At 40.8% G+C, this 122,159-nt stretch overlaps 2 protein-coding genes across 4 annotated transcripts; both read right to left on the bottom strand.

Annotated features, from left to right (window-relative positions):
* Positions 1-23,207: 23,207 nt before the first annotated feature.
* On the bottom strand, positions 23,208-30,844 carry Brf (Brf RNA polymerase III subunit). 2 transcript variants are annotated; one of them, XM_071687165.1, is made up of 3 exons: positions 30,717-30,844; positions 27,522-27,683; positions 23,208-25,743 (listed from the first exon to the last, which is right to left on the bottom strand). In XM_071687165.1, exon 3 carries the CDS (start codon positions 25,727-25,729, stop codon positions 23,783-23,785), a length of 1,947 nt encoding a protein of 648 aa, XP_071543266.1. In that variant the 5' UTR covers positions 25,730-25,743; positions 27,522-27,683; positions 30,717-30,844; the 3' UTR covers positions 23,208-23,782. The 2 variants fall into 2 exon arrangements, with proteins under 2 accessions (XP_071543266.1, XP_071543267.1); XM_071687166.1 differs by having other exon boundaries at positions 30,419-30,843.
* Positions 30,845-35,457: 4,613 nt separating this feature from the next.
* LOC139762371 (uncharacterized) lies at positions 35,458-101,473 on the bottom strand. Of its 2 annotated transcripts, XM_071687164.1 has the most exons (14): positions 101,432-101,473; positions 100,666-100,818; positions 76,642-76,928; positions 75,342-75,485; positions 61,628-61,834; positions 53,807-53,906; positions 50,662-50,834; positions 50,104-50,229; positions 48,636-48,841; positions 46,972-48,329; positions 46,649-46,765; positions 44,972-45,122; positions 44,616-44,752; positions 35,458-39,401 (listed from the first exon to the last, which is right to left on the bottom strand). In XM_071687164.1, the coding sequence occupies exons 3-14, from the start codon at positions 76,719-76,721 to the stop codon at positions 39,189-39,191; spliced, it is 3,012 nt and encodes a 1,003-aa protein (XP_071543265.1). In that variant the 5' UTR covers positions 76,722-76,928; positions 100,666-100,818; positions 101,432-101,473; the 3' UTR covers positions 35,458-39,188. The 2 variants fall into 2 exon arrangements, with proteins under 2 accessions (XP_071543265.1, XP_071543264.1); XM_071687163.1 differs by lacking the exons at positions 100,666-100,818; positions 101,432-101,473 and adding an exon at positions 97,798-99,311.
* Positions 101,474-122,159: the final 20,686 nt, after the last annotated feature.

The raw sequence follows: 122,159 nt of genomic DNA, 5'->3' as shown, positions 1-122,159 counted from the left end.
GAAATATAGACATGGGATAAGTTAGAGGTCAAGAATCCAGGCTTGGGGAAATAAGTTGTATGATAGGAATGTGGTAGGACAAGGTGGAATGAAGAAAGTTATGAGTAAATGTATGAGAGACTGGGATGGCAGGGAATGAACTGTGGAGTGGCAGAGTGGGTGAAACATAATACTTTGATATGGTCTGGGAATGTGGAAAGAATGCAAGATGTGGAGTTTTCAAGGAGAGAGTATGATAGCATGACTAAAGGGGTTGGTATAAGTGGACAATCACCTGGACATGGGGAAATAAGAGTGGAGGAGTACTGGAGGGAGAGCAATGGGGGAAGAATGAGTGGAAAGGTGTATGAGAAGTGGTATGTAATGATATGGATAAGCAGAGACTTTTTTCCCATGACCACCCTTGATAAGGGCTCCTCGAAGGAATGGGCATTAGCGATATAGATATATTGACAGACTCAATGCTTATAAGATAATATCAAGGGGTCTTCACTTTGACTGTTATCACTTCCAGCAACTTGGTTTTCATGATTTAAATGAACTTGTAACATAGTCTTGCACAGCTATGTTGTTCTATTGTAATTAATCTGCTCTTCTAAAAAAGGACCAAACCCTACAATGAATTCGAGTGGCATCACTTAGGTGAACTTCAGTGTCTGTATGTGCCTTAGAACACCAATCCTCAAGAGATCTCAAATGACTGTTACTATTGTACACATTTTGGTGATCATTTCTTCAGCACAATTTTTCTGTGTTGCCTATTAATTAATTTATCAATTCTACCATACATATCCAACCTATTTTTCAAGCTAAAAAGAAGAATTTTATGGGATTATGAGCCATCACAATTTCTCATATGAACATTACAAATTCTCCCAGTCTTTGTGGCCTCATTTAAGCAGCCGAGTTTTCCTACATACGAGATTTTAAGGTACACAAAAGACTGTGACCAACTATTCAGGCTATATAAGCCAAGTTCACTAAGAGAATCCTTCACTCTGGTTCTTTCTGTCAGCATGGTGGTGGACTAACAAAGAAAAGCTTGTTTAGAGCAATACAGCATGGACTTTAAACAGATCTTTGCTTCTCTCCTAGTTCATAGGATCTTTAGAAAATGGACAATCAATCTCCAGTTCTTCATGTACACTCACTAGTTCTCTTCAAAATAGTGCAGAACCAGATGACTTAGTTGAAGCCTCTCTTTGATGTTATTTCTTTTCCATGGGAATTACTCCAGGAGATTCAAGTTTAGTTTCATCTCTAGAATTTCAAGAAAAAATGCAAAGCTTTCATGTTTACCTGAGCTCTTCATTGTGGCATTCTGCTTTGCAATATTATAAGTATGGACACTAAGTTTTTGTTCAGACAAGTGAATATATGGAAAGGAACACAAATTAGAATTAGCTTGAAAACTATGCAATAACAGAGACTTAAAGAGCTCATTTCATTGTGATACAAAATAGGCAATAAATTTTCAAAATTTCACTAATAAAAATATGGGACCTACTGGAAATTTTCAGCACAATTTCCCACATATAGCTAAAGCATGTATCATCTCCTACATATAGCTAAAGCATGTATCATCATTTTAATATCGGTACTGATATATTTCTATACATAATACATTAAAATGAATTTGATAGCTGAACTGCTGATGATGGGTGGGGTAATGTATGTCAAAAGTACTGGGATTATGATATTTGAGAAACACATTCTTCATTATTTATTCATCATACTTTGACGCTGTCTCCCACGTTAGCGAGGTAGAGCAAGAAAACAGACAAAAGAACAGCCCAACCCACCCACATACACATGTATATACATAAATGACCTAACACGCACATATACATACCTATACATTTCAATGTATACATACATATACATACACAGACATATACATATATATACACATGTACCTATTCATACATGCTGCCTTCATCCATTCTGCCGCCACCCCGCCACACATGAAATGACACCCCCCTCCCCCCCCACGTGCACACAAGGTAGCAACAGGAAACGACAACAAAGGCCACATTCATTCACACTCAGTCTCTAGCTGTCATGTGTAATGCACCGAAACCACAGCTCCATTTCTACATCCAGGCCCCACAAAACTTTCCATGGTTTAATCCAATGACAGCACATCGACCCCGGTATACCACATCGTTCCAATTCACTCTATTCGTTGCACGCCTTTCATCCTCCAGTATGTTAAAGCCCCAATCACTCAAAATCCCTTTCACTCCATCCTTCCACCTCCAATTTGATCTCCTACTTCTCCTCGTTCCCTCCACCTCTGACACATATATCCTCTTTGTCAATCTTTCCTCACTCATTCTCTCCATGTGACCAAACCATTTCAATACACCCTCTTCTGCTCTCTCAACCACACCCGTTTTATTACCACACATCTCTCTTACCCTTTCATTACTTACTCGATCAAACCATCTCACACCACATATTATCCTCAAACACCTCATTTCCAACACATCCACCCTCCTCCACACAACCCTATCTGTTGCCCATGCCTCACAACCATATAACATTGTTGGAACCACTATTACTTCAAACAAACCCATTTTTGCTCCCTGAGCTAACGTTCTCACCTTCCACACATTCTTCAACACTCCCAGAACCTTTGCCCCCTCCCCCACCCCCTGATTCACTTCCGCTTTCATGTTTCCATCCGTTGCCAAATCCACTCCCAGATATTTAAAACCACTTTCTCCAGTTTTTCTCCATTCAAACCTACCTCCCAACTGACTTGCCCCTCAACCCTACTGAACCTAATAACCTTGCTCTTACTCACATTTACTCTCAGCTTTCTTCTTTCACACACCTTACCAAACTCAGTCACCAACTTCTGCAGTTTCTCACCTGAATCAGCCACCAGCACTGTATCATCAGCGAACAACAACTGACTCACTTCCCAAGCCGTCTCATCCACAACAGACTGCATACTTGCCCCCTCTCCAAAACTCTTGCATTCACCTCCCTAACAACCCCATCCATAAACAAATTAAACAACCATGGAGACATCTCACACCCCTGCCACAAACCGACATTCACGGGAACCACTCACTTTCCTCTTTTCCTACTCATACACATGCCTTACATCCTCGATAAAAACTTTTCACTGCTTCTAGCAACTTACCTCCCACACCATATACTCTTAATACCTTCAACAGAGCATCTCTATCAATATCATAAGCCTTCTCCAGATCCATAAATGCCACATACAAATCCATCTGCTTTTCTAAGTATTTCTCACATACATTCTTCAAAGTAAACACCTGATCCACACATCCTCTACAACTTCTGAAACCACACTGCTCCTCCCCAATCTGGTGCTCTGTACATGCCTTCACCCTCTCGATCAATACCTTCCCATATAAATTCCCAGGAATACTAAACAAACTTATACCTCTGTAATTTGAACACTCACCTTTATCCCCTTTGCCTTTGTACAATGGCACTATACATACATTCCGTCAATCCTCAAGAACTTCACCATGAGCCATACATACACTGAATATCCTCACCAACCAGTCAACAACATAGTCACACCTTTTTTAATAAATTCCACAGCAATACCATCCAAACCCACTGCCTTGCCGGTTTTCATCTTCTGCAATGCTTTCACTACCTCTTCTCTATTTACCAGATCATTCTCCCTGACACTCTCACTTCGCACATCACCTGGACCAAAACACCCTATATCTGCCACTCTATCATCACACACATTCAACAAACCTTCAAAATACTCACTCCATCTCCCTCTCACTTCACCACTACTTTTTATTGCCTCCCCATTTGCCCCCTTCACCAGTGTTCCCATTTGTTCTCTTGTCTTACGCACTTTATTTACCTCCTTCCAAAACATCTTTTTATTTTCCCTTAAATTTAATGATACCCTCTCACCCCAACTCTCATTTGCCCTCTTTTTCACCTCCTGCACCTTTCTCTTGACCTCTTGCCTCTTTCTTTTATACATCTACCAGTCATTTGCACTACTTCCCTGCAAAAACTGTCCAAATGCCTCTCTCTTCTCTTTCACTACCAATCTTACTTCTTCATCCCACCACTCACTACCCTTTCTAATCTGTCCACCTCCCAACCTTCTCATGCCAAAGGCATCTTTTGTGCAAGCCATCACTGCTTCCCTAAATACATCCCATTCCTCCCCCACTCCCTTACATCATTTGCTCTCACTTTTTTATATTCTCCACTCAATCTCTCCTGGTACTTCCTCACACAAGTCTCCTTTCCAAGCACACGTACTGTCACCACTCTTCACCCCAACATTCTCTCTTCTTTTCTGAAAACCCTGCATATCTTCACCTTCATATAAACATTAATAAAAAAAAAGTCCCCAATTTCTTCTTTTTCTCATACTGCCTGTGCCACATACTACTGTAAACTTATGTCATCACTAAAGATAAATTTCCACTGCATACCCTCTTTTAGGGTTATAACATATGAAAAACACCAAGTTGATGTCCTCATTGTTACATGGCCAATGAAATTTCTCAACTTCTTAACTAAAAATTGTGATGAATCATTTATATGTCATGGTGCTTACATACAACTATCCTTTAACAATTTTCTTGTAAGTGAAGCAAAGGAAACATATTAATATATTAATAACATCTTGACAAAAAATCTTTTAAATCTATGAAAAGTGGGTAGCTTTTTCATATGAAAAAGGAAGAACACAAACATTATGTGCACCCAACCCACATAAAGGCACATCTTTTACTGGATATTATTCCTGATGCTAGAGGTAGCCAACCAATAGGAGGTCTGGATACATAACTGAGAGAACAAGAAGCCCCACCCTTTCTGCTTATTCAGCTGAATAATAATCTACTTATGAACTCAATGCATTTTGTTCAACTCTTCAAGAACTTGGTTCAGCACTTCCCACACAGTTCTCAAAATTAAAGTGAAAACTATCACAATTATAAAGTCACAGATAGACTGATTCACTGTCTTTACAAACTTTACTTAAGCAGCCTCCATTACTTGAGTTGCCACCTAAGGCCCAGGCCTTGTGGTTTAACCATCACCTGTGATGATTTTGTACTTCCCAAAGTATACTGGCAATACTGTTTTTTCCATTCTCTTTTCTTTGTTTCATGGTAATTATGATGTATTTCATATTTCATAAATCTGATTTAATTTTGGAAAAATAATTAGGTTTAATCTTAAATTTTCCAAACTGCCAGAATTGGGGAAGAGGGTGGTACCCAAAGCTGCATGAAATGAGTTAAGATGGTATGGCCACATACCATCAGATAACAGGTTGGTTAAGAAGACAGTACAGCTGATGTTTTGAGATGACAATGTAGAAGAGATGAACAGTTATGCATTTTCAAAACTCTTTTCACCACAGATAAGGCAGTACTTTCAGTTCTTTGTCACACACATGCTGCTCTTCATCGTAAGAAATACTCGCTTTCTATCACTTTTTCTTTATCTGGGAATTTACAAACCCTGTAGCTGAAATATTTCCAGTTGAATCTTGTTCCTTTTCCTGATTAATTTTGCATATCATCTCACCCATCTCAATTTTCAAGCACTATTATCCAAGTAATATACTTATGTTATTTTGGTTTCTTTTCCCCTCACTAAATTCCAATCATTTTTGTCTTTATCAACATCCTATGTAGATATCCTTTGCAGTGAACAAGCCTTACTTTTATAGAAATGGTTATTTGTGCATGAACAAATCATCACTGTTCACATTTTTCCATTATTGTAAAGCATTGACCGCAATCATATAATGGTTCATAAAACAATACTTGAGTCATCTATTTTGTACCTCTCATTCACACAAACTAATATCACATCCACTTAGATTTTTGGCAAAAATCTGTGTGAATTCTGAAACTTCCACCTGTTTACACTTTGTTCTTCACTTTTACATTTTTATTTATTTGCTCATCATACTTTATCTATGTCAAATTTTACCTACCTATCTATATCTTTGATGCTCATTCCCTCCTGAAACTCCCTCAAGGGGTAACCACGGCAAAAGAGTCTCCATTACTGGCGAGCTCCGTGCTGCTTCTTAGTCTTCAGTGCCTCAAACTTAACAGGCCACAGGCAAGGGGCAACACCTAGTCTAGGATATGCAAAGGCTCCTACCTAATGTTCCAACAAACTACTACATAATATCACTACCTAATGTTCCTGCCAAAACTTTCAGCCAAATACTTTCACCAAATGCTCTTACCAATTACTTCTACCTAATGCACCTGCCTAAATGTTCCTACCTACTACTTTTATCTACTGCTCCTAACATTTAGCCAAAAGGCAAGGCTAGCTCATAGCACTCACTGCAGGAAAATCTAGTTATGAAGAATGATTTGGTGTGAGTTAAAGGTTGGCCAGTGCTGTGTGACAAAGAGATTGTGTTTGTGGACAATGCCATCAGTCTAAATGTGGGTGAGGCAGAAAGAAAACACAGTTACCTGAAACAGAGGAGTGCAGCTTGAGAACCACATAAGTGCTGGCTCACTATAAAGCCCTTATTAACCCTCCCTTGTCAGTGGCTGCCTACCAACTCCTACCTATGAATTTATAAAAACACTTCTAAGATGGAAAAAAAAGTTATGGCAAATGTAATTTGCATCTGAAAGGGATTTGAATGTGTGATGAAATTAGTTTTGTAGCTGCACTGGAATTTGGAAATACCTTTGTGTAAGTTATTGTTTGAAAATTTATTTTCAAACCAAATATGTACAGGTACACCACCGAATTTCCGGTAACTGATGGTTTGGCACCTCCTATAGTCCAGACAAAATTACATGAGGGAACTTGATATTACCACAGCCACCAGACTAGTTTACTGAGCAGCCACAGATGGTGTTGTGTGTAGGGCACGCTTATTTACATTCTTTACACTGCATGCACTTGTTGGTGGAGATACTGCAATTCTGTGATTCTTAGCTTATTTTGCTTAAATTTAACCCTGGTTACGGCTTCTAAGACATATGAGAGTGTCAGTCGTGGTGTCAAACGTAAACACCAGTCCATATCGATCCAAGATAAAGTAGAACTGTTGAAAAAAAAAATGGACCATGGTGTTTCAGTGCATAAGTTATGTGACATCTACAGTATTGGTTCATCAACTGTTTATGATATAAAGAAGCAAAGGGAGGAAATATTGAAATTCTATGCAGACGCTTCACATGCCCTGGTTTAATCCAATGACAGCACATCGACCCCGGTATACCACATCGTTCCAATTCACTCTATTCGTTGCACGCCTTTCATCCTCCAGTATGTTAAAGCCCCGATCACTCAAAATCCCTTTCACTCCATCCTTCCACCTCCAATTTGATCTCCTACTTCTCCTCGTTCCCTCCACCTCTGACACATATATCCTCTTTGTCAATCTTTCCTCACTCATTCTCTCCATGTGACCAAACCATTTCAATACACCCTCTTCTGCTCTCTCAACCACACCCGTTTTATTACCACACATCTCTCTTACCCTTTCATTACTTACTCGATCAAACCATCTCACACCACATATTATCCTCAAACACCTCATTTCCAACACATCCACCCTCCTCCACACAACCTTATCTGTTGCCCATGCCTCACAACCATATAACATTGTTGGAACCACTATTACTTCAAACAAACCCATTTTTGCTCCCTGAGCTAACGTTCTCACCTTCCACACATTCTTCAACACTCCCAGAACCTTTGCCCCCTCCCCCACCCCCTGATTCACTTCCGCTTTCATGTTTCCATCCGTTGCCAAATCCACTCCCAGATATTTAAAACCACTTTCTCCAGTTTTTCTCCATTCAAACCTACCTCCCAACTGACTTGCCCCTCAACCCTACTGAACCTAATAACCTTGCTCTTACTCACATTTACTCTCAGCTTTCTTCTTTCACACACCTTACCAAACTCAGTCACCAACTTCTGCAGTTTCTCACCTGAATCAGCCACCAGCACTGTATCATCAGCGAACAACAACTGACTCACTTCCCAAGCCGTCTCATCCACAACAGACTGCATACTTGCCCCCTCTCCAAAACTCTTGCATTCACCTCCCTAACAACCCCATCCATAAACAAATTAAACAACCATGGAGACATCTCACACCCCTGCCACAAACCGACATTCACGGGAACCACTCACTTTCCTCTTTTCCTACTCATACACATGCCTTACATCCTCGATAAAAACTTTTCACTGCTTCTAGCAACTTACCTCCCACACCATATACTCTTAATACCTTCAACAGAGCATCTCTATCAATATCATAAGCCTTCTCCAGATCCATAAATGCCACATACAAATCCATCTGCTTTTCTAAGTATTTCTCACATACATTCTTCAAAGTAAACACCTGATCCACACATCCTCTACAACTTCTGAAACCACACTGCTCCTCCCCAATCTGGTGCTCTGTACATGCCTTCACCCTCTCGATCAATACCTTCCCATATAAATTCCCAGGAATACTAAACAAACTTATACCTCTGTAATTTGAACACTCACCTTTATCCCCTTTGCCTTTGTACAATGGCACTATACATACATTCCGTCAATCCTCAAGAACTTCACCATGAGCCATACATACATTGAATATCCTCACCAACCAGTCAACAACATAGTCACACCTTTTTTAATAAATTCCACAGCAATACCATCCAAACCCACAGCCTTGCCGGTTTTCATCTTCCGCAATGCTTTCACTACCTCTTCTCTATTTACCAGATCATTCTCCCTGACACTCTCACTTCGCACATCACCTGGACCAAAACACCCTATATCTGCCACTCTATCATCACACACATTCAACAAACCTTCAAAATACTCACTCCATCTCCCTCTCACTTCACCACTACTTTTTATTGCCTCCCCATTTGCCCCCTTCACCAGTGTTCCCATTTGTTCTCTTGTCTTACGCACTTTATTTACCTCCTTCCAAAACATCTTTTTATTTTCCCTTAAATTTAATGATACCCTCTCACCCCAACTCTCATTTGCCCTCTTTTTCACCTCCTGCACCTTTCTCTTGACCTCTTGCCTCTTTCTTTTATACATCTACCAGTCATTTGCACTACTTCCCTGCAAAAACTGTCCAAATGCCTCTCTCTTCTCTTTCACTACCAATCTTACTTCTTCATCCCACCACTCACTACCCTTTCTAATCTGTCCACCTCCCAACCTTCTCATGCCAAAGGCATCTTTTGTGCAAGCCATCACTGCTTCCCTAAATACATCCCATTCCTCCCCCACTCCCTTACATCATTTGCTCTCACTTTTTTATATTCTCCACTCAATCTCTCCTGGTACTTCCTCACACAAGTCTCCTTTCCAAGCACACGTACTGTCACCACTCTCTTCACCCCAACATTCTCTCTTCTTTTCTGAAAACCCTGCATATCTTCACCTTCATATAAACATTAATAAAAAAAAGTCCCCAATTTCTTCTTTTTCTCATACTGCCTGTGCCACATACTACTGTAAACTTCATGTCATCACTACATCACTAAAGATAAATTTCCACTGCATACCCTCTTTTAGGGTTATAACATATGAAAAACACCAAGTTGATGTCCTCATTGTTACATGGCCAATGAAATTTCTCAACTTCTTAACTAAAAATTGTGATGAATCATTTATATGTCATGGTGCTTACATACAACTATCCTTTAACAATTTTCTTGTAAGTGAAGCAAAGGAAACATATTAATATATTAATAACATCTTGACAAAAAATCTTTTAAATCTATGAAAAGTGGGTAGCTTTTTCATATGAAAAAGGAAGAACACAAACATTATGTGCACCCAACCCACATAAAGGCACATCTTTTACTGGATATTATTCCTGATGCTAGAGGTAGCCAACCAATAGGAGGTCTGGATACATAACTGAGAGAACAAGAAGCCCCACCCTTTCTGCTTATTCAGCTGAATAATAATCTACTTATGAACTCAATGCATTTTGTTCAACTCCTCAAGAACTTGGTTCAGCACTTCCCACACAGTTCTCAAAATTAAAGTGAAAACTATCACAATTATAAAGTCACAGACAGACTGATTCACTGTCTTTACAAACTTTACTTAAGCAGCCTCCATTACTTGAGTTGCCACCTAAGGCCCAGGCCTTGTGGTTTAACCATCACCTGTGATGATTTTGTACTTCCCAAAGTATACTGGCAATATTGTTTTTTCCATTCTCTTTTCTTTGTTTCATGGTAATTATGATGTATTTCATATTTCATAAATCTGATTTAATTTTGGAAAAATAATTAGGTTTAATCTTAAATTTTCCAAACTGCCAGAATTGGGGAAGAGGGTGGTACCCAAAGCTGCATGAAATGAGTTAAGATGGTATGGCCACATACCATCAGATAACAGGTTGGTTAAGAAGACAGTACAGCTGATGTTTTGAGATGAACAATGTAGAAGAGATGAACAGTTATGCATTTTCAAAACTCTTTTCACCACAGATAAGGCAGTACTTTCAGTTCTTTGTCACACACATGCTGCTCTTCATCGTAAGAAATACTCGCTTTCTATCACTTTTTCTTTATCTGGGAATTTACAAACCCTGTAGCTGAAATATTTCCAGTTGAATCTTGTTCCTTTTCCTGATTAATTTTGCATATCATCTCACCCATCTCAATTTTCAAGCACTATTATCCAAGTAATATACTTATGTTATTTTGGTTTCTTTTCCCCTCACTAAATTCCAATCATTTTTGTCTTTATCAACATCCTATGTAGATATCCTTTGCAGTGAACAAGCCTTACTTTTATAGAAATGGTTATTTGTGCATGAACAAATCATCACTGTTCACATTTTTCCATTATTGTAAAGCATTGACCGCAATCATATAATGGTTCATAAAACAATACTTGAGTCATCTATTTTGTACCTCTCATTCACACAAACTAATATCACATCCACTTAGATTTTTGGCAAAAATCTGTGTGAATTCTGAAACTTCCACCTGTTTACACTTTGTTCTTCACTTTTACATTTTTATTTATTTGCTCATCATACTTTATCTATGTCAAATTTTACCTACCTATCTATATCTTTGATGCTCATTCCCTCCTGAAACTCCCTCAAGGGGTAACCACGGCAAAAGAGTCTCCATTACTGGCGAGCTCCGTGCTGCTTCTTAGTCTTCAGTGCCTCAAACTTAACAGGCCACAGGCAAGGGGCAACACCTAGTCTAGGATATGCAAAGGCTCCTACCTAATGTTCCAACAAACTACTACATAATATCACTACCTAATGTTCCTGCCAAAACTTTCAGCCAAATACTTTCACCAAATGCTCTTACCAATTACTTCTACCTAATGCACCTGCCTAAATGTTCCTACCTACTACTTTTATCTACTGCTCCTAACATTTAGCCAAAAGGCAAGGCTAGCTCATAGCACTCACTGCAGGAAAATCTAGTTATGAAGAATGATTTGGTGTGAGTTAAAGGTTGGCCAGTGCTGTGTGACAAAGAGATTGTGTTTGTGGACAATGCCATCAGTCTAAATGTGGGTGAGGCAGAAAGAAAACACAGTTACCTGAAACAGAGGAGTGCAGCTTGAGAACCACATAAGTGCTGGCTCACTATAAAGCCCTTATTAACCCTCCCTTGTCAGTGGCTGCCTACCAACTCCTACCTATGAATTTATAAAAACACTTCTAAGATGGAAAAAAAAGTTATGGCAAATGTAATTTGCATCTGAAAGGGATTTGAATGTGTGATGAAATTAGTTTTGTAGCTGCACTGGAATTTGGAAATACCTTTGTGTAAGTTATTGTTTGAAAATTATTTTCAAACCAAATATGTACAGGTACACCACCGAATTTCCAGTAACTGATGGTTTGGCACCTCCTATAGTCCAGACAAAATTACATGAGGGAACTTGATATTACCACAGCCACCAGACTAGTTTACTGAGCAGCCACAGATGGTGTTGTGTGTAGGGCACGCTTATTTACATTCTTTACACTGCATGCACTTGTTGGTGGAGATACTGCAATTCTGTGATTCTTAGCTTATTTTGCTTAAATTTAACCCTGGTTACGGCTTCTAAGACATATGAGAGTGTCAGTCGTGGTGTCAAACGTAAACACCAGTCCATATCGATCCAAGATAAAGTAGAACTGTTGAAAAAAAAAATGGACCATGGTGTTTCAGTGCATAAGTTATGTGACATCTACAGTATTGGTTCATCAACTGTTTATGATATAAAGAAGCAAAGGGAGGAAAATATTGAAATTCTATGCAGACAGCAATTCCAAGAAGCAAATGACGATTAGAAAAACTATGAAAGATGGTCAGAGTACTGAGACGAGTGAGTGATGATGGAATGGTTTCGTCAGCGTTGGAGTGATGAAGTGGACTTGTCAGGTAGCATGATAACTGGACAAGGGTAAGTTGTACTATTGTACAAGTACATGTATTTCATTTACTTACCTAATTTAAACTTAACATTTGTTTTATTCAAATCTCTAGCAGTCCATGGTATACTTTACACATAGGAGATGTATAATTAGTGGGTCAGAGGTGTGTTGATGAATCATTATTACATGACCACGGATGGTCCGGCAAAATGGTTAATCCAGCAAGGCTTTGGAACCAAGAGTGCCGGAAAATCGGTGTTGTACCTGTATACATACATACATGGTAAGGATAATAAGAGATGGTCCTTTTATAGCTTTTCTATATGCTTTAACGAGAGAAAACCAAGTGTTAATGGGATTATGAGTTATAAGGTAGGAACAGAAATTTTTTTTTTTTACTTAAATGAAGTAGTGTCAGAAATTAGACAACTACAGTTTGGAAGAATCCTCGCTTGGCTCCTTCTTCTTTTTTTTTTTTTATTATACTTTGTCGCTGTCTCCCGCGTTTGCGAGGTAGCGCAAGGAAACAGACGAAAGAAATGGCCCAACCCCCCCCCATACACATGTATATACATACGTCCACACACGCAACTATACATACCTACACAGCTTTCCATGGTTTACCCCAGACGCTTCACATGCCTTGATTCAATCCACTGACAGCACGTCAACCCCGGTATACCACATCGCTCCAATTCACTCTATTCCTTGCCCTCCTTTCACCCTCATGCATGTTCAGGCCCCGATCACACAAAATCTTTTTCACTCCATCTTTCCACCTCCAATTTGGTCTCCCTCTTCTCCTCGTTCCCTCCACCTCCGACACATATATCCTCTTGGTCAATCTTTCCTCACTCATTCTCTCCATGTGCCCAAACCACTTCAAAACACCCTCTTCTGCTCTCTCAACCACGCTCTTTTTATTTCCACACATCTCTCTTACCCTTACGTTACTCACTCAATCAAACCACCTCACACCACACATTGTCATCAAACATCTCTTTTCCAGCACATCCATCCTCCTGCGCACAACTCTATCCATAGCCCACGCCTCGCAACCATACAACATTGTTGGAACCACTATTCCTTCAAACATACCCATTTTTGCTTTCCGAGATAATGTTCTCGACTTCCACACATTCTTCAAGGCCTCCGGAATTTTCGCCCCCTCCCCCACCCTATGATCCACTTCCGCTTCCATGGTTCCATCCGCTGCCAGATCCACTCCCAGATATCTAAAACACTTCACTTCCTCCAGCCTCTCACCATTCAAACTCACCTCCCAATTGACTTGACCCTCAACCCTACTGTACCTAATAACCTTGCTCTTATTCACATTTACTCTTAACTTTCTTCTTCCACACACTTTACCAAACTCAGTCACCAGCTTCTGCAGTTTCTCACATGAATCAGCCACCAGCGCTGTATCATCAGCGAACAACAACTGACTCACTTCCCAAGCTCTCTCATCCCCAACAGACTTCATACTTGCCCCTCTTTCCAAAACTCTTGCATTTACCTCCCTAACAACCCCATCCATAAACAAATTAAACAACCATGGAGACATCACACACCCCTGCCGCAAACCTACATTCACTGAGAACCAATCACTTTCCTCTCTTCCTACACGTACACAGGCCTTACATCCTCGATAAAAACTTTTCACTGCTTCTTCTGTTTTTCTTTTTTTAATGTAATAATGTAGTATGGAAGGATTTCCAGCCCACTGCTCCCACCACACAGTTGCCTTTACTGACATGCAGGAGGTACGTAGGTAAAATTCTTCCTCTGCTCTTCTTACAAATGATCATTAAAAATATTAGTCAAGCTGGATATAGTACACTAGAGATGTAATTATACACAGGTAGTGAATGAGAGAATAAAAATTGATTTTAAGCTTTTAGTTTACAGAAATGAATGGTAGAAGAATTCTGCATTACGCATTTGCATGTCAATGGCATCCCATCATTGTAAAGTCATTATACCCACAATGAAAACATGGAGACTGGAGATAGGTTCATAAATCTTTTTAATGAAACATGATTTACACAGTAATCTATGTGTAACATGCTGTAGATTTTTCTATTTTTTTCATGAAAAGGAGCCTTACAAAATAACATGTACCCATGACTTACTGCTTTGGCTTAAGCAAAAGGAAATGAAATCTTTTTACCTATATATGCAAGTTTTTAACAACTTTTTCCCATTTTGTTCAGGTGAATTTTTTTAGTCACAATAAATAAATTATACTGTAAAGTATTTTAATAAACATGTATGTAAATACGTAACAAAATTTTTAAAAGACAATATATGATGATTGCTTTATTAGAATTAAATGTTGGGCACAGAAAGAAAAATGTTCATGTCACTGCAGGTAACATGTATACAATCTCCTCATTTTCCTTGCAATGCAGATAGATGGTACATGCAGGGATGTCATAAAGTGGATCAATCACTTTTTCTTTTGTACGTTAGTTACCCTTAAGACATTTAAGAAAGCAGTATGATTATGCTATGTACTGTGCCAACACTGGTTTATCCAGATAATTTCAGGGGTTTATTGGATTGCACCAACGATGATAGTCCCCAAAAATAGAAATCCACAGAAGTCAATATGTGTGAACACAAACACTGGTGTACACTATCAAACTGGTGTACAAGAAAAAATGAAAAATGCTGTAGTATACCTTCATATCTGGTAGCAGTGACTGGCTTATGCCATTTGATATGCACACTCTGTTCCCTCACAGCAGTGGTGCAAATAATCGCATCATAGTTTTTATTTCTGTAATCAGTGATGTAAACTATTCTTTACTTATATTACATCTGTACCTCTGATACCCATTCCCTTCAGGAGCTCCATCAAGGGGGTAGCCACAGCAAAAGTCTCTATTATTGATGAATTTCATTGCCATTTCTTAGTTTTAAGAGCCTCACCCTTAACAGGCCATTGGCAGAGAGCTACTCTTGCTAAGTGTTTTCAGAGGCTCCTACCTAACACTACTTCTAGCTAGTGTTTTCGCCTAATGTTCTAACCTGCTACCTTTACCGAATGCTCCCAACTTGTTCCTGCCTACTGTTTCTAACATTTCGACCTAAAGTTCCCGTCTAATGTTCGTGACAACTACCCTATCAATCCATCTTCTATCTGTTGCTCCTTCCAAGGTCAAAATAAGATTCTTTACTAACTTTACAGAGGACCACTGTGCACAGAAACTGGGTGGCAAGTACAGGTGTACCTTATTGTACATTCTAAATGCATTCTTAGACATTGTGATTCAATGAGAAAAAATACACAGCAAATAAAGCAAAGCTCTGTAGCAGTGGCTCTTAACCTGTGGTCTCTGGACTATTTTTCAGTGGTCCAAAGGATAAAAATACATACATAAATTTTACCATCAGTGCTATCTCTAGTATCATTTGTTCAAGACAGTAATTTCTGACCAGATATAATACTGGTAATATGCTGAAGATAGTCTCCAGATACAGTGGTCTGTTAGTGGTTCTTATAAATAAAATGGTTAAGATGTTCTACTGATCCCAAAGGAACTTAAGAAGACCTCCACCTTCCTAGAGGACACTTCTGGTCATAATATATACTTAAACAAGATTATGAAATGTAAATCTTGTATAATAAATACAATACAGTACTAAATGATTTTTAGCTCTTTAATGTAATCATATTCAATACTTACCCAAGCTGGCTGAAGGTTGTAGACATTGAGGCAAGGGAGGCATGGTGGAGTAATGACGGGCTAGGAAAAACCCGATTCTCATCAAAAGTTTGTCTAAATACATCTGTCCATAGTTCAATGTAGTAGCTATTTCCTCAATTTCTGCAAGCACAAGTCCCCATGACAGACCAAGGCACTGTTTATCAAAATCCTACACTGATGGCTCCATTCCATGTTTTGGTCATCCTCATTACAACTTTAGTTTAAAATCTTGATTATCTAAAATAATTCAAAAATAATTTCACGTTCTGATCCTGCCATTAATTCCCCTTAATTTACTCTAAGTACAAACAGATCCTCAGTGATAATTCTTTTCCAAATGATTCTAACAAGACAATCACATCCTCATCTTCTAGTGTCAAATTTTGCTTTTGGGGCTAATCCAATGAGGTTGCACTGAATGACTGGAAGCTGCTCTTGAATTCCACCAAAATTATTGACATTCTAGCAAGACTTTTAGACACAACATTTAAGGCTGAGGCAGCAATTTCCTTCCACGGCTCGCCAATGTTATCCAGAGCATTCATAATACAGCCATGCCATAAGGCTCTTAAATGAGGCTGGTTCTCAATGTTTCCTTGCCGAGCTGGGAGGTGTGACATAGATAGTAGCGTATGCTTGAACTTGGCCATACCTCTTTGATCCAATGACCACGGCAACGAAGTTGTATTGTATTGTGTGGCTGAAACATTACCGGAACATTTTCTGGCAAGTTATCCACAGTAACAGAGAACTGGGTTATTGTCAGGGATGAGCAACACCTCGTTTGCCTGATTGTTTTGGCACAATAATCCCTCAAAGTAGAATACTGAAAAACCTGGCTAATCTTGGAAAAGAATCTTTGTTATCCAGGTTATGGTGTTAAAGTGCCAAGCAACAGAAAGATGTTGCTTCAAGTAACCCTAAATTGCCCTGGGGTTCTTTAGGTGATAATCCTACAAGGGCTTGATCTCGTCATCGTCTCCAGGTTTCCCATGAAGCTAAAGGGTAAAACAAACTTCACTTGCTTTGAACCAAGGTCCTGTCTTATCTTAACTGCAAATTTGAATGTTCATTATGGTTTTTCGCTTCAATCCTGTACAACCCTCTCCAGCTGAGCTTCAAACCTGTTAGTGTAACACTTTTGTTCTACGATGGCCTTCAATGACGCTGGGTAATCCTTAGCTTGTCTCTACACCTGCGCCTGCTTCATCGCTGAAATTGATGGACAATGTACACTCGATCAAGTCAACGAACACTTACCTTGAATGACTGTCACCTAATCACTCTTGACCTGAGCTGGTATCTTAAAGCGGTAACAATGTACGGGGGAGGAGCACAAGTACGGAGGACATTGTAGAGCAACGCGAACTGTTAAATAAATGGCTACTAATAAAAGTCATACTGTTCTTGCATTTAGGTGTGGTAGTATGTTTTGTAAAATTGATAACGATTAGAAATGTCAAAAAAGTGCAAGAAAGTTGATGAACGTAATATTTCGTATTACTAACAACTGCTATTGTCTGTCGTAATGTTTAGATGACACTTTATAAGTAAATTTCTACCAGGGGAGTCCATGTATGATTCTGTATAACATAGAATCAACTATAAACATAGCAACTGTGTTAGCCAGGAACAAGCAACATTATGACCTCAAGAAACTCAACGTCTTCTACCCTGACCGCCCCCTACCCCACCTTCATTTCCCATCTCCCGGACTTTCCCATTCCCTTCCTCTCCAAGCTTGTCTGTGCATTTTAAATACGCAATCGGCACACCTCAAACCGTGCAGATCAACATAAGACATGCAATTATCGTTGAATATGTGCTAACCCGTTCTCACCATCATGTACCTGATAACTTAAACTTAACCACCATTCACCGTCCTCGCAAACCATGCATTCACGGGTGGTTGAGGTGGCGTTGATGTGACAATACACTGTGGTAATTGTATACTATCATTGTCGTAACATCAGTCTGATGTAATATGTGATAGTATATTTTACATATGTTAAAGTGTATTTATGTCAAATGACCGTAACTCAAGAGTTCGCCGACATATATATATTTACTCTGGTCACTCTAACCATTCGCTTAACAAGTAAGGTTTACAACTGTTAGACGCAGTTACTATGTTTATAGTTAACTCTGGTATAGAGTCCTACATGGACTCCCACAGTAGACTCTTGTTAAATATCATCTGACATTGTTAGTACATGATGATTGAAAGCTGGTGGACAACAGCAGTTCTCAGCAACACGGAATATTATGTTAACATTCTTGCTTTTTTACATTCTTGATCGTTTATATATATATATATATATATATATATATATATATATATATATATATATATATATATATATATATATATTACCACACCTATATGCAATAACAATTTGACTTTTATTAGTGGCCATGTATTTAGCAGTTACCATCTCAGACATGACATAAAACATTCAAGTACGTGGTCGCGAACTTCTGTGGCCGAGATACATTCCACTCAGCTTCTTGAATCGCTCAATCCATCCTTGACTAGCAATAATAATCTTACCTGTCAATGTCTCACCTTATCTATTCTTCAAGATCTTCAGTCTTGTCATTTAGTGGAACGTTGTGGTGATTCTGATCTTCAATGAGGCCCTGAGGAGGGGTTGGCATTTAATGGCACCCTATGACCGTCCAGAAGTGGCTGGGGAAGCATGTTAGTAAAAGGCAGGAAAAGCAGCGCAATAAATCTAGTCTATAAAAATTATTTAATTGCAAGATCTTTTGGTTTGGTCACTTCGTTCATGAAAAATTCATTCCCTCCCGTCCTGATTCATCAGTTTAATAAGCTCTCCATATTTTTCATTCCATTACTTCACTTCAGATACGACTTAACTTTGTAGCACTTACGGGGGTCACACATTGTTACTGTAGTTTAATTTTCAAAGCAAGAACTGTTCTCACTAATGTTTGAGGCAAATGAAGGGCCCAGGAGATATCAATACCAAGGTCTCTTGCTTCAAACCGATTTAGTACCTCATATTCGTCTTTCAATTATACGCTTTTCCTGGCAAAAGCACTAGGGAAAGTGTCCACTCACACCTCTATGGCAAGTTCCTTGTCACAAGGAGGCAAACGCTAAGTAACTAACCCTACGGCACATTACAGGTGAGTGGTAGTAGTGTAGCCAATTTTCCAACGCTTGGTTGCTGCATGGTGTGGGTGGCATTTTTTTTTCATTACGAACGTAAGAAAAATAGGTTGGCCATCAGCACTTAAAATAAGCTAATTCACCACAAAAACACACGAGTATAATATCCAAATTCCTTAAAATGCATCCAAATGATGGTAGACCATCGTAACGTGTAGAATAAATATTCGTTACCAATCAAGAGGAAACAATTATCTAAAACTCCTCTCGCTAAATCAGTCACCTAACCTGAATCAAGTCTTAAATGGCGAGATGGCAAGATGAAAAAATCAAAATATAAGAAATCTTCAAACATTATGAAACAAATGATGTTTTCCTCCATCTACCCATGCTGGAAGCAAGGGGGAAAGATTGCACATTTGCACTTAAATGAAATATATCAAAATAACACTGTGCTTACTATCCAGATTACATATGTTCAAACGAGTTGATAGAACAATGATTGCTATAATTGAAAGAGATTCGAAGCCAAAGAAAATACTCCATTATATCGCGTTAGTGTTATCGCCAAATCGGTCTCCCAATATAAAATACTTTTTTTTTTAAATATCAAAATAGTAAACAAACTAAAAATATTGAAAAAAAAAAAAACTTGCCTAAGATACGATTGCGGCCAGTGAACATAATCTTTCGCTCCCATTACAAGTTAAATTTCCTTAGGTCTAGTGTCATATATCTCTTAAATGTATTCGTATTTTGTACCTTTTTCATGAATATAATTTCGATATTTAAGATATACTTTGGTGTTCCGGGGAGACGTATCTAGTGATCACCAAGGAAAAGTTTTTTCTACCGATAATTTCTTACTAAATTTCAATCACTGTACTACTTCCTTAGCAGTTAGGATAGTAAACACTTATTCTGGTACAATTCGGCAATTTGTATGTGCTTTTGCCCTTCCTTCGCCATGTTATAGTTTTAAGTCCCATTTAAGCTAATCTATGTGTACTTTTTCGGTTTTTAAGCCATACGCACACTATTCATATATTTTTGCTAAACTCTACTGCCCATTACACTTTGGGGTTAAAGGAGAGAGTGACAAGTGTCTGACAACTAAACAATAATCTTCGGGTAAGCACTGGAGAATAAGGTTAGATGGCCCGTTTTAAGAAAGGTGAATTTAACTATACGTACAGTTTTGCGACAATAAAATATTACATGAAGGCGGCGTTTAACTTGAATTCTTTTACTGTTTGTTGACAACGTAAATGCAAAAACATGTATTTGTGGGGTTGTAACTGCCTGAAAAGTGAAAGGGTTACATTCAAACTGGTAGATGTAAGGGAAACATTTTCTAAAGATCACTTCACATGAATTTTTATGAACAGCTGGTCACCAGCTTATCAGTTAAAGTCCTGTAATGTAAGCTTGGTCACATGAATTTCTGCAGATCTTGTAAAGGAGGCATGCTGAAATTTTAGATTAAGGAGAATATCAGTTTAGAATACCAACAAAGACTAACTTTTTCTCTTATGTTTCCTGAAGACTTTATCCTCAATTCATACATTTCCTAAACTGCCTTAGCTATTGTTATTTACGTTATCAGGTACTACACTTTTCTCAGGTGAAGTAAGGAGATTCTAGGATTCTTCGAGGGTCCAAAACCAAATATGGCCATAAATTCTTGCCACAATAAGAAAATGAGGCAACACTAAAATTGGTCTTATCCCTCCTCTAATATTTCCATATTTATGGGGCATTCATACAATTATTCATTCCCTTACCATGCCATTTCACATCTTAACATCTCCGGCCATGCAGGCAAAAACGACATGCCACAAGGCCACACAAATCAGCACAGAAGCAGCAGACCTCATGAAACAAGGATCATGCTTAGACAAAACCACTCTGTCAACAGACATCAAGCAAATCCAAACTCTAAACAATATCTACTCAAACACCATTAATCACAAAACCAACAGCAAGCAACTATAGCAAACAATAAAGAATATCCATTCCTCCAACAAAGCCCCAGCTCCCACTTACCAAGCACTTCTAATCCAAAACCAAAAACATCCTTTCCCCAAAGTATGTATAAACATACTCATGATAAAATATTCAATATTCATTCAAACTAGCAACACACCTGAAGAGAAGTAACAAAAACCCTCCATCCTAACACAACGAATGGCCCGCCCTTCACTCCCAATGACATTTGCAATGCAGTTATGACTTTATGGAATTCCCCTGCAACAGGACCTGACAATTTTCAAAATTTTGACCCACATTGCAATCCACTCTTTTACTGGTAACTTCGATCACTTTTGTTGATACAGTTAAATTCCAGACATCTGGAAGCTTGGCACCTAATACCTCCTCTCTCTCTAAAAAAAAAAAAAAGAAAAAAAAAAAATCAAGCAAAATATCAAACTCTTACCCACACATCATAACTAGACTGAATCACTCAACTACTAAAACTGCACACATTCCTCATACAATGCCTCTTGAAAGGATTAAACTTAAATCAAACCCCCTCCTGCAGTTTTAGCGACTAAAGACATAAGTATAGCATTTGAACATCCCTTGTTGTTAGATCCTCACACTGAAGCTACCTGACATCTTTTCTCCATAACATAATGAAAAGTAGTGGGCCAACTTCATAGCCTGAGTAACTCATAAAGGCTTCAACTCTAAAAGCCACTAATTTCCAGAGATAGTTTTTCACCAACCCTTTTTAATTTCTTTATACATAACCACCCAATATCTCCAGCAAATCATAATATGAATGTCTCATAAACTGACAAGCTGACAATCACGTCACAGCTCCCTGACACCAAACAAGCAACAACAACCATGCAATATTACATTACACAACTGGAAAAGAGGACTCAACCACAACAGCATGTTTACATCTCCACAGAAGTCTTCAGTTACCTCTTAACCTGAAGTAGACATAAAATCTACATGCATTCTTTTGTTAACTTGAATACCCAATCATTTCCTTTCAACAAAACACCATCAAATCTTGGTATTACATGTGAAACACACATGACATTCATTCCCATAATTGACACCCAACACAATGGCAACATAAACAACAAAGTAAATGCCCTCAGACACCAAAAGGTACTAGATTTAGAGAGAAAAAAATAATACCTTAGCATCCTCAGTAAACAATGCATCCATTCATCCTAAACAATGCCTCAATTGGCTGATTATCCACCCTCTCAAAACCAAATACAGCAAACCTGTAAACCACACAAAAAATGAGCTCTAAGTACAATCACTAGCTATCTAGCAACTAGACCCTCAACATTTACAAAATGAAACAAAGATCCTCCCAATACAGTCCTACCTCAATACACTTACCACGATTCTTTGCAACAAAACTACATCTTTCTCATGACAAACCATGCCATAATTAACCACCAAACCCCAAACAGTATAAAAACGCTTGCCCTCACTTCTATTTCCAGCAACCTATACTTACATATCCCCCAACCTCAATACTAACATAACATAAACATCTAATGACCCTACAAACACTAAAGAACTACCCTCCCAACTCAGTTTTAAACACCAAAGCATTAGACATACACCCACCTGAAACCACACTCCCATAGACATTTTTGTGTTACACTTTCTCATGTGCACTCTGATGCCACCCATCCCTATAACATTACAAACACTAAGTGAACGTATTTCAAGACCCTTCATGCTCATGATGCATTTTTTTTTTCCAGAGATGCGAGGAACTTGTATAAAACAAAATTCTGAATCAAAAGGATATGATCACATGAATCTTCTGTCCTATATACCACAGCATATTTTTGGGTTAATTTTTCATCTAATCTGGGAGGACCAAATAACATGAATAGCCTTTTACTAATGATGATTAACTGACCTATATTTACAACTCAAGGAAAATGTTTGATTGCAGGACAGTAGCCTTGGTAAAAAATTTTGTGATACATGAATTTTTTTTTATTAACTTATTGCATGAATAAAATATACTTGACTATTTCAAGTTAAAAAAGTGTACATGGTGATGATGTAGAGAACCTGACACAGTAAACCTCTAAGAATTGCATCTATTCACTTTACTTCAAATCCTCAAGATTAACAAGAGCATTGCATGTCTTTTGAGTCAACAATCCTTAGAGGCATAAAATAAATCTATAAAAAAATATCAAAATAAATAAATCATTAAATCACCATTAACTCATGCAATGCTGGTGGTAATCCTAACCAAAATACACATTAATAACTTAAGTAACTGGCAATTTACCTTTTGCTGAGACTTCACAAAAATGGCAGCACAAAGAAATACTAATGACAAAATACGCAACATCTAAATAATGAACATCAATTAATGAAACCTGAATATAAACTGTTCTAAAAGCTAAAACAATAACAATCAAGCTATTCTTAAAGACAGTAATTTCTTTTAAGGTTTTGTACTTTAAATTTCCACATCTAAAATTAATACAGAACATCGTTGTCCATGATGAAGCTGAGTCACAAAGATGTTGGCAATCAATCATCATAATAATCATCATAGTATTCATCATCATTATCTTCCCCTCTCCTTCTCCGTAAAAGTTGTAATGTGGATAAACTACTCTCGTCCTCCTCTTCAACATCATCCTCCTCATGTTCCTCCTCTTCTTCTTCATCATCATCATCTTGTTTAACCTTTGAGGAATCCATGTTTAAATCATGCATTGCCTTCTTTGGAGATTTCTCTTGTTCTTCTTTGCAGGGATCTCTAAGCCGCTTTCCTGTTAAGGACTGAAGCACTGATGAAATACCTTTGGGTGTTTCCACTGGAGCAACTTTTAGAAGTTTGGGACTTGGTTTCTCTTCCTTTATATCTTCCTCTTCTTTCCCATCACCATTCAAATTACGAAGAACATCATAGTTAATTTTATTCGATAATCTTTTCTCCATGAGCATCTTCTCAATAGCCTCTCCAGCTGTATTTGCAGGAGTATTATTCTTTGGTTTTTTGGTATAATTTTTCTTCTTTTTTGGAGGTTTTCCTTCCTTTTCCCTTTCTGCTGCTTCCTTCTGTTCCTTTTCTTCCTTGATTTTCATTTCCTCCAAATAGTCTTTATTTATTTTCATCCAAATTTCTGTTTTCAATTTTATCTCCCGATGAGACATTATATATGAATCTATTTCATTGTCATCAATTCCATCCAAGTCTAAGACTCCACTGTCTTCAGGTTCTGGATCATTTGGACGTATCTCCATGCATTCTTCTATGGTCTCCTTCAAGCCAAGACTTGCAGCTGAGGGTCCAATGCCTTGTGGTTTAATTTCCTTCTTTATATCATTTTCACATTTTTCATCAAGACATTCTTTAATTGTCTCTAAAGTCACTTCGGTAATAAATTTTTGGGTGTCAGCATTTTCCTGCTCAACAAATTCTTCAGTATTCTCCTCTTCTCTGTCATACTTTGCCCATATACCTCGAAGTTTTCGCTTTCTTTCTTCCAGATGTTTCTCTATCTCCTGTTGAAGTTCAGTTAATTCACCATCCAAGTCCTCTTGTTGATCCATAAGCATCTGAACTCGTTCTCGTTCCCTTTTTCTAGCTGCTTTAAAAGCTGGAGGATCTTGCTCTTCTGCTAAATCCACTGTCATAAATTCCTCTAAGGTCAGTGCACTTGAAGGGGTTTCACCAAACTCTGTTAAACGTTTCCGTAAAGTTGACTCGTGAACTTTAACCACTTTTATTACATCATTTATGGTGCGATTGAAACTGTGGAGTCTAGCAGCAATTACAAGTGCAGCACCACAGACTCCAGATGGTCTTCTACCCGTGTGCATCCAGTCACGTTTCATCCGTTTAACTAGTCTTAAGGCTGTTTCTGACACATCATGTGTTTTATCACCAAATGACAGTTTGTATGCAAATCTCCAAATGTAAAGACATGGATCCATAGCTGGAATATTAATACACAAAGCAGTAGATAATCGAAGGTATGTCCGACCTAATTCATATACATCAATCTGAAGGGCATCACTCACATCAATGAGCATATGAGCTGTCTGTTCTGTTCTGCATGTAATGTATACACAAGCACCAATAACATGATTAGTTTTTCTACCACGTGTAAGGCCTTTGCTTAGTCCTAATTTGAAAAAATTGAAAGAAGTCTCAATGCTGTGTTGATTGAGACGTAATTGTTGTGCAAGAGCATTTATCTTTTTTTTGGCATTACCAAGGGTAATTTCCTTGCTTTCTCTTGCAAATCTTCCATGAAAACCCCTTAAAACAGGGCGTTTGCTTGAGGAATCAGAGGAAATAAACTGACCAACAGCTAAGCTTCCACCATTAGAACTTTCAAGAAACTGAACTTCACTGACTATATTATGTTCTGAAAGAACTGTACCACAAGAGGTACAAACAGCATCTCCACGAGCAGGGTCAATATCAATGTCCCCACAGCCACAGTGTTGACAACGTGACGACATCTTGTCTCTTTCATCTGAAATTTAGTTAGATCACATAAATTAAAAGATAAAAACTCTTCAAATTTACCAATCATTAACCAAGCTACAAACATTAATGCTAAAAGTAGTTATTCTTCCCATGTCATATCAAAATCATATTCATTCATTCTTAGTTCAAGTGTTAACAATAACCTACATATATGATCAGAAAGGATAATGTCTCAGGTCTGTTACTGTTTTTGCAAACTTTTTTTTATGTTGAAGGCTCCAGTCACAGACAAAAGTCCACATCAAGGCTGGACCTTAACTGAAATATAGAGAATTATGAGATGGAAAAAGAAAAGACAAGGGAAAGTATTTACGAATTTTTGAAAAAGTGAAAGACCCGTCTTTTGAAATGTGCTAGGTCATAGTTACTGGGAAAGATATGAGAAGGTAGAGTGCCAAAGCTTCGACATGTAGGTATCAAATCGGCCCACCCATGAGTTACCAATGGCCACACAACACTCGTATGATGCAGCAGCTTGCCGAATATTGCATAGTGAAGCTTGTGGTTGGGGCATGCAAGCAGCCAGCTATCAAGAGAAAAAGAACAAAATAATACCTATAGAAGAAGGAAAGTGAACCAGCAACACAGTGTAGGGCAAGGGGGTTAAGTATGGAAGTTAGTTTATAAGTTGGACTGCTTTCGACTCAACTCTGTCAAGTAAGGATACAGAGGTACAACCACCTCAACAGTGTGAACAGTACTCCACACAAGGACAAATCAATCCCTTGTATAAATGTAGCAACTGTTCAGGGAAGAAGTTTTGACATCTAAAAAGGACATCCAATTTCTCAGAGGCAGACATAAATATTCATGTAAAGTGGGGCTTCCAAAAAAAGAGTGGGTTTTACAGTAATGCCAAGTATGTTATTTGAGTCAAGAGAAGGAATTACTGAACTGTCAAAGGAGAGACTTATGCATCTTCTACAATTTAATTTGCGATATTTCAATGAAATAAATTTTCAAAAATACATATTCATGTAGGAAAGCATGACACATTTTAATTACTACCACTATTTGTCATTCCTTTAGTCAGAAGTAAAAAAAAAAAATAGTTCTTATTGTTTTAATCTTCCACAACAAGGAACAGAGAAGGGGGCCAAGTGAGGATATTTCCTCTAAGACTCAGTCCTCTGTTCTTAACACTACCTCACTAACATGGGAAATGGCGAATAAAGGTGAGTGCTCAAATTACAGAGGTATAAGTTTGTTGAGTATTCCTGAGAAATTATATGGGAGGGTAATGATTGAGAGGGTGAAGGCATGTACAGAGCATCAGACTGGGGAAGAGCAGTGTGGTTTCAGAAGAGGTAAAGGATGTGTGGATCAAGTGTTTGCTTTGAAGAATGTACGTGAGAAATACTTAGAAAAACAAATGGATTTGTATGTAGCATTTATGGATCTGGAGAAGGCATATGATAGAGTTGACAGAGATGCTCCGTGGAAGGTATTAAGAATACATGGTGTGGGAGGCAAGTTGCTAGAAGCAGTGAAAAGTTTTTATCGAGGATGTAAGGCATGTGTATGTGTAGGAAGAGAGGAAAGTGATTGGTTCTCAGTGAATGTCGGTCTGCAGCAGGGGTGCATGAAGTCTCCTTGGTTGTTTAATTTGTTTATGGATGGGGTTGTTGGGGAGGTGAATGCAAGAGTTTTGGAGAGAGGGGCAAGTATGCAGAAACTGTCTCAGCAAAACAGATATCAAAAGAATATAAAGGAAGCAGAAACATAAATACAGTAAATCAATACTAAATCTAAAAGGTGTGTTACCATTTAAGATGACATCAACTCCATTTTCGTTTATGCAAAAGATACTGGAGGTGGATGGTGGCCCTCATTTTCTATCTTCCATTGTCAGTCAAGAACATGATTAGTAGCAGCTAAATTTTCTTGGGGTAAAACATCAATACTGCTTAAAGACTTCAAATTTTCCTGATGAAAGAAAGAAATTCTTTAGACACTTGTATGACATTAGACTTTCAACAAATGTATTTGTATATCCGTTTTATGGCCAGATCTTTTTAGTGTGCTTGAACATTTTCTTCAGTAAAGTACTGATAAATATCCACATGATAACCAATGAGCTAAACAATATGTAAACAATACATACAGCACAGGTTATTCATCAAATGGGAATTTCCAGTGAATCACAAAATGAAAACCTATGTTTTACTTGAATATAAAACAATATGTTATTAAGCTTGGCTTAGTTTGTTTCAGGATTAATCACATTTTTCTTACTCATTTTCTTATCAAAATATCATATTGCTTGTACTCATAACATGGCAAGCATCATTTAGATGTAATTACTTTACATTACATTTTGAATCTGTTCACCCAGATTTTTCTTATACCCTTTGGCCACGTAATGAATATCCAGGTGTATTCTCAAAAACATCAATTATCTTGCAAAATAAGAAATTGAAACTTAGTCCATTTTTTCTACCTTTTTGAACCAGGCAAAACCATAAACTTTCCATGTCTGGCATCAATAATAGTTGGAAACACCTAATTAAGAGGTAAGGGAAAAAACAATTAAAATACAATGTTTATGGGTGATGCCTGCAACATGGAATAAACTTCCTCAAATGACTCCTTACAATGATAATGATGTAAAAGTTGTAACAGTCATAAAAATAATTAAACAGTCAGTTTTAAGTTGGCATTAAGCAACATCTTGTTGCCAAACCACAAGCACTCATCAAAAAGACATTATATATTACAATTACATATCCATCCATATCAATGCATCATGATACATACCAAATTTTCATACTGTGAACAAAACATATAGGGTGTAAACACGTAAAAATGATGATAGACTTCCACTGTAAAAGTTGAATTACATTTCCATTAAATAACAAAGACCCACCTTAAAATGCCTTGAAGTTTTATAAACGCTATAAAAATTCTTCATGAAAAGTTTTTGTGTACACAATGATTACATGCTAATAATATGGCATACTCATGAGAATTCCACTCTGAATACAGTTTTTTCAACCACCAATACAATTCAGAGAGAGTTAGTGTAACTAACAACCTCACCACTTGTGAATTCGGACACCATCTGTGCCTATCAGGCCAACATCTTTTTGGTTTTGATGATGCAATGGCACAGTTTGGTTCTATCAAAGAAGTCTTTCATTAAGTCGATCATTTCTCATTTCAGCGAGGTAGCACCAGAAACAGACAAAGAAATGACCTCATTCGTTCACATCCATTCCCAAGGTGTCATGTATAACACATCGAAACCAGAGTTCCCAGTCCTATACCAGGCCCCACAGACCTTCCTGTGGTTTTGTCTAATCACTTTTTATGCCTTCATTCAGTCCACTGACGGCTTGTCATCCCCTCTACAGCACATCACTTGCTCTATCTCTTGCAAGCCTCACACCCTCCACCATGCTTATGCCTCAAACCCTCATAAAATCTTTCACTCCATCCTCCCACCTCTTTTTTTCCTTGTTCCTTCTACTTCTAAAATGTATACCCTCAGAGTCATCCTTTCCCATCTCATTCTCTCTACATGTCCAAACCATTTCATACAAACTCCTATTATATTAAATAAACCATTCTCACCCCATACATAACCTCAAACATTTCATTTTTATATATCTGCGACCTTCTTTAGACTTTTGTCTAATGCCCATGCCTCAAATCTGTAAAGCACCAACAGGTCTACTATACTATCAAATATATCCATACTTGCCCTTTAAGACAATCTGTCTCCAAACGTTCCACAATGCCTCCCAGGCTTTTGCCCCCCCTCACCCCTACAGTGAGACATGGAAAGGAAAGACATCTTGTCAAGGTATGATGGACTTCAACAACTTAAAATTTCCATAAAAAAGTATGTAACTCTGAGAATTCTTCACTTTGGTATAATATTCTTTTTGATAACTGGAACATCTCTGAAATTCATCAAAGTAAAGGTAAGGGATGGAGTTCCTCGTTCAGCATTTGTTTAGCAGTCAATTGAAAAAAGCAACTCGATTAGACAAGAGGGTAAGTTTGGTAAGGTATTCATAGGGTCTGGTATTTTTTTTACAAGTTTATTACATACGATTACATTAATCCAAGTGAGTAAGCAGGGTCTGGTCAAGAGGTCCATAAACTTTCAAAGGAGGGGCGAATTATGAACTTTCAAGGTGAGGCACTTATGACCTTTCACAGGGGTGGGGCAGTTATTAATGGGTATAAAAGATAATCGCAAGGTCTAGGTCTGTCAACATACTGTCATTAGTCAAGAGAGTAAATCACTAATTAGGAATCACCAAGTTAGATATATCAAGATTTATGTATCTTTTCATTTTGGAGGGATTAAAATGTTCAGAATAAATCTAAAAACATATTACTTATCACTGAGTGCTGTTACTCACTACAAGTGGGTGGGGACACAAATGCCCCAGTCGTGTTAAGTAAATATACTGGTCAAATTCATACCTTGCAATTATCAGTTTTCTCACAACACTACATTAACAATGAAGAATAAAATTACTCAATATCCACACCTAGCAGAAATGGAAAGCTAAAATAAACTTTTAAGAGAAAAATCAGTCGAATTATGCTGTGCCAATATTCCATCCGATAAATACTAAACTACCATTGCCACTCATAATCACTCATGTTTCTATGAGAACAGAATGGCACCCTAAATTGGTACTTACCCAAGTGACACATAAAGATTGATGTATCTTTTATTTTTTTCTTCATCTGATGGTTCTACAACTGGATGATTATCAGGTACATATATAAAATCATCACATACAGTTTGCGTGCATGTATGCCCTGACAACTCAGGATGATACAGTTACAGATGAGGTATGTAAAGTATTTAATGTTATATTCGGTATTCCTGAGCCAGAATTTGATACTATATATTGATTGTCAACCATGACACTTCTCAACACTAGCAATACATAATTTCATTTCTAAATTACACATAGTACTAACTTAAGTGCTCACCAAATACTAATGCCAGATATCCTAAACAAAATTCTTGTATAATTTTGTCGTAAATGAGAATTTCCTTTTGATCTTCAGACGACAAAACATGACGCCATGTTTACCGATCGCTTTAACTCAGACTCCCAGGGTTACCGAGAAATTATCTTTTGGTAATATCTGTTGCTACATTAAATAGTGATATATTACCAAACTAGGTTGTGAAGTACATAATTACATCACCAATTTAGAAATGATTTGCACACGTGAAACATTCCGGAGTACGCATGTGTAGATATGATTTTCTCCAGTACAGGATGGGTGTTTCCCTTGGGATCTTATCTGTCATCTCGTGTATTATTTTTATTGAAGGACGTTCTGGATATCTAAATTAATATCAGGTTCCTAAGAACATAGAATGGAGGCCCTATCAATCTTTGGGTGCCTTCTCTCTCTAGCGGTTATTTTTGGTGTACTTGTAGCTTTAAAGGGCTTAATATTTGTTTTCTCCCTAAACATTACTTGTACTCTTGTAACCTTATGGTACCTTTGGCCTTCAATGGTCCCTGTTAGTGTTCTTGTGACTTTCCTATGCCCTTGTCTTGGCTATGACCCTACTGTCCCTCAATCTTTGGGGCCTCTGTGACTCTAGCACTTCTACGCTTCAGTCTTTGAAGCCTGTAACACCCAAAGACTAGCTGTAACACCCCTTGGTGCCCGTAAGTTCTGAGGCCTTTACAGCACAATATTCTGTTGCTTCCATAAATTGGGCTAATCCCCCCCCCCCCCCACACACACACCATCAATCTTCTGGATACATGGAATAAGCACATAAGCATTCAAAGAAACCTTCATAAACGTAAAAAAAAAAAAAAAAAAAAAATCCAGGTGAACCATGGAATGAAATTATGTAATGCTCTTGGTAACGGAAAACATGTGTTATTGACCTAATAAAACATGCGGTAAGCGCTTCTCGCTAGCCTGCTCTATGACTAAATCTTGTAATAGGTACTTATAGGTAGGTATCTTTCAAACAGGACATTGGAATGAGGCCTACGCACTATCCCTGTCATCAAGAAAAAAAAAAAATCGTAGGTGGGATGGTACTCTTTCTTTCTCTGTCTAGTCCACAGTTATACAATATCTCCATCCCACACAAAAATTGACGTAACTCCCTCGTCTCATTTTTCATAGACCTACATTTTTCTGTTGTGAACGATACGCACTAGCCTTGCCTTTTGGCAAAATATTTTTGAAGGTAGATCCTCCCTTCCTCTCTCTCTTACTCTTTAGTGAATACAGACCAAAAGTAGCTAGGAAGACACCTAGATACGGTCTACAAACGAGAAAACAATGGAATTCAAAAAGAAAAATTTGAGCAAATGAGTCATGGAGCGACTTACTGTGGTGCGTTCCTACAAAGGCCCCAAAGAGAAAGAGATAGGGCTGAGAAAATGTCAAGACTTGGGAACAAAATCCCTCTCACTTGTGATTTACTCCTGGAGGATGTTTGTTATAACTTGGTCTCTTTTGTGCTTCACTGGTTAAGTTTTGAATTTCATAAATCGTATATCAGACCAATGTTGAAGCATGTACTGTAAGTTGTTGCCTTTATAACAGTTCATCATCCGCAAAGATAATCAGATTTGATTCAAATTCTAGAAAGACATTTATATTGATCAGAAGTAGCAAAGTCCCGATGGGATATAACTGGTTCATTTAACCCAGTTAGAAAAGGTATCTCCAAAATGTCTTCTCTTACTTCCCCTTAGGATAGTTTCAGTCCAACGTTGGAGTTTTCTTATGCCTTGGCAGAAATCTATCATTATCACTCTTGCACATAAAATCAAGCTCCTCCATATCCACTCATATAAACAATACATAAATGGTAAGTACAGAGAGAGGGGGTCAAAGTACGTGCAACGAATGATGCCGTAATTCTCATTTACTTTAAGTGTGCTGGTAATCCATTCACTACTGGCAAACAGGACTTGAGATCATTTATGCCGGTGTTCAGCTACTGGTCCTGGGCCGCTACAGGGTGGTATTAAAAGTACTGCTCATTTATAGTACTCTTGTATTTCTCACCAACACTATACAAAACAGGTTGTAGGTCATATCTACTATGAAACCATTTCAGTCACCATAATCTTTGATTAAAACATGTTTGATATAAATAAGGACTTTGTTTCTATAACTTATGATTACTGCATATATATATATATATATATATATATATATATATATATATATATATATATATATATATATATATATATATATATATATATGTATATATAGTTAAGTTATAAAACATATCAATGTCAAAATTTCTAGTGCTCAGAGCTGCAGAACGTTGCTCTCAAATGAGCTGGTAGGTACATAAGCCCTATAGTGCACTCATGTTCGATGTTGGAGTATAGGTGAGTCTTAACTAAAACATTCATTCATCTATACGTGCATAAATTTCAGTGAATTGTAATCATTTTTCAAGTAATGCATATGGCAGTATTAATCTTCCATAACCACTTCTCTGAAGTGATTCCAGTGGCAGGGTTGTGGGTCTTCAGCTTGTTACTCTTGAAAGCTAGAACATGTCATCCAGCGAGGTAACAAGCCCAATGTTTCTTTGACAACACTTATACGATACAACAGTATCATGTATAAATTGTCATTCATGCAAAGCTGACGAAATTCCATTTTAAACCATTTTTACTATCAGCCTCGCCACACTCAGTTTCACCGCAGACAACTTGCACCACCACCTTAGTTAGTTTCATAAAATGGGGTCCCCAAGGACTCTACTGTCTTTGAGAGGATCCTCAGAATAAGTGTGCAAGTGGGAAAATGAAATTGAGATCCCTCCGGTTTTACTAACTCTAGCCTCAGTAGTAGATGACTTCTTACAAAACAAACGTGGAGAAAAAAAAAAAAGGTTCATCGCACCACACTATAATTGCACTTATTCACAATTAAAAAAAAAGGGGGGGAGGAGGGGCCTGCCTATCTCCTCTCGTCACATCCCAAGCCGGAAAGCGTTCCCTTATTGCGTTAATCACAATATCAGACTTCTAAACTATCTAATGTTCCCACTTCCTATATCAAAAAAAGGTAGCACTGTATGTTCATACTTTAATTAACTGTTTATACTTGGACCCGATGCCTCTGCAACCCAAATATTTTAATTCCTTCTTTGCCTTGCAGTCGAGCAAGTAAATGACCTTAAGGGGCCTGTGAACGTATACATCACACTGAATAACTCGTGTGAAACAAGGTTAGTATAACTAATTCTAATGTTTGTTTCATCTACTTTTCAGAAAATGTATGGTGTCTCATGAAAATCAGACGAAGAATGCGTAAAACATCATTGGTAAAATTTGCATTTTGGGAAAGTAGTCTAGTCCAGTTGTGTTGTGCATAAAGTTCAACTTGTTCATTATCATGTTCATCTGAAAAGAGCAAGCTAAACCAAGTCTTCGTTTCTCGCAAAACAAAACTATCAAAATCATTTAACTTTGCAAAAGTTGACACTTTTCATATGGCCTTAAGTCACTTATGTTACCTACGAAAAGTGCCAAAGCTAATGAAGTTGTTATAGCAGTGTATATTACTCCTGTTCCCCTGAAATTGTAAAACAACCATGTACCAAAGCACGGAGATTCTGTAGTATGTTATCAACGAACCTGTCATATGGAAAACAGTTATATGATCAACAAATATAATACAATGCAAAGGGTCCGTATTTCTGTTCTACATTAAAATGAATCCTAACAGATTTGGAAAACCATATAATAAGGGATAAAACTTATTTCACCCCATATTGATGTCATATTCTAAGTTTTTGTGAATACAATTAAAGTCCTTGACAACTTGATGTTTAAAGACTGTTGCACCTTTATAAGGTCGGCACAATCAGTGTAAGTAACGTGTGTATGGAAGACTCCTTTAAAGGATTAATTTGCAAATTTCGTAAGTAGTCTATTAGTATAGGCTCCCCAAAACCAACCTATTACATAAAAAGTATTTTATGCCTGTTAATACATGGGTAAAGTGCCTATTTTGACGTCATTACAGCCTGTAGTGCAATGGATCGTGTGTGTGGGTAAGTTAATCTATTATTTACAACACGGCTCACATGTTATTTGAGGCTTACTTCCACAAATCGTGAAAGTTAAGGCCTTAGTCGTACTTCAAGGTGACATTCAGAACAGCCTTCTATCCCATTCAGCATAAGGGAGAATTAAAAACATCTTGTTTCAGCATACATTCCTGGTCGCCTGGCATAGGCTAGTGTGTGCGCATACATACTTAGAAGTAAATACATACAAGATATATACAAGGTTAAGAGACGGGGAAACACGAGTGTTACTCTCCCCGCAACACATAAATGACAATCACCACATACACCCATCCTAAACATGGCCTTGTTTTACTTTTACCTGGTTCTGTTCCTTGTCTGTATGTATTTCTTGTTTCCACAAACCCTTAAGCCCAACTATCAATTTGCTTAGCAAACTCTACGTTATCTGGTTTACTTCCTCATACTTTAAAAAAAAAAATCAATATTTGAGCTATTTCAGTTACTTGGATGTGCTCATTTCCCATATGGTTTTTATATCAATAGCTTCTCTATCCCCTTGATGATTAACATGTAGTTTCCTTTACTTATCTACAGAATGACTATCTGACGCTGTTCAACCTATTTTCTCGCTTTTCATATGCCACATATTCCACATTTACAATACCGATATTTTGTTTCTTAGTTTCCCGAGAAATAAGCTTGAGCCAGAATCGACGAAAGACGAACGGCCTTATTTGCTTACGTCCATTTTTCAACTGTCGTGCATTAAGCTCGAAAACCAAATCCCCCTGTCCACAACTAGACCCCACAGACCTTTCTGTGGTTTCCCTTTTCCGCTCCGTATGTCCTACACCACTGACCGCACGTTACCCATCGAATACCAGATCGCTCCAGCGCACTTTATCTCATGCACGCCTGAATGTTTACGTCCAGACAACTCAAAAACTATTTCATCATTCCTCCTTTCTTGATATTCCCCTTCTTTTTTCTTCCACTCTGACATGTATATCCTCTTAGTAAGTCTCACTCACCCTGTACATATGTCCAAACCATTTCGATACACCATCTTTAGCTTCCTCAATCATATTCAGCATACTACTGCACCTCGCTCTTCTACTATCATTCCATATGAAATACATGCACCTTCTTCTGGTCTTACATTCAGGGACCACAACACACACGTGTATGACACCACTGGGACACGCACACCATCAAACATCTTTGAACTTACAGACAGTTCTTTCTTTCCACACACTCCTCAATGCACTCAAAACCTTTGCTCCTTTCTCCATTCATGCTCACACTCAAACCAACCTTGTCACTTCCCCCTGCTAAACCTCAACTTTACTTTTATTCACACTAACTCTCAACTTCCTCTTTTCACACTCAAATTCTGACACTAGATTGGGTATCTTTTTTTTTTTTTTGTAGAATCTACCATATGGGCCATGTCATATGCAAACACCTTATTCACATTCTAGGTACCCCGCCTCAAGTCATATCGAAGACCGCCAATCTCTCTGAGACATTCACATTTACCTTCCTCATTACTTCAACAACAAAATTCTTAAACAGCCTTGTTGACATCACACACCTCTAACATAGACCCATCTTCGTCTGTAGCAAATCACCCTCCTACTGGCCCTACTCCGAGAAAAAAAAAACTACTTTTTTTTTTAGTAGTTTTCTTCTCACAACATATATTCGCGTCACCTTCCACAAGACATTTCTAGCAACCCTATAATGACTTCTCCAGGTCCATGAATGCTACATGTATATCCCTCTTTTTCTCCAAGCATTTCTCGCACAAATCGTTCAAAGCAAACTGCTAGTCCACACACTGTACCATCCTAAAGCCACATTTTTCCTTCCCACTCTGTTTATGCTTCCCAACTTCTCAGTCACCACTCTCCAATAAAAATACCATACATAATCGAAACTTGTACCTCTTTAATTCGACCATTTAGGTTTGTATCCTATGTCTGTAAATAATGTTATACTATTTTTTTTCTCATGAGAACGTGATTGTATGAAATTTACTCCCAACATTTAGGTGTCATGGTCGTTTTAGAATTAATATGCTTCTACATGTCTACATAAACATACCTTTATACATTAAATAAATGTATCAAGCTAAAGAGCAGTAAATCGGAAACAACTCGACAAGTGACTGTGGTCATTTCATTATCTGCTACCAATGACAGAACTTCAAAAGCTTCAGCTGAAATACCTTTACTTTTGATTTATGAAATGGGTAAAAAATAGTACAAATTTTAATTTTAGTGGATCAGATAGCTCTGCTTATCAGATTGGTCACTACTATAATAACTTTCCTACAGGCTGACTACTAATCAAATCAGATTGTACCAGCAATCGGATTTTTCTTCGTTATAGAAAGACATACCATCAATTATCATAATTATGTGAAAGATGTATGGTACATCAAAAAAAAAAAATCTCAGAAATCTGGAAAATATGATTTAGTTAATTTTCTTTACGTATTTCTATTTTTCAGTTTACAAATATTGCTACATTTTGAATACCCTTAGTATGAGAAATTTATACTGGTGAAGTAACCTAGTCCAACGAACTGATCAACTGCAAGTAAGTTACAATGTTTGAAGGAATTTCTGAAAATACAGTCTGAAATCCTGAAGAAATGCCATGTCCAGGTTCTACGCATTTCGGATTTTTGATGGAATTTGTAACTCGTGGAAGATTTCATGGTGAACAACTGCAAATATTTGCAGGTCCTTTCAATGTATCGTGAAACCTTGAGAAACGGTAACAAGATGGATGATACAAGAATTCTCACCACTTACACGATGCTCTTAAGGAAAGAAACTCCACACTGTCTCATCAAAACAGCAGCATCTTTACAGCACAATATGTGTGCCTTAGAAGGCGCTAATCAACCGAGCGTTGTACACAGTGAGAGAAGTGAGTTGGCACTGGGGTCTCTTAAAAAGATTTTTCAGCATATGGAAGTTTTATCACCAAGGATGATGTATGAGGCAACTGTTCGTCGGCTCATCCCACTGTCTAAACCATTACCAGACGGACTCAGTACACAGATGATGAGTGCAACAATTACGTAATTGTTTCAGTCTTTCAGAAAACCATATTTTTTTGCTTGGGGTTAAGATTCAGGCTAGCGTTATCATATAAACATACCGCAAAGAAGGACCTTAGCATACGTGCTGATGAAACTCTGCTCGTCTATCTTACCATAATACCCTCATTTTACAATCGACATATGTTTTTGTTGTTCACATTTAACTTATGGTCTCTTCTAACCACAGCTGATTTTCAGCATTTGCAGTTGGAGACATAACCAAGAATGAATGAAACATTATGACAGTCCATTCTATTTAACAATTCTCTCTGTAGCATACGTCGAACAAAAATCACATAGTAATAATCCAAAGATTCCTCCTCACCAACAGCACCCAATCATCACCATGTAAGTTTTCTTTCCACCGTTAAATCAATCATACAATGGTTTGTGTCGGTATGCCTGAAATTGTGCTCTTTTCACAAACAGAATGCAAGAGATTGATCAAATAAGCAGTATGTGTACTATACTACGGTGTGTTTACATCTACCTAGTCAGATTTTACAAAGACCCCTGCCTACCCTAGGCTGTATCCGTAGAAAGACTAGATTTAATATATTTACTGGTTAAACTGTATCGGTTTCTTTTATCACCTGGTTATAGTATGTCTATTTCTGCCCAATGACTGGGGAATTCTATCACAGTAAAGTTATGACACTATTTTATCAAGGTGTGCTGTGTATGACATTACTTGACCATGGTAGTGTATATGACACTTCCAGACCACAGTCCTATGTGACACTACCAGACATAGTGTATCTGTCACTACCAGACTACGGTCCTTTATGTGACACTACTAGACCATGTTGTATATGACACGAGACGACGGTGGTGTACACGACACTAGTTGACCATGGTGTTGTATTATATCATACTACTAGACCATGGTGCTGTACGACACTATGTGACCTTGTTGCTGTATATGACACTACTAGAACATGCCGCAGTAAGTAACACTAGTTGACCATAGTCCTGTATTTAATCAGCGGTTTTCGTTTCACTGATGGAAACCGAAAACATCTCCACGTACTGTTCAGGATGTTAGACTCAGTTGACTGTAGGCGATCGTGCAGTGGAATAAGTCGCTCAGATACAATTTGAAATCTGAAAGTCCATCTTTGAAGCTTTATTTCAAAACTATTAAGGTCACACGAGAGTCAATACCAGTTTGTTTCCCTAATTCTACTATTTCACACTTGTCCTGCCTCATGATGACATATTCTTTTATTCTTTCTTTATAAGTGGTTCCCAAACAGCCTCATGATTCGGAATAATGAAGACCACTTCTCATGACGCTTCACTTTTTCCAGCCAAGGTTCCTCTTAACGTCCTCAAGGCACTGCTTGCCGTAGGATGGCTTGACCAGGTCGGTTACAGCATCACGCACCAAGTCGTGGAGCACAGAAGGCCAGGTGGAGCGGTGGATGTGCAGCCGCTGCAGGGATTCGTAAGTCCACACCATCAGCTGCCGTGTCTGCCGACCCGCGCATGCCAGGGCACTGCTCTCCTCCTGCCGGAATACCACACATTATCCTCCACACATGACTGTGGGGGTGCACCATACACATTACCCAGCAAACCTGACTAATGGGACTCACCACATACATTAGCGTCCACCCTGACAGTGGGATTATGTGAACGGACGTACACTCGCTTGACATTACCACACGCACGCAACAAGATGCGCAAATAAAAGGAAATAAAAAAAATATGACAAGCTGTTAACCAGTCACATCAACATACTGTGAACTAGCCAAACAACCGGACATAGTTAAAGAGCCACACCAACAGACATAGTTAACCAGTCACAGAAATACAGTTCGTTAACCAGCCACGCGACAAGACATACAGATAACAAGCCACAGTGTCGGACACAAATTGTATATCTGATACTGTGGCCACACCACAAAATATGCAGTTAACCAGACACACAGGTAACCAGCCACACCACAATACAGACATACAGTTAACCAGCCACACCACAAGCCGCACACATAAGGACAACTCATACGGTGTATATCTAATAAATTCACATATAAACAAAGGTTGATGACATTTTCATGTCCACAGAAAGGCAAGAATAATTCCACTCAGAATTTACAAAGAGGAGCTTGGGTGCGGTAGAGTTCGATAAATACGGATAAAGTTTTGTTTTTAAACATTTTTAAGATAATGAAAGTTAGTGTACTTTACATATATATATATATATATATATATATATATATATATATATATATATATTACATATTCTTTAGAAGCATTCAGAGGGAGATACGACGACCATAGACCATGAAACTTCATGCAAATTATACGACACAGTTTGGGTGCAGTTTGACCCCTTGAGCATGACGGTAAGTAGGATAAATGTGTGCACGTCCATATGATCCCTGGGTATGGCGGCCTGGCTTCTCATGCAGGCCATATTACCAAAGCTCATGTCGTCCTGCCCAACGATCTTACCGTCGTGCTCAAAAGATTAGTAACACTTTGTTTACTGTAGAATAACAAAAGCAGAGCAGAGTGAGGTAAAGTGCTGATGTATCAATTAGCACATATTTAAGTTCGAGGTTATAAGTTTAATTGTGATGTTTTAAAAACAGTAATTTTTAAAAAGTCTGTGCTGGAGATAATAATAATAATAAAAAATATCGAAAGCTGTCCTATCGATATGAAACCTCCCTGTAGCGGGTTTTCATTGACTGATATTTAGAAAGAAAGAAAGACAAAGTTAACAGGCAATAAAACAAGATTTATCGAATGTAGAAACGCTATCAGGACGACTAACTACATTCCAACCCCAGCTGTATGACAAGAACCTCGATGTCTGACAGGATGCGGGAACCAGCCGTAATCTTCAGTATATTACCGTGTACGGTAATCACATTACACGGTCCAGTAGCATGATTACATCGTCAGGACTGAGTAAAGATGGCGAGAACCAGAATATAATAAATGAGTCACCTGAGGGTGGGGGCAGGCAAATGAACGAAGAAACAGGTGAAGGGATTAAGGGCGGCCGCACGTGAACTGGGTCCACGAGGATGGAATGAGCAAATCGAATACAAGTGAGGTGGACAAGTGGGTGAGGCAGGTCCATGAACCGAGTTTGTGGTTGCAGAGGCTGCCATTCCCTTTAACACGGGCCAGACCAAACCAAGTCTTGAGGGGATTAATTCACAGAAACGGGGTGCCCAGCCCCGCAGGCTGGCAAAAGGCAGGGCCACGCAGGTCCCTCAAGCAGACTTGCTACCCTTCGCCTGCAATTACTGGGTGTAAATATAGTGGGTAATAAGTGAGCTGTGTGGAGTACTAATGGCCTGTGTCAGCAGGACGCAGGGAAAGACCCCCCCAATGAGGGGCCCTGGAGGGGAGGACTTCAACAAGTGCCCAGGAAGGGAGGACCTCACCGAGGGTCTAGAAGAGGATCTCACGGAGGACCCAGGAGGAGATTTTCCTACACAGGACCCAGGATGGGAGGATCCTACGCAGGAACCACGAGGGACGATCTCACAGAGGACCCAAGAGGGGAGGATCCCACAGAAGACCCAGGAGGGGAGGATGGTACAACTTTACAGAGGAAGTCTTCAACCACCAGAGCGCCTTCTGTTTGATGAAGGAATTTGAGGAGATACTGTTTTGCCGCATCTCTGCAGATGAGACGATTATTCTTGTTGAATATTGAAGTTGGAATTCACTGGATTGTCTTCACATCCACAAGATGGAATATATCTTTAGTGTCAACAGTCAGTTAACATTTAGGATAGATGAAGGTCTAATCAAAAGCTTCAAGGGGCCAATCTGCTCCTTATTTCTTGAAAGTATGATGGAACGACAAGAGAAGCAAGATGTCCAGCATCCTCACACTCTCTTCAGACAGAGATATCTTGAGGAAAGACCTGATTAGTCACTGCAGACGTAACCTTACAGACTTAGACAAACGGAATTAAGAAATCAAAGGAGGAACAGCACTGTCGGCCATTCTCATTCTCCAGGTAAAAAAAAAAAAAAAAAACGGATGAAAGTGCGCAACAGAAAACGTCTCTTCACTCCATATCTGTGAAAAACGTACACGAGGTGAGTTTATATCATTATCTTTACGAAGAGGAACTGCCATAAAGCATTCTGGGAAATCGAAACAGGTGATCTTGGGCGCTGTTGCTAGTGGTTCGTGTGTAGACGTGAATGAATCATCAAAATATAAGAGGGGAGGTTGCTATAATGCCTGAGTCATGTGACGCGAAGCAAAGAGTAAGGTCGGACAACGTGAATGACTTATGTGAAGAAAAGCAGTACTGCGTTCCCGTTTCGTTGATTGTAACAGCAGGAGAGTTAATGAACCAGAATGCTTTTGATTCCACTGTATTTGAGAGGGAAATGGAAGAAGAACCATTTCAGATATACCCCCGTATTGGGGTAAAGGACGATTTCCTTTGTAGATACCGAATATCTGCTAAAACGAAAAGGGACTGCGGCTCCTACACATCCTCAACTTGTGGGAAGCAGATGTTGTGATGTTCATTAGGTAAGGTTTTCCTTACAGTGGAGGACATGGTTATGCCCAACATGTTTATCTTATTGCACAGTCGAACTACATGTTTTGAAATAGAGCAATGGGCGAGGAGTAAGACTTACAAAGAGTTATAGGTAGAAAATGGCGTTTTAGCACTACTGAACTTAGCCGGTCTAACGCGTCTTCATTCTAAGATGTTGCAAAGGATCGAGTTAGGAAAGGGAATATGTTCAGCGTACGTAACAGAAATACGAATTAAGGAGAGTTTTGATGACTTTGGATATGTCTGACATAAGAAAGATGGTCTACTTCCTTAGGGGCGAGATGAACCAAGGAATGCTTCCAGGTAGAAGAGGAGGTTCGGGATTTTAGACACAGACGAAATGGATAGACAGGGATCGGATCTACACCAGAGACACACTCCTTTCGGACACGGAGAGGTATGCCACCTGGTCCATATGCTTTGTCCAACTGTAGCTGAGGGATAACTTGCGAGGAGAATATGTAGGAGAGGTCACAGGTTTAGTGGCAGGTGAGGGGAGGACTTCACGTGGAATCATGATGATGATGGAAACCCAGCGGATGATAACCGTGAACCAACAGATGATAGCGGTGATCCCAACAGATGATAACGGGAAACCAACAAATGCTGACTGTAAACTAGACTGCAACGCATATTGCTCTTCCTGCGGACTCCACAAGACCTACTGGAGACTATATAAGGAAAAGTATCAGGAGAAAAGAATAATTGAATCTCAAAGGATAAAATGTGAAAAGGCTATTGAAAAACATACCCTTAGGGTTTCACATTGGTGCGTGAGGCAGGGTTACGGGGAAATGATCAATAAATGGTGGGGGGGAACTCTATGTTCAATTTATGTTAGATTATTTTTTTCATAACTGCTCGCCTTTCGCACCATTGTGAGGTATCGTCAAGAAGAGACGAATGAGCTTTTCAGGAGAGAATCTTCTCTTGGTTCCTTCTTCTGTTATCGTTTTAGGAAAAGTGATGACACAGGAGGGGAGGATTCTTAATTGAGTGGGTTGTATTCTTCCTCCACGATCCGGATTGTCTGACAAGGCCACTCATTTAGGTAACTCGGGATTCAAGAAGGTTATATGCAGGTCTCAGGCTCTGTGGTGGAAGGGATACTACAGTCAATATAATCTCCAATTCCCAGATTGCTTTATGGTCTCTTAGCGTGAGTCATGTGCCAGGGTGAATGGTTCCCATGCTTCAAGCCACGACATTGTTCCCGAAGTCTTGCCTCAATGGTAACCAGATTAGTATGTCACAATTACGTCACATGTTCAGCACACCAGTTAAGGCGTACCTCGTATTTATAGGAAGCCTAAGGAGTGTATTTAAGAAAGCAATTTTATCAACATAAATGAGCCAGTACCCGGTAGCCGTAGGGCCAGCAGAGACCTGGGAACATATTTACCTTGCGGCGTTTCTGAAATGGGGTCAGAGAAATATTGTAACGAGTTGTATTATCTGCTTTTGGCTCTAAGATATTCACGAAGAAAATTGTAACACAATTTTTTTTCTCCAGCAAACCTACATTAAATATGACTGGGCATATATCCAAAGGCAAAGTATGTAACTCAGACTACACAAAGACTTTGTTAGACTTAAAAATTCAGTCTTGTTTTCCAGAGAACAATAATATAGACAAATGTATGGTTCTAATGCAAGGTATGAAGTTCCAATGAACTTTAGACGTTATAGGAACATTAAGTTATCACTTTCCTCTTTCTCACTCCAGCAATGTCAAAGGCCATACCACATGTGTGTCACAGCTCCCGCCTCACACTATCTGACTGTTGAAACTTCTCTTCTAAACCACCTGTCACCCAATGGTACAGGACACACCAACGTATGTCACTGTCAGGGCATATGTTCCCTACCAACAGTCTGTCATGGTCACAGTGTCACACCTTCCGTCTGTCATGGTCACAGTGTCACACCTTCCGTCTGTCATGGTCACAGTACCACACCCTCCGTCTGTCATGGTCACAGTACCACACCCTCCGTCTGTCTTGACCAGTCATGGCTGCTAGATTTCACCCGTGAGAGCACCTTCCTCCTAACCCTCCACTGATAATTTTAAGTTGGCCTTTCCATCCACATTTAGCGTCCTAAGCTTGCCTACTCCTTTCTCTTGTACATGTCTCAGTTCCCGAGCGTTCGACTCATGCGTCCAGAAGTACCTGTGTAAGCCTGACGGCGGGCCGGTACTGGAGGGCCTCCTTCCCAATCAGGTCTTGCAGGTGGGGCATGTTGAGGCGCGGCCCATCACCTTCCTCCTCGACGCCGCCGGTTTTGGAATCTTGCTGGCCCCCGCCACCTGCGGTGTTCAAAACATCACCTGAAATCTCTTCAGAATTATCTTTTCATTGCGAAAACACGAACTACAAGAGGCTAACATTACATCATCACTTCTCTCGACCAACTGAAGTCAACTTAAGTTTGCAAACGTCCTCAGTGTGAATCGAGTATTCTGGCATAATTCACGCAGGAACCTTAGATCACTACTGATCACGAGTTAAAGCAGATGTTGACTTACCAGGTGGAGTTGAGGAATCGTCCTGGTCGGTGGCGTGGTGATGGTGTGACGAGAGGAAGGCAGCCAGCTGATCCCGAGGGAGGCAGGTGAACGCGAGCTGACTCAGGGACGAGAACATGACCGCCGCTTCTGTCCGCTCCTCCTCACTCACCTACAGGTAAGCAGCCACGTAACTTACAGGCGTTCCAGTAATGCATCCTCGATGAAGTATGATAACTAAACTCTTTGGAAATATATAAATTCTTAGATTCCCAGCACCCAACTTAGCCTCAAAACCCACTCAGGTTTGCAGCATATAGCTTGGATCCAAACATCAAATCTTGAGTACTTTTATAGTTTATGCCCTGTCTATTGATACATTTACAGTTTATGTTACGAAATTTCTGTTATGTGTAATCGATGGGTCTACATCTTTTAGAAGCCCTCTGATATATATATATCATTTAGCTCGCAAATGAACATAAAGGGAGATATTCAATTTCAAAAAAATATTTCGTAACTACAGTGGGACGTAAATTGTAAAACATACAAAATCTTGTCCTCAGGATCCAATCTAGTGATCAGTGCTCCAAATGGCCTCTAATATGAATTTCTGTTTCTTCACCTGTGAACAGCCAAGCCCCCAAGACCGTTCCCACTAAGCTGGTCATAAGCATCAAGAGCCGTCCTACACACGCAGTCTGCATCCGTCATCTGGCCGGTTCTACATCATCAAGAATGGACCCGAGTTCGGTTCCTCAATAACCATACTAGCACTTGGCACCAACATGTCCAACAACACTCCTAATGGAGTACAACACCAAATTTCCACAGTATCTGGACACCAGCACTAAACTTAGCCCGCAGCTTAGTTCTTGGCACCCAGCATGGGCCCCAGCATAACTCCAGTCTAGGGATGTGAGGAGGGTCGTGCTATACAGATGGTACTGGATCGTAATGGGACTAGACAACCTTACAGATCAATGGAAGATCAACTATATGATAGCCCAGCTACGTACACTGTTCCTTATAAGCATGTCTGTCATGTGAGAGATCATAGACGTTAGTGACAGCAGCTCCTCAAGATCCTCCTGACCTCGGTGCTGTGGATTACAGCTGTTGTAAATACGAACTACCAGACGGTGGCCGACATGACCCCCAGATCATAATAGCTCATGGCAGGTGTGCGACAGTTTATAAGGCAAGGACCAATATCGTGTTCCATCTGATCACAAGAAGAAATCGGTACCCTGTGGAGCATGATACAGAAGCTTCCCCATCAGCTCGCATAATAACATGAAGATACTGCAGCACAGGAGTTACCTACATACGTGATAATGCTGTGTACTTGTCAGGTCTGCCTGATTTCACACATTTATGTCAAGTTGACACAATTCAGGAACATACTAATCAGAGGGATGGTAGAGTGATGACAGCTCTGCATAACGTAGCACAGCAGACCATGATGTTCAACACAAGTTACGTGAACAATGACGGGAGATCAAACAGGAAGACTCTGCCATGAGGGCAGTGCCTCGTTACCACCTGAGAGTAATATAGAATGCTCAGTATTATTGCAATCTATTCGTGAGAAATCGCATTATCTACGTGACATCTTTCCTGGTGAACCCGCAAGTTATCTGGCAAAAGCCAATGAATAACTCTCAAAATTTGCCTGTAATGTAGAAGATGACTGACCTCGACGCCGTCGATGACCCGAAGACCCCAGTGAGACAACCTGAAGATGGCGTAAAGTCTCCAGTACGACGTCTGAGTGAGGGGGTTGCCCTCACGCCCCACTGCCAGGGACGTCACCTGCACATGTTAAACAATGTCGATAAGTTTGGTAGGAAAAAAAAAAAGCAATTTGGATAGAAAACACAATATTTCTAATGATACAGTTGATATTTACGCAAGGCGATGATGTAATCAATGAAATAGTAATTTATCTAACGACATTAATAAAAATGGTCAAACAGTAAGCACAGTATTAGCTTCTAAATGAGCGATGGCATTCTTACCTGGTGAAGCTCTGCCAGAGCGTTGAGTTGACTGCATTTGGCCAGATGAGTTTCCACGAATACAAAGTTCTCTAATCGAGGGAACTTTACCCGTAGTTTTGGGAAGATATCGACAATGTCCTCAAAGTTCATGTACTGGAAGCGCGCCGTGGTAGCCGCCGAAGCCAAAGACTTGTCCCAAGAGATCTCAGTACAGCGTAGGGCTCCCTGCCCGTATAGGCTCAGTCGCTCTCCCTCCAACTCGGCTAGAAAGTTTGGTCCCTGCTCGCGAAGGATTCCTGAGGTATTCTGATTTACGGCCGGGACTGACTTCTCTACCTTCTCACACGCAGGTCGTTCAGGGTCTTTGGGTCTCGCGAGCGGAACCCTCAGGTCAGCTAAGTTCTGGTGGGTGCGGGAGGAAGTGAGCTGTGAGTTGGTCTCGACGGAGCTGGTGGGCGTCGCGGCGGTATTAGTCGTAGTGGCAGTGTTGGCAGACTCTGCGTCTGAGCTCGAGTCGATTTCAGAAGGCTCGGAGACAGCATTTCTGGGAGAGACTGGCGTCTCCGGCGCCTGAATAGGAAGACTAAGGTTGGATCTGACCCGTGTGATGGCCGCAGTCACCACTTTGTCAGGAAGATGACCTGTGCTCTTTAACGGCTCTGTTTTCTTCAGCAGTTCAGATGCTTTCGTATTGGTGCGTTTTGCGTTCTCGTTGGCCATGATTCGTGGCCTGGCCCTGTCTGTGACGGCAGTGTGGGCACTTCCGAGTCTGGTCCCTCCTCGTCGAACCACAGGTACACTTCGTACCGGCAATGTGGCCCGTGAGGCCATGTCCAGGCTGATCTTCTGATTCGCCTTACCCACCCCATCCGACGCCCCGCGCTCTGGAGCACGAACTGACTTGGGCCTTAGCGGCCGTTCACTCTCAAAGGAATTTTTTCTTCTAAATACTCTCATGTCTGTATATGATTTACTCCGTGGTAAATTATTCTTATCTAAATTTCTAGGACTGTTAACTTTGAACTGTTCTATCGTTTGTATTGAATTATCATCAGCTTTCACTGTAACGTTTTCCTGTAAAGACTGAACATCGGTCGAGTTTCGTCTCCGGTCAGTCGTTCTGTTGACTAAACTAACATCAGACACTCCACTAGATGTGACTGAGGACACAAGGGAGGCTCGATCGTCCTCCTGCTGCCCCTCTTGAGCCTGCGCATCCTCGACTTTTCCCTCTTTCCCATCTTCCTTAGTCACCTTCACTTCCAACTCCTCCACCTCTTCGCCTTCTTCCCCAACGTCAGATATGGTGTCACCACAGAAACCGCTGGACATCTCAGTGGCCTCACTGTCCTTGGAGGGAGGATGGTCGCTGGTACCTGAGGGAGGTAGTGGGTTTAATGGGTCTCATGCCTTCTGTGTCGCCATTAAAGGCGTCTGGTTCATCTAATATCAACCATATTCTTATACACAAAAAATATACCTATTTCGAAGCAATCTATCAATTTATATAATTTACTTTTCTAATATTAGAGAATTTGTTATCATACTAGACATAATTAGTGGTCAAACTGCAATAAGAGATCATGCTTAGGACGATAAGTGATGGAAAAGTCAACTGTGGAAACCAAGTCCTTGCCAGTCTGATGTTTGCACTTAAAACTTGATGAGAATTAGCAACTCACTGTTGGAACTCTCGCTGAACTTCCTGACAAGCTTCCTGTGATCCTTCTTCAGTACCTGCCAGTGTTTCATGGCGTTGGTGATGGCCGAGTTGCGCTTCTCCTCGTCGCTGATGCGAGTCGCCTGGGCCCGTTCCTTCTCCCTCGCCTTCTGCAGATGCTTCTCCGACTGCCGCCTCGTCTCCATGGTCAACTCCTGGTCGTCCAGCCTACCGCCATCACGAGGACACACCTCATCAGTCACGACCCACGCACCATAACCTCTAGAGCCCTGTTATCTCATGGGTCACAGCTCACAGACTCCAGAGTAGCACAAGTGCACACCTCATACGTCACACGTCACATGCTGCACACAACGTCTAGTCTGCCAGGCAACTTCTCCCCAATGACATCTCACACTTCACTCCATGAGGTACAGGTTATACCCCTCACTCTTTCACTCTATCTCATATAAACTATTACTTTAAGAGTAGAGGATTTCACAACCTGAGTGACGAAAATGTCAATATGGAGAAAATAGTTTAATGAGCTGCTTTATAGTAAATTCGATTGTTAGCCCGAATACGTACGTTAAGAAGCTTCCTTTACCCTTCCAAAGCCCACACCAGATAACTCTCCATCCTCACAACACCTGCAGGAAGGTACACATCCCGGCACATGCACCTCACCTTCATAATCAACACAACCAACACAATTATCTTAAGATACTTAATTCTTAGTCTTCAAACAGGTGCACTATTGATCACTGGTCAAGCTTGCGGGTGGGAACTTAAAAGTGTGCGGGCGCGCGGACTCGTGTGTTTATGTTGGTCATCAGTCATCTGCCCCGCCACCCTACCTCTCCCTCACCAACCCACGCATCACACTGTCCCCTCCCTCGCCGCCTCTACTATCTGGCTACAGAGACTCAGTGTGACATCTGATTCCCATCTACGTCTTTGACAACCATCTTAAGACACCTTCCACCTTTCGTACCCATCCTTCTAATTACACCCGGACTTCCCTAGCCTCTCTCTGCAGCTGGGTCGGCTCCCGTATCCCCAGTTACTCACCTTCTCCCGTGGCCGCTCAGCCCACCCTAGCTAGCCAGACCTGTCCTCCCGTAATCAACTCGTCTCAAGGTTTTGCTCAAACCTTTCCCCGTGATCCATCTTCACTGGGGTGTCTACCTTGCCTGGTGTTTAATGTTGTGATATCCTGCACCCACGTTACTTACTACCTTTAGGGCCTCTTCCCAGCTTGATCTATGAGGCACACACCCCTACATCGCCCTTCCTTCACTCCTCCCAGATGTTTTTTCATCACAGATCATCCACTCCCCTCCCTCTTCCACTGGCTCTCACTTCCTGTTCCATCCTTGCCATCAAACTGGTTACGTGGATACCGCGCGTCCTGGCCAGGCAGGGTACAGGTACCACCCTGCCCGCCAGCTTAGTGGGGTGTCTCAACCCTTTCCCCATCCCAGGCGTACCTCTTGAGGCGGTAGAACCTGGTGACGGTCTGGTGGAAGTAGTGGGGCTGGCGGCTGATGGGGTTCTCCTCGAGCGACAGCTCCCGCAGCTTGAGGCAGTTCTGCAGGCAGGCCACGTCCTCGTACCTGCGGTCATACATGCACCTCAGCCACTGTTCCCCACACCTAACACTAAATTTTATGGCATGAAATTCGTATCTATGGCGCATAACTCATTGCAATGGGTAAATTTTTCAAGATCATGACACGAAACTTGAGGATTCTAGTACAAACTTCAGTATGGCATGAAAATGTGATTCAGCCGTAGAACTTGAAGATCCTGGCACAAAATTAATGAATGCGCCAAAAAATATAATAATGACATACTCATGCCCTCATTTGAAGGGAAAGTAACATATTTTGAACAGCAACATAAACACTGAATTCAGTGTATCATGCACAAAACCTGTTAAATATTAAATAAAAATAATTCCGTGGATAATCTTCGTCTAAAATCATGAATCATTCCAAACCAATATTTATTTCCCGTATGAGAACGGCTTCAGCCCGGGAGCACACCTGTATATCTCATTGTAGCCCATGAAGACTTTCTCGAGGCGAGGCAGGTAGTGGAGGTCGGCCACGGTGCGGATCAGGTTCCTCCGCAGGTTCAGCTCCACCAGGCAGTCCAGGCCCCGCAGGCCCGTCACGTGACGCAGCATGTTGCCCGCCAGGTTCAGCAGCCGCAGCTCCTACAAAAAGGAGGGTCAACTCGGGTCACCAGGAGGCAAGGAAGAATGTTCACAGTGGGGTCAGGGAACAGTTTAGGTGAGGCCAAGGCACTGGGAAGGAATGGGTTCCTCCTGCCAACTTATCTTAATTCCAGGGACACAGTAAGGATCACACTGTACATGAGTACTTACTCTAAAGTAGAAAACGGTGTATAGGTGACCTGTGATACAATAAAAAAAAAAAAAAAACGGTATAAGGGGTACTTATTATGCAAAAGAAACAAGCGCCAGGGCTACTTGTACAAAATTAAACGTGGTCTGGGCTACTTACTAATACAAAACAAAGCAAAGTAGAATGTATGAGAGACATTACAAATACCAGCCGCTGTTCACGATGTTCGAACGTCTTCGCGAAACCAACGTGAATAATATTATCCGAAAAATTTCCTATCGTAAGGCGAGAACAACACAAAAACACGGAAGCGTTCATCATCATCATCACGTCGTATGTAAAGTACACTTACTGAAGGCCTGGCTCCGAAGACGACTTCTCTTCTCTGTACACTTGGACGTAAACATTGAGCGAACGGGATTCGTTTAGAGAGTTGGCAACACTACAGCAGGTGGAAGACGACCTGGTTCTGTGGTGTGTCTCCACTATGTGGGGCGGTAGGTACCGCCACCTGGGAGAGAAGTGGTCATCCCCAATCATCACCACTCATGTGAAGACACTGACGCAAGTCACGATTACCTTATGATGCACACCATTGCCTTCCCCTCACTCGCCGCTCCCGCTCTCCTCACCACTGTTGTGGACGTGGCCTGACGATCACATACATGCATGCACACTCTGAGCTGGACACAAGCATTACCTGCGCCTTACAAAGACAATAACTTATCCACGTAGTAATTTCCTCACACGCCCCGGCTCTGACGGGCCAAACCTGCACTTCCTGACACCAACCAGCCCCGCACTTGTGTGATCTCTTGGTAGTATAAACAATTTTTTTTTCAGAGTTCAAACGCACCATTAAAACACTGTGGCTCCGAAGTGCACGCGAATGGATCGCTGACCTTAGCCACATTTCTTTCCCTTCAATTTCAGTTGCTGTAATCAACTTTATCATGCTCATATCACCATATGTGATCATATATACATTTAATAACGTGCTGGAGTACTGTAACTATCTAAAGTCGTCTCTAAGTGTAATAAAATGAATGCCGTAAGAGAAGCCGCTATCGTAGATTCATACCATAAAGATATCATACATTTTGCTATGCAATAATACAAGTTTATGTTGCTTTGATAAACTTCACGGTGGTTAACAAAATACGTCTGCACATCCTCCGTCTGGCAAACTGTGTTGGATGTTTACAAAAGAACAGTGGCGCGAACGAAGGCGGACAGAGAGAGGATTTATGGCCGTCATATATACGGGTTGTGAAGACTGTCCGAGTGGCAGGAGGGGCAGTGACCATAACAGTGTCTGGCTTTACCTCGCTTACCACGACGGTGTGACCTCACAGTACGACCCTTGGTTAGGATAGGGTGACCTTTGACTTGACCCTTATGCCCGGGTCAAAGGCCAGGATACCATGGTCAGATGTACTGTCGACGTCAAAGATCGTATTGTGCTGATCACGAGATACGATGATAGAAACATCGTTCACATTACGGAAGATGCAATCAGGTAAATACAGCTCCAGCCATCCACCTCTCGTGGCCCTCAATTTCCCAGAACCCTCAACCCCAGCCCCGCAGGCTGGCAAAGAGCAAGAAAAATTAGTATTAAATTCCAATTAAATTTCAGGTGGTGTTGTTAGCGTGAGTCAGTGCGCGTGAGGCTGGAGGGTGAGAAGGGAGCGTGTGTGAGGTGAATGTGGAGGGGGAGTCAACAACATGCTATACCATTACTCACAATCACACAACCATAATTAAACGAGAATTACCATGATGGTAAGGCAGCCATGACATATGATAGCCAGGATGCTCCAACACAGATCATATCTTGGCATGAGTACGTAAGCAAGACAGCCACACACACACACACACACACACGCGCGCGCGCGCGCGCGCGCTAGTTAAGGTGTAAGGCAGTAAAATAAGCTTGAGGTTCAACCGTCTGCTGCGCATGCGCCAAACAGCAAAACACCGACGGTCAGCCACTGTTGCCTCAGCTCTAGATCAACCTTAATGCTCCATCTCTCCGTCAGCTTCAGTGTACCATCTCTAGGTCAACACCTACTGTCCAGTCACATTTGTTACGATCAAAGAAACGCGCAAAGGTGGATAACTTGTGGTTGTCAGACGCCTTACAAGAAGGCAAGAGAAAACTGCACAAGTACAAACATGACCACATAGCCCGAGGATTCACACCACTGTATTTAAGGTTGCTCAATCCTGGAGGACACTGTCAAGATTCAACTCGATTACACGCGTGAATGTGTGCCCTCAGGACATAAATTCAGAGCAGCAAATGGAGGTTACTTACCTTGACACAGCGTTAACATTCAGGGAAGATATACAGCGATGCAATGAAACTATTGTTATTCACTAACTACAAGCTAAATGAATGATACTTCAGAGTTATACAATTCCAGGAAAAGTGATAATAACAATACATCAAAGAATCTGCCTCTGTCCTGACGCAGGATGTTTCTCGTTTATTATTTATCAATGGGTTGGTGGAGCTGTAAGAGGGAAAGGAGTGGGGCAAGAGGAGAGTTAATTCAAGGTACGAATGACTCCGTCATAACTTGATATGCAAAAAAAGAAAAAAAAAGTTTTTGCAGGTTCCTCGAAACAGCAATAGCGTAAGAAGTAAACCTCAGCGTATGGTAGAACCTAAGATCTCAGCAAGTAGACCGACGCACATAAGGTAATAAAGATTGATCGTTATTTTATCTCCAGGTGACAGAGAATCCTGCACTCGGACCTTAAGGTCAGGATAGATGGTTCACCTGAAGGTGCGCCAGACGGATGGATGACTTACCTTGAGATGTGCCAGACCCTGCAGATGGTGCAGCTGGTTACCGTGAAGGTCCAGGACCTCCAACTTACTCAGGAGTTCCAGACCATCGAGGCGGGACAACCTGTGACAGAAGGGAACACCTTCACCACGTCATACACATGACAACCAACACTTTGAGTTACACCAAGTCATAGGCAGATGAGGCTCAACTATTACAGATATCTTCCCTATTGCTCAGTTCTCTGGGGTCCACTCACTCCCTGTAGCCCATCAGAATGTTAATGTTAACTTCGTCCCACCAGCAGGTACATGATGGGACAAAACAAAGCTCGACACAACGTATTCTATTACTAAACAGTCCATGCTGACTGGTTCAAGTATACAAGACGGTTATGAATACCTCCACTTACTCTTCAACTTAACATCCTCTTTATGTCTTTTGCCAATGAAGACTATACGAACAGTCTCATTTTCATTCCTAACAGACATATCATAGAAAAAACAAAAGGAATTTCTTCAGTGTAAGGTTTTACTTTGGAACTACATACACTGAAGTACACCTCTATCCTTTATCAACCTCATGTTCTCATAATGACACCATCGTGGTTTTCTTGTACTCCCTTCCATCAGACCGTCATTTGTTTCAAGATTCTGGAAATGGTGAATACCTAATACCTTGCCGGATAAATGTTTCTTCTTCCACACAAGAAGCCATCAGGTTGAGCAACGATCACACTGACACCTGTGTTACCTCGTATGATCATCCACTTACACATACATACATCAGGTCACATCTAAAGAGTAAGTTTGCTGTGATTTTTCTCGACTCGTGAACACATAAATATGTAAGGGAGAGGAGAACCCTGCCCTGGCTCCTGCGTGACACGGGATAATTACGACCATAACCGTAAAAAAAATAAGTCTGCCTGAGTTATCACAGCCATTGTTTATTACAGTAGGATGGGCCTGAGGTAGGAGGCCGCAACACTGGGTTGTGTACTGCTAGAGACGAATGTATTATGGGCACGCAACCCCCCCCCCCCCCCATGCGGCTACCTTCTTTCCCCATCCTAAACTTAACCCCCCCCCCCTCAGGGGCACGTGATCCTCCCACCTCAACGTATCTTCTATCCGCCAGTTCCGTAAACACACCCCCGTGTTGACATCGCCATGGAAAGGTCTGTGGGCCGCCTGGCTGTAGATAGGGAGCAGCAGCTTCGGTACATTGCACATAACAGCTCGACAATGGACCAGGTCATAGATATGGGGAAAGGCATGAGAAGGTAGAGTTCCAAAGCTTCGATGTGTAGGGGAAAGAAGCAGTTATCAAAACGGCCCACCCTTATTGCGATGGCTACACAGTAATCATGTGACCCAGAACCTTGCCGAGTATTGCGTGGTCTAGCCAGTGGTAGGGGCACACAAGCAGCCAGCCAGCTCTCGGGAGCAAAAAATCAAAGTAATACCTACAGAAGAGGGAAAGTGAACCAACGTTGCGGCGTAAGGCTGGAGTGAAAAAGATTTTGTGTGATCGGGGCCTGAACATGCAGGAGGGTGAAAGGAGGGCAAGGAATAAAGTGAACTGGAGCGATGTGGTATACCGGGGTTGACGTGCTGTCAGTGGATTGAATCAGGGCATGTGAAGCGTCTGGGGTTAACCATGGAAAGCTGTGTAGGTATGTATATTTGCGTGTGTGGACGTGTGTATGTGCATGTGTGTGGGGGTGGGTTGGGCCATTTCTTTCGTCTGTTTCCTTGCGCTACCTCGCAAACGCGGGAGACAGCGACAAAGCAAAATATATATATATATATATATATATATATATATATATATATATGTGTGTGTGTGTGTGTGTGTGTGTGTGTGTGTGTGTGTGTGTGTGTGTGTGTGTGTGTGTGTGTGTGTGTGTCAAGCTCAGTACTAAGCGTGGATGAGCATTAATGCACCCTTGAAATGGTTTATTGACCGTCAGAATGGGGAGTGACCTGCCAGTCTAGTATATCATGCCACGTCATGTAAGCCGACCGTCATGACCCGTTACCTATCCGCCGCGACACACTTGAGCTAAAAATAGGACAATTATGTGTTAATTGTTATTTCTACTTGAAAAACTCATGCCCTACTTCCATCCACGGAGGGTCATTCTATTTGAAGATTCATGATCCACTTTTATAGTGGGTCATGAAACTTGAGAATACTGTCGGTCATGATCTCAAGACTGACGTCTCCTGCTGAATGATGGTCGAAATTGTAAAATGACTTGATTGCCAGGCACCGAAATAAACTGGTCTTAATGAAAAGGGGGAAAAGAATGTACGTTTTGCAATCGGCGCTATTTTAGGGAAAATACGGTAAGAGAAAACAAAAGTGCTTGCCCTTTTCACAGTGGTGATTCTCTCATAACATAAAGAAGACTGGAGCCCGGTGCACAATAACATTGACTAAGTACAGGTTCTGTTCCTCCCGACGAAGGAGTGTAATGGTGGTGGCGGCGGCGGTGGGTCGTGGTAGCGTGACGAGTAATGAGGTGTCAACTGTGTCCTGCTGCCAGTAATGTTCGCCATCAATCATCGTCCAGGTCTCAACTAACATCCCGAAAGACTAATAACAAATCACTGTGTTCAAACTATGCATGATATTAGCCTTAATTCCTCGTAGAGATAAGTTTCTGCACTTTTATGCTACACTTACTTTACAATCATAACCTAGATTCACTTTGCAGGTACTCATGAACACAAATCTGATATCCCAACACTTCATTATTCTACAAAGTCTGTGACATACAACTTTTGTTGATATTCTGATTCATGTGCAAGAGACGTGTCCCCTGCATTACCTTCACACAGACTTTAACCCTTACAACCAAATACTCTGTAAAACAATTTTCTCCTCTATGAAATAACACTTTCGCTGGCATTGAAGTACCAGTATTCGTCATCCTGATGGCATTATTACATCTTGTTGACAAGGTAAACGCTCCTTAAGGCTACGAATCAACTTGCTCGATAGTTAAACCTGGGTCGAGGACACCGTAGATTACATACTCAACACTCGTGATGCAACAAAGCTCATGACTTGTTGCTGAGAGCAAAGAGTGTATATATATATATATATATATATATATATATATATATATATATATATATATATATATATATATATATATATATATATTTATTACTAGTATAAGTTCCTGATTCGTCACTTTCACGAAAGGTACCTTCAAGTACTTCGTCAGTCACTGGTCAATTTCAGACGTCAGAGTAAATGATTCCTCATCACCAGTTTACCAGTGATAGTAAAGCCTAGACAGCACACACCAGGAGTGCTGCGGCTGCTGGTGTGTGTATGAACATGCAGCAAATATTACTAAGATACCACTCCGCTGCTGTGATGATATTCCCGCGCTTCATTACTGTCTGCTAACAACTACATTCTAGCCTAGCTGAGGACGAGAGATAATGTGTATTTATGTATGCATCTACTTTCCCTCAGATGCATCTTTTAATTTTTAATTCCCTTTAAGGTTTAATCACTTCGACGATTCAAATGTCAAAAGATTAATAATATAAAAGAATGTTAGAGCAAGAGAACTCATTTTGAAACTTCATATACTTGAGCTTTTTACGGAAAGCGTTGCGTTCGTTTCTTTTCTGTCTGTGTGTAAAGTCTGTTTCAGAGTAAATCTAATGTTTACTTTGGTACTTATGATTTCACTATTCCTGGACATATCTATATAGTCTTTGCTATCTCTCTGCTTAGGTCCAGTGACACTACCATCAACAGATCCAACAAAGGGTTATCACTTCTTTTATCCACCAATATCTTAAGTACACAGACTGAAGTAATTTCCTGCAATGAATAATCTTTTTCTTTCCCAATTGTAGTTATCATTATCTTTTAACCCATAAATTCAGTGCTCGTGTTATTAAGTTCGTGACGAAGGTTTACATTTTTAGTTCGCTATATTTTTGGCGTCAGGCGAAAAAAGAAATACGAAAAAAGTTCAGACTTTGATTTCTACTTGAAAATTACCAAGTGTCGTGCAGACAGAGGAGCGGCTGACTGAAGGTGATGAATTAGTCCTTCAGTTCTCAGAAAGGTTTTTATTCCCTCCGTTAATATTAGCACTTCACAAACCACTGAAAGAATGGCAGAAGGGAATTCACAAATATGAAAACACTTTCCATTTTTACACTATTTTACCTCATATCTGAGGATCACATGCAATGCCAATTATTCAATCATCTCTTTACGATACTTCCTGTGTACTGACACGCATTTATAAATTCAAGGAAATGTGTTGGGGGTTAAGCCATAGTCTGGCTCCCTTAACAGAATGATTTACGATCATAACAATAAACTCCCTCTTGTGAGACACTTTGCCCTTGGAATATCCTCATTCATACGTGGCATCCTGCTATAAAAAGAAAAAGAAAAAAACGGACCTTGCAATGAGGTATCTTAATCACACCCTTAAAATAGACTGATTACATGGGGGTATACTTACAACCTTTCTGTGATCACACTACACTCTCATGATAGACTCAACAATGAAGTACCATCTTGTCACTTTACAACAAAAATACTCTTGATTCTTTACTCCACCGTGAGAGCCGCTTCTTCCATGAGAGTCTTATGATATCATCATCCACTCTTGTGAGTTACATACAGCGTTTTCTTGTTCTCATAAGCGTCGTGTCTCATTAACGCGGACCTAGTCATGAGTGGGTGATAACATATCGCATCACACTCCACCTTACTGATAAGATCACTTGGGGGCTTCCGCCTCCAGCATACCCTCGAGTAAGTATCAGCTCTAAGTTGGAAAGTCCCTCAGAAAGCTTAAAACTGTGCAGTCTCTACTAACATCGATGCAGTGCACTTCCTTTCACATACATTTTTTCTGGGCATCGAAGTAAAGAATATATATTGGCAAACGTGTCAAATTTCGGCAAGCCTGAGCATGGCTTGCCTTGTACAGTAACACTAGGGATGAAACGCTCACTGGATGGTAACACACTCTGCTCATGACACAAACCTAACAATGTGTATCACTAACAAAAGTAACTAATGTCATAATGCACTACAACATATAAATACACACACATACACTTTTCGTATTTGCTCATTCAAGTTTACGTAGATTACCGTTATCTCTTGAGTAGCCAGTCGGAATACAGGTCACCCTGCCATACCATATAACAGACGTTAGATGCGACTATATAAGCTATGAACATGCAGTAACCAAAGAGGACGCCTGGTGTTCCACTGGCACGGTGTTGCACTTGCTTTGCTTTGGTCTCGGCGCATTACACGTGAGAGCCAGAGGGCGCCGATGTGAGCAAATAAGGCCGTTTTCAGTCTGTTTCTGGCGTTAATTCGCTTTTACATGGGTGTGTGAAGGGAGGCGTGAGAGCCTGAGCCTAGCATAGTGTTTGCAGTATGGCCAGGGTGGCTGAGCCTGGCCTGGCGTGTACACTGATGGCTCCAGCTCAAGTTGCGTGTTGTCCCTTAGCCTTTTACACCCTACTCACCGTTTCTTTTTTTTTTTCTTATCTATATTTTTTTTAGAGGGTGGGGTGGGGTGAGTAGATGACCTGCATACCTCAGTAAGCCGATAATAACAGGGTTCACTCCTGCGTCTCTGTCTCGCGTTTGTGTGTGTGTGTGTGTGTGTGTGTGTGTGTGTGTGTGTGTGTGTGTGTGTATGTGTGTGTGTAATTACCATTTGTACTGTACAGGGAGAGAATTCCACACTCATGGGACCCCTTCTAATACAGCTTCTCATTTATCATACATTATTTGAACTTCTGTATGTTGTTCACATTGGCAACATAATCATTAGTATTTTATTCCATTCATCCACTATAATATAAAGTGCATTCCTTTACATCTTTTCTAGAATTTGATTGAGTTTTCTGCTTAATTCCATGTAATAGCATCTGGCTGTTTTATCCTGGCATCTTTCACAGAAGTGTTCACTGCTGACTTCATCAAACTGGATGAAAAAAACTTAAAGTTTGTGATCAGGTCACCTGTATCCTCCTTTCTTCCGTGATGGGCAAATTTAAGGCCTTCACCTTATCCCTGTAATACAGCTCTCTTAATTCTGATACCATCTTTGTTTACTTCATTCGGATCTTCGCTATTAGCTCTGTATTTCTTTAAGTGCTTAAGCCGCGCCCAATCCTGTATTCTAACTTTGGTTTAAAGTACAATGTGAACAGTTTGTGGAATATATTCTGATCAATATCCCGGTATGTTACTCCAATGTTTGCCGGGAGACAAGTTGTTACCTTGACTGTTCTCCTCAGCTGGGACTCTGGCAACAGGTTAGGCACAATATCTACTCCCAAGTCCATCTCCCGTAAGATTCGTGCTACTTTTACCCTGGATACAGAGGCCTTCTGTCACCATATACCATTCTTATTTTCTTGCAATTACTTGGGTTGAATTTCATCAACAATATATCAGACCCACTTTGGAGCGTGTCTTGGTCCCCTTGTATTTTGATGCAATCTTCCTTCCTTTTTACGTCCATCACCTGCAAACATATCGAGGTAGGAGTCGCGGTTTCCTTTCTTAAAGAGAGGTGTGATGTATGCCTTCCTCCACTCCCTTGGCACATTACCTTTCTCTCGTGACATCTTGAACAATACAGTATTTCAAGTGGTTTGTCATGTGTATCTACAAACATCATCACCACATATCGAGATATTTCATGGTATGTAGTTACCTGTTTGAAATCGTGGGAAGAGAGTTTTACACTAGTGGGGCACCATCACTTAAACCATCTCTACTTCCCTACAACTTTTTTAACACTTCCGTATGCTCTCCATATCCATTATTCAGTTTTCCCATTCATCCATCATTCGTATATCATACAAGTACTTCACATCTTTTTTTAACGAGTTTCTTCCTTAATTTCATGGTATGGACTCGGGTTGTTCTGTTACGTCAACAAGCTTATTTTAAGACTTAAAGGTTATCATCAGCTCAACCTCTTCGATAGAAGGCAAGTTCAAGCCTCTAGTCTTTCCCTGAAATTCAGCTCTCGTCATTCCAGGGCCAATTTGATGCTCTTCGCTGGACCTTCCCTATTTCGTCTTTTAGCTTCTGTAGGTGCGGTAGCCAAACTTGATGAGCATATTCTTGTTTTGGTCTAACGTAGGACGCGAACATCTTCCTGAATATTTCCTTTTCCATGAACTTGAATGCTATTCTATTTGCTGGTTGGTCACCTAAACAAAGGACACTGGCGACAGGTTAGCAGGAATGATGGCGACTCCCGAGTCTCCCTCTCACAGAATGAAATTCACCTCGAAGCCCCTTTCCTTATTGATATATATTACTGAACCATTCGTATATATATATATATATATATATATATATATATATATATATATATATATATATATATATATATATATATATATATATATATATCATCTAATCCCAATTAAGGAAGGGTGAGTGGTTTTATTACCGCCTGTGTATGTTTTATGTCCCAGTTAGTTTTTGATTCTCAGTGACATTAGACCATAATATGTCAACCTGCTGACCTTGCAACTTTCTTGTGCTATAAAGACATCATACCTCAATTTCACGAATATTAAGCCAAAAATGAGAATATTATTATACTAATAAACTAGGTTCATATCGTATATCATCTTGACTTCGCTCACCCAAAAAGCGACATATATTGTACAAAACTATGTAAGTAAAATGAGAGATTCGAATAACAAAATAAAATCTCAGTTGATTGTCAAAGTCGTCTTGGTCTCACAGATGTATATAGAGAACTTGGTTTACGGAACATACAACCAGGTCTACGTTACCTGTTCTTGGCGAGCATGAGGACCCTGAGGTTGGGGAAGGCATGGAGGCCCTGGAGATTGTGCAGGTGGTTGTGGTACAGGTCCAACAGCACCAGCGACGGGGACGGGCTTGTCGGCTCAACCCTGGTCAGGAGGTTGTGTTGCAGGGAGAGCAGCCGCACTGGCTCGTCTCCAACCCCCAGCACAGGCCACGACGTCAACCCTCGCCTGCGAGAGACACACCCTCAGTGACCATTACAACTGCATAAACGTACTGGTCACCAGAGACCTGCATGGTTAAGTGTAGACATGTAAGGATAGACAGGCATTGACAGCCAGGAGGAGCCAGACTGGTGGACGTACTGTAGGTGACTGTCTGTACAATCCGTCATGCTAAGAGGGAGGTGCATTACAACATAGCTAATGACCCAACCATCGATGTAAACTTATACCTACCAACTATTGCCTACACCCACATGGGTTTAGGTCTGGCTACAACATACCCATCTTAACAACCTTCCCAGGCATATGGAGACTCGACAGTTACCCATTACGAGAGGCAGCGACACCTATTTATCCCTCCATTCAACAACCACCGAGGATCAACAGCATTATTCTCATCCTCGGTGACTGGTCTAGCCAGATGTCACTCTCAAGTCAAGTTCAGGTTTCCATCAAAAGCTACGAGACAAGAAGCACTTGTACGTTGTTACCACAAACCCACCCGCCCCGGATGAATGATGAATAAGCTCAGCCATACACAATTCATTAGCCAGGGTTGCTCATGGTGATTTTACATAATTGCCGTAATTTTCAAGCACGCAACGCCTCTTCCGTCTTCCATGTTTATTTCTGTTTTAAGTTCTTTTCTTAATGCTTGTAATTATGAAGAAAACGACAGGAACAAAGCAACACACACACACACACACACACACACAACACTTTACCACTTCTGTATATATATATATATATATATATATATATATATATATATATATATATATATATATATATATATATATATATCACCTTCATGTATATATACACACTCATACATGCACCTATCTGCGTACTTATATACATTTATACATAAACTTAACCACTTCTGTGTGCATAATAACACATGTATATACCTGACCACCTGAGCACATATATGCATATATATACATATTCACACAATCACCTCCATGTATGTACATACATGCATACACACAATTAACCACCCACATATACATAAATACACTTATACATACACTTAACTACCTGTGTACATATACGTTTATAAATACACAGTAAGACGAGCCACCTCCATGTATATATACACACTCATACATGCACCTATCTGCGTACTTATATACATTTATACATAAACTTAACCACTTCTGTGTGCATAATAACACATGTATATACCTGACCACCTGAGCACATATATGCATATATATACATATTCACACAATCACCTCCATGTATGTACATACATGCATACACACAATTAACCACCCACATATACATAAATACACTTATACATACACTTAACTACCTGTGTACATATACGTTTATAAATACACAGTAAGACGAGCCACCTCCAGGTGTTGAACTGGTTAGAAATTAGGCATATGGTCCAGGGAGGTCACACGAACGACCATGATGAACAAAGAATTCTTCCTAAGGAGCTGAGCAGACATTCCGAGAGAGCACAGCAGAAATACTGAAGCGTTATAACTGACAGCGCCAGACACAGCAACACACAACACAGCCTACAACAGTTACCAACGTGTATGTACAGACAGAATTCTGCTCGGGTACAAGCAACTCACAGGACGTGCCATCCAGGAAGGTTCTCGATGCGTACAGACAGTACAGCCATAAACAACAAACATTCCTCATCAACCAATACAGGTGAATCTGAATGAAGCACTTAGGTCCGGACAGGTTCGAACAAGCTTCACATGTATTGAGCCCACGGTAGTGTGCGAATGTAAGGGAGGATATCTAGTTACATTCCTTGTTTTCATTTGGCAAGTTATTGGCTATATAAAAAAAAAAAATCCTATGCATCACATCGGTAGTTATAATAAAACATCTTGGGAAGACGTGATGTGTGGTATCCTTGTTGGCCAGCCACACAGCGAACACTGAAAAAAGCCAGAGAGCCATTGTATCAGCTAACATTGTTAAAACACTGGCGAGGACCAGGCCATGAACAATGACACACTGGGGCATGTGACGGAGCTGACCGAGTAATGGTATGACATATATGTAGTTCCCGTAAAGTTGTTGTTTAATTCATGTCATAGTTGTGTATTTTTGGATGATTTATGACTGTATGTCCCGTCAGCTTATTCCAGTAATTGAAAAATCTGCGTTGATCTGTTAAAAGCCCTGGTCGTGGTAATTGTATAATAGTCCACTGTTCAAATTTCTTGTTTTCATTGGTTCAGTCCACATTGAAAGAAGCAACATTGCATAAACATTTCGTCTTATATTTACTCTAGTACAATTGTTTGGAATACCATCGCTTTTATATAACATCAAATGATTACGAGTGTATGAGATTAGCTGTTGATGTAATGGTTCTTATTGCAGGTTCGGACCAATTCGAAACAACCTGCAGGTAACATTACATAAACAACTCACACTAAAAAACTTGAATTTCCGACTGTCAGCCACTGTGTTTATAAGTGTTCTAGAACGCTTCTTATTTATCTAGTAAGGTTACAGTACTGTGACATGCAATTATCTGTTATCTATCTTTCCAATGTAAAATTCCCGTCTTTACTACTCTATCTTCTCTGGAAACTGACGCTTTAATTTCATTAAAACTTCATAAAAATTCTTGTCTTTGTATGTTAATTTTTATAGATATTTCATTGTAACTATTTCAGTAATTACTGATCAATTGTTCTCATGTTTAAAAGACTTAATACCATTGTTGTTAAGATTTATATTACCACCATTCCTATAAATATATCATTCAAAATTATCAGCAATCAGTTGATGCGCTGCTTGAAAATCCTGTCACCATTGTCACTGTAATCTCAATTACCATAGCTCCTGCAATCATCAAATGTAATTGCTAACAACAAGTAATTGCTGCGTTTTATTAGAGCGGTCTCTGTAAATTATTCTATAAAGAAATCAGTTAAAAAAATAATGTCGAGGACAATGATAGCCGACAGTCTAGTGGATGAGGTTATGGCGGCGAAAGAGTTACACGATTCGACACGAAGACCCGCACTGTCTCCCAGTGTCGCATGGTGACACAGTGCATGGCAGAGGAGTGAAGAATTTGAGAGAGGTGACAGAGCTACAGGGCCACCTTAAGTATTACTTGTACCATACACCAAGATCCCACACTCAGTTCGCTATGATGAAAGACGACCGATCCAGGAAGTTTCTTCGTTTGGACAGACACTGGTGGACGTTCTGTCTTCCTGTAAATATCAATTTTCACTGTAACTGAATTTCTTATCATTACTTCACTTGTAAATATCTCGTTTTAAATTTAACTGTTCGATTCATCATTTATTGGTTGACATGCCATTTAAAGGACAGTTTCTGTGATGTATTCTAACGAGAAACCAATAACATTCATGAAAAACCAATGCAGTTTCAGCCTGCATTCACAGGTCGACCACTGGTTAAATGACTCTCCTCAGGATGACCCCGGACTTGACCTGAGATGACCTCCCCGCCGCCCCAAGGCTCCAGTGGCGGCGGGATTGGTGGGATGGGGAGGGAGGCAGCCGCAACCCGGAACCCCTTCGTGTCTCGGTCGTTCCTTGTGTGGCGACCTCTTTGTTAACCAGCTGAAGCAGAGGCGTCAGTGTTCGTCTGTGTGGACTGACCTACTGATGTATCCATCCTCGTGACGCTGTGTCGTCGCACACCTGCCTCCGTTCTCATAACTGGACACTGACGTATGTTAACCGTCCGTGTGCTCTTGTTTCCCGTTATGGCCTGGTGATATCTAAGCGATCTGCAGAGTGACTTTGATCATTCTAACTCTTGACGCATAAGTTCCTGTCTTTGTTTGTTTACTTTTGTGGTCGGGCATGTCCGACTGTGCTTCTACGGGGATCTGGTGAGACACAACATGACCAGCTATGTGTTGCTGTGTCTCTCTGTTGAGCCAATAATGCATGAACGCATTCGTGAGTAAACTGGTTTCTTTGTTTACTCGAGTTTACGGTGAGGACTGAAGCGGGCAAGGTAGCGCACGCATGCCTGTCATTCACCACACACACACACGCACACACCATCACCTGAGTCCAGTTGCATTATGATTATACAATAAAAAAAGGTTATATGCAACCTGCATCTGCATTGTGCGATACGGCCCAGAGGATCCAGTCATTCTGGCCTCCTTGCGTGTCTTATTGTTCGTGACATCGAGGTCAGCAGTCGGGCTTTTAACTTCCCCATTACTCTGATCCAGAGAGTCGATCCAGACGAAGCTGTGTGGTTCATAGGTTCAGATCATTTCACCCACCCCCTTCTCCCCCCGGGATCTGTAAAAAAATATTTCAGATCTAGCATCAATCTAATTCCCTAATCTCCCACTTTGTCGTCCTGTCTATGGGGATTCCATCCAGACGAAGCCGTGTGGCAGAAAGGTTGCGGATAATCCTTCTCTCCCAATCTGCCATCAATATATATCTCACAATGTTCTGCCTCGGGATGTAAACCCATGAATTTTTATATTTCGTTACGTTTTGCATAGTGTACATCAATCTGCTGGAATACGGTATATAATATCTATGTATAATATCAGACGGAACACACATTTACTCACTGACATAACTTCAGTTATATACTTCAGCACTTGGCTGTATCTACAGTTCTGCAAACACTAAGGATAAGATCCCATCATAGAATTATGAATCTTCTACGAAAAGCGAGAACAGTATGGACTTCAATACTAAAAACCAACTACTGTACTTATGTATTCCTAAAACGTTACCTGAAATAGAAATAAAACGAAACATTTACAATCTTCCCTGCAACCTCTCTCTCTCTCTCTCTCTCTCTCTCTCTCTCTCTCTCTCTCTCTCTCTCTCTCTCTCTCTCTCTCTCTCTATCTCTGTATATATGGCTACATCTGAGAGATAAAGTACCCGACACAGTCTACAACCATATTGTCAGTTACAATATGAAAGTAAACATGTGATACCCTATATTTCAGTAAGCTCTTGTGTTAGACAACTAGTGTACACACACAGTGGCCATGTCTTGCCCAGAGGGTGCTAAACCTCTGTTAACTGAAGAGATTTACTGACACTCCATCTACCTGAAAATGTACAATATCCTGATCTGCCTTTATATGTACAAAAGCGTCCAGTGTACATCACACCGATGTAAACATGTACACACCACATACCACAGTCTAGTGTACACAACCAGGAAGCAGCCGGTTACATAAGCGTCGACTTCCTCGTCATAAGTCACTTAATAACAAGCTTCCCAGACCAGATCACCTGAGCTATCCGGCAGCTAATGACCGGTAATTAGTCCGGACCACAAGGCTAATTGCTGATGTGGTCAGCACCTGTATCGGGAGGAGGGAGGGCGGGCTGACCGACCCTGGTGTTGGCGGCCTGACCCCTGGTGGTGATGGGAGGCAACAGCTACACTCGGCAACACTCGTTAAGTTTCCTAACCAGAGAGCGAGAGAGAGAGAGAGAGATCGTCATACGTGGGTGGTGTGGCTGAGCACATACGTACACCCGGCCATCTGTGAAGGCCGCCGAGCTCCTGCTGCCTGCCAGTCGCTTGATTCAAAATGTCTTAACAGCACGGCCTCCCTCACACTCGCCTACACACATCACCCCTCCCTAGCCACATAGCCACACACACTCATATGACACCTGCTATATTACTGTAACTGATTCCACCTTTAACTACACCTGATTCCACCTTTAAAGACACATCACTTAATGTTCAACTAATTATCACTAAGTCCGTAATGTACAAACCATAATATTCATTTAGTAGAATTTCCTGTATGTCAGCCACTCTGACTATGCAGATGTACCACACAGTCTTGTGTTTGTCCAGAGTGGAAATGTCTAGCCCACCTCTCTCAAGCTATTTCATGTGCAGTTAATTGGTTACTATTATGAAATCATAAACTATGTAATAACTCATGTGTATAATTTCAGTCGACTGGCTGCCTAGATTTAATAAACCGTACATCATTATCTTCAATATCAATACCATCATTATTATTATTACTATTATCATTATCATTATCATTATTATTATTATCATTATTATCATTACTATTATTATCATTATTATTATTATTATTATTATTATTATCATTATTATTATTATTATTATCATTATTATTATTATTATCATTATTACTATTACTATCATTATTATTACTATCGTTATCATCATCATAAATATTATACTTAAGCACACTAAAAAAAAACTGAAGCAGTGGTCGGACTGGATTTCTTTGAGGATCCATCAAAGGTTCACCAAATTACCAAAGCAAATATGATGAACCCACACGAAGGAAGTGTAGCGAGCGACCTTACGAAAACCAACTTGTACAAGAAACGTGGGTTACTTGTTCTGGAGGAAGGATCCGGTGTTCAAGGTGTTAAATGTCACTGTTTTAGTGTCGTTAGATCCGTAAGTCAGATATACAACTCGAACCTCTACAAATCTGCCTACACGTACGTTGACTTACGAAATTTGTTCACATCTGAAGTATACCCAAATAAAACCAATTCCGGGAAAGATAACAGTGAGGCAGTTGAGAGTGGTAAGTATATAAGGCTCCTGGCCATACCTACAGCAGGGTAGCTCATGCAGCGGCCAGGAACCAGTACCTTGTGAGGGGCTCGCAAGAGATGTCGTGAAGAACCAGAGGAACAGAAGCTGTAGCGAAAAATGACAGCCATCACCTTAACCCCGTCCAGTTGTCCACTCCTACGTGCATTAACTTAAGAATAAACAAATTTACCAAGAAATGTACTTGAGAAGGACATAAAACAGGAATGATAGAAAAGGGTCGGGATGAGGTAACTGTTATCAGAAGTACCACGGTTGAGTGAGGCAACAGTGGCAAGTCGCCAGGCTGGCGAGGGAGGCTACCTGACCCCCACATAGGTGAGAGGAGAACGGGTCTACACCATCACACCAAAATATAAGATCTGACGAAATAGTGAAGGAATCTACTCAGGTCTGTAATGTCTTCACGGTTAGCGCTGATGAAAGGTTAGAGGAAAGGCACAGTATTTGAACACACTGTTTGACGCTGAAATAAAAAAAAAACTGTCTCGGTCGGGGAGGAACAGAGTGGTAACCGAAGAAAACTGAACGACAGAACGAAGGCCATGATAACACTGGTGGAGTACGGACATGGTGAGTACTGCTTCTACAAGAGCTATCAAGTTGCCAACTCGAATCCCACAATGGCTGTCAACCGAGTCCATAATGAGACTCCCACATTGGTTGTCAACCTCGACCATAGTGATTGTACGGCGGTAAACGTCGAGAGAAAACACTCGATCTTGTATCCTGACACCGTTTTTACTTTATTCATCTTTACACTGTCACAAGACCTATTGCCCAACACATTATATAATAGCACTACTCGATCCTAGAAGACTGAACATTAAGTTAGAGGTGACCCGCAATTGGCTCACCGCCACAGGACGTAAGTTTACAGCGATCTTATATAAGATTTCATACTCTAGTTTCTGAAGTGTATGACTATGACAGCTGCAGATACTTACTTCACTCTCGAACGGAAAGATAGACAGATCTGAAGAAAAAAAATATTTTGCCCTACTCTTAAGACAAAAATTCTATACAACACCAAGCAACAGTAGCCCGTCTGTAGGCAGATACGCCAATACAACCTTCCTGCACACACACACACACTGTACTATTAATAGACAAGTCTTCCAAAATAACCCCCAGACTACGAAGTGCACCTGTAGGCCCTGAAGATAAGTTCGACCTTCCTCGCCAAGGCTCCTGGCCCATTATAGCTGGACCCCCCCCCCAATCATGATTTTCGTTGAAAATGCCCATGTGCGTAAGACCTATTATATATTTACCTCAGAAGGATTAGACGAAACTAGTGGGGAAAAGGTTTAGTAAATTCACATCACCTTCCGGCTCAAGCCAGAAATACTGTCTTGACTTCTTCAGTGTTTTGAGCATAATGAGAAACACTAATGAGGAATCCATACCGAAGCTGCTGGATTCCTCGGTAATAACACACCAAATATACATGAATTAACGGCGCTCAAAATACCATGACCTACAATGCTTGGGGGGGTTGTACCGTGTTCCCCGCCAACATGCAACGGAAAAATGTATTCAGGCTGGACAAGCGTAGGAGGCTTGGAGGGCAACTGTGTCAGGGAGATAACCTAATTATGTCCCCAAGAGTCAAGGTCACGTGTCATCCACAAACCAAGGAAAACGGTCACTTTCTGAGGAAAACTTACGTATCAGATGGGTCGCGTTCTGTCATCACTAAAAGAGAATTTCAGCTGCAGAATGTCTTGGTTGATTATATATATATATATATATATATATATATATATATATATATATATATATATATATATGTGTGTGTGTGTGTGTGTGTGTGTATAATGAGTGTGTGTACGTGTGTATCTATACAGAATACCTCATTACCTCCTTTACAGCCAGAAAAAGTGGGACAAATATGTTTGAAAAAAGAAATGTTCTCACTGCTGCCAACTATTTCTGAAGTGTTGGTTTAGCCCGGCCAACACCCGGGAATAACAGGAGTTATGTGTGGCAGCACGCGAGGTGTGCAGGGCCTGGTGTACACCCACCACTGGTCCCTACCTACGTTACTGGCCCAGGTCAGGAGGGCTGCCCTACCCACCAAGTGGACTGTCCTAAGAGGCGCAGGTCCAGGTCAGGAGGGCTGCCCTTATCCAGCAAAGCGCCACAAGGCCAGCTGCTCTGGCCAGCCATGAGTGCCACACTATCACCACACACACTCTCCTACTGGTACACTGAACAGATGACTGCATGTCTTGATAATCCCCAGGCACAACTCGGGTAAATGTTAACAATCACACTGACTTTCCTCAAAGAAATGGTAAGTTTTACAATCTTCCACAATGAAATTTTAACATTCACACCGACCTTCCACATCGATATGTTAACTTCCACACTGATCCTTCATAGAGGACATCAAGTTTCTCTCACACACTCTCCCTCCACAACGATACCAGAGCTCTACGGTGTCTCTGTGGTAATGCTACTGGTTAACGAGGCATTAGGGTAAGGTACTGGGACTGGGATATATCTACGTGTTAACGTAATCCAGGGTACGATGTCGACACAGTAGTGGACACACGGGATAGTGTGTAAGGCAGGATAGGTCTGGCTGCCCACCAAACAGACAGCTTCTCGCTAATTACCAAGAGTCACGCACTTCCTATTGCACAACACCGCACCGGTTCTACCTCTCACCTCACGACCACGATGCTGCTGCCTTCACCATCCACACACCGTGTTGACCCCTGACCTCCCGTCCATCAAAAATACGTTGCCTACCTCACTACCTGCACATTTATATTGACTTTCGACCTCCCATTTCACCACAAAAGGTACCGACGACTGACCTCCTGTTTCTTAATCAGGAAGCTGACCTTACCATCCACACTTCATTGACCTCTAACCTCCCGCCTCACTATACAAGTGTTGACCTCTGACCTTTGATCTCACAGCCACTGTGTTGACCTCTGACCTCCCGCATGATGGCCTCACCACGAGCAGGCTGGGTGGATTGTGTGTTCCTGGACTGTCACGGAGCATCAGACACTGCACCACACAAGAGGGCTGGTCCAGAGACGGGATCTTTAATCAAGGAATGAGGGGAAGACTGCTTCCATGGACAGAAAATTACCTCAGAAGGGAACAAAGGACGCACGTCAGGGGTAGCTCTCTCAAAATGGGTTAAGGTCACCTGTGGGCTGCCGCAGGGTTCTTGTCCTGGAACCTCTGCTCTTCCTGAGCGATGGGTGGGACTCCTTCGACCAGACTATGTTTGCTGATGATGCCAAGGTTATGAGGGACGTGGGAAATAAAACGCAGAGGATCGCATCAAATTACAGGGGGACCTACTCAAACTTAAAGATGGTCTGGTGCATGATTGATGAACATTCAACTAGAGTAAATGTAAAGTAATGAGATAAGGACGCGCTGAGAGAGTTCTCGATCATAATATTACCCAGCAGGAGATAAGCTGCAGGAATGTGTGTGATAGAGGGACCTAACTTGTCGCCAGTGTCCCAACTTAGGAAGACAGCAAACGAGACAAACTGTGTATTGGCAACTATCACAGTACCATCTGAATATATGAATAAAGAAATATACAGCAAACAGTTCACATCCTACATTTGGCAGAAACTAGAGTGTGCTTCTCAAGTTTGGTCACTGCACATAAAGCCCAGATTGAAAAGAAAAGGTCCAGAGAAGGACAACAAAAGAGAGATGAATTACGGAGAGGATAAAGGTCATAAATTTGTCCAAAATAGATGAGAGAAAAGTAAGGAGTGACCAAATTACAAGCCGGCAGTTTTTAGATCAGTTTGATGGCGTCAACAGCGAAAAGGTTTTTGGAAAGATGAAAGAACGGAACAACCTGAGGGTAAAACATATTAAGCATGAAACATGTTAGAAAAGATGCAAAGAAGCATTCTATTTCTACTATAAGAGTGGTGGATGAACGTAATAAAGTGAATGATGAATTCGTAACTGTATGACGGTAAAGAAATTTCAAAAGGAGGCCACAGAAGTGTAGAACTCTCCCTTTATGCTCCTACAATACAAATTAGTCAATACATACACATTTCTTTTTAACCTCGAACATAAACGTCTCACCGTGCACTCAATATTGTCCTCCGGAGAGCTGCAGTGTTGTTTATTACGTGCATTATGGGGTTACAGAGACAATACTACCGTGTTACGATCTAGTAAGGCTTACATCCCTTCTCGTTGCTCGCCTCCATGACTGGTCAGGTGACCTGGAGTCCATATCACAAGACGGGAAGGTCAGGTAATCATCATGGTAGCCTCGTTCCATCTATCGTCCTTTCTACCTGAGCCAATTCTACTCCAGTTTTATTTCTCACATTTCTTACAATTATCTTACCATTTCGTACAAGATAAAAGGATTTACCAGCTGTGTAATCTGACGCACGAATTTAAGGTAACAAATTACAGGCATTGAGATACTGATAAATAAAAAAAAGGGAGACTAAAACAGTTCAGTCCTTCCGACAGAGGATGTAGGCCTTAGCCCTAGCCTACTCGTCCCTCACGCTATGCCAATGACAATCGACCAGCTGGTCGGCCAGGCAGGACTTCAGGGGAGGGGAGGGGGGGGAGGGGGGTAATAGCAAACTGGGCTGAGGTTAGGGCGCTGCCAACAACGGCCACTTCATCGTCTAGTTCCCACAACCCTTTACATCCTCCGCCACCATTCTACTGCACTGACACCGATAACCGCTGAAGCACTGACGTATTCCTCAAGGGTCAGACTAGCGTGACAAAGTTACAACATTACCCTACAGATGGCGTCCCCTCCTCCCCCATACACTGTGTCTCAGAAGCACGAACCCCCGTCAGCCGTCAGCAGTAAGCATCCATAGTCGGAACTGTCTGTCAGCGTCAGCACGAGCGGTGTCAGCAACACATCAGCAGCAGTGGGGAACGCAAGCAGCGTCAGAAGCGTTAGAAACACAGGGACTGCTCGAAGTGTCAGCAGAAGAGCCAACATCAGCAAGAAGCATCAGCAATATGTCAGCACATATGTCAGCAGTAGAAGGCATCATTACCAGGCAGCACTAAGGGAATCATGCCAGTAATACGAGACTTCAAGAACAGAAAGTGTCAGCAGAAGGAATCGACACCTCCCGGAAGTGTCAGCAAGGCTTTCATCAGCAGGAAGTGTCAGGACCATGAGAGAAATGGGGAATGACGTCAGCAGCAGGGAGCATCCACAACAGCAGGGGAGTGCGTCAGCACAAAACGTGTCAGCCGCAGGAAGTGTCAGGAGGAGGCGGAGGGGAGCGTCCGTCAGCGTGGTGGTGGCCCTACAGCGTCGTTGTCCTGTGGTCGATCAGCTGAGGGAAGGTTGCCCGGCTGATCAGCTGGTTTCTGGGTCACCAACAGTTGCCAGGTCGTGTATTATTACCCTCCTTATTGGTGGACCAACCACTTCATGCATCAGTCTCGTTATCAGTAGACATGAACAAGTCTCGTTATCAGTAGATATAAATAAGTCTCGTTATTAGTAGATTTACCACTTTACGTATCATTAGTCTCGTTATTTGTAATTATTAATAATTCTCATTAATTATACAGTTGCCACTTCATGTTTTTAATTACTTTTTTTTGGTAAATGTCGTGGCGTGTTATTCGTCCCTCCCTCATCCTCCGCTATTACCTGCCTCTCCTTTCTGCACTATCGCCCTCTTTATCTCTGCGTTATCTTCCTGGCTCTCCTCCTGTGCCAGCATGATTATAACCCTACGAATTACAGGCCATAATTAAGTTTAATGATTAACGCAAGGTCACTGACCCCGAACTAACCTGGCATTCATCACGGACATACATAATTATTTTGCATTCCACTGTCGGGAGCGTAAGGTTTGCCAATGACGTAAATAAATGACCCGAAACATGATTATCCCAAATTAGCGGATGAATGAGAACTGTCGCAAGAGTTTCCGTGGTACCTAAACTCCCGCAGAAGTCGACCGGAGACTTCCTCCTGAAGCTCCTTTTTTCTTTAAAACTTTCACTACACAACCTCGGGTAATCAAGCAGTAAATAGACGGTTTCCTTAATTTCATGAAGACATTCCGTGACCATGGACTTAAATACCCCACAGCCCCCCGGCACTCTCCGTATCCCGAGGCTCCAAATGGCCTGGTCAGCTGACCAGCGGGTGGAACCCTATAAGAACTTGTTACATACGTCGGCTATTAACGTCTCCAGATGGTCGAGACCTGGTTAGATCTTCCCCTCGTCTACCGTGTGTCTCTTTGCATCCATTTCCTTCTGCTTCTATCTACTGAGAGAATATGTAGTAAACAAAGGAATATGGAGATAATGCAAACAACAGGGCACTGGGTCTTCTTTTCGAGGCTTTTTGTGACAACAGAGATCAAAACACAGAGCTAAGTCTGGCGAGAGGAAAAAAAAGTAAGCAGATTACTGAGAAAAAAATTGCCCTTGGTTATTCACCTAGAGAGAGGCACATAACGTCACATCCACGGGCCTGAAGCCAGGTATTCGTCTAGTCTAACACTAATTCAGCGACACAGCACTTGAGGAGCGAATTCGCTCCGCAGCAATATTCCCAAGAACAAAGAACCAGTATTTGGATAGCACATTTCAGTGGTATCAAAGGCCGAGTCCAAGCTCATTACCTCTAAGTACAGTTGACGTGTGTCTTCTAACACATACTCGGCAAAACAAACAAGCCGTAGCAATCTTGCAGGATCTTTTTTTCACATGTGAATAACAGATCTTTTTCACATGTGAATAACAAAGTTTAAGAATCACTCGAAAAAGGACAACAAGGCGGCTCAAGGAAGGGCCTGTGACTATTTGTCGATATAGACAGAAAACACTCGCATGCAACATGATGTATATTCTGCTGAATAATAAATCAATTCATGACGGGAACTTGCAAGCGACAGAGGAAGCCTACCTGTCAAGATCGACCTTCTCGACGGAGACGGGCGTGTTGTTGGGGCGGAGGAGCTGTATCTGGGCGGCGAGCCGAGCCTGGCCGTTGGCGTGGCCGTAAGGACGCTGCGGTGAGGGGCGCCGCCCAGAGTACACTCGTGACGACCTGACGGTACACAAACACATATACACACTCACGTCATCACCAACTCAACCTTTACCTTATCTTCCTTCATCATCAAAATATTAAAAACACTTTATAAACACCCAAGGTATGGGAGATCAATGCAATATCCCGATTTCCCTTCTTAAAAATAGAGACGACACGTGCTCTCTTCCTCTACTTTAGCTCTATAACTTCTTCCAACGATTTCTCGAAGAGCCTGTCAACTGTTTCTATACCCTCCATGCACCATATATCTACCACATATAATGTAAATACCCCAGCCATACTCTACAGCTCACATCCCTCCTGTCTCAGGGACACATAGATTGTCCTGTTTCTCACAATACACCGAGCTGAACATGGATATATTTCATATTATCGTAAGTCTGAAATGATTACCGTCGTGTCACCTCCTAAACCTGCAAGACACGGTCTCCTAATGATAAACTTTGGCTCAATATGTTACCTTAATTTGCCTACACCTACACTCCTTTTCATCGACACTGTCATCAATATATTCAGTCTACTCCATCTATATATTTTGATATGTGTCCTTACATGTGCCTAAAAATGCCTGCCAACTGGCCTCAATGCTTGAAGAATTACACACACCACCAAACACTTTTAAGTATACATAATTTCCAGCTCCGATGGCAGGTATACAAGGCCTCCAGAAGTGCGACGTATACTTGATCTTAACCAGCAGTGAGGTACACTTGATCCTAACTAGCAGTGAGGTACACTTGATCCTAATTAGCAGTGAGGTACACTTGATCCTAACTAGCAGTGAGGTACACTTGATCCTAACTAGCATTGAGGTACACTTGATCCTAACTAGCAGAGGTACACTTGATCCTAACTAGCAGTGAGGTACACTTGATCCTAACTAGCAGTGAGGTACACTTGATCCTAACTAGCAGTGAGGTACATTTGATCCTAACTAGCAGTGAGGTACACTTGATCCTAACTAAATGAGGGAGGTACATAAGTCTCATCTAGCGAAGCACACCTCCACACAACTAGGAGTGAAAGGTACTCCTGGCCACAGCTGATGATGGGAGGTACCCCTGGCTTCAATTAGGGTCGGAGGTAGTGATGGGAAGTACGGCACTGAGAGTGAGGCTACGTGATAATGAGTAGGGATATGTTGACTGACCTGAGTGGCGGAGGTGTGCGTTGTGTGAGGATGGGCCTAGAGGGTACGTGAGGCAGGAGAGGCACAGTGAGGGGCGTCATGTGCAGCTCATGGTGTGGGGCGATCCCAGGACTCTGTTGGAGAGTCGACCTGCTGTAGCTGCTGCTGCCGCTCCTGTTGCTGCTGCTGCTGCTGCTGTTGAATTTATTGTGGGTCGTGTACACGTGGGTCGAAGGCCGGGTCCGATGGCGCTCACCAGTCTTGAATACCCGACCACCATTCACGTTCAGAGACACAGTCTTGCCGGTCTGCACAAGGAAAATACCTGATTTATATATATATATATATATATATATATATATATATATATATATATATATATATATATATATATATATAACAAAAGTACTGGAATATATTCACATTCAAACAACGTAAAACACAAACGTTGTCCTCTGCCTTTTTGATTCTCTTCAGCGTTCCCTAATCTTCCCCAAGTACCATTCACGATGTTTACTTTGCATCTAAACGTCTAATGACTGAACCAATACCCCAAGCCATAATCTATAACGTAAAATCTTATGTCCATCTTTTACCTACATATAAAAACTAACCGTCTGGAAAACTGAGGAATCAAGATAAAAAATGGGAAGATGAAGCCTGGTTAGAGGAACCTGTGTCACGAGACGACTCAGGAGGAGCCTGTGTCACGAGACGACTCAGGAGGAACCTGTGTCACGAGACGACACAGGAGGAGCCTGTGTCACGAGACGACTCAGGAAGAACCTGTGTCACGAGACGACACAGGAGGAACCTGTATCATGCCGTGTTACGCCCTCCTGACGTAAAAAAAAAAAAAAAAAATCATCCCACGGCTTTCCAACCCAAATACCCCATGACACCATATCACCCTTAGAGTCTAGTCCACTCTCCCTTATATAACAATAAATGAAGGTTAGTAAGAGGGAGTGTATATCAACGTCCACACTGAGGCCTCGGTCTTACTCTACTGTTACAGGAACTTCAAACTGTCGCCTTTTATACCACTACGGTGGGTGACCGTGAGACACAGGGTCGGACTGGAGACAGCCCGTGCGCCTGGGCGAAGCGTAAGGACCTACCTACTTCTGAGGCCAGGGTAAGGATGGCTGAGTCTACGCTATTGTCTCCAGAGTTATCCTCCCTGGCCAATCTACCTGACACATGGAGGTCATGTTCCATGGCGGGTTACACCCACAATCCTTTTCATCCTTTCGCTCTGGTTTTCGTGAGGTCAGAAGCCAAGAACTTTGTGACTTGTTTCATCCGCTGAATCTAAGCCGACGGGTTATAGGATTTACAAAGAAAACTGACCTTATCCCTTTCAGGACAACGGTGCGACCCTTAGGTATGATGGTGTAACCTTTGACTTTACCCTTAAAGGTCAGGTCGAAGGCCAAGTCCTCAAGGGTCGTACCGCCGGGTTCAAGAGATCAGATTACACCACATGGCTAGGTGGTGTGGCACGGGGACTATATAAACCCATATGTTACCTCCCAGAAGTGTACGTTGTGGAGAGATGATAACGTGACACAAGACAGTTGCAAGAGTAACTCCGTCTCCTCGCAAACGCTGATAAATATATAGTAAATTCGTCGTCATTTGTAAAGATTAAAAGACGTTTGGGACTGTAATGTGTGATGACCTGTAGTGCGAGGTACACAGAGTGATGCGTGGTTTGATGTGTGTGGAGCGGAAGTGTGGTCGAGTTGGTGTGTAGCAGATGTGGTGCTGAGGCTGGTGAGGTTGCATAATGGTGGTGTGGTATAGTATATCACATATGACAACTCTCAGTCCAATAAAAAGCGCTATCTGGAAAGGAGCCCATAAGCCAGAAGTCCTGATACAAAGGAATTTCTTAGTGCCATTTCCATAGCCTTTGTACATGAAGATCTTATAAGTCATCCTTTATCTATGTTATATCACTCAGGTGGTAGAAACACATCGATCATTGGATAAAACGAGTCTCATTCCTATCAAATCCTGCCACGGTTTAAAGTTTCTACTTTCTAGCACCAGTAAGTAACTGACCTTAATTCTTTTAATTATCTTCTTCCGGCTACGTTGCCAATGCTGTCCATTTAACATAATACAGGACTGGAAAGTTATACTGGCAAACAAACACACTAAGAATAGAGGCCACATTGGGTTCCTCATCCTGGCTCCGTGTTCTGTCCTCACCATACTCAACCCTCCATACTTTATGACTTACTATCTATCTACATTACACGTCTGTTGCACAACTCACAAGCTGAAGACATTTAGAAGTGATGAAGCAAATACACACACACACACACTACCGGTAGTTACCCGAGACGTGACCACATGGATGCGACACAAACAGAAGGCTTCCTCCAGCATGGCAGACTCCCTGCACCCCAGCACCACCAGCCCGCTCCGGCACCCGCCACACCCCTCTCCACCGCCTTTCATGGGTGTGGTTGTACCTCTTGTGTGACGCGAGTACTGTGGTGAGTGTGGCACGTGTGGGGGTGCACGACTACCGGTCCAGTAGTGGGGCAGACACTGCTAGGATCAGCAGCAAGGGTGGCATTGCCTGTACTGCAGCAGGGAAGGTGGTACTAACAGTCCAGCAGCAGGAGACGTACTAATGGTCCAGCAGCAGGAAGACACTGCCGGTCCAGCAGCAGGAAAACACTGCCGGTCCAGCAGCAAGGAAGTTACTACCGGTCCTTCAGCAAGGAGACATTGACGGTCCAGCAGCAGGAGACGTACTAATGGTCCAGCAGCAGGAAGACACTGCCGGTCCAGCAGCAGGAAGACACTGCCGGTCCAGTACCAGGGAAGTTACTACCGGTCCTGCAGCAAGGAGACATTGACGGTCCAGCAGCAGGAGAGCCACTACCGGCCAGACTCACACACACAACCACGTGGCATCACTACAGCAGTGCGGACCCACGGCTGCAACACTGGCCACCGTCGAGCCGTTGCGGTGGTAACAGGTTTTACGACGTGGATTAACTGTCACGATGATATTTAACCAGGAAATACGTGAGAGGAAGGGAGAAGCAGCAGTCCTAGACCAGGGAGGTGGGAGGCCGCTGGTATGGAAGCATAAGCTGGTGTAATGTTGTGACGCACTTCACAAGGGATGTTCTTTGTAGACAAGAAAATTACTGCAGTTGCCCCTCTGTCCCAGAGATAAGCAGGACTCCCAGTACAGACGTCAAGGATTGCTGTGATGAAAGGTGGGTGCAGGGGGAATCAGAGAGACCCCCAGATACAGCCCTATTGTAGCTCTGTTGGATTCCTAAAAGAATATTCCACTTGTGTCTGATCTCCTGTGCCGTGACTCAAGCAACCCTCTTGAGTCCAGCCTTGGGGAATGTCCCAAATGATACCCTTGCCGAACAGGTTCGTCATCTGGCCCGAACTAATGGTATTGTGTGAACCTGTATCCTGACTGTGGAACCCAGGGATGAACTAACTGATGATCGAGATAACACTGGAAGATCACGTGTCTTCCTCACTCACGCAACTCAGGGCACAGGTCCGGGACACCCAGCTTTCCTTGCAGGAGGAACCAGTACACGATGGACCACCTCCCACTCACTGCTAAAGGATGAGGTGTGACAGATCCCTGCCAAAAGGATCTTGAAAAATAAGACGTTACGCTTCTGAAGTTGATTCTCGACGGCAGAATTCCGTGGGTGATGGGCCTCCTTCCTCCATCTCCCCATCCACTTGCCTCTCCTAAAGTGTTAACTCTGGATGTCCACAACATCGTCATCTATTATCTTACCTGTCCTCAAAAACTAGACTGTTTAGAGCGGTCTGACGGAGTACCAGAAGATCTCCTGATCGAGACCTTCGACACAGACTGCACTCACTATATGATCTGTACATCACGTTAACGATGTATTTGTTTCTACTCTCGACTAACTAACGAGTTGCTTGAAAAAGTCGGCTCCATCGTAATACCTAATATAACCTTATCTCTATTTTCTATACTCAAAATGCGTCTAACGAGTAATAAGTGTAAACAGTAAGGTATATATATCTAAAGTCACTACAAAAAGTTCACAGTACAAACAGGTACAGCAGCATACGAACGTCAGAGGTGACAAACATGACCCACAAACCTGGAGACAGAATACTTGATTTCACGGGTTCAATGATTTGCCATTAAACTCCACCAAGGCAGAGGGGCGCATTCATCCAGAGTATATCATCCAGGGTTACTCTATCATACTTTCAGAAACCCAGTGATAATGTTTTGCCACACCTGAGTGATCGCTTGATATCTTCGAAGTGTTCCACACAGTCATCATTCCCTGAGGTGACCCGTACGGGATCTGGGTGGTCGACCCGGGGCGGGTGATGGTATGACACGCCTTGGTCGCCAACTTCCTCTGCCCAGCACCATCTCCCTTCCCTCCCGTCTCACCACAGACATTAGCCAACAAAGACGGCGCCGAGAACTAAAGGCAAGAGAGCTGATCTAAGCGACGCATTCCCACCTTCATCTTGCTGAGCCAGACCCATAACGGTGTAGAATCACTGCATTATTACCCAGCTGGCGATGAGGCTATATTCGGCTCCCCATAGACTTCAACGAGAGAGTGAACTCTGTTTTAGATACAAAGAGAAAGTTGGGTGGAGTGTGTGTGTGTGTGTGTGTGTGTGTGTGTGTGTGTGTGTGTGTGTGTGTGTGTGTGTGTGTGTGTGTGTGTGTGTGGACTGCGAGAAAGCAAAATTTGATAAAGTCCCACTTTAGGCAAAGATAGAACAACTTGACATCATAACATGAAATCAAGACAGAGACTTAGAGAAGCTGTAAGAAGTACGTCCATATTATAAGTGTAGCGCATGAATGGAACGAAGTGAGTGTTGAGACTGTGACTGTGGGCAGCACAGAAAGGAGTACAACGTTGAAGGATGATGGGGAAAATTCAAGTGATGGAGCCTGTGAGTGGCAGGTGCCTCCCATCGCGTTCCGTATAAACTGGTATGATTTACTTCAGTTCACCAGATGTAACAGGGGATGGAGATGCTACAAGACCATTGTGAAGCGACCTACGCAAAGGACAGCAGCGTGGCACGACAGAGTCATGCACACACCTGACCTCACCCAGACCGCACACACACCTGACCTCACCCACACCGCATACACCTGACCTCACCCAGACCGCACACACCTGACCTCACCCACACCGCACACACCTGGGACACCATCCCTGGCGTGCGACCCCTGACCCACCGCCGAGCATTTGCACCACCCGGGGCCAGATAATCATAAAACTGTAAATCTTCCTGACGTGGCCAACGGAGAGAATTAGGCAGGTCAGGGCCTCCGGCAGGAGACTCAGCCGGTAATGTGGCAGTAAGGCCATAATCACTTCGGCAGGCTCGTTGCCCGTCACACCCCCGCTGCCACGTAACGCCTCTCAACTCAGGGGTACGAGTGTCACCCTGCCTCCCACACCTCTGGCGGACACCTCGCACGAGCGGAGTCACTTGAGGGCCACGTGTCAGGCGTCGACTTGTGACCCCACGTATCAGGGGTGAAATGTGACTCTTGTGTACCATATGGTCTCTTATAACTTGTACTAGAGGTCAAATGTGACCCAAGGTACAAGGTACATGAGTCAGGCGAGATGACACATGCCAGCAGCCGCGGCAAATGACGTATGTGCCATGAGTTAAATGTGACCAAAGTGTGAGTTTGATGTGCGTGTCCCAGGGATAAGGCATTAAGGCACACACCAGAGGTGAAACTAATCCTTTACCTTAGGACGAAGTGTGACCCCGTATCTCTGGCTTCTAACACCGAATACCACGGTTGAATCCTCACCCTGATGGTCAGGTGTAACACCGTGCTGTGAGCTTTAGGTGTAACCCAGTGTAGTGATGGCGAGGTGTAGAGACAGTTAAGAGTAACCCCGTGTATGGGGTTGGAGTCAGTACAAGGGACGAGATGCAACTCCACGATGTAACCTCGAAATGTAGCTTAAAACAGAGGGTCAAAAATGACCCTACGTGCTAGTGGCCGGGAGTGATGCCAGGATCGCTGTTGTGTGGCCTACCAGCGAGAGGTCGGACGTCATGAGCGTGTCTTGGTGCTGTGTGAGCTCAGAGTGATCCCACTTCAGTTTGTTGTATGATATAATAACGTGTCAGACGATCGTCAGAATGTTCTTTAGCATCTTAAGCCAGGCAATATGACTCAAACTGACGGATGTGATATAGTGGTGTCACAGTCTTCTAGGAAGAAAGGATGAACTCGAAATGAAGTCTCGAGTACAGCGTCTTTTTTTTTTTTATTTCTGAAACTGAAATTCTGGCGCTTAATATGCAGGAGCGATACAGGCGTTTGAGATCGCGTGTCGCAGAGTTGAGTTATTAGCCATAAAAGAAAGAAACTCAATATCTGTCATTGTGGGTGAAGTCTGGCCTCTGTGTACCAAAGGGACGGTGGTATAAAGAAAAATCATATTGGCAGGAAACCGATATATGATATAGCCAGCAAGGCGGTTCCCACGCCATCTGCATATCTCTTCTCCCACTGCTTTTCCTACTTTTCCCTTTTGCTATCCCAGCTCCTCTCTGCATGATCTAATTCACATAATCTCTGCTAATGCTACAGTGAGGACAGCCTGACTAGCCACACACTAGCCCTAAGGGCGTCCCTGGCTAGGAATATCGTTATACAAAATTAATTTCCACAGAAGCAGCATACCTGTAAGCACTGGATCTACCCCATGTAAATATATATATATATATATTATTATTTTTTTTTATTATATATATATATATATATATATATATATATATATATATATATATATATATATATATATATATATATACATATATATATATATATATATATATATATATATATATATATATATATATATATATATATATATATATATATATATATATATATATATTGGAAAGGATCACAATTTTGCGCGTGATCAAGTATATTCCTACGAGTCCACGGGGAAAATGAAACACGTCAAGTTCCCAAGTGCACTTTCGTGTAATAATCACATCGTCAGGGGAGATACAAGAAATATGTCAGTTGATATACAACGAAGAGACGTAGCTAGGACGCCATTTGTTTACCAAATGGCGTCCATATACGCATATATACATACATATACATATTGAACATACACACATATACATACACATGCACATATTCATACTTGCTTGCCTTTATCCAGTCCCAGCGCTACCGCCCCACAAGAAACAGCATCGCTACCCTATACAATTCTAATGCTACTTTTGTTACTCTTCATAAGGGCTAATCTAAGATTTCAAAGCTTTAAAAAGATCTGAAACCACAATCATATGAGTTGTTTTTGCTGTAAAAACTGCACGACTGTGACACTTCACTACTGCATTGTCATCTAACTACCACGCAAATTACTAAGAATAAATATCCAGTCCCACTTTTAAGAATTCTTTAACATGTCTTTAATTGGTCACAGTCAACTATATGACTTCACAGTATATAAATATATTGTCATTTATAAAACACTTTCATGGGGATCAATTATAACGAACATCTAACCCCACTAAGATAACTTCAACCACTGACCCCAGGCTGTATATGGCAACTTCCTCGTAACAATCTGAATAAAAATTCACAGCGCATGCGAATTCTTTAATACCTTATGATCTCAGAAACATTTCCTATTCAGCAGCATATTCCCATAAGTCTCGTTAGTATCAAGACTTCGTGTCGGTTCTTCCAAGTGATATCTCTTTGGCTGTGGCCGGGATCTTTGTGTCTGTATAGTCATCTTTATTATATAAACACTGTGACAAAACATGATGAGAAAGCATCAGACAGAAAACGATTTGACCATAAATCTAATATGAAAACTTATAAACATCTCAGGCCTGTCGAGCAGCAATGCCAAGATTGGCATAGTCTATCATTATGAATTCAAATCTAATGATCATGTATGATAATGGATAAAAGTTCAAAGACTTGACCCAAGGTTAAATTTGTTTATAATCAAAGTCATTATCTATATCTGGCTGTGAGGTAAGTCAGACCGGTAACATTAGCCCGCCATAATTACATACACATATCAAAGCATTTCCAAAATAAATTTTTGTAAAGCGTGTATTAACTCGCGCTAATTAGACAACGATTTACTGTAGAAATTCCCAGGAATACTTACAAGAAAGGAGTTTGCAGACAACTGGATTCGTACCTTCAACCACATTCTTAGCAGTGTGACACCGTAGCCAGCAAATTATCGCATCTCTCCCTAAATGTCGAACACCAAATAAACGTGATATTTAACGATATTCTCGTGCACTGAGAAGAAGCGAGTGGTGAGCGAAATCCACGTACCCGCCGGCCAGAAGCTGCCTGCAACCTACACCATCCACATGCCCGTCAGGAGTTGCCTCACGTCTCCACTGCCCTAGTAATATCCACCCACCCGCCAGAAGCTGCCTGTCTCCTGTATCACCCACCTGCGCACCAGAAGCTGCCACATGGACCAACAACACTCGCCTCCATATGATTCGTAATACTCGGTTGTCTTCTCTACACTCTGGCTCCACAAACAGGATCATCAGAATCTCGAACGCTCTTATGCTCCTCTTGCTTATGGTGGACATACAAGATGTAAACTGCACCGTCAGAATGACTCTCATTCCCTGCGCATTTTACGTTTGCCCGGAACACCTCAAAGGTATGCTTAACTTTGCCTACGGTAAACAGTCCAATAATCACGTAACTTGTCAACTAATTCAATCACGGAAGCCTATTCCCTGGACCTGTTGTGTACCGTAACCTATTTAGCGCCACCGGCCACAGAACGAGTTGGAATGGGCAATAAATTAGCTGCTTTTCCGGCAACGAATTAACGATCACATAATATTTCGTATTAAAATATACTTACAGAATAAGTAAAGGAGCAACAACTATACACAGATGTAGGGATCATCCTCATACCGTGAACAAAACACGTACATATAAGAAGCATAATTTACTTACAATCCCTCGCACATTAAACCAACACTGGGAAGAATCCCTAGACTTCCTGAAAATTAGGGAGAAAATTGCCCGCATGGTATTACCAATTAACATATTATCTTCTTAGTTTAGATGCCACGTTCCCTGGGCGCCTCCAGGTGGCTATGTCCGAGCGGCCACGTCTTGGGTAAGCAGCCTGACCGCCATGTGTGTGACAAGGGAGCACTGTATTTCATTTATTGTTGTCTTTTCGCAAATGCTGAAAGGTCCTGCTTTATTTACATTACGCACAAACAAAAACCAAGACCGTGTTGCCTCAACAACAGCTGCTGCAGTTTATAGTTCCTCGAGCGAAAACACCAGAGGGCTAGAAGCGTAAACAAATGATCCTATAATCATGAGCAAACAATGTAAACATTTCTCTACTCCCCTCAGGTGAAAACAGAGTGGAGGATAAGCCGCTCTGCACCCAACCCTTCCGCTGCTCGTGTGTCCGTCTCGACTGACCGTATATAGTGTGTGTAATCAACTGTCCATAATGCACTAACAGCAGCTGCGTTCCTCACATACTGCAGACGTGCCTGTAAGATTAAGTAAGCCTTAAATGAATTCATATAAGAACTGTCATGTCTCCAATTCAGCCAATTTTTCTGCTGTATCATCAAGAGCGGTACCTATGTCGTATACTCTCCGAATATCTTTCATATATATTGAAAATATGAACGATATTCTGATGGCCATAAATAACTATTTACGAAAATGATCGTACTAAATAGAAATACACGTCTTAATCCTTTAAATGACGTATGGATTACACGAAAATGATCGTACTGAACAGAAATACACGTCTTAATCCTTTAAATGATGTATGGATTTCATGTATCATCTTCGTACTATGATTACAGTGTCTTCCATATGTATCATCTTCGTACTATGATTACATTCAGTCTTCCAACCAATTACAATTACAAACATAGTGGGAGGGAATTCATGATCCTGTATGCCAGTAGCTAGTTTTTTGTTCCAGCTGGGGAGTTTGCTCTCTCCCGTGTCACCCTCCACAACAATAGCCATCTGGTTTCTTTATACGATGAATTGGCCGGTTATCTCGCTCTTAAACCATGTCTGCTGCTGACAACTACACAGCGTGAAGTATAACCTCATCTCTGGTCGTCTAAGTCTGTCCGGCTTGTACTCCTTTACGAGAGAATACTAAATTTCTAACCCGGCCAAAAGTACGTAAGTAAACATCTACCTTCCTTTTCCAAGTCACCATCAAACAGAAATGTGCAAACTAAGTTACAATGAAAGACAACTGTAATTTTTTTTATTAAGTTCATCCTCAAAAAGATTTAATGCATTAAGGAAAAAAAAAACTAAAGGTTTCTGAGATGCCCCCAGAGAAGTGTCTTTTTAACATACTGCCTTTCCCTTGCAACTAAGGGGTGCGCATAATCTACGTAGTTTAATTTTTGTTTAGTATACTGACCAAAGCTACATTTTAAATATTACACATATCAATAAAGCACTTACAGTACATGCTACATTTAAAAAAAAAAACTACAAAGATAACTGTAGTCCACAAACTATACTATGCCGATATCCTCAAAGAAAAAGGAAACACGAACATCCCAAACACTACGTAATGCATGTCATAATAATACCTTACACAGGACGACGGTACAACGTCCACTGAACAGGTCTTTGTAAAGTTTACATCATCAGATTATATGTTACACTTTCCGGGCAAATCTTTTGTACAAACTGACTTAATCCTCGCGAAAACTTTCATATACAGTAGTCTTGTGAGTAAGAATTTGACTCGTCCCTCTGTCATATCATTTGTTTGTATTATCATCTTAATATTCGCACTCAGTCATCCTCCAAGTAAAAATGTTATACACAGCAGACAATACTATCAGTCTGACGAGAATTATAAATGTCACGCAAGAGCTTCCCTCACACATCCCACCGCCAATAAAAACATGTGACGCCACACACGCGTCTTTGTTTTCTGACTCGATATGGTTACGTGAGTTTCTTTTGCTAGACCACAAGTGCGAATCATTTACATTATTTTACGTGTCGCAAGAGAATTTGTCAACCAGTATGTCCTACATGAAGGATCCCGGTTCTGTGTCCAACATGGAGATCCCCTGGTAATGCGAACCGGGTCTGTCCCACAAGGATTCCTCCATAAGGTCTGCTCTAAACAAAGGCTGGGGGAACTGTATCCAGCACAGAGAGCGGAAGATAATTGTGAAGCCCACTGCCATCTTGAGAGCAGTCATTTGCTATCAGCCACTGCTTCGATATCCTGGCAGACCCGCAGACTTAGCAGAACAGTACCAACGATATTCCAAGTATTAGACACTGAGGGAAGATCAAGAAGGTGTCTCAACCATCAGAGGCTTGGACTAAGTCGGTACCCAGAATGGACTTGGGCTAAATCGCGAATCATAATGAGCTGGACAGTCACCAACTGTTACCGACCAGAAGGACCTAAACTCTCATTAACTGTATACAGGAGTCGAGAGCCTAAGACTGTTGCTACCCACGTGGACCAGAAGCGTCCCTGGGCTGGTCTCCTCCGGCCTGTGGCAACGGGTTCTCATTACGCATAGGGACCCGGACCACACTACTAACCAAACAGTAGGGGCTGCAGTACACCGTCTCTGGCCACACTTACCTTCCCTAACATAACTTAATGGTCCCAAACCCACCCTTAGTTCTTATATACCTGATGAAAACTCATAATGAATTTGGATTACAATTTCTAATATATATATATATATATATATATATATATATATATATATATATATATATATATATATATATATATATATATATCCAAATGTATAGCAGTATAATACTTTGACCTCCATTTGGCTGCCTCTTGTGACGAACGCTTGTTTGTGTGTGATCTTCATGGCATCGACAACTGAATGTTTACACTCTCTGATGACAGTCGCGCACCACCTCATATGATTTACTTATCTAGTTCTGAGACTAAATCTCTAGATCATATTGACTCCTACCACAATGATTATTATTCACTCCTACCACAATGAGAATTATTGACTTCTACCAAGTCAATCAGTGACTCTCTGACGTCTACCCGTCCCAAGAACAGCCTTGTTATGGACCCATTGGGTCTGTGGCTGTTTGAGATCAGTGGCATCCAGTTGATGAAGATGGGATGTAAACACTACAGTAAGAGGATTGGGGATATGATACTCAAGTGGCTTTCGTGTGTGTGTGTGTGTGTGTGTGTGTGTGTGTGTGTGTGTGCGCGCCTTCGAGCACGCTTGACCTAGAGCTAAGAGAGTCGAACCCACGTCCTCGGACGAGACTCTTTCGGAATGAGGTCGTAGGTTAAGCCATCATACCTAGGAGTCGTACCGTCGTGATCGAGGGTCGTACCGTCGTGTTCAAAGGTCGTACCGTCGTGTTCAAGGGTCGTACCGTCGTGCTCAAGGGTCGTACCGTCGTGCTCAAGGCCCGTACCGTCGTGTTCAAGGGTCGCACCGGCATGTTCGAGGGTCGTAACGTCGTGGATAGAGAAGTCATGCTGAGGACGCTGCATGACCTGGACGAGGTTTTTTTTCTGCAACACCTCCACGTTCCCTGAAACAACGCTTGGAAGGAGGCAGAAGTGATATTGTGACAGTGATTGTGTCAGCGTCGCGTCGCCTCGCCGCAGTGTATCGAGACAGACTTCCCCAGAACTTTTTAAAGGGGAAGTAAATGTTTATAGTTGTGTTACTGGAGTGATAGTTTTCATGCATGGTGTTTTGACAAGAAAATAGTGAAGTTGGAGAAAAATGTAGCTTAGACATTGAAGCTTATTGATACAGTGGTGAAATTGATGAGAACTGCTATTGACGTTTGTGTGAATAAATTGTACATTTCCTTTTCCATAGCCAGAGGTTGAACCATTATGTGACGTTCATTTTTTCATTCATTTCAAGCTAAAAGTTTGTTTTCTAAAGTGTTTCTTACATTTTTCATATGTATATATATGTATGTGTGTGTGTGTGTGTGTGTGTGTGTATATATATATGTATATTATCCCTGGGGATAGGGGTGAAAGAATACTTCCCACGTATTCCTCGCGTGTCGTAGAAAGCGACTAGAGGGGACGGGAGCGGGGGGCCGGAAATCCTCCCCTCCTTGTATTAACTTTCTAAAATGGGAAACAGAAGAAGGAGTCACGCGGGGAGTGCTCATCCTCCTCGAAGGCTCAGAGTGGGGTGCCTAAATGTGTGTGGATGTAACCAAGATGTGAAAAAAGGAGAGATAGGTAGTATGTTTGAGGAAAGGAACCTGGATGTTTTGGCTCTGAGTGAAACGAAGCTCAAGGGTAAAGGGGAAGAGTGGTTTGGAAATGTCTGGGGAGTGAAGTCAGGGGTTAGTGAGAGGACAAGAGCAAGGGAAGGAGTAGCAATACTCCTGAAACAGGAGTTGTGGGAGTATGTGATAGAATGTAAGAAAGTAAATTCTCGATTAATATGGGTAAAATTGAAAGTTGATGGAGAAAGGTGGGTGATTATTGGTGCATATGCACCTGGGCATGAGAAGAAAGATCATGAGAGGCAAGTGTTTTGGGAGCAGCTAAATGAGTGTGTTAGCGGTTTTGATGCACGAGACCGGGTTATAGTGATGGGTGATTTGAATGCAAAGGTGAGTAATGTGGCAGTTGAGGGAATAATTGGTATGCATGGGGTGTTCAGTGTTGTAAATGGAAATGGTGAAGAGCTTGTAGATTTATGTGCTGAAAAAGGACTGATGATTGGGAATACCTGGTTTAAAAAGCGAGATATACATAAGTATACTTATGTAAGTAGGAGAGATGGCCAGAGAGCATTATTGGATTACGTGTTAATTGACAGGCGTGCGAAAGAGAGACTTTTGGATGTCAATGTGCTGAGAGGTGCAACTGGAGGGATGTCTGATCATTATCTTGTGGAGGCTAAGGTGAAGATTAGTATGGGTTTTCAGAAAAGAAGAGTGAATGTTGGGGTGAAGAAGGTGGTGAGAGTAAGTGAGCTTGGGAAGGAGACCTGTGTGAAGAAGTATCAGGAGAGACTGTGTACAGAATGGAAAAAGGTGAGAACAATGGAAGTAAGGGGAGTGGGGGAGGAATGGGATGTATTTAGGGAATCAGTGATGGATTGCGCAAAAGATGCTTGTGGCATGAGAAGAGTGGGAGGTGGGCTGTTTAGAAAGGGTAGTGAGTGGTGGGATGAAGAAGTAAGAGTATTAGTGAAAGAGAAGAGAGAGGCATTTGGACGATTTTTGCAGGGAAAAAATGCAATTGAGTGGGAGAAGTATAAAAGAAAGAGACAGGAGGTCAAGAGAAAGGTGCAAGAGGTGAAAAAAAGGGCAAATGAGAGTTGGGGTGAGAGACTATCAGTAAATTTTAGGGAGAATAAAAAGATGTTCTGGAAGGAGGTAAATAGGGTGCGTAAGACAAGGGAGCAAATGGGAACTTCAGTGAAGGGCGTAAATGGGGAGGTGATAACAAGTAGTGGTGATGTGAGAAGGAGATGGAATGAGTATTTTGAAGGTTTGTTGAATGTGTCTGATGACAGAGTGGCAGATATAGGGTGTTTGGGTCGAGGTGGTGTGCAAAGTGAGAGGGTTAGGGAAAATGATTTGGTAAACAGAGAAGAGGTAGTAAAAGCTTTGCGGAAGATGAAAGCCGGCAAGGCAGCAGGTTTGGATGGTATTGCAGTGGAATTTATTAAAAAAGGGGGTGACTGTATGGTTGACTGGTTGGTAAGGTTATGTAATGTATGTATGACTCATGGTGAGGTGCCTGAGGATTGGCGGAATGCGTGCATAGTGCCATTGTACAAAGGCAAAGGGGATAAGAGTGAGTGCTCAAATTACAGAGGTATAAGTTTGTTGAGTATTCCTGGTAAATTATATGGGAGGGTATTGATTGAGAGGGTGAAGGCATGTACAGAGCATCAGATTGGGGAAGAGCAGTGTGGTTTCAGAAGTGGTAGAGGATGTGTGGATCAGGTGTTTGCTTTGAAGAATGTATGTGAGAAATACTTAGAAAAGCAAATGGATTTGTATGTAGCATTTATGGATCTGGAGAAGGCATATGATAGAGTTGATAGAGATGCTCTGTGGAAGGTATTAAGAATATATGGTGTGGGAGGCAAGTTGTTAGAAGCAGTGAAAAGTTTTTATCGAGGATGTAAGGCATGTGTACGTGTAGGAAGAGAGGAAAGTGATTGGTTCTCAGTGAATGTAGGTTTGCGGCAGGGGTGTGTGATGTCTCCATGGTTGTTTAATTTGTTTATGGATGGGGTTGTTAGGGAGGTAAATGCAAGTCTTGGAAAGAGGGGCAAGTATGAAGTCTGTTGGGGATGAGAGAGCTTGGGAAGTGAGTCAGTTGTTGTTCGCTGATGATACAGCGCTGGTGGCGGATTCATGTGAGAAACTGCAGAAGCTGGTGACGGAGTTTGGTAAAGTGTGTGGAAGAAGAAAGTTAAGAGTAAATGTGAATAAGAGCAAGGTTATTAGGTACAGTAGGGTTGAGGGTCAAGTCAATTGGGAGGTGAGTTTGAATGGTGAAAAACTGGAGGAAGTGAAGTGTTTTAGATATCTGGGAGTGGATCTGTCAGCGGATGGAACCATGGAAGCGGAAGTGGATCATAGGGTGGGGGAGGGGGCGAAAATTTTGGGAGCCTTGAAAAATGTGTGGAAGTCGAGAACATTATCCCGGAAAGCAAAAATGGGTATGTTTGAGGGAATAGTGGTTCCAACAATGTTGTATGGTTGCGAGGCGTGGGCTATGGATAGAGTTGTGCGCAGGAGGATGGATGTGCTGGAAATGAGATGTTTGAGGACAATGTGTGGTGTGAGGTGGTTTGATCGAGTAAGTAACGTAAGGGTGAGAGAGATGTGTGGAAATAAAAAGAGCGTGGTTGAGAGAGCAGAAGAGGGTGTTTTGAAATGGTTTGGGCACATGGAGAGAATGAGTGAGGAAAGATTGACCAAGAGGATATATGTGTCGGAGGTGGAGGGAACGAGGAGAAGAGGGAGACCAAATTGGAGGTGGAAAGATGGAGTGAAAAAGATTTTGTGTGATCGGGGCCTGAACATGCAGGAGGGTGAAAGGAGGGCAAGGAATAGAGTGAATTGGAGCGATGTGGTATACAGGGGTTGACGTGCTGTCAGTGGATTGAATCAAGGCATGTGAAGCGTCCGGGGTAAACCATGGAAAGCTGTGTAGGTATGTATATTTGTGTGTGTGGACGTGTGTATGTACATGTGTATGGGGGGGGTTGGGCCATTTCTTTCGTCTGTTTCCTTGCGCTACCTCGCAAACGCGGGAGACAGCGACAAAGTATAAAAAAAAAAAAAAAAAAAAATATATATATATATATATATATATATATATATATTCCTATGAGTCCACGGGGAAAATGAAACACGAAAAGTTCCCAAGTGCACTTTCGTGTAATAATCACATCATCAGGGGAGACACAAGAGAGAAATGTAACAGTCAGTTGATATACATCGAAGAGGCGTCCTAGCTTCGTCTCTTCGATGTATATCAACTGACTGTTATATTTCTCTCTTGTGTCTCCCCTGATGATGTGATTATTACACGAAAGTGCACTTGGGAACTTTTCGTGTTTCATTTTCCCCATGGACTCATAGGAATATCTTGATCACGCGCGAAATTGTGATCCTTTCCAATATATATATATATATATATATATATATATATATATATATATATATATATATATATATATATATATATATATCGTGTAATATGGATGGTAAGGGAGATGCATGATAACCCAGAGTCGTTACTACGGCAAGTCATGCTCCAGCATCGATTACTCTACAAGATGGCAAGGAGACATGAGTAACATAATCCATACCTGAACACCTACATATACTGCAAGAGTACACGGGAAATTAATTCTGAAATCCACCAACGCTAGGGATGATGACTCGAAGAAAATATACTACTGCTAAAGAAAAATATTCTGATCTTATATCCGGGAAAAACTGGAGACATCAGTCGTGGCAACAGAGGTCACAACCAGAAGCCCATTTATAAAGACAACGGGAGCCATTTCCTGGAGACCACAGGGAGGGTATTGGTGGCGGAGGCCTGGTGCGTGACCCACAAATACAAATAATAACCTGTGATGGCGGAAGCACCTCAAGGCGAAGTTGGAATTAAAGCTACAATGAATTTCTTCCAATGTCTCCATGAACGAAGTATATAAGTTTATAATGATCAATCGGGTTTTCTCGCAAGTTTGTGTTATCATATCTCATTGACTATGGCACAAGACTTCCATATCAGCCAGCGACGGTGGGGGACGGCAGCACATGAAATAGTTAAGCGTGGTGCCTGACGACACCAGCTGATGTTGCAACGTGTGCAACAGTACAACAAAATAATTGCGAGCGACACCTTGTGGGACGCACATCGTAGTATCACAAGGTAATGCAAATGTGTATCGTGACCCAGCTGGTGGTTCAGTGTACTGGTTAAAAGTCTAAATGGGTAATGACCTGACTTCGCAGTGAAAGAAATTCAATATTCGTAAAGACCATCTCATAAACTTTCTTCAGAATCATATATCTTTAAACCTTTCCATGATGGCATAAGTTCCTCACTGAGATGGTACCGCTCATCCACCACTCTATTGCTGCAAGATATTTTCTTCACATCCTTTCCTTTCTAACGCTGAACTTTTTTTTTTTATCACATTTGAACTGTCACAAATTTCCTGCACTCTCAAAATCAGACATCTAGAAGTTGCAATCACGTCTTCACTTTTATGCTCATCCAACTTGGGCAAATATAATGGGTCAACTCCCCTACTTCAGGTGGCCTGGTATTGTCCTACGATGAACCTCCTCCATCAGGTCTACAAATACCCTATACAGGGTGATCGAGCTGGTGCTGAATATATGAATTAACTTCAATATATGATGTGCATATTTTCTTGCGCATCTTAGTGATACTGACAATGACCAGCATATAGTTTCCATCCTTGACTGTTCGCCTAATGTAGTTGTCTAGTACCACATTAAGTACCATGTCAGCCTACGAGTTCCTTTAATGCATACATACTTGCAATTTTCCTCCAGCGAGATGATTAGTCACTTATTTCATCTTGATCATGTGGCATTTGGTCGATATGAATTTTAGCAATTATGTCCGTGGCCTAAGTCGTTCTTTTTGTGGGGTGTCGCAGTCTCAAGTTCTCTTTATTCTAATATCATTCATAAATGCGATAAGGTAGGACTGAAGTTCACCAGGTAAGGTCATTTACACAGATCAAAAACAGGAGGGGCCCCAGGTCAAATCCGTGTGGAACACCGCGTAACGGTTGGGAAAAGTACCAGTGATGTGCGCCATTTGTTCCCTTCTTCTGACGTGAAATTTTCGATCCAACTAAGGAATATCCCTCTCAAGCCTTCCTGGACTTCCATTTTCTTTTTCTTTCACGTCTCCCGTATGTGCGTGTATACGACCACCTATTTGGCGTGTGTACGTTACAGAGATAAAGATACTTGTCCAGACCCTATGTACCAGTTAAACATTCTTGACCCACCTGACCAGACCATCTGTACCAGTTGTGAATCCCTGATCCACCTCACCAGAGCATTTGTATCAGCCGCGTATCCCTACATGTGTATGCACTGCTTTAGATAAACTTGTGGTCTGGCAGCGTGAGCGGTGATAACATTAGTCCAAGACAGAGACATGCCAAATCTAGGATGTCCACCATTTCCACCTGAGAGGAGGGAATGGTGGTCACTACGAAGATGATCTCCAAACTAGCGCAACATATATTTTAAGTGATACAAGAATAAGGAGTGTGACAAGGATGATTATCATTCGTTGACCTGTGACAACTGTGCACCCGGGTTCATACTTGCCGCCAAAGACTCCAGACAGCAATTATCATCATTACGTCTGGCTGGGTCTCCCTGGCGAGGGCGTCGCCACACCAGGGTCGCCCTATTAATGGATTATTCTAATATGGTAATAACCTGGTCCCCTGTTGCTGGCCTTATCATGGCAGCAAGTGTCTCGTAAACATGGCATAATCACCACTACTGTTACATATACATCTACTAGCCTTCCTAAACAGAAGAACAAGGAAGGGTTCCACCGGGGTTTCTGTCCGACGTCAGTAAGAGTGACCTCACACGACGTCATCATCATGTTCTGTGACATCATCACCGTACCAGGAGCCGACATTCGAAAACTAGCCAGGTGCTGTTGGCAGACACTACTGTATACACTCCTGCGTAATAATGCTGACGAACCCCTCCACCGCCGCGGTGACTCTGGGCGACGGGCTTCACACTTACAGAAACGCGCACCCAAGGACCACCAACTATTTTAACACAGAACAAATGTGCACAGAAAGGAACGACATCCTCGTATCCACTGGGTCGAGAGGTTTATCTTCGTTACTCTCGTGTGTCCAGACACGCCCAGCATGGCAACGCTGATTGCCTGTTGTGTTGCTATGGTGGAACGGGAACCACGGGCAAGACAAAGCAAGCTTTCTATCAATCGCTTTGGCCTACATAGGCCATAGGACGACTCATTTGACCTTAAACGAGTGCCAGGTTCGAGTCCTGTGTCATTTGTATTCTTTTGCTCTTCAAGCTGAGAGTCCCAAAGATGAAAACTATTATATGGGGGGATCAAAATTCAGACCTCCATTATGGGCACTGCCACTAGAAGAGAAAAAAGTTCTAGTCCCCCTGAAATGTTATAAAAATAAAACTGTAATACGTTCGGAAAACATGTTAAATATCCATAATGACACCACAAGGTCTCATCACTCTTTTACACAGTAGATTACGAAAACAGGAACGCTTAAAGTCCGAAGCAGACGGAACTCCATCAAAACCGTTCCAGTTGGAGGTATTTTTGTTTACAAAAGCTGCGCAGCAGATACAGAAGAGCTGCCGAGAGAGAGAGAGAGAGAGAGAGAGAGAGAGAGAGAGAGAGAGAGAGAGAGAGAGAGAGAGAGAGAGAGAGAGAGAGAGGAAAGTTTTAAACAGTTGAATATCTAGATACGGTAAGAGAACACATCAAAGACACTCTAACCCGACCCATAAAACTCATTGAGCAGTGTGGCTCCTTGGATCATGGTAGAAGACCGTCAGTTGTCCCTCGATTTCGCGAGGTCAACACAAGGCACGAATTGTGACTTTTGCTAGGCTGGCTGCCCTCCCGGTGTGAGCAGAATTCCTACTGAGCTCTTCAGATGGCTGACTCGCATTACCAACTTAGTGTGGAAACGAGAAATACAAACAGCTGACTGACGCCCAATGTTACAAATGTAAGGTGATACGTCCAGGTTGACTCTCGGCACTGCAGTACTGCTCTCATGTCCATACGAAGCAGGATGTTCACTCCTGTTCTTTTCGGACACACCAACTTTCAAGGATTCTAATTCGTCCATGGGAAAAGAGCTCAACTCCGATTCGTTCACAGCAATCCAACTTCAACCTAAGCTCGTACACAGAAAGCGGGCTGGACCCCGATTCGTCCAGCGAAAGCAGTGTTATATCTAGGTTTTGTCTACAACATGCAAGGTTCAACCTGTTTGTCCAAAACAGAGTTGATGATGATAATGATGATGGTCCCTTTGCCTATGAGAGGGCTGACTATTCAAACACACTTACTTCTCAGTTCATCTCTTGTTATATATTCTTTTGTATAGAAAACAGAATTACTTCAACTGGCATGTTCAAGAGTGTCTTCTGCAAGGAAGAGACTGTTCTGGATAAGGAAAGAGTGGAAAATTTGTCGGTGGTATGGAATCCTAATGTCCCAGTACACTCACAAGGCTGACCAGCTTCAAACGAAATAAACTTCGTAATCTGTGAACTTGAACTGCATTCGTGCTCAGGAGGACATAAAAGCAACGACAGTCATGTTCAGTAAGAATTATCATTACGTAATATACATGTACAATGTCTGTTCCACCAACAGTCTCTTATTTCATACCTAGTTACTGTGACGTAAATACAATATTTTCTAGCCAACCATCACCCTCCCTTCACCGACGATGAAAACTATAAAGTCATGTAACCATCCCTCTGGATACATATTGCTACTGCAACAAGAACTATGTTTTTACCTCATATTTTCGAAGCCTGACGGCGGACTGATTCTGTCTTGGCTTCGTTTGCTGGAGCATTGAAGAGACGGGGAAAAGGCGTCTCTCCTAAAATACTCGCTGGTGATTCATCGGTGAAGAGGGACGAGGGCGTCGTTCCTATAGTGCTTGAGTCTGTGACAGTGGTCGCCTCTTGGTCAGTGCCAGCCTTCCTCCCACTGTTGTACTAGGTCATTAACACGGCTCATTTTAATGACTGTCTGCCTTCCGCTCTCCCTATTGTCTACGTCACTGACACTGCTAGCACTGACCGCCGCTGATTAGCTGCTTCCCTTCCAGTCATATATTCATGCAATCCTATTTACTACTTACTTCTTCACGCTCAGTTCTTTCCCTAACGAAACATTTGTGTTGACAATTTCCTGACAGTTATGAGTCTTGGATCCAGCAGTGGGCACAACTCATTCCCCTGGTCCAGACCTCGCCTAGTAACAATGTAATTCGTAGGCGGTCACTGTTCATAGACACTCACGCCCTGACCTGGGTACAAGAGAACAATATCCTGACCTACACAGTCCAGCATCATAATGACGATCAAACCTTTCTCAGGACATGAGCCAGCGAGTGTGTCGATGGTGCTGTAGCAGTGGCCGCCCCGATAACGAACCTCGGCCACGTTGCACAGACCTGTTCCTCTGCAGGCCAAGTCTTACCTCGCATCCCACAGCCAACTACAGTTTACCAAAACTGCAACATCTGTACATCCATGATGTAAATGTATGTCTCACTTACGACGGTAAGACATTAGCTTTCACGTGTGACACATGCCCACGTATACTTTCACCAAGCGACACACTGATCCTCGTCCTCGCCATCCACTCCGTTGGGACGACCTCGCCACCTGGACTCATTAGCGTTGTGGAAGGTGCCCCGAGGTAGGTAGGTACATAGCGCGAGAGCCAAGGTATCTCGTGTTAATGTGTCCGAGGCAGCGCGTGGTCAATACCAGCATGACTGAGCCGTCCAGGATGGTCCCCACACGCACACATGTCCACACTGGCCTCATCCCCAGCAAACCTCAACACTATAAACACTCAGAAGTCGGCCAAGTTTCATGGAGACTTTACCGAGTTATTCTACAAAGTCTTGACAATTTCTTTACAACATTCTAATGTACGACTGAACATAAAAGCTCTTCAGTATCCTTGCTCGCTGTCATGTGTCTTGAGTTTAAATCACCCTCTCTAGCGAAAGCATTAGCCTTCATCACAAACAAAAGAAAGCTGCAACTTGTAAACACTTCTTGTTTTCCACCTGGACCGTTACGGAGGACACTCGTGGCAGGAACGTGGCACCGAGGAAATGAGAAGAATTAAACGGGTGATAAATATTGTCAGGTTGCGTAACTAGATGCGTCATGCGAGAGGTGACTGTGGTCACTACAGAAGACATACACTGACACAACTCGTGCCACGGTTCACCAACTGGAGCCAGGTGGTGTCACGTCACAGAAACACCTCGTCTAACATGTTATGCTCCCGCTGGACGGCTCATGACTGACCCAAGACAAGACCAACCTCTCCTAGATGCCAGTTTCTTTGCCAACAATTCCATTTCTTTCAACAGATCTACACCCAATAATATTGCAGCCCGAGGGAGACGACAGTGCACTACAATAATATTACAATTACAAAACATAAAATTCATTCTATCTTTTCGATCTGGAAAAAAAAAAATACTGGGAAATACGTTCAGCGTCCAGGGGTTGCCTAGCAACGAAGACGCCATGAATCAATGAACCACGTGAGGTTCGGCGCGCGTTAACTGTGCCTTCAAGAATGAGTGGGACGAGGACTGTATCAGTGACAAGTGAGTACGCTACAGGTATCAGCTTACCCACTACAGCTCTTTGTGATAGATCAGGCCCAAATGACTGTGGTCAGGTGGGTGGAGAGAATTAGACCGCGACGAGGTCTCTATACTTTCCTGCAGCAGTCTCTATCGTCAGCACTTGTAAGTCTTTTGAAATACAGGTAACACATGTACAGACGACTGACATTTGCTTGGAAACTTGGATACAATAGCGAGGTTTCTGATCATGCTTGATGTCCACGGTGAACTTTAACAATGTTGCCGGGAATATCTTAGGCGGCTGGGGATAAGAATGCACTACTAGCGAATGGTAACAATCGTGGAATAGGAAGGCGGGGGAATAGCGACTATTTCATTATCCTGAGGATAAGCTTTCGTGCCAAGTAAATAACCGAAACTGTAACAAACTGACATATAATTCAAACATTTACCTGGTATCCAGATTTTCATACAAGGCGAATGGTTGTAGCTTTATGATACGGTATACGAGACAACAACTTATAAGAAACAGGAAATACCACCATCCAGTTATTTGTAAAATATCAAACGAGCTTTCCACCGGAACTGTAGCCTAGTTTCTGTTTTTCATTAAATTTTCACAAAATCATCTTAGTAAGCCCACTTAACACTCAACCAGCTGACATTTATTTATTCACTAATCCTCAGCATGTTATCCGTTTGGTATGAGGTTCCTATGTGCAAGAAATGTTCCCAGGTAAACGAAATATGGAGACTACGGTTAAGTGAAATGTTGATATGGCAGAAACATAATAAAACCTAATAAATATGCATTTTCAGTGTATCTGAACTTCATTGCGACATTGTTTTTTCAACCTTACATCATGAACCTCCGCCCGGGACTCCTATGCCTCTTGGCTCTCTCTCTCTCTCTCTCTCTCTCTCTCTCTCTCTCTCTCTCTCTCTCTCTCTCTCTCTCTCTGGAAATCCTGGATCCTCCCCGTTTTCATACGCGGCACAGTAAACTACATGAGTGAAACTATTAAAAGGAGTACTTACCTTATGTAATACAGACAAGCTGTGTGCCGCTATATTAATATCTTGGCTTTACTACCTCGCCCGAAGCACTCCAAGTGTGCTTTGCTCTAAACCCAGCGTCCTCGTAACAGCCATCTTCACACAGGTGACTCCAGGCAAAATCAGTGTAGCCAGCTATGGGGTAATATAAAACTACTTAATACAAGAAGCACACAACCAGCAAGCAGTACCTACATCATAACTTGACAAGGTGACTTTGGCCACAAAAGATTGCATATTACAGGTAAGAAAAACTATCAAAACAACTACATCATATATATAAAAAATCACAACGTGAGCCATTCCTGATGGCGAAAAAAAAATGATTTCATACACAGCCTTGAGCGCCTTTAACATAAGCGATAAAAAAAAAACTTGGAATGGAAAAATGGCATGTAATGTTTGCAGAATTCTAGTATTTTAAGGAACAAACTGCAACAGGGGATGTAAAAAAAAAAGTTCAGAACTAATGTTCAACGCATTTCAGCTTATAAAGAAACTGTTTCGCTTTCTACATCAACCTACGTTAATATTATCGAATTATGAATAATTACGATCTTACAAACAAAAACAAGTCAGCATAATACAGTGATGCACGTTTCCCTTCAGCTTGCCTAGGGAAGGCCAAGGCTTTATTATAGGTAATACAAGCTAATTATCTTACTCTGCAAACAAAACAGTGCAATTTCAAGTTAATAATAACTTAACAGTATGTAAATACTTAATTTCGTTGACCAAACAAACCCACCTCATGCGTGAATAGCTTCCATGTTGTTCAAAACATCGTGAGAGCATTCGATGTACAACCCTAAAAATGTCATTAATAAAATGGGACCTTTATTAACATGTTTTTACTCTTATAGATTAAATTTAAAATTTATGATTATATCCTGTTCTCTAAATATTTTGCAATTCACATAGGTGATTTAGAATAATAATATTATTTCTTAACTGAGGCGAAATATTATTAGAGCTTAGATCATATCATGCAACAGTAAACCTGATCTTTATTAACAGCGAGGAACAAACCGGAAACCCAAAACTTTTATGACGATTGCGTACAAGTAAATAAATAAACACTGTTGTAATTGTAAATCTTATCAAGTGTCATGATATTACAAACTTTAAATTAGAAGCCCTAACTCTTGTCATTGCCTGACCCGAAACGAGGCAGTGTAAAATGTCGAGTCCAAAAATGTCATTTTACAAAGGAATTATTCCCAAAGGAATAAATCAAGGATACCTAATAACTTGTCGCACAGTCATCTGTCTAAGAGGTAATGCTAAAGGAAAATTTCATTGTCACAGTAAGGAGTAATAACTGAAATTGCCGTTAAATCATGCGGTCGATTCAGCAAAATGCCAGCATTAGTTTTCTATGGCTTTCTCAAGCGTCTGTTAGCTAGAAACTGACCCATCCGATCTCTGAAAGTCTCGGGTAGTCTAATGTGGCTGCAAGAAGCTCTCCAATTTTTATAATGTTTCAAATGTTTTATGAAATAGTCATTTTGCGACTGGTCAGGTTGGGTCAGCTGAAGCTTACAAGAGCACGTGGGATTGTGAGGTGTCGAGTCAACGTGTATCGCGGCTCCTGAAGTGTGCAGCGACTTCTAAATAGTGATGGAGATGCAGGAAGCTCCTGTAGTGTGCACAGGTTCCAGGGCGTAGACGATGTACCATGCGAGACCTGCCCAAAGTAGGCGTCGAAGAAGAGGCAGCACAATAGAACCTGCCAGGAAGATGAAATATCTGGAGTCACATTGGGACATCTACCGACGGAGACTTAGGAGATGTGGGGAGCCAACTGCCTGACTTGGTTTGCTGTGATACACGGGTGTTATAGAGGCGATGAGGTCAGGTCTGTGAGGGGTAGCTATTCCCAAAGGGAATCAGAAACATCGAAGCCGAATGTCGCAAGCTTCTGACCTTTCTCCATGCTGGTGGACTTTGCAGATAAGTCCGTAAGAACGGCGCTTCTTATGGAAAGCGTCAGGTTATGTATGATTACAAAGACACCTTTTGTCTGCTACCGCAGACATCGAGTGTAGGTTTGAGGGAGTAATGCTGCAGGGTGCAGATGTCTAGAATGGGTGGTCACAAGTTGTACCCTTGTAACCACATTAGCAAAAGGACTTGAATTCCAAGTAAAATGCATTCATGTAGAGATAAAGCAGCAAAATTTTATAATTAGTCTTTAATAATAGTCCTATCATTAACAAGAGAATCATTTAATATAATCGTCTTCCATATTGGATTATAGCATTTCTCAAAATTTCATTTTTCTATTTAAAAGCTTTTAGGAGTGACGTTAGTCATTCATTGGCATCATTTCAAAAGGGACTTTAATTATTAGAGTAATGCTCAGAAAATAGCAGATGGCTGGGTCGGATATTCCACTTCTTCCAATAACTGTTTCTCTACTTTGCTCAAAACAGCTGGTTATGAATGCGATTTTATAGGTTTCCTTGAAATTTCATTTTCCAGCTAGAAAGGATCATATGATTTTTTGTTATTAAGAGAACTTGATGAGAGGTCTGTCAGGCATGTGCCCAAAAGATTCTCCCAGGATTGCTCAAAGCTGATCCTAAAAAGAAGCACCTAAAGAGTGCTCACCTGAAGAAACACTTGAATCATGCCTTCTCCCTGAAGAAGTATCTTAATAATTCCCCCTCAATAAGGCATCACAACGATGCCCTCTTGAGAAGACATCAGAAAAAGCACTTATCTGCGACCACCATCAACAAATGATCATTTGGAGAAGTTTCTGTATAAATCTATTCATGCATCAGCAAATCCCATTTTTTAATGTATACAGAAGTGAAAATCTGTTTTAAATTGGATACATCTTATGTGTCTTGAATTAGTGAGATTGGACAAAAGAATGAACTGCTATCTTCTGAGTGAAGAAAGGGAAAGAAGTACATTGGAATACAATCGAGGTAGATATGGACAAAAAAAATTCAATTTGGAAGAAGTAATGAAAGGCACACAGTATTCAACAGAAGGAAAACCTTTAAAGACTATCAAACAAGATATAACAATTTTCAAAGAAGGAAATCCTTTATGGACTATCAAACAAGATATAACACAATTTTCAAAGTATAGATATCAGTATAGATATGAAAGTAAAAAACTCGTCCATCTGATACATTTATTGAAAGCACAGAAAACGATTCTGCACCTAAATGAGGTATTTCTTAAGCAAGTTAATGTTTAAAACAACTTAAATGAATAATGGAGAAGGGGAAAAGAAGCTCAATAGTTAAAATAATTAGCCATATCCGCCTTGTATTTACAGAAGAGAGAGCATAATAACAATGCATCAGAATTCATTAACAGGAAAAACACTCATCAATTTTTGAACACATAAGCATCTATGAATTCACAAAATCTATTGGATTTAAAGATCTCAACAAAATCAATGGATGGGAGACTCAGAAAACATTAAAACTTTCTTTGAAATACATGAAATAAAATAGATTACCATTCCTTTGTATAGACGATTAAGAATGACCTTATATAAAATATAATCAAGAGCAGATAAATTCAGTCCAGTTTTCCTCTTGAACCAGCAACTGCCATACAAAAATAATTATCTGATAATTTGGCCAAGAGAAGAAGTATGAAATCTTACACTTGTTTTACACTATAACATGAAGCACACTTAGGTGAAGACCATGACAGCCCATGGAGCATTTACATGTGGCATAAGAGGCAGCTAGCTGTGCCTCTTATAAAACATTGATTACAGACTGAAGTCTGCATATACATTACGTTCACAATACACTGTACATTAAAGACACACAAAAACAAAATATGCCTTCTAAATACGTACAGCATTTCATCTTAATTGAGAATGCCCTTTGCATTCAAATCAAAATTTGTGCATAAATATCAAAACCCAGTCTACTGGCTGAAACCAGCAAATTTAGGGACTTAATAAACAACAATAATGACAAAACATCAAAACCACAAACATCGGACACCTCTGGTTCATTATTGTAAGTAAAGCAATGAGACACCTGGATGCATTAAATTATCTACAAAATTACATTATGAAATCTGTCACTTACATCCCTTGATGGTATAGTGCAAAAAAAAAAAATTTAAATGGAAATGGAAAATTTTTCAAAGCACACATTGCCAAACTCTGCCTGCTTGTGCTCAATCAAGAGTGAAAACATCTTCAGCTACATTGTATCATATGAGTAACAGCTTGTCACAGAATTTCTAACTCCAAAGGGGTCTACCCTTTCCTTGCTACTGATTAAAAGTGGAGCTTTAAAGCTTCAAGAGCCCCTGGATAAGCAATCCTTTGAATTGTTTAATAATAATAATAATAATAGTAATAATAATAATAATAATATTAATAATAATAATAATAATAATAATAATAATAATAATAATAATAATAATGACGCTACCTCGCTAACGTGGGAGACAGCGACAAAGTATAATAAATAATAATAATAATAATAATAATAATAATAATAATAATAATAATAAAGAATACTACTACAACTACTAATAATAATAACTGATGATAACTTTACCAGCATACTGGACTTCGCCTGCATCAGGTTTCACTATGATGTAAAAATCACCTTGGGCAAAGATGTGTCATTACCAGTGGACAAAAAGGAGCACAGCCTCATATGGGAACTTCCCATTCCAAAATAATCCATACTTCCCCTGTCAGTGCAGGCTTTAAAGGAGCTGGGGCCCCATAAAAGAGGTCGAGGTTATTTCATATAAACTCTTCTAGCATTCAGGGAGCAAGCCACATGCACTCAGAGGGATAATATGTAAAAGAGTGTTATATTTTCTATGAACATCTGTGTGATGGAGTGCATTTCAGTTTACGAGTAAGTTTTCAGTATCATCAGCATCGAAGATGCATCTTGTACACAAGTCTTGTGATTTGCTGAACCAGTTTTTCTAATGTGTATGTATTCATTTATATTATTTATATTTACCCCAGGGCCAGTTTCTATATTATAAGTGTCCCAGTAACTGTAGCCAACAACTACACTGCTATCAGTAGCAGGGAAATGTGGGCTCCTTTGGAATGAGAAGCTCTTTAACAAGACCCTGCTTACAACAACATAGTCTTGCTAAAGGTAACTTTTCATTAGTGGTGTATGCAGGCAAAGTCCAGCAACACCTGTGTGTGTGTATATATATATATATATATATATATATATATATATATATATATATATATATATATTTTATTTTATATATTTTATTATACTTTGTCGCTGTCTCCCGCGTTTGCGAGGTAGCGCAAGGAAACAGACGAAAGAAATGACCCAACCCCCCCCATACACATGTATATACATACGTCCACACACGCAAATATACATACCTACACAGCTTTCCATGGTTTACCCCAGACGCTTCACATGCCCTGCTTCAATCCACTGACAGCGGGTCAACCCCGGTATACCACATGGCTCCAATTCACTCTATTCCTTGCCCTCCTTTCACCCTCCTGCATGTTCAGGCCCCGATCACACAAAATCTTTTTCACTCCTTCTTTCCACCTCCAATTTGGTCTCCCTCTTCTCCTCGTTCCCTCCACCTCCGACACATATATCCTCTTGGTCAATCTTTCCTCACTCATCCTCTCCATGTGCCCAAACCACTTCAAAACACCCTTTTCTGCTCTCTCAACCACGCTCTTTTTATTTCCACACATCTCTCTTACCCTTATGTTACTCACTCGATCAAACCACCTCACACCACACATTGTCCTCAAACATCTCATTTCCAGCACATCCATCCTCCTGCGCACAACTCTATCCATAGCCCACGCCTCACAACCATACAACATTGTTGGAGCCACTATTCCTTCAAACATACCCATTTTTGCTTTCCGAGATAATGTTCTCGACTTCCACACATTCTTCAAGGCCCCCAGGATTTTCGCCCCCTCCCCCACCCTATGATCCACTTCCGCTTCCATGGTTCCATCCGCTGCCAGATCCACTCCCAGATATCTAAAACACTTCACTTCCTCCAGTTTTTCTCCATTCAAACTCACCTCCCAATTGACTTGACCCTCAACCCTACTGTACCTAATAACCTTGCTCTTATTCACATTTACTCTTAACTTTCTTCTTTCACACACTTTTCCAAACTCAGTCACCAGCTTCTGCAGTTTCTCACATGAATCAGCCACCAGCGCTGTATCATCAGCGAACAACAACTGACTCACTTCCCAAGCTCTCTCATCCCCAACAGACTTCATACTTGCCCCTCTTTCCAAAACTCTTGCATTTACCTCCCTAACAACCCCATCCATAAACAAATTAAACAACCATGGAGACATCACACACCCCTGCCGCAAACCTACATTCACTGAGAACCAATAACTTTCCTCTCTTCCTACACGTACACATACCTTACATCCTCGATAAAAACTTTTCACTGCTTCTAACAACTTTCCTCCCACACCATATATTCTTAATACCTTCCACAGAGCATCTCTATCAACTCTATCATATGCCTTCTCCAGATCCATAAATGCTACATACAAATCCATTTGCTTTTCTAAGTATTTCTCACATACATTCTTCAAAGCAAACACCTGATCCACACATCCTCTACCACTTCTGAAACCACACTGCTCTTCCCCAATCTGATGCTCTGTACATGCCTTCACCCTCTCAATCAATACTCTCCCATATAATTTACCAGGAATACTCAACAAACTTATACCTCTGTAATTTGAGCACTCACTCTTATCCCCTTTGCCTTTGTACAATGGCACTATGCACGCATTCCGCCAATCCTCAGGCACCTCACCATGAGTCATACATACATTAAATAACCTTACCAACCAGTCAACAATACAGTCACCCCCTTTTTTAATAAATTCCACTGCAATACCATCCAAACCTGCTGCCTTGCCGGCTTTCATCTTCCGCAAAGCTTTCACTACCTCTTCTCTGTTTACCAAATCGGGCATTATTGCATGACAGCTAGAGACTAAGTGTGAGCGAATGGGGCCTTTGTTGTCTTTTCCTGGCGCTGCCTTGCGCACATGAGGGGGAAGGGGGATGTTATTCCATGTATGGTGGGGTGGAGATGGGGGTGAGTAGGGGCAGACAGTGTGAATTGTGTGCATGTGTATATGTGTGTACGTTGGGATGTGTGGGTGTGTATGTTTGCATGTGTGGACGTGTGTGTGTGTGTGCAGGTGTGTGGGGGTGGGTTGGGCCATTTCTTTTGTCTGTTTCCTTGCGCTACCGCACAGGCACAGGAGACAGCGACAAAGCAAAATAAATAAAATACATAAATATATATATATTGGCAGGTAAGTTTGAATGAAGAAAAACTGGAGGAAGTGAAGTGGTTTAGAAATCTGGGAGTGGATTTGGCAGCGGATGGAACCATGGAAGTGGAAATTAATCAGGGTGGGGGAGGGGGCAAAAATTCTAGGAGCCTTGAAGAATGTGTGGAAATCGAGAACATATTCTCGGAAAGCAAAAATGGGTATGTTTGAAGGAATAGTGGTTGCAACAATGTTGTATGGTTGTGATGTGTGGGCTATGGATAGAGTTGTGCCCAGGAGGGTGCATGTGCTGGAAATGAGATGTTTGAGGACAATATGTGGTGTGAGGTGGTTTGATCAAGTAAGTAATAATAGGGTAAGAGAGATGTATGGTAATAAAAAGAGTGTGGTTGAGAGAGCAGAAGAGGGTGTTCTGAAATGGTTTGGTCACATGGAGAGAATGAGTGAGGAAAGATTGACCAAGAGGATATATGTGTCAGAGGTGGAGGGAACGAGAAGTGGGAGACCAAATTGGAGGTGGAAAGATGGAGTGAAAAAGATTTTGAGTGATCAGGGCCTGAACATGCTGGAGGGTGAAAGGTGTGCAAGGAATAGAGTGAATTGGAACGATGTGGTATACCAGGGTCGACGTGCTGTCAATGGATTGAACCAGGGCATGTGAAGCGTCTGGGGTAAACCATGGAAAGTTCTGTGGGGCCTGGGTGTGGAAAGGGAGCTGTGGTTTCGGTGCATTATTACATGACAGCTAGAGACTGAGTGTGAACGAATGGGGCCTTTGTTGTCTTTTCCTAGCGCTACCTCACACACATGAGGGGGGAGGGGGTTGTTATTCCACGTGTGGCGAGGTGGCAATGGGAATAAATAAAGGCAGACAGTATGAATTATGTACATGTGTATATATGTATATGTCTATGTGTGTATATATATGTGTACATTGAGATGTATAGGTATGTATATTTGCGTGTGTGGACGTGTATGTATATACATGTGTATGGGGGTGGGTTGGGCCATTTCTTTCGTCTGTTTCCTTGCGCTACCTCGCTAACGGGGGAGACAGCGACAATATATATATATATATATATATATATATATATATATATATATATATTATCCCTGGGGATAGGGGAGAAAGAATACTTCCCACGTATTCCCTGCGTGTCGTAGAAGGCGACTAAAAGGGAAGGGAGCGGGGGGCTGGAAATCCTCCCCTCTCGTTTTTTTTTTAATTTTCCAAAAGAAGGAACAGAAAAGGGGGCCAGGTGAGGATATTCCCTCAAAGGCCCAGTCCTCTGTTCTTAACGCTACCTCGCTATCACGGGAAATGGCGAATAGTATGAAAAAAAAAAAAAAAATATATATATATATATATATATATATATATATATATATATATATATATATATCCCCTGGGGATACGGGAGAGAGAATACTTCCCACGTATTTCCTGCGTGTTGTAGAAGGCGACTAAAAGGGAAGGGAGCGGGGGGCTGGAAATCCTCCCCTCTCATTTTTTTTTTTTTTTTTAATTTTCCAAAAGAAGGAACAGAGAAGGGGGCCAGGTGAGGATATTCCCTCAAAGGCCCAGTCCTTTGTTCTTAACGCTACCTCGCTAATGTGGGAAATGGCGAATAGTATGAAAAAAAAAATATATATATATATATATATATATATATATATATATATATATATATATATATATTTTTTTTTTTTTATATACTTTGTCGCTGTCTCCCGCGTTTGCGAGGTAGCGCAAGGAAACAGACGAAAGAAATGGCCCAACCCCCCCCATACACATGTACATACACACGTCCACACACACAAATATACATACCTACACAGCTTTCCATGGTTTACCCCGGACGCTTCACATGCCTTGATTCAATCCACTGACAGCACGTCAACCCCTGTATACCACATCGCTCCAATTCACTCTATTCCTTGCCCTCCTTTCACCCTCCTGCATGTTCAGGCCCCGATCACATATATATATATATATATATATATATATATATATATTTTCATACTATTCACCGTTTCCCGCGTTAGCGAGGTAGCGTTAAGAACAGAGGACTGAGCCTTTGAGGGAATACCCTCACTTGGCCCCCTTCTCTGTTCCTTCTTTTGGAAAATTAAAAATGAGAGGGGAGGATATATATACACCCACACACAAGTGCTTAATTAAAAGTTAAATTCATCACTAGTATAACAATTCCATGGTACCTTCAATACTTTCTTTAAGTTTTTTTTATTTAACATCCCCATAAGCAACTAAACACCAATCTTCATTAATATATCAAGAATGTAGGCATCACCCGGAAGTCTTTAACTGGATGATTAGCATTATACCCGTGACAGATTATCCATTGTATGTTACTAATAAAGGTTCATCATAAAAAAACTGCAACCATGGTGACAGATTATCCATTGTATGTTACTAATAAAGGTTCATCATAAAAAAACTGCAACCATGGTCAGCCTTTTATGTTTATGTGGGCAGTTCAACATCCTTTACTTGACAAGAATTGGTTGATTGTGTAACTATTCAACATCAAATAGGTATTTTAACTATGTTGTACTGGACAATAATCTCAAATCATTCTTGCCAACTGAAGACTGCCGGAGTGATAGTTTTCTAATACTAAATGACTATAACTGCTATCAAAGGACAACAAACCTCACCAGAACACTTAAAACTCTTCTTCCAAAATCCTTTTCAAAAGTATAAAGGTAGTACAATGGGTCTCATGCTGTGATCCAACCCTCTGATCATCCCCTTATGAGATATTGTTTGTACAGCATGTCACATAACAATTGATAAAAAGTAAATATTTGCATGCAAATACAACAAACATACCATAAAAGGTTAATGTATAGTCTACTCTACCTATCTACATCTCTGACACCTGTTCCCTTCAGGAACTTGCTCAAGGGGGTGGCCATGGCAAAAGAGTGTCTACAACTGGTGAACTCCAGTGCCACATTAACCTTTAGTGCCTCACTCTTCACAGGCCAATAGCATAGGGCAACTCTAGTGCAGTGTTTTCAGAAGCTCCTACTCAATGCTCCATCCAGCTACTTCTAGCTGTGTCTACCTAATGTTCCAAACTATTAACTTTTACCTAATTCTTCCACCTAATGTTCCTACCTACTTCTCGTACTCAATATTTCTACGTAATGCTCCTGTCTAATGTTCTTCCCTACTTCTTCTATCTATTACTCCTACTATTTCACAAAAACATAGGGCTAGCACATAGCTCTCACCACAGGAAAAATAAGAGTTATGAAGAATGAGCTGTGTGAGTGAAGTTTTGTCAAGTGCTATGTGTAATTAGGAGAAACTGTATGTGTGTGAACAGAATGCCAGCTGTCCATGTGTGGGTAAGTCAGAAGGAAAAGACAGCTACCTGTATCAGAAAGGTGCAACTTGACAATCATTAAAGTGCTGGCTCACTATGCACCCATCACTAGCCCTCCCAATACCCAGGCAGGTAGAACCAGCAATATAAATATGACAGCTGTGACACTGTAAACACTTAAACTCTTGTTTATTTCATGCAAATAAGCTAAAAATGGGATAATTTTTCTTTATCATGTACATTTTTTTTCTGTACCTAAAATGGGGTGATAAATTACATAAAAGGTTACATGTAAATCTGAATCTAATTAATTTACAAAATACTTGCAAACTCTTATGAGAATATAATACACACACATGTATGTGGAAAATGCAAATAAATACGTCAATTCATAACAAACATCTTTTCCAGAACTAAGCCAAAATAGTGGAACAGTCAAACAAAGAAGTCTGTTATGTATGAAAATAGCACATATGAAACTCAACAAAGACAATAACCAACATCACAGACTGAGTTACGTAAATTTCAGCAAAAAAATAAAGAACACATGTATAAAAGTAAAGATCAATGCAAAGTATGTGTTGCTGAAAATAGAAAAAAAGGAACCCAAAAGAGTTTTATAATTAAAAGCAAGATGAGTCATTATCCTGTCGATTAGAACACCGATCATGGAAAATGGCATCTTGTTTAAAGGCAATAAAGCCATGGCAAAGATCTTAAATCAAATTCTTTCAACCATATTCCAATCCTACCCTATTGCTAGGGAAAGAAAATATTAGGCAACATTTTGACATACATTTTCAGGATTTACAATCAGCATTTCATGAAATAAAAGTAAATAAAATGGCAAGCCAAGATATGTTTCATCCAAGAACAGCAAAAGAAACTCAAAATGAGATAAGCCTCTGACTACTCTTTACTGTACATCACTTGCTACTCATAGTTCCAGAAGATTGGAAGACTGCCATACATTTAAGGTAAAATGTCTCTGCCCAAACATAATCACCAAACTACCTTGACATCTGTAATTGCTGAATTCATTGAAAACACAGTTTGAGACGAGACTGTAAGTCAGTCACAGAACCATCAATTAGTTACCTGAAGCATAGTTTTCAATGAAATAATTCATAACAGACAAATTTGCCTAAATTCTTTTATGATACCATCAACATATATGATGAAAGTAAAGGAGTTATGTCATCTATTGAGATTTTCTGAGAGCAAAAATTAAATCACATATTATAGATGGGGTTGTACTTGATTGAGTGGTTGAAAAACTGCTTGACTGACCATAAGTAAAGAGTAGTGATTGACAGTCAAGCCTCAAAATGGTTAAATATAACATGTGTTTCATTTTCTGATACAGTGTATAACAATCAATGATATTAATGAATGGTGGTGTTGTAAGATATCAACTTTCACAGGCAATACTAAACTGAGAAACGAAGGTACAAAAGAAATTAAATATCTAGACCTGCATGCTGACAAACTGACCTCCCAGGTGAGCCTGAAGTGATAACTAGATTTCAATTTTGTTAAGTGCAAAGTTTTATGCTGTGAATTCTGTATAGCTACAAAAGATGAATAAAGAAAAAGATCCAAGTGAAATTATTTCTGATAGCCTAAAGCCAAATAAGCACTGCAGAAAAGCAGCAAAAAAGGTACACAAAATTTTCTTTTTTCTTACCATACAAACGTTTTTCTCAGATCTCATCCACATTCAAAGAAAGAAAGGACTTTATGGTCTATTGTTCTTTGTAATCCTTTGTAAAACAGTCACACATGGAAGTAATTCACCCTTTTTTAACATTGCTAGAATTCCCTCTTTCTGCGTGATCGTTAGTGTAATGTGCTTTCTTTTCATATCAACAGTACCAATAAACTCAACAATGGATCCTGGACACATGGGTCAAACTAAATAGAAATATCAAAGGAGTAAAAGACATGAGTGCCTTGTATTTAACATACAGTATATAGTGGACTGTAACAATGCACAGATTCCTACTAGGTGCTGTAGTAACACCCTGATAACATATTGGTGAGTACCACATTGCAGGGTATGGTAACACCTGGTCAAAAGATTGTTGAATTCTTCAAATAAGAGTGCCACTCAACATAGCACCAACACCTTTAACAAAGCAACAGTATCCTTGGATATTCCAAAGTATGAAACATTAGACTATAGATGGAAGAGTATACTGTAAACAGATCATTTCTTTAATCGACCATTTTTTCTACATACTGGTATATTAGACCATACAGAATTCAAGTTCTTTCCTAGGCTGCAGAAAACTTTGTTAACACAAAGCTACAGATAAGTTTGCCCCATAACTATACTTCAGTTTGTTCATAATAAAATTGATTGAATTTTGGCAACACAATTTTTTTATAGCCCCCCTGGACCTCAACAGAACTAAACCTGATACATAAAATGGTAACTGTTTGTATTCATCTCAGGTTTGATTTCATACTTTATACCACCAATGCACTAAACACAGTTCTAACTAAGTGACTTCTGGTGAAGTGACGCTCACAATAATATCATTACCATGATTTCACAGGCCTTTGTATGGAGCATTGCTGAATACACCAAATGAACTTAGGTAATGGAGAAAGATTCACATCACAATTTCTTTGATGACAGTACTTAACCAATGAAATATACAATGAGGGATAAGGTTCTCTTCCCCATCAGTTCAGCTATATAGGGAATTAATTCATCTAAAAGCATACCTTAATACGTAAAAATAATTCAGTTTCTTCAAAAATATCCACTTCCCATATTTCATGTCAAAGCAGAAAAGTTAGTACACTAACATTCTCTTGTTCCCTCAATCCCTAATTTCACTAAAAATGGCATAAATAGTTCTTTATTACAGTACAATACTAAAAACTGAGTTAAGACAACCTTCATTTTTATAAATCTTATGAGCACAGATTGCTGCAAGTAGAATAGTGAAAACTCATGTTTCTAGAATTTTTAAATTTCTAAATTATGTGGTCCAAGGCATCAAAGATTACTGCCACCTAGGAGAATGAGTTGCCAATATTTGCCAGTTTATTGTGAGTTATCATAGCATAGCCCATGTAACTGTTCTCACTGTTTAAACATGTAGTAATAAGGCTGCAAACTTTTCTCTGTTATTTGTGGGATATCTAAAATGCAGACAAGTGATAGTTAGATGTAGTTTTGCAAGAGGAAGTATAGTCGAGAAAGTGGAAAATCTTACTTAAAAGAGAGTAGAATATGTTACTGAATTACTTGAATGAGCCTTATGGTGTTGGTAATATGACTGTATATGATTCAGCAGGGTCTTCAATGAACATGTTTTATAGAAAAAAAATTTTAGTGTTTCATCCATAATCCCAAATAAAATTTGCACCAACATGGAACAGGAACATGTTAACAGAGTCCTAAATGATCAAATACACCTAAAGTTTCAGTTAATGCAGATTAACAGAGTCCTAACTGATCAAATACACCTAAAGTTTCAGTTAATGCAGATTGCAAAATGCATTAACACAATCTCAACTGAAAAACTGCACCCAAATGCATAAACACAGTCTGAACTGGAAAACTGGAAATTATTGGTTCAATACACTTAAAGAGCATTTTATGTACATAAAGTGTGTGAAAGAATAAAGCTAAGAGTAAATGTGAATAAGAGTAAGGTTATTAGGTACAGTAAGGTTGAGGGACAAGTCAATTGGGAGGTAAGTTTGAATGGAGAAAAACTGGAGGAAGTGAAGTGTTTTAGATATCTGGGAGTGGATTTGGCAGTGGATGGAACCATGGAAGCGGAAGTGAATCATAGGGTGGGGGAGAAGGCAAAAGTTCTGGGAGTGCTGAAAAATGTGTGGAAGTTGAGAACATTATCTTGGAAAGCAAAAACGGGTATTTGAAGGAATAGTGGTTCAAACAATGATATATGGTTGCGAGGCTTGGGCTATAGATAGAGTTCTGTGGAGGAGGGTGGATGTGCTGGAAATGAGATGTTCAAGGACAATATGTGGTTTGATCGAGTAAGAAATGAATGGGTAAGAGAGATGTGTGGTAATACAAAGAGTGTGGTTGGGAGAGCAGAAGAGGGTGTTTTGAAATGGTTAAGTCACATGGAGAGAATGAGTGAAGAAAGATTGACAAAGAGGATATATGTGTCAGAGGTGGAGGGAACGAGGAGAAAGGGGAGGCCAAATTGGAGGTGGAAAGATGGAGTGAAAAAGATTTTGAGTGATCGGGGCCTGAACATGCAGGAGGGTGAAAGGCATGCTAGGAATAGAGTGAACTGGAACAATGTGGTATACTGGGGTCGATGTGCTGTCAATGGATTGAACCAGGGAATGTGAAGCATCTGGGGTAAACCATGGAAAGTTCTGTGGGGCCTGGATGTGGCTTTCGGTACATTATGTGGTTTCGGTACATTATACATGACAGCTAGAGACTGAGTGTGAACGAATGTGGCCTTTGTTGTCTTTTCCTAGCACTACCTCGCCCACATGCGGTGGGAGGGGTTGTTATTTAATGTGTGGCAGGGTGGCGACAGGAATGAATAAGGGCAGACAGTATGAATTATGTACATGTGTGTATATGTATATATCTGTGTGTGTATATATATGTATACATTGAGATGTATAGGTATGTATATGTGCGTGTGTGAATGTGTATGTATATACATGTGTTTGTGGGAGGGTTGGGCCATTCTTTCATCTGTTTCCTTGCACTACCTTGCTAACGCAGGACATAGCGACAAAGTATAATTAAATAAATTAAATAAATATATATATTTTTTGACCTCTGGTCCCTAACTCCCCATTTTATGAGTACACATTTGGCAGATGGAACCATGGAAGCAGAAGTGAGCCACAGGGTGGGGGAGGGAGCGAAAGTTCTGGGAGTGTTGAAAAATGTGTGGAAGGTGAGAACTTATCCCGGAAGGCAAAAATGGGTATGTTTGAAGGAATAGTGGTTCCAACAATGTTATATGGTTGCGAGGCGTGGGCTATAGATAGGGTTATGCGGAGGAGGGTGGATATGTTGGAAATGAGATGTTTGAGGACAATATATATCGTGAGGTGGTTTGATCGAGTAAGTAATGAAAGGGTAAGAGAGATGTGTAGTAATCAAAAGAGTGTGGTTGAGAGAGCAGAAGAGGGTGTTTTGAAATGGTTTGGTCACATGGACAGCATGAGGTCAGAGGTGGAGGGAATGAGAAATGGGAGACCAATTTGGAGGTGGAAGGATGGAGTGAAAAAGATTTTGAGCTATCAGGGCCTGAACATGCAGGAGGGTGAGAGGCGTGCAAGGAATTGAGTGAATTGGAACTATGTGGTATACCGGGGTTGACATGCTGTCAATGGATTGAACCAGGGCATGTGAAGCTTTAGGGGTAAACCATGGAAAGTTTTGTGGGGCCTGGATGTGGAAAGGGAGCTGTGGTTTCGGTGCATTATACATGACAGCTATACATTGAAATGTATTGGTATATATATATGTGCGTGTGTGGATGTGTATGTATATACATGTGTATGTGGGTGGGTTGGACCATTCTTTCGTCTGTTTCCTTGCACTACCTCGCTAACGCAGGAGACAGTGACAAAGTAAAATAAATAAAAAATAAAAAATACATTCGACACATGTTTATGTATATGGTGCTTATGTGCAACCCTCCTGTACATATGTTGATTAAATATTTTTTTTTGTTTTTTATGGAATATATTTACATGTATTACAAAAAATAACATTTAAAACTTGCATTAGGTATAAAAAAAAATGCATACAATCAATATCCCCTATTTCTAGGATTTGTAAAAATCCAAAATCTAAACATTATTTGGTTCCAAGAAGTACACACACCTTTATACATTCTACTGATATAAAAAAAAAAAAAGACTTGGAAACATTAACAAAAAATTCAACATTAAAAGTCCCTCTTTTCCTTTGGTTAAGACTAAATAAAAAAGTTTTATTAAAGATCTTCCAGTAAAAATTATATGTCATTAATCAAAATATACTCAGATAGAATATGCTCTTCAGTGATCACAAATAAAATTAAAAGAAATAAGAATTCAGAAGATTTGGCTCTGTTATATGCACAACTAATCACATGCATTCATAGCCCATATCAAGTGGGATAATCTATAAGCTATTTTTCTTTGAAACACTAAACAGCAAGGAGATCTGTCAGAGGAAATAGAGTTTAAAAATGATGAAAAACAATGTTTGCACATTCAAGATTCCCACCACAATGGCATATGGGCTTCTTAAGTCCAAATTTGAAGCATTAATGCTCCATGCTCATCTCAATCATTTCCATGTTTTTTACCCTTTTCTTCCCTTATTATGGCACCCAACAAACAACCAATTCTCAGCACTTTATCTTCTATGTAATCACCAAACTCTGTCTAAATTCACATTACACATGTCAAGAGTGGAGACAAGTTAGATCACAGTATTAGGTAACGACAATCAATGAATGCTTTTCAAGCATTTTGAATAGTACATATCTCCATACATTATACACAAGTAATATTCAAAATCCAGAAAACCCCACCATTAAGATCAATATCTAAATTTTGATAAACTGAAATCCATAAATGTGTACCTTTCTCTCAAGGAATTCACACTCAAAACCTATTTTTCAATACATTATTGAGTAATTTTTGATAATTATCTTTTACATCTTATGAAATATAAAATCACATTCACATACACCACAATGAAATTAACCTAATGGGCAAAAATATGTTAATATACCATTAATCATGGTCATAATTCTAAAATTGTTGTGATAAAAAATACAAATACGACTTTTCTAAGATTATTCACATATCCATTTCCTAACCCTAAAGGGATAGCAATCCTATATATTCTCATATATTCAAGTTAAACTCTACTTTATCACTAACGGTACCTGTTCCTATCGTTTTGTCCTCAAAGTACAAGAAATTATTTATCTTTACTTCACTTGTTACCAATTAGTTATGCATTAATTGAAAACATTTCTTAATCATTCTAAAACACCAACAAAACCTCCAATGCTACAAATCATCTACATTAGTGATATTCATTAGAAAATGATTGAAACCTAATAGAGGAAACAGGAAATTTCAATCAGACTACTGGGAATGTAAAAATATATACATGTAAAATCACTACATGTAAAATATATACATGTGGAACCACTGGACAAAAAATACATCAGACCTCTACACTTTATAAGCCAGAGTTCCTCTATAATCATGATTATCACAAATTGCTCTCATTCAATTGCTCTTCTTTTCTCTCTTCCAGCAAGATAGGAGGAAAAGATTTCTAGCACCATGTTTCCACCTCACTTAGTCATCTTCTATGACACATCAGGGGAAATATGGCTAGTATTCTTTTTTTTCCTCTATTTCCTGGAGCAATAATAATAAAGACAACAAAAATATCAATAGGAAAATATTCATAATTTCATGGTAAACAGAATGCTGATCAATTACAAATCTATCATTAAGAATGAAAATTTAAAAATTAGTCCTGAAGACTCTAAAAGGGCAAAAATAATTCCAAATAACTTTGTGCATACATGTTACATACATAATTTGAGTTCTGAAAGTAATGAGGGCCTCTAGCATATTTATGAATACTACCAGCTCATACTTGCTTGAACAGCAGCCATCTTGAAAAATTAAACAAAGCCCATTTGAACACAGGAGTTTTAAAGCACAACTTGCTTCAATATACCAAACAAAAGTTGTTCTTTCTTATCCACTTCATATATTAATATGTCAATAAGCCTGGCATTGAATCTGCAATGCAATAGTGAGGAATGCCTTACCTACTGCTGTTGCAGGTTTCTTTGAGTAACGTTGCCTTTACATCAAATCAGCATTTGTTACTAATATTTAAAATGAAACTTCTATACATGAAAACAACAAAACCATTATTGGGAGCAATGATTCTTCATAAGTAAGCAAAAAAACTATCGATATAGTGTTATCAATAGCATTACCTGTAGTAAAGTAAGTTGTTCCTGAAGGCAGGAAAGAAAAAATACTGCTGATACTAGCATGATCATGTGAGAAATATTTAGCCTACATTAATGAAAGTTGAAAAACATGATTAATGAACTGTAACCCTGGTGCATACCACTAAATATTAAGTCAACAGATCATGCATACACAATGTGACTCTTCATATCCATCAAAATATCTCCAAAACTTTGTTCCGTTTGAGAACTTCCCCGTGGGAAAGTGGCCATAGCTGAAGTCTCCTTACTGCCCCATCTAAATACACTCCCCTGGCATGCTCCATTGTCCTCACAACTTTTTGGGTTCTATCCTCAGTATATTTCAGTACCTTCATTTACCCCTCCCAATATGCTGGTTGTTTTCCCTTCATCATCTATATTTTCCTAAAAATTTTCTCTAACAGCTTTTCATTGTGCTCTCTACTTTACCAAAACACTACAAAATATTTCTTTTAACCCACCATAACACCACATCCCATTTTTCCTCTCTTATACTCTAAGTCTTTTAACTTCAAAATTCCTTGCTCCAACTCATCTGTGAACATAAGCAACTCCAAAATAGCTCAATTCATAGCCAGAATCCCAAAACAATCTTCTTAATTCCATGTCCATTATTCAAACCCGTATACTGGGGTTAGGAAATCTAATCTTTTACTGTCATTTCTTATATATTCACTATCACTTTTCCTCTCTTCTTATCTCCCAAAGGATTCGATTAAATCCCCCTTCCTCCCAACAGCTCATTCTTTTGTTCCCCATCCACTGTACCATGTTTGCACAGTACTGATCAAAAATACTCATTTTTGTAAACTCTTCCAACAGTTCACCATGCATCAGAACACTGCACTTCAGCTCATCTTTTTCATATAGTCTGAATGGTTATGCCAAATCTACTTTACTCTCTAACTTAAGAAACTCCCTGTACCAACCATATATATAAAACCAAGGTGACATCACATAGACCTCTTTAACCCAACCCCATCTCACAAGATTTTACTTAACCCATTCATTCATTGGAAGTAAAAACAATGTGCAAGGTGAAATCAAGATGTAGTTTCTCTGTACTAAAAGGAATGTACTTGAAAAGGAATACATCTCATTCTTTTCAGCTTCTATCAAATCTTAGGTACTGTATCTGTTTTTCTCTTAATGACCATCAAATAGAAATAAATTGCATTTTGTGCACAGAGTTTATGGAAGTATCTATTTCTGTCAACTGTCAAAAAAATCAGCTCACATGAAAGAAACTCTTCAATATTGTCATAAAACATGGTGTAGGAGGAATACTGCTTTTCCTTCCTTTTGAGATGTCTTAAAAGAAAACCACAAAAATGAAAGCAGTTATGAAAAAATTTCACCAAATGAGCTAGGATATATTCATACCTTCAGTCAGCAGACTTTAAACCTATGGCCTGAAGTGTCACATGTCACATAAAACTAATCTCAGGCTCCATGTGTTGAAGTGGTAGTGTTCCCTATATTTGCCATGAAAGACTGGATCCAACATTGGGACTTAAGTATTCTCAGAACACAAATTTTTCTGGTCTTTCAGTTCTGAGGCTAGTTCAAACAGAACGCAGTTATGAAACTGATATCTGGCTCATTTCAAGCTTAAATTCAGTTGCCTTATGGTGGAAGGGACTTGGGGATTTCAAATGAATGCTTAAATGGTTTTCAGAGCTAGAGCAGGTTGGTCTGCATAGAATTAGTTGTCATGTGTATGCTGTTTGGGAGGCTTACACATCCTATTTCTTGGTTCAAGCAACTCTAACAGAGAGAAACACAAGAGTGTTTGTAAATTTTGTTAAACACAGAAAACAAAAATTAAATTATTCTTATCTTGAATTTTCAGGTAATTTTTTTCAGCATATCATTTTGAGAAACACAGAAGTAAGAAAAAGATAAGAATGAAAGGATTGAAATCTCAGGAAGGATGAGAAAGATATGGATGAAAGGATTAAAATTTCGTTCTTACAGTTAAAATTGCTATGCCTGAGTAAGCTTCTTTCTCACACTTATCCTAAACATTCATTCTTTACTTGGTAAGAAAACTCATATTTGCCTTCATTAATATTATATCTCTTCAATATTCTGAAATCATACTTATTTGCAAGGCTTGCATCTTTCTCTGCTGTTACTATAAATAGAAATGCTGACCTTAACTAGTGCATAGCCTTTCTGGCAACCTTTATTAATCAGACTATTGCTACAAACAACAACAATCTTGGGAGAAGGGTCTTTAAAAAAAAATAAGTAAATAAGTACCGAGGAATAAAATGCAACTGTTAAACCTACTTAATATAATGTTCCACAAATTACTTCTGCATGAAATACAGCAGCACTAGTAATAAGTTCCAAAAGCTGAATCACAGAAATAAAACCAATAATACTTTCTTGATATGTAAGGAAAGCTAAACCACCCTATTGTAATATAGATATAACATACATGAACACTAATTTCCGAAACAAACTTCCAAAAAAGATGGATCACTATGATTATCAACTCTGTGGAAGATGGTGTTAATCAATATAAAACTATGCCTCAAGAAAAATATTCTGCCTCTTGAAAAATAAAGTATCCAAAATATTCCGATTCATCAACTCATGATTTAATAACCTATGCCTAGTTGAATTCCCTTAGACAATAAAGGTAGGGACTTGCATTTACCTAACAGGAAGAAGTTTTGCATCTCTAGAAAAATACAGTATCCTAACACCTGAATTTTACTGTAGGAATACAGTTAACTATCAAAATATGATGTTGCAGGGTTAATCATTTCAAGGAAAGCTCCCCAGAGGATATAACTA

Source organism: Panulirus ornatus, chromosome 43 (genome assembly GCF_036320965.1).
Source record: "Panulirus ornatus isolate Po-2019 chromosome 43, ASM3632096v1, whole genome shotgun sequence".
In the NCBI taxonomy this organism is placed as follows: domain Eukaryota; kingdom Metazoa; phylum Arthropoda; class Malacostraca; order Decapoda; family Palinuridae; genus Panulirus; species Panulirus ornatus.
The sequence above is the reverse complement of the archived record's forward strand: the minus strand, read 5'-3'. Positions and strand labels throughout refer to the sequence as shown.

Excerpts from the sequence above, each read along its gene's own strand:
- Brf (XM_071687165.1), bottom strand. The coding sequence starts at position 25,729 with ATGTCGTCACGTTGTCAACACTGTGGCTGTGGGGACATTGATATTGAC.
- LOC139762371 (XM_071687163.1), bottom strand. The coding sequence starts at position 97,857 with ATGCTCCAGCAAACGAAGCCAAGACAGAATCAGTCCGCCGTCAGGCTT. Across the intron at positions 61,835-75,341 it reads GAGAAGGTCGATCTTGACAG|GCGAGGGTTGACGTCGTGGC; the intron begins GTAGGCTTCCTC and ends TGTCTCTCGCAG. Across the intron at positions 53,907-61,627 it reads CTCATGCTCGCCAAGAACAG|GTTGTCCCGCCTCGATGGTC; the intron begins GTAACGTAGACC and ends CTTCTGTCACAG.